At 50.3% G+C, this 141,885-nt stretch overlaps 3 protein-coding genes across 4 annotated transcripts in view; all 3 read left to right on the forward strand.

Annotated features, from left to right (window-relative positions):
* Positions 1-422: 422 nt before the first annotated feature.
* TMEM38A (transmembrane protein 38A) lies at positions 423-20,189 on the forward strand. Its single transcript, XM_025885664.2, has 6 exons — positions 423-627; positions 13,403-13,559; positions 13,823-14,007; positions 16,275-16,362; positions 17,802-17,919; positions 18,730-20,189. The coding sequence occupies exons 1-6, from the start codon at positions 504-506 to the stop codon at positions 18,967-18,969; spliced, it is 912 nt and encodes a 303-aa protein (XP_025741449.1). The 5' UTR covers positions 423-503; the 3' UTR covers positions 18,970-20,189.
* Positions 20,190-38,130: 17,941 nt separating this feature from the next.
* Positions 38,131-100,004, forward strand: NWD1 (NACHT and WD repeat domain containing 1). Its single transcript, XM_025885681.2, is given in 21 exon segments — positions 38,131-38,463; positions 39,652-39,749; positions 43,953-44,001; positions 44,004-44,038; positions 45,638-45,754; positions 50,105-50,402; positions 55,827-57,099; positions 62,759-62,962; positions 64,181-64,340; positions 64,948-65,065; positions 65,715-65,873; positions 70,980-71,177; positions 74,167-74,289; positions 81,089-81,291; positions 84,599-84,871; positions 85,759-85,849; positions 89,842-89,996; positions 91,532-91,808; positions 93,293-93,843; positions 96,155-96,260; positions 97,816-100,004. Coding segments are annotated over 21 exon segments (4,899 nt in total). The 5' UTR covers positions 38,131-38,354; the 3' UTR covers positions 98,118-100,004.
* Positions 100,005-107,583: 7,579 nt separating this feature from the next.
* Positions 107,584-141,885, forward strand: part of SIN3B (SIN3 transcription regulator family member B) — a 35,635-nt gene continuing 1,333 nt past the window's right edge. Inside the window, exons 1-19 of one of the 2 annotated variants that reach the window (XM_073900937.1) lie at positions 107,584-107,705; positions 107,951-108,057; positions 109,326-109,479; positions 115,705-115,905; positions 117,752-117,895; positions 124,884-125,006; positions 126,100-126,189; positions 126,676-126,794; positions 130,899-131,106; positions 131,932-132,048; positions 133,181-133,419; positions 134,157-134,340; positions 136,351-136,954; positions 137,133-137,302; positions 138,993-139,208; positions 139,479-139,571; positions 140,624-140,718; positions 140,950-141,154; positions 141,282-141,885. The exon at positions 141,282-141,885 is cut by the window's right edge and continues 1,333 nt beyond it. In XM_073900937.1, coding sequence (XP_073757038.1) covers positions 107,589-107,705; positions 107,951-108,057; positions 109,326-109,479; positions 115,705-115,905; positions 117,752-117,895; positions 124,884-125,006; positions 126,100-126,189; positions 126,676-126,794; positions 130,899-131,106; positions 131,932-132,048; positions 133,181-133,419; positions 134,157-134,340; positions 136,351-136,954; positions 137,133-137,302; positions 138,993-139,208; positions 139,479-139,571; positions 140,624-140,718; positions 140,950-141,154; positions 141,282-141,512 — 3,417 coding nt within the window. In that variant the 5' untranslated portion in view covers positions 107,584-107,588 and the 3' untranslated portion in view covers positions 141,513-141,885. The remainder of the gene's footprint in view (positions 107,706-107,950; positions 108,058-109,325; positions 109,480-115,704; positions 115,906-117,751; positions 117,896-124,883; positions 125,007-126,099; positions 126,190-126,675; positions 126,795-130,898; positions 131,107-131,931; positions 132,049-133,180; positions 133,420-134,156; positions 134,341-136,350; positions 136,955-137,132; positions 137,303-138,992; positions 139,209-139,478; positions 139,572-140,623; positions 140,719-140,949; positions 141,155-141,281) is intronic. The other variant, XM_025885057.2, reaches the window with a different exon arrangement.

Here is a 141,885-nt window from a genome sequence, read left to right on the forward strand (position 1 = left end):
ACAGAGGACTAGGGTCATGACAGCTCCATAGAGGACGGGGTTCTTGACCCTCTAGGGCACGGGAAGATGGGGTTCACAACTGGTCAAGACCCACAGAGAATGCAGGTCCCGATCCAAGGGCTCCAGAGGACTAATTGAGTCCCACCGGGACAGGGTACTAACTGACCCGTCCCTTCTGGGTGAGCTCCATGCAGGAAGGACGCCCCCAATGGACAGCTACCCTGTCCAACTCACACCACAGGGACCCCTACAGCCTGCCTCGCTGGGCTGAAGGGGGTCTTGATGGCCCGAGGGACGGAGTATGGGACACCTGCTGGGCTTTATGGGACAGGACGGCCCCACGACGCGCCCCGGGCCGGCGGTCGTCCCTCCTCTCCCGCGGGGGCCGGGTTGGGGGCGGTGCCTGGCGGGCGGGGGCGGGTCCTGCGGCGGGGGCGCAGTAGCCGGGCCGCGGGCTGCAGGACTTAGTGGGCCGGGGGCTGGGGTGGGACCCGGCGGGCGCCATGGAGCTGCTCTCGGCGCTGAGCCTAGGCGACCTGGCGCTCAGCTTCTCGCGGGTACCGCTCTTCCCCGTCTTCGACCTCAGCTACTTCATCGTCTCCATTCTCTACCTCAAGTATGAGCCAGGTGAGCCAGAGCCAGCAGCCCGCGGGGGCTGGCATCGCGGGGCGGGGGTGGAGGTAAACCTGCGGGTCGCAAGGCGGGGGAAGCCCTGGATCATGAGGGGGGCACAGTCCTAGGGACTGGTTCGGGGGAGCAGCAGGTGCCGGGATCGTGCGGTTCTTCCACATGGAGTGGGCAGGGGGGAAGACACGAGGGAGGGCAAGGAGAGAAGCCCCCGGGATGGTGGGGCTGGGGGAGGGGGAGCAGATGCAGCTGGAAGGCAGGAGAGGAATGCGACTGTATAGAGGAGGGGGGGCAGGTGTTGGGGAGGAGGGGGGGCAGGGGGTGGGGGGGAGGCTGGGAGAGAAGTCAGGGTTCCCGGCAGGGTCGCATGAACTTGGGCCAGCGGCATAGGTCGTGGTGAGGGCGCAGGCGGGGGTCGGTGCTGCGGGTCAGTCCAGATGTCCTGGCCGCCCGCATCCGTGACCTCCCTCCTTGCCCTTGGCGCGCGGTGCCGGAGCGGCTGTTGAGTGTCTATATAAGGGCCGGCCGTGCTGGGGGCAGTAATCCGGTTCAGAGAAAGTGACACCGGTGCCCCCCTCCTCTGCGGCCCTCGGGCAGTCTCCCCTCCTCCTCCTCCAGCCGAGCGAAGCTGGGTCTCCCGCGCCCGGCGGGAATTCTTCCAGCAGTGGCGCGGATCCTTTCCACTTACTGAGCAGAATCTGCCCTAGGGCGGGGTGATTTTGGGGTTAGCCTACCCCGCCAGCTTCAGACCCCCGCGGAGAATCGCAGAAGGGAAGAAAGACTCTGCTTCTTGTTTTTTTTTAAGCATTTTTTTTTTTAGATGATGGTAAATAGCCTCCTTAGACTGTGGTCTATTTTTAGATAAGGCTCACTGAATGTTTCTTGTTCATCTCCTAGCGTTTTAACTATTATAGCATACCAGTAAACGAAAGGGACTAGAGAATTTAGCTTTAGAAAAGGGATCGATCATCCGGAAACTTTGTGACGGTTCTCCCACTTAGATGTAAATTACCTCTATATTCTCCTCTCAGGACTGAAATACCTTTTTTTTTTTTTCAGATTATAAAAATAGGTGCTTCTGTGTTTTTAAAAGAAATGGAAAGGAAAAGAGATCATTACAGTTGACGTATTGCCGACCCTTCCAGACCTCTCCTATGCGTTTATAACCCTGTAGTTAGAGATGGTAAAGCACGATTTTATGCAAATAGGATCATATTCTGCTTGCCAAGTGTTTTTGTTCCATTTTATTTTTGCCCGTCCACAAGCCAGAGCCTATTCTTTAAAAGCTATTCTGCAGATCAGTTACTTTGCAAAGCAAAATAAGCTTTGTATTGTCTTAGCATGAGTACAGGACTGCATTTCCTGTTCAGGAGGAATTTTTGGTGGCTCAGGCCAGTTCCCTGGGCAAGTACAGAACTAGCATACCTTGAGAAATCTAAAACTGGAGGGCTGGAGCCTCGTAGGGATATAGAACACAAGTGTCTGGAGGAAAGAGGTCTTCAGGCTGGCTGGGAGCATGCAGGAGGGGTCTAGAAATTTCTACCAGAGTAAATAAATCATCTGAATTAGAGGTACTGGAGCCTGAAGGTGCCTGAAGATTCCTGAAGGTGGGGAAGGTTCAGTGGTTCATAACCCCAGCTGCTTATTAGGGACTCCTGGGGGCTCTTAAACCCCCATCTCATCTCCACTCCAGACAAATTGAATCAGAATATCTGGGATAGGGCCCTCCCTGCATGCTCATGTTTCAAGCTCCCCTCCCCAGTGATTGCTGCATGCTGTCAAGATTGAGAAACCCCTGCCCAGTTCAAACCCCCTCCATTTGTAACTGGGGAAATAGGAAATAGTGGCTAAGCTAATTTACATATGCAACGAGCCTGTGGTCCCATGGCTGGTAGATGACAGCCTTGGGATTCAAACTCAGGTCTGCCAGACCCCAAGACTCACTCCGATTGCTCTGAGGTACTTGCTTCCCTTTAGAAAAGGGAGAAGTAGGACTTAGCTATTAGCCCCCCCCCCCCCCCCCGCGCCACCTAGTTTGGTGTTCCTGCTGAGTCTCTACAAAGGTTTCTTCTCAGAACCTGTGCTAACTGCAGGACCAGCTACAGAATCTGCAGGGCCCCTCACTCAGAAAGTCAGAATTTCAGGCGCCTGGGTGGCTCAGTCGGTTAAGCAACTGCCTTCAGCTCAGGTCATGATCCTGGGGTCCTGGGATTGAGTCCCGCATCGGGCTCCCCCTGCTCTGTGGGAGCCTGCTTCTCCCTCTTCTTCTACCTGCCCCCCCCCTTCTTGTGCTCTTTCTCTCTCTCTCTCAGAAAAAAAAAAAAAGATTTAAAGTCAGAATTTCAAGATGGTGACAACAGAGCGCTAAACTGAATGTGGGGCCCTTCTGAACACAGGGTCCTGGGCAGCGGCACAGGTAGCACACCTGTGGAACTGACAGCCAAGCTGGCTTTTTAGGAAAAATCTCTGAATTAGGAGTCAGCTCTGCCTCTACCACTGAACACCAGGCTGGTTACCGCGCCTCCGTGAGCTTCGGCTCACTCATCTGTGAGATAACGCTTGTCGGAACATAATCCCGAACTCTTCTGCGGGACTATTGTAAAGATGTATTGAGAACTTTGTCAATAGTAGGGTCTAAGGCACTTGGGAAAGGTTTTGCAATTATTTGTAAGGCCGTGGGAAGATGTGTTTCCTGGGACGCAGGCATTTTCTGGGTCAGGCTTTCATGAGAATCCTGAATGAGGACAGAGCTCTGAGTGTGGTCCTCAGGTTAACAGCATCTATGGCCCCTGGGAGCTAGCTGGTTAAGAAATGCAGAATGCCAGCCCCCCACCCCCACCCCAAGACTCGCTGAACCAGAATCTGCATAACATTTAAGAAGCCTTGGACTAAAAGAGGCAGGAGCTCCTTATTAGACCTGGAGCTCCTTAATAGGGCAGGGAGGAGAAGGTCTGGCTCACCTCCAGGACCCCCAGCTCTGTGCAAGAAGAGAAAGCAATGGATGTCAGCTGCATGATTGATTGAATGAATGAATGAATAACAGTCCTGGATATCCCAAGAACCTTCCAGACCAGTGGTTCTCAAATATACTTCCACATTAGACTCACCTGGAGAGCTTTTCAGACTCCTCTTCCTACTGCAGCACCCCTCCATTTAACTCAGAATCGCTGTGCGCGGTACCAGTGTCAGTATTTTTTTTTTTTTAAGTTCCCCAGATGAGAATCAGTTCTGTGCACCAGTGTTGCCCAATCTCTGCACAAGTGACAGTGAGGGCGGATCATTCTCTGTGGTGGGGGCCATCACGTGCATTTTGGGATATTTCACAGCATCCCTGGCTCAACCCCCTAGATGCTGGTAGCACACCCCAGTTGTGACAACCAGAAATGTCCCCAGATGTAGTTGCCCCCAGTTGAGAACCAGTGATCTAGACTGAGTCTCAAACTCTAATGCTTTCAATGGCCAGGTAGGTGATGTACGGGAAGCAGTAAGCCAGCCAGGTGGGGACTGTCCCCCGGTGAGATACAACCATGCACATCTTCACCTGGTTGGGGCAAGAACCACCAGAGTGATTTTTCAAGGGAAGCTGGAAATGTGATTTGCAGTTCCCTGTGTGTATATGTTGGCTGTCAAACATTTTTTTTTAATTCGTTTAAAAAATATAAATTTTTTAAAAATAAAAATAATTAACATTTTTTTATTTTTAAGAGATTAATAGGCTATTTTCTAGTCTAGCAGTCTTAGATCCACAGCAAAATAATGCTGCAAGTAGTTTTTGTGTACTCTCTGACCTCCCCACCATCTACATTCTGCACAGAGAGTTACATTTGTTATAATCAAGGAGCCTGTATCATTATTATTACATTATCACTATCACATGTTATCAGCCAAAGGCTAGAGTTTATTACATTAGGGTTACTTTGTGTTGTACATTTTGTGGATTTTGCCAAATGTATAACATGTATCCACCATTACAGTATCATACAGATAGTTTCACTAACCTAAAAATCCCCCTAGCTCCACGTGAGCATCCTGCCCCCACCCCCAAACCCCTGACAACCTCCGATCTTTTTACCATCTCCAGAGTTTTGCCTTTTGCAGAATATCATAGAATTGGAATCATACAGTGTGTAGCCCTTTCAGACTGGCCTCTTTCACTTAGCAGTATGCATTTAAGGTTCTTCCATGTCTTCTCGTGGCTTAAAAGCTCATTTCTTTTCATCGCTGAGTAATACCCCATGGTATGTATGCACCATAGTTAGTTATTCACCTACTGAAAGACGTCTTGCTTGCGGTTTGGACATCTTCTAAAATGCTGTCAGGCTAACGAGACAGCTCCTTGAGCCCTGTTTTGAGACCTCTGGCAGGAACTGTAAGCTTTTCGAGGACGGAAAGCTGCCTCTCCTCCAACCTTGCAAGGTAGGGGCTGCCATCTCTCACAGGGGAAGAAACAAAGGCAGACAGCTGAGCTTGAAGGCTCAGAACACTTGCCATCAAGTCACTGAGAAGCTCTGTAAATACACCTCCCATGTTTAGACCTCGGACTAAAGTGCTCAGAGCCATGGCAGTGCTGAAAGTGCCCCCAGGGGAACCTTCTAGTGCTTCCCTGCCATCCATACACAGGACTCTAACCCACAGAGAGGGAATGTTGTGGTGCCCATCCCAGGCCAGAAGTAGGGATGCGATCAGGGCTTCCTCCTCCCTCCTCAGGCAGAGCTGATTTTTATAAATCCATCAGCTAAAATTTCCACCCACAGGTACTTTCCATTTCAGTTCGGTTCCAGGAATAACTCGTGCATAATTGCTAAGCACTAAGCAAGTTCTTTTTGTCCTCCCCGGTGCCCTTTGAAATGAATAATAGCGCTGGGGTGACCACCTCACCCAGGTTCCATTAAGACAAGCACCAAAAGCCCTATGTCCCTCAGTCCCAGGCAAACCGGGATGGTTGGTCCCTCTAGACAGCACCCCTGTTATGCACAAATACACCCGTTGAAGCCAGGAGAGAGGAGTGACTAGCCAAAGCTCACGCAGTGAGAGGGGAGTGCTTTGGTGGCCAACCTGGGATTGCAACCCACATTCTCCTGGTTCCTGATGCTGCCCCAAAACCTAGCAAGAGAAACCAGGAAGGAGTATGGCAGAGGGAAAGAGCCAGAGGGAAGGTTCTTGACACTGCCTTGCTGTGGATCTTCAGGGCAGGCCCATCACCCATCAGCCTCCGTCTTCTCCTCTGTGGTAATGGGGAGACGGATCTTGCTCTTCTGGTGTTGCTGAGATAAATAAGTTTGATAATGCTAAGAATCATCTTGATAATCACGCACACCACATTCAATCATCAAAACAACTTGGGGAGGGGGTCCTCTCATCCTCTTCTTTGGAAAGCAGAGGAAGCTGAGGCTGGTGGGGAGCAGTCATTTGTCCAAGGCCACACCAGAGAGAGAGCCACAGAGCCAAAGCTGGGTCTGTGACTTTTCTACCAGGACTCACCCATGGTGCAAACACGGGAGCCTGCTTTACTCCCACAACCCCACAACCGCCCCCCCCCCCCCCCCAGTCCCTGGGATGGTCCCAGAGGGCACAAGAATGACCCTGGAAAGAATTCAACCCCTAAGGGTTATTTTTAGCTGCAGAGGTATCCATTTCTGCAAAACATGGGTGCCTCACCTGACCCAGCCCTTACGGGACCCACCAGCTGCTCCAAAGGATTAACTCTCAGCTGGTAGCATTTTAAATAGACACCCCAGAGAAGAGAAGAGAACATTCTGCTTCATAGGACCTTTGTAAATGCTGAGACTTAGGACAACCTCGAGGGCAGGGAGAAGATGCACTGTGGGCTTATAACTCCAGGGTGAGATTGAGGAGGGAAATTTCAATTCCAGCCCTTGTTAGGAGCTGGGCACAGAAGGGATTGCAGTTCGTACCTGACAGAAGGAGCGGGACACGGGAAAAACAGTTTGTCCAAGGTCTCATGGTTAATTGGGGGTGGCGAAGAGAAAGGGGAGTGTGTTTACGACTTTCTTTCAAACAGCTATTATTAGGCATGTTTCCTGATTATAAAATGTAGTTTGTGCAAGAGAATGGATAGATTACTTGGGATCTAGGGGCGCCTGGGTGGCTCAGATGGTTAAGCGTCTGCCTTCGGCTCAGGTCATGATCCCAGGGGATCGAGCCCTGCATCCGGCTCCCTGCTTGGCGGGGAGCCTGCTTCTCCCTCTCCCTCTACTGTTCCCCCTGCTTGTGCTCTCTTGCTCTCTCTGTCAAATAAATAAATAAAATCTTAAAAAAAAAAAAAAAGATTACTTGAGATCTATTCCTATATTGGAATAGCTTACAGCAGAGAAAAATAAATACTGCCCTTGAAAATATTGTGCTCGGTGAAAGAGCTAGAGGCAAAAGCTATGTTATATGATTCCACCTATATGAAATATGTAAGTTCAGAACACTTTCCTCCCCCCAGAAGGAAACCCCAGCCCCGTGAGCAGTCACTCCCCATCCCCCTCTCCCCCAGCCTCCGGCAACCACCAGTCTGCTTTCCATTTCTATGGATTTGCCTGTTCTGGACATTTCATATAGATGACATCACACACTATGTGACCTTTTGTGTCTGACTTTCACTTAGCATGTTTTCTAGATTGGTCCATGTTGTAGCGTATGTTAGGACTTCATTCCTCTTTAAGGCAGAGTGATATTCCATTGTGTGGATCTACCACATCTTGTTTATCCATTCATCTATTGGTGAACACTTGGGTTGTTTCCACCCTTTGGCAATTGTGAATAGTGCTGCTGTGAACACGATTTTTTAAGAGTCTTCCAGAATTCCAGGGCGCCTGGGTGGCTCAGTCATTAAGCATCTGCCTTCGGCTCAGGTCATGATCCCAGAGTCCTGGGATCGAGTCCCTTGTCGGGCTCCCTGCTCAGCCAGAAGCCTGCTTCTCCCTTTCCCACTCTCCCTGCTTGTGCTCTCTCTCTCTCAAATAATAAAGTATTTTTTAAAATAAATTAATACATACCTGCGATATACATAAATGTATCATTTTGCAACCTAACCTTTTTTACTCAGTAATAACCGTATGGGATTTATCCATGTTGATTTATCTAGAGTGGTGGTTCTGAACCAGAAGGGGTTTTGTCCCCAGGGAAATTTGGCACTATCCAGAGATAGTTCTGGCTGTCACAACCAGGGTGGGGGCATGCCCCTGACATCTAGTGGGTGGAGGCCAGGGATGCTGCTGCACATCCCCAGGGCACAGGACAGCCCCTCCTGCAGCAGGGAATGATCCAACACAGTGCCCTATGCACAGCTGAGGAGCCTGGATATAGATCTAGTTCACTTTTTTTTTTTAAGATTTTATTTGTTTATTCATGAGAGACAGAGAGAGAGAGAGGCAGAGGGAGAAGCAGGCTCCCAAGGAGCAGGGAGCCCAATGTGGGACTTGATCCCAGGACCCTGGGATCATGACCTGAGCCGAAGGCAGACACTTAACCATCTGAGCCACCCAGGCGCCCTCTAGTTCACTTTTATTTATTTTTTAAAATATTTTATTTATTTATTTGCCAGAGAGAGAGAGGCAGACTCCCTGCTGAGCAAGGAGCCTATTGCTGGACTCCATCCCAGGATCCCAAGATCATGACCCGAGCTGAAGGCAGACACTTAACTGACTGAGCCACCCAGGCATCCGTCTGGTTCACTTTTAAATAGCAGCTCGGTGTGTGACTCTCCACCCTCACTGTGACTCTCCTCTCTCACTGAGAAATAGGAGACTTCACTTTTCTACCATAACAGTGTGGCAGTGAAATCCTCCTCCCCACATCTCCTTTGCTAGTTTCTTTTGGGTAGTAGTGAGGAGCAGAATTGCTAAGACATGGGCAACGCATATCCTCAGATCTGCTCAGTATTGCCAAACAGCCTCCAAGGTGGTTATGCCTATAGATCCTCCCAACTGTGTGTGTGGAGGAAAACTTGGCTTTTTTCCCTCTGGAAGAGGGGCAGGTATTCCCACCACCCCAACCCCCCTTCTCTCTGAGGTTGACCAAGCTGAGAAGGCAGCTCCTTCAGCAGCAGGACGAGTGGGCTTCATGTTTCTTGGAATAAAAGACCCTACAATGACGCTGTTCCAAATAAGGTCACATTCTGAGGTGCTGGTGGACATGAATGCTGGGCAGGGGGACACGAGTTATATGGGGGCATATAACTCGCTGCAAGTGGGGATATTGATCCTTATATTATGTGTGGTTAACAGCTCTCAAGGATGGAGTGAAGGCATGCAGTTGTGTGGGACAGAATAGTAACTCCATAAATAAATGGAGCAGGGGAGGTTTTGTTATAGTGCGACCCAAAGTGCCCAACACAGCGTCAATGCCTAGGAGGTGTTCTGTCCACATTTGCTAGAATGTAAGCTCCATGATGGCGGGAGTTCATTCACTCACAACTGTTTATTGGGCGGCTACTATGTGTCAGGCACATGGCTATGCGCTGGGGGTGCAGCAGCAGGTAAGACTGATGAGGTCCCCATACTCACCAAAGGATTAAGATCAAATCAATTTGTTGAGTGTATCAACAGTATGTATTGGTATTTATGTCAATAGCTTCATCCATGGCGCATGTCATGGAGAGGCCAAGCATTCAGATTCACAGCTTAGAGACAAAAGGGATCCAATTTCTAGAAACAAAGTGACATTTTATTTTTTAATAAAAGATTTATTTATTTATTAGAGAGAGAGCACAGAGGGAGAGGGAGAAGCAGACTCCCCGCTGAGCAGAGAGCCTATTGCAGGGCCAAATCCCAAGACCCCAAGGTCATGACCTGAGCCAAAGGCAGACACCCAACTGACTGAGCCACCCAGGTGCCCTCAAAGTGACATTTTCAAACAAAAAACGGGGCACCTGGGTGGTTCAGTCAGTTGAGCACCCAACTTTTGATTTCTGCTCAGGTCATGATCTCAGGGTCATGGGACTGAGACCTGCATTGGGCTCCACACTCAGCGGGGAGTCGGATTATTTCTTTTGATTAGTTTTTGATTAGTAGATCACATGTAACTTCTTCATCTCATGCCCACATTGAGTGGAGTTGTCATTGGATTCAAGTAAATTGTTTAAGGAGAGTTTACTGATACCAGCTCTGACCTGAGAGCTAAGTACCTGTGCCTTACAACTTAATCCTAAAGGCATTCTCTGGAAAGTGAAACCAGTGGGGGAGAGAAGGAATCTAGATGATGAAACAGTTGTCACACCAGGAGACACCCAGGTTGCAACTCTGGGGTGTGGCCATAGGGGATCGTGACCATATTAACGTAAAGATAGGGGGCGGCTGGCTGGCTCAGTTGGTAGAGTGTGCGACTCTTGATCTCAGGGTGGTGAGTTCAAGCCCTGCATTGGGCATGGTGATTACTTAAAAATAAATAAAATAAATAATTTAACATACAGATAGGACCTATTTAGAAAAATTCTAAAGACTTTAAGTGGGTAATACAAAGTGTAAGAATTTGACTAATAGACATTAATCCTGTACCCCTAGTGTTTTTTGTAAACTTATTTTTTAAGAACTAGACTCTTCCACTATTTTAATGTGGAATTTAATGAAGAGTTCTCATGTCCCCTTCATCCAGCTTCCCCCAATGACAATGTCTTACATAATGGTAGGTCATTACTAAAACCAGGAAATTGACATTGGTACAATCCCATTAACACCAACGACTGACTTTATTCAGCAGTATTTACAGACAGTTTTTTTTTATACACTTCTGTATTTTTTTAAAGATTTTAAGTAATCTCTATATCCAACATGGGACTCAACCTCACAACCCCAAGATCAAGAGTCGCAAGCTCTGCCAACTGAGCCAGCCAGGTGCCCCCATACGGTTCTGTATTTTATCATGTGTGTAGATTCTAATAATCACCACCACAGATGGGATAGAGAATGGTTCTGGCACCCCAAAGAAACTGCCTAGTGATGTTCCTTTATTGTTATCTCCTCCTCCAAGCCCTAACCCCTGGTGACCACTGATCTGCTCTCTGTCACTCATCACTATGTTTTGTTACTTGGAGAAAGTCATAGACATGGTATCATATAGTATGTAACCTCTTTTTTTATTAAGATTTATTTGAGAGAGAGAGCACAAGCGTGGGGGTACGGAGGGGGGTCGGGAGGAAGGGAGAGAGAGTCTTAAGCAGACCCCATGCTGAGCGTGGACCCCCCCCCTGCAAATGTGGGGTTGGATCTCATGCCCCTGAGATCATGACCTGAGCTGAAATCAAGAGTTGGACACTTAACCAACTGAGCCATCCAGGCACCCCAGTATGTAACCTTCTGAGATTGGCTGTTTTCACTCAGCATAGTACCCTTGACATTCATGTAAGTTACTTCATGTATCCCTGGTTTGTTCCTTTTTTGTTGCTGAGTAGTATTCCATGATCTGGATGTACCACAATTTGTTCATCCCTTTACCCATTGAAGCCATTTTACAAATAACTTACTTATAAATAAAGCTGCTATGAACAGTTGTGTGCATGTCTGTGAACACCAGATTCTCTTTCTCAATCAAAGTCTTGTCTTGAGGAGCACAAGGCTGGTTCAGTCAGTGGAGCATGTGACCCTTGATCTCAGATCGTGAGTTCAAGCCCCACATTAGGCATAGAGATTACTTTAAGACAAAAAAAAAACTTGTCCTGAACACTGAGATGAACAGTAAATGCAAGTATGCTCTGGTTAAAGTGGGGTGAAGGACCCAGAACATTCCCATTTTGTCTCTCCTTTGCTCCTGCAGATGCTCAGGTTCCTAGGAACACAGTTTGGAAACCATTGTTTTTGGGAGCCTATCCTCTTAGCCATGGATAGAAGATCTTGGGTTATCAGGGCTGCAGGACATCGGCCAGCTCAGTCCTCTGTCTCTGTGTGGTGCTCAACATTGCTGCCCATAAGAATCACCCAGGAGCATTAAGAAATCCATAAGCCCAGCAACACCCCAGACTGGCCATCTAAGATGCTCTGGGGTGGGGTTCAGGTATCTAGTTTGTAAAGTCCCCAGGTAATGCTGATGTACAGCCAAATTAGAGGCCAATGCACTGAGCCATCTTCCTGATGAATGGGATTTCTGTTTCTGTTCACTAAGCAAGACCATTCTTTATTGTATTTTGTTGCCTTGGGTTTATAGGAAGACTCAATTTACTATCATTTATGAGTATCAGTTACAGAAACTGAAATAAGTTGCATTTTTTTCTGTTGTCCCTTTTATTTTATAACAGCTTTACTGAGCCATAATTCATATACCACCCAATTCACCCATTTAAAGCATCCCTTTCATTGGTTTTTAGTATAGTCACAGAATTGTGCAACCCTCACCTCCAAAAGAATTCTGTATCCTTTAGCTATCACCCTCCCATCTCCCCCATTCCCTCCAGCCCTAAGCAGCCTCTAATCTACTTTCTCTTGGTGTTAAAAAATTAAATAAAATACCAAGACCCATAATAGGATAAAGTCCACATGGTCGTGGGAGCCTAGGGTCAGGAGTGACTGATCCAGCAGAGCAAGGAAGCCTTCCTAGAGGAGGTGGTATTTGTACTTGGCCATTTCCGCTTGTGTGTCTTTGCTCCTTCTATGCCACTAGCTTATAACAGAAGACAACAAGCGTTGGGGAGGAGGTGGAGAAGTTGGAACCCTTGTGAACTGCTGGTAGGAATGCAAAATGGTGCAGCTGCCGTGGAAAACAATATGCCAGTTCCTCAAAAAAATTAAACATAGAATTACCATTTGACCCATCAATTCCACTTCTGGGTGTATCCCCAAAAGAGTTGAAAGCAGGAACTCAAATAGATATTGGCACACTTATGTTCTTAGCAGCATTATTCACAATAGCCAAAAGGTGGGAACGACTCCAATGTCCATCGATGGATGAGTGAATAAACAAAATGTGGTATATCCATACAATGGAAGATCATACAACCTTAGAAAAGAAGGAATTCTGACACCTGCTACAACGTGAGCGAACCTTGAGGACATTACGCTGAGTGAAAGAAGCCAGACACAAAAGGACAAATACTGTGATTCCACTTACACGAGGTCCCTAGAGGAGTCGAATTCACAGAGACAGAAAGTAGATGGTGGGAGCCAGGGGCTGAAGGAGGGAACGGCGAGTTAATGTTTAATGGGGACAGAGTTTCAGCTGGGGACAATGAACAAATCCCTAGAGATGGATGGTGGTGATGGTTACACGACAGTGTGAATGTGCTTCATGCCCCTGAGCTGTGCACTTAAAAATGGTTAAAGTAGCATGTTTCGTGTATATTTTACCGCAATTAAAAAGAAAATGTAAAAAGAGGGAGAAACCAGGAGGACAGGTGTGAGCTTGTAGGGATCTTGGCGTCAGCCCAAGGCAGGAACAGCCACATGAAAGCGTTCCCACCTGCACGTTGCTCCCTGTCCACACCACCCTCTCTTGTAGGGATAATGAGAGTGATCACTTGGCAGTGGTTATCAATGAGGATTTAGCAAGTCCTTCATATAAATGTAAACCCCGTGTCTGAGACCTGGAGGTGCTTGCTAAATGGGACCTGGCATTACCATCGTTGCCACCTCTCTGAGCACAGAAAAAAGAGCCCCAACCCAGCTCTGCCTTTTCTCTGTGTGACCTCAGGCATGTGTCCAGCCTCTCTGAGCCTGGGTTCTTCCTCTGAAATGGGCAAGCTGCAAGGCAGCTGTATTAGGATGGGCTGACCGGAGAGCATGGGGACAAAGCATGCCCTTGGCACCCTGGTGACACTGGGGGACACCCCCATACCCCCCAGGAGCAGTCGAGCTGTCCCGGCGCCATCCCATGGCATCCTGGCTGTGCGCCATGCTGCACTGCTTTGGGAGTTACATCTTGGCTGATCTGCTCCTCGGCGAGCCCCTGATTGACTACTTCAGCAACAATTCCAGTGTCCTGCTGGCCACAGCTGTCTGGTAAGCACTGTCTGGCTGGTGGGATGTGGGAGAGCAGAGTTGGGGGCAGGGTGACCCAGCCACCTGGGAGGTGGGAGGCGGGGTGTTGGAGGAAATAGGACCCATCTGCACAACCTCCACAGTGGACCTGAATGCAGAGCTCTCCACTGCCCAGCTCTGTCCTGAGCCCAGCAAGCTGGGGAGGGAGATCTGGACACAACCTCACCTCCCAGGGACCCCCGACGATCTGTCTCCCCATGACGCTCTGCGTTCTCTTCCCAAAGGTACTTGATTTTCTTCTGCCCCCTGGACCTCTTTTACAAGTGTGTCTGCTTCCTGCCTGTGAAACTTATATTTGTGGCCATGAAGGAGGTAGTGAGAGTCCGAAAGATCGCTGTGGGCATCCATCATGCCCATCACCACTACCACCATGGGTGGTTCATCATGATTGCCACCGGCTGGGTCAAAGGTAAACAGGACCATGATGATGATGAAAAATCACCTCATTTGAGAACCCCTGCTCAGTGGTACATTGTCAGGCACCCAGGTTGGCACAGACATTGCTCTAGGCTAAGAGGACTGTTGTGGGAGTCCAGCCTCGTTAGCCACCAGCTTTAGAGTAAGTGGGAAGATTCTTCCAGAATTTAACTGTCAAAGATAAACAGGACCACGAGACAGTGACAGCTGTCTCTCAAGCAGGTGTTCTCAGCTGCGACACTACTGATGTTTGGTGCCAGGTCATCCTCCGTGGCGGGTGCTGTCCTGTGCTTGGTAACATGTTGAGCAGCATCCCTGGCCTCCTCCCACCAGATATCAGTAGCGCCCACCTGTGTGACAACCAGAACTGTCTTCAGATGTTGCCAAACACCTCCTGGCGAAGAAATCACACCCCTATAAGTACAGGGGTTCTCAATCTTTGTGGGCCATGGTCCTTTTTGAGTCCAGTAAAGCCTTTTATGTTTTTAAGTGCATAAAATATATAGGATGATAAAAGAGGCCCATTATTTTAAAATAGCAAAAAAAATTTTTAATAAAAGTTATCCAAAAAAGTTTTAGTATAATAGAGTAATTTTATACATCTTTACCAAAGTATTAAATAAGAGACCATTCACTTAGCAAATAGGTATTTCTCGACCTTTTGAAGTGTTGTTGAGCGCAAATGATACTATGAAACCCCTCATCTGCAACAATGGGAATGTGAAAAGGGAAAAATCCATGAATGTTGTTGGTGATGGAATCACAGCCTTGCAAATCCTTCTCAGCTTACTGCCTCCCTTCACAATGGAAGGAAAGGCTATATTTCAGTGAGGGACATGAAAATGAAGACATAGTTCTATTTCCGGTCTGGGTTCAAGGACACCAGGTTAAGACTTTATGACTCAGGGCAGGTTTGAGTTGAGGCCTTTGTGCATCTTATCTCCTTTGATTCTTAAGACTCTTCTTTAGGAAAAGTCTAACATCATCCCAGTTTACTGAGGAGGGAAATGAAATTACTTGCTCAAGGTCACATAGCTAAGGGGGTGCAGCTAGGTTTGACTCCAGGTCCTCTGATTTCAACATCCACGTTCTTAACTACTTTGAAGTCCTCCTTTTCCTTCTCCTCTAGCTACGCTAAGAGGCAGACCAAGATAGACTTTAAAACAAGAAATGTTACTAAAAATTAAAGAGGGACACTTTAGAATGATGGGTCAATCCACTAGGACGATATAACAATTATAAACATATATGCACCTAAAAACAGCACCAAAATATATAAAGCAAAAACTGAGAAGTTAAAGGAGAAATAGACAATTCAACAATAATAGTTGTAGAGGTGGACCAAGGAGTAACAGGAAGACAGGGAAAGAAGGCTCGAGCAGGTGCTAACACCGTTGGGCACCTTATCCCTGCTCCCTAATACCAAAGTGAGTATTGCCAAAATGCCAGGGCCTAGAAGCACGCTCCACTGAGCCACAGTGTACTCAGCACCATTGACACATGGGGCTGGATCATGCTCTGACAGACTCTGGAGACTGTCTTGTGCATTGTAGGATGTTGAGCAGCATTCCTGGCCTTAACGCACCAGGAGCAGCCCTGCCCCAGTTACAACAACCAAAAATGTCTCCAGATATTGCCAAATGCCTATTTGGGGGCAAAATCACTCCAGATATGAATCCCTGGGCCAGTGGTACATATCAGACACCTCAGCACAGCCATTCCTGGAGTGGGTGTTCAAGCTTCTTTAGCCAATACATTTGGGATAAATGGGAAAATTCTTCTAGAACTTAAACCATTATGTCCCATATGGGTCTCCTTATTCACTCTCCAGGAAGCCTGTGCTATAGAACAAATTCCCCAGGGGGATAGCATGCTTTCCAGAGGGCAAGTGGCTTAAGAAAGATTGAAAGTTCAGAGCCCTGAGGAGGAGAGAGACTGGGATGGGGAGCCTTCTAGAAGCCTTATGCACAGCTCAGGGTCCTGGACTAGGGGCATCAAGGCAGACAACCCAGATTTGTTGAAGACATGCCTTGCAGATGAGATACGACCTCAATGCCTTCATGCTGGTTTTGCTCCAAATATTGCCATGTGACCCTCCTGAGCCTCAGTTTCCCTACTGCAACTGATTGTCATACGCCCAGGCTCAGTGTCCCTCTGGAGAAGACTCTAGGAGCAGCGAAGCTGCTTCCTTGGGAACTCAGCCAAGAAGAGTGGGGAACTGGAGGTGGCAGGTTCATTCAGGAGCACTCTGTCTCCTAGGCTCTGGCGTCGCCCTCATGTCCAACGTTGAGCAGCTGCTCCGAGGGGTCTGGAAGCCAGAGACCAATGAGATCCTGCACATGTCCTTGTGAGTATCCCATTCCACCTCCCCGCTCCCATCCCTACTGTATGTACGGGTGCCTCCTGGGCCTGACCCTGGGTTGGATGCTCCTGGTAACTTGGAAGCCTCAGCCACTAATTTCGTCTTCCAGAAGCTTCCAGAGGTCATGGAGCATCCATGGAGCAGAAGGGGAGCCATGGCTCTGCCTGGGGGGGAGGGGCAGGCAGAGCTGCAGGGAGATGAGCTACTTGATTTGGGTTTTGAAGAGTGAGTAGGAGTTTTCTGGCAAAGGAGGAGCCTCCGGACAGAGGCCAGCACCTCTGCCAACTGTCAAGTCAGAAAAGAGCAGTGATTCTGCCCAGTTCTGCAGGGTCAGGATATAGAGTGGTGGGGAGGAGTACAGAGCATTGGTGGGCAGTATATGGCACGGTGTGTGGGTGGGTACAGAGTGTGGGTGGGGAGTGTGGCTGGGACCAGGTGGGCAGGACCACAGGGCAGCATCCAGCATCCAGGACGCAACCTAGGGGCCCCATGCTACATTTAGCCTATGCATTTTTAAAGGACCTCATTGGTTTGGGCTAGTTAAATTTTCTCCCAATCTACAATAAAGAAAGTGATGGCCATTAAAATATGACAAAATTTTTTAAAAGACTCACCCATACGCCAATGAAAATTCCCATTTCACACTTCGGAAAAGAGCATTATCTCATTTCATCCCTACTAGAGGTCTGTTCCCACCCTCAGTTCACCGACAAGGAAACGGGGACCCAGAATGTTGTGTTGCCTGCTACTAAGTGGGCAAGTGGTTTCCCCTCTTGGATTCTATTTCGGCCTCTTGAGCAGTGGGTGAGGGCTCCATGGAATCACACTCATGAACTCCCTGGCCCTGGTACCTGGTGAGTGCCTTGGAAATATCAGGCAGGATCATCATCATTAAGGACAGCAGTGAACAACAGACATCAGGAACAGAAGTCACGGGTCTCTCTTCCGTAACAAGTTAAAATATTGAGAACCTATCCAGTAAGAAAGAAAAGGAAAGTTACGAAAAAGAACAGGCGGTAGCTGACCGCCTACATGCCTGACCTGTCTCCAGTCCCTCCAGAGGTTGAACTGATACCACGTGGCCCAAGACCCCACTTTAAATCACATCATTCCTAACTGGTATGACCCAAAGTCCCCAAGTGAACAAAGACACTCCTATCAGGCAGGACATTTCCAGGGCTTAAAGGATACCTTCAGGAGCCAGGGGGGAAAGCCACACCTCTCTTTGGGCCAAGTTAACCCTTTACTGTGCAGGGAAACCCCACCTTATCTATGCCATGCAGGCATCTTCCCACCTCCCACTCAGGAGAAGCTGGAATAGGAGCTGGGGCCAGCAGTGGGCAGGTGGAGAAGGGGGTCTGGGCCAGAGGGAAAAAGGCCTGAGCTACGTGGCACCGCGCAGTAATAGAGGCTGCCCCCTCCAGCCCCACGAAGGCCAGCCTGTACGGAGCCATACTCTTCACCCTCCAGCAGACACGCTGGCTCCCAGTATCCAAAGCCAGCCTCATCTTCATCTTCACTATGTTCATGGTCTCCTTTAAGGTAAGTCTTCCTGCCCTGACCCACACCACCAACCCACACCTTCCGGCTGGGAGCTTGGATTTGCAGTCTTGTGTCCCAGGAAGGACAGCCCTAAGGCAGGAGCCTGGGGAAGGGGGTCCCAGTAGGTCTGTGCATGGGAGGAAGGTCTGATAAGAGGAGTGTCCAGCCGGTGGGGACAGGGTAAGGAGAATATGGCCTTCTGGGCGGAGGGCTGAGCCTGGGCAAAGGCCGAGAGTGAGGCAGGAGTGCATGGAGTCTGTTTAGAGAATTGAGGCCTCGTGCCTTGGTGGTGGAGAGCTGAGGGACAAGACCCAGGAAGGCACACTCAGGACACCCAGGGACTCAGGCTAGATCAGGAATGGTGCTGGTCTGATCCTGAGGCCTTGAGCTGGGGTTAGCTCACCCAGGAGGGGTCTTCAGGGACCACACTGTCCTCCTCATGGATCTGGGGAGCTCTGCTGCTGGCTCCCTGGGAGGGGACCCATTGGCCACTGAAAGGGGGAAGGGAATGAGCTGCCTCAGGCCAAGCACTGTTCCTCTCTGAGCCCAGGTGTTGGGGGGCCCCTGAGGTGAGGGGGGAGATCAACTGTCCCCATGTGCCCCATGCTATCTGGAGTTTCAGCACCAGAAGTCCTGTATCTCAGGAAACCTAGGACAGTTGGTCACCCTCCTGGGGGTGCATAAAGCCAGAGGGATGGGCCTGTGCTACCTCTGACCTTGACCTGGCTGACTTTCTCTCCCCTCTTCCCTCCCCCCACCCCCCCTCCATCTCTCTCGCTGTCTCCCTGTCCCTCTGTTACCCCACCTCAGGTGTTCCTGACGGCCACTCACTCCCACAGCTCCCCTTTTGATGTTCTGGAGGGCTACATCTGCCCTGTGCTGTTTGGGACCGCCCCCGGGGGCAACCATCACCACGACAACCATGGTGGGTCCCATGGCGGGTCCTATGGCGGTGGTGGGCCCGGCTCCCCACACTCAGCCCTGCCAGCTAAGTCCAAGGAGGAGCTGAGTGAGGGCTCCAGGAAGAAGAAGACCAAGAAGGCAGATTAGTGGATGGCCCAGAGGCCTTGAGGGGTACCAGGGAGAGGACCCGGACCCAGGACCCTCAGAGCCGGTGCGGGGGCATCCCGGGCTCAGCTCTTCCCTCTCCGGGCCTCAACTTCCCAGTCTGCAAACTGGGGCCATGTCGGGGGGGGTTAAATGAGATATGGGGGTGAGGGGCATTTGTAGGAATGGAGGGGTCCCTCTCTCTTTCTGCCAGGCCACCATAGCAACACCGCTTTATTTGGGCGGTGGCCCCAGCCAGAAACCCTAGCAGTTATATTTTTGGTTCCACTATTTCCTCTCTAAAATTACATCTTGACTCTGAAAAGAATTTCAGGTTGAGACTCATGAATTTGATGGACAATTCCTAAATGTCTGCTATGAGGCAGCTGCTGGGACTTCCATCTCTTCGTGCCCACTCCTTCCGGACGGCACTGGGCAAGCTACTTCCTTTGAGCCTTGCATTCCCCGTCTGTATAGTGGAGACCCCCAGGCCTCCTCCACATGGAGGTGCTGGTGCGTGTCTGGATGTGAACCAGCTTTATAAACTCTTAAGCACCGTGCAGTCGGGAGGGGAGGCCATGACGGATGTTCATTGTGCTTGAGAACGGCTTTGCATTTTAGATTATTTGTGTTTGTGGGTCGGAGAACCCCCACAAGTTAACCTGGCCCACGGGGCCTTCAGTAGACATATCTGGGCCAGTCTTGAGAGCTTGGGGAGTAGGGAAGGCTTGTTCTGATCTTTGGCTTCAGGCCGCCCCTAAACCAAAGAAATGCAGCTGGCTGGGCAGGGGTGCCAAGATCCAGCTCTGTCAAGGGCCTCCAAACGAGCTTCAGGGTGAGTGAGGGGAATGGTAGCTGAGCCCCCATCTACCCGCCCCCCCCCACCGCCACCAGCCACCTGATTCATCTCAGCCTGTGTTACCAGGACATCTGAGTGTGGCCAGTCTCAGGTGGGGTCTGGGCCCAGATGGGGCCGGCTTAGACCTGTCCTCTGCCCACCCCGGCGGGGGGGGAATGCGGGACAGAGCAGCAGCCTACAGATGCATTAAGATCAGCATGGGGCCAGTGGGATCCCAGGTATTGCCCAGCTGTTGGGAAAGTGCCTTGATCTGGTGACACCTGGGAGCCTGGTGGGTCCTGAGGCTCCGAATTCATCCTCTTGCATGTTTATCAAGACTCGGCATGAAGGTTCAGCAAATAAATCTGTTGTGAAAGAAGCACAATGGCTTAGCTGATTCATTCCTGCTCTTTCAGCCTCAGGATGCAGTGGGGTTCTGTGTCCTTAGAGACACTCAGAGTTTCCAGGGAGATGAGGTTCATGGCAGCCCCCAATTGCCAAGAGGAGATGAAGCCTGCGGGTAGAGTCTGGAGTTTGGAGTTCAGATATTTACTGTGCCACCAACAGGTCATGGGGCCTCCCCTTCTCCAAGCCTGTTTGCTTCTTGGGGAATAGGGCATAATGATTATCACTGCCCTTTATAGACAGATGGGAGAATTAAGGGAGTGATTGGGGTTTGCAGCTAAGAGTCCGTACAGGACCCTGTTAAGAGAACAACTTGGCAGTCACACATCTGATAAAGGGATTGTATCCAGAATATATAAAGAAGTCCCAAAGCTCAATAATAAACAGCCCAATTAAAAATGAACAAAGGATTTGAATGGACACCTGGCCATAGAGAATATACAGATAGCATTTTAAAAAGCACATGAAAAGATGCTCAACATCCTTAGCCATCAGGGAAATGGGTGGGAAGGTACCCACTACACTCTCTAGGATGGTTGCTGATGAGTGCTGGTGAGGATGTGGAGCAAGGGGAACTCTCTTCATTCCATGGGCAATATAAAATGATGTAGCTGCTTTGGAAGACAGTGGCAATTTCTTAAAAGATTAAATGTTCAGGGTTCCTGGGTGCCTCAGTCGGTTAAGCGTCTGCCTTCGGCTTGGATCATGACCCCAGGGTTCTGGGATCGGGCTCTCTGCTCAGCAGTAGCCTGCTTCTCCGTCTCCCAGCCGTTCCCCCTGCTTGTACTCTCTCTCTGTCAAATAAATACAAATTTTTTAAAAAAATTAAATGTTCATTTATCATATGACCTAGCTATTCGGGTACTTGCCCGAGAGCACTGAAAATACGTGTCCATGCAAAGACACGTACATCGATGTGCATAGGTGCTTTGTTATAGCCCCAAAGTGGAAAGAACAAATGTCCATCAAAAGGTGAGGGGATAGATAACTGCTCCATCCAGTGGAATTGTGCTCAGCGATTCCATCAGCAAAAGGAATCAGCATGGGACAACATGAGCGAGCTTCAAATACATTGCAATGGGTGGGGGAAACTATAAAGAAGAATACGAGCCCATGTATGTAACATACTGGAAAAAGCAAATTAATTTATAGTAACAGGCTGATCAATGGATGCTTGGGGGGAGGGGGAGGGTGGGAGGGATGGCGAAGAAGCGCACAGAAACTGGGTGATGGAAATCTTAACTATCCTGACTACAGCAGTGGTTTCACGGGTCTATATGCACATCACAACTTACCAAATTATATACTTTAAATGTGCTCAGTTTAGGAGCACCTGGCTGGCTCAGTCGGTAGAGCACACAACTAGTAATCTCAGGGTTGTGAGTTCAAGCTCCACGCTGGGCATGGAGTCTACTTTAAAAAAAAAAAGTGCAGTTTATGGTATGTCAATTATATCTCAATAAAGATGTAAAAAAATGTTCACTTAAAAAACTCCATAAAAATTGGGCAAAAGATTTGAACAGACAGGGGTGCCTGGGTGGCTCAGTGAGTTAAGTGTCTTCCTTCCACTCAGTTTATGATCCTGGAGTCCTGGGATTGAGTACTGAGTGGGAGCTCTCTGCTCAGTGGGGAGCCTGCTGTTCCCTCTTCCTCTGCCCCTCCCCCTGCTCATGCTCTCTCTCTCTCTCTCTCTCTCTCTCTCTCTTTGTCAAATAAATAAAAATCTTTTTTAGAAAAGATTTGAACAGATCACGAAATAAACACACATGAAAACTGAAACAAAATGCTGCTGCATGTCTGTTAGGGGCTGAATTGTGCTCTCCCCCCAAATCCATAGGTTGAAGTCCCAATCCCCAATACCTCAGAAGGTAATCATATTTGGAGACAGGGTCTTTAAAGAGGTGATTAAGTGAAAATGAGCTCTTTGGGTGGGTCCTACTGCTGTCTGACTGGGGTCCCTGTAAGAAGAGATTAGAGGGGCACCTGGGTGGCTCAGTTGGTTAAGCGTCTGCCTTCCGTTCACGTCAGGATCGCAGTGTCCTGGAATCGAGCCCTGGTACAGGGCTCCCTGCTCAGTGGGGAGCCTGCTTCTCCCTCTGCCTGCCTGCGCGCGTGCTCTCTCTCTCTCTCAAATAGATAAAATCTGTAGAAAAAAAAAAGAGAGAGAGATTGGGATGGGACACAGACATGAGCAAAGACCCTCTGAGGACCCAGGGAAAAGATGACCATGTACAAGCAAAGGAGAGGCCTCAGAAGAAAACTCTTGTGCCGCCAAGCCCTTTGTCTTGGACTCCTGGGTGCCAGAACTGTAAGAAAATAAATTTCTGGGGGCGCCTGGGTGGCTCAGCCGGTAAGCGCCTTCAGCTCAGGTCATGGTCCCAGGGTCCTGGAATCGAGCCCCACATCGGGCTCCCTGCTCAGCGGGAAGCCTGCTTCTTCCTCTCCCACTCCCCCTGCTTGTGTTCCCACTCTCGCTGTCTCTCTCTCTCTCTCTGTCAGATAAATAAATAAAATCTTAAAAAGAAAAGAAAAGAAAAGAAATTTCTGGAAAAAAAAAAGCCGCTCCGTCTGTCCTTACGGCTGCCATGGCAAGTTAATAGGATCCTGCCTCAAATGTTTAAAATAATAGCTCAGGATGCCAGGGGCTGGTAAGGACTCCGCTCACCCAGTGCTGGTAAGAAAACAGGCGGCGGGTGTCTCGCGAAATGAAACACCGTTTTCCGTATAACGCAGCAATCCCATTCCTAAGTGAAACACAGACTCATGGTCAGAGCCGCTGTTTTGGGGAATCACCAAAAAAAAAAAAAACAAAAAAAAAAAACGGAGGCATCCCAAGTGTCTGGCAGCAGGTGAGTGCACGAAGCCCGCGGGCGGTTTGGGGGCGGCGGCCGAATCGTACCCAGCCGCGAAAAGGCGCGAGCTGCTGATTCGCACAGCACGGCGCATGCGTCTCAGAGGCCTTTGCCCCGCGAAGGCGGCCAGACTCCGACGACGCGCCCTGTGCGCTCCTTAGAGGCTAATTTAGGAAAAACAAAATCGTTGGGACAGAAAACACACCCGAGGTTGCCAGGGCCGGGGGAGTGGGAGGAGAGACTGCTTCCAAAGCGGCCAGGAGGGGGGCGGGGGTAGAACGGTTCTGTCTCTTGATTGTGGTGGGGAATCCACCACTGTGTGTCTTTGTCAAAACTTCCAGAAATGGATGCTGAGAATGTCAGCTTCATCTAACCAGGAGAGGAAAAGCAGAATAGGCTGCCAAGCTTCTCGGACCTGATCACATCCTGGCTTTTCGCCTGCGAGGTGCGTGGCGTTGGGGCAGTAACTCCCCTTCTCTGAGCCTCAGTTTCCTCTCAGGAGGACTAGCAGAAGTGTCTGGAGCCGGATTCCAAAGGCCAGCTCTGTAACTCCCCGGAGCACTTCTGCTGGGGCTCATCTAGCACCTGGTGGGTGTGGGTGATAAGCCGGCTCTGCGCCCGGGAGCACCGAAGGAGGTTCTGGGATCTCATTTTATGAGAGAACAGGTTGTACCAAAATAGCCTCCCAGCCTGTTTTGGGAAGGGGGTGGGTAGGCCACCGTCTGGCTGGGGGGTTGATTGGCGGGGCAGGCTAACCCTGTCGCCCCTGTAGGTGTAAGAACTGTGAAGACCAGGCTCTCAAGTCCAGCCTATTTATAGCTGCAGGAGTCACGCTCAGTAGCTTCCTCCGTCTTGGGTTGAAAGAAATGTTCTTTTATCCTCCTCCTCATCATTATTACTATAATTATGGTAAAATACACAACATAAAATTTTCCGTCTTAACCATTTTTTATGCATGTTTCAGTGGCATTAAGTAAAGTTGCACTGTTGTACGACCATGCAGCACCACCACCATCCATCTCCAGAACTTTCTCATCTTCCCACACTGAAACTCTGTCCCCATTGAACACTAACTCCCCACTCCCTCCACCTAGCCCCCTGCCATTCTATTTTCTGTCTCTATGGATTTGACTATTCTCGGTGCCTCATGTAAGTGGGGTCATACAGTATTTGTCCTTTTGTGACTGGCTTATTTCCACTCAGCATAATGCCTTCCAGGTTCATCCTTTTTGTAGCCTGGGTCAGGATTTCCTTCCTTCGTAATGGTAAATATTATTCCATTGTATAGCTATGCCACGTTTTGCTTATCCATTCATCAATAGACCCTTGGGTTGTTTCTATTTGGCTATTATGAAAAATGCTGCTGTGACCATGGGTGTGCAACTATTTCTTGAAGACCCTGCTTTCGATTGAGAGGAAGGTTGTCGAAGCAGGAAAGATAGGGAGGAAGCAGAGCCTCTGGGTCCCAGAGGTCAGAGCTTTGAAATACATGTACGAATATGATACACACATATCTGCATTCAGTTACATATATCATCAGTCTTCTGTAGGGAGAAATCTGCAGAGTTTTCCTTTAAGCATTAAGTGATGCCTCTCTGCACTCCCCACCGAAGAAAGGGAAGGAGGAACCAAAATAATATTTATTAAGCAAACAACTGTACCTTGGCTGTTCGCGCCTCTTACAGATGTTAGCCACAGGAGGTCACAGAGGCGGGGGTATGAGAAGGGCCTTGCAAGGGCTCAGGTAAACCCATTAAAAGTGTGACCTGGAGCAGGTGACTCTTGAAGTTCAAGCATCGTCTCTACAGTGGGCCATTGTAAGGATCAACTAAGAGTGGGGAGGAGGTCTCGTCCTGGGAAGGATCTATTTCCCGGGTTTACGTGGTTGTTGGCAGAATTTCGTTTCTCATGGCTTGATGGACTGAGAGCCTCAGTTTTCCACCAGCTGTCGGCAGGAAGCTGCCCTTAATTCCCCGCCAAGCGGGCCTCTCCAACCTGGCAACTTCCTTTACCAAAGCCAGCAAGAAGTTTCTTTCCGGTTCGCAAAACAGAAGTCATAGAGGTTTTATGGTTTTTGTCTTTGTTTTTAATTAGGGTGAAATTTACATAACATAAAACTAACCATTTTGAAGTGAACAATTCAGTGGCATTTAGTGTGTCCACAATGTTGTATAACCATCACTTTTACTTGGTTCCAAGACATTTCCATCACCCCAAAAGTAACCCCTTGCCCATAGTAGTCACCCCCCATTCCCCACCGCGAGCCCCTGGCAACCACGAATCTGCTTTCTGTGTCTCTGGATTCTACATGCTGTGGACATTGCATATACATGGAATCGCACACTGTATGACACTGTATGTGTCTGACTTCTTTCACTTGGCATAGTGTTTTTGAGCTTCCTCCACATTTCACATGTGTTGGAGCTCCATTCCTTCCTATGGCTGAATAATATTCCATTATATTCATATACGACATGTTGTTTATCCTTTTGTTCATTGTTGGAGATTTGGGTTATTTCCACTTTGGGGTCGTTGCAGATAGTGCTTCTATAAACATTTGTTTGAACGCTTCTTTTCAGTTCTCTGGGTTATACAGCTTGGAGTAAGATTTCTGGGTCATAGATTTCTGCAACCTAATCTTGGAAGTAACGTTCCATCACTGTCCCCTCATGACCCCCTCCGCCATTTATCCAGTTTTGATAAATGTAGACACCCATCTACAAATGTCATCACCCATCATAAAGACATTTCTATCATCTAAAAGTTTCCTTGTGTGTTCTTTTGGATATATACTGAGATATATACCAAGGAGTGGGAATTTCTGGATCATAGGGGGTGATTATATATTTAATAGTCTGAGGAGCTGCATTTTATCCCTTTTTTCATATTCTGTTCATTAAAAGCTAATTCCAAGTCCTCTACACTCAAGGGTAGAGCTTATACAAAAGCATGAGTACCAGGAGCAGGGGATCCACAGGGACCACCCTAGAAGCCGTACACTCTGCTGTAAGCAAATCTGGGCCACGACTACACCTCGGAATTCCTATTAAGTGCTCACAACATGCCAAGCACAAAGCAGATATTTTACAAGCTGTCTGTCTTTGAGGGGGGTTGTTTCTCCCATTTTATAGGAAAACTTTTAGGCTCCGTGGCAAAGGGACCTGCCGGCAGTCACACAGAGCTCACGGGTGGGCAGAATTGGGACCCAGGTCTATCTCACTCCAAATCCTATGCTTTTCCCTTTACATTTCACCTCCCTAAGATACATGCGTGGGAGGAGTGTAGCAGAGTCTCCGACTCTCAGAAGATAAGGCAATCATCCAGTTACCACAGACACAGGTGCTTATAAGCGCCTTTACATCACCCTTTCTGGTTAGTACCTGCCCAGAGGCATCTGGAAAAATGTCCCAGCTCAATTAGTGGAGGAAACGAGAGTTGAGCTGAGCCCATAGCAGCCAGCCAAGAGGTTAAAGTGAAGGCGTAAAGATAGGATGTTGGCAGGCCTGGGAGTGAGTTCTGGGTTTGCTCTTAACTTCCCACGTGACCCTGGGCAAAACCCTCATAGTTAAATGAAAATGTTGGATTAGGTCAAAGGTAGATAAACTATGGCCTACAGGCCAAACCCGGCCCTCTGCTGGTGCTTATAAATATAGTTTTATTGGCACACACTCATTTGTTTACATACTGTTGATGGCCTCTCGTGAGTTACAACAGAATTGAGTCCTTATGCCAGAGACCACCCGGCCCGCACAGTTGAAAATATTGACTATCCAATTCGTCACAGGAAAAGTTTGCCAAACCCTGGACTAGATGTTTTTTTTGGTTTTTGTTTTGTTTTGTTTTTGTTTTTGAGAGGTAGAGAGTGAGAACGAGAGAGATCACTGAGGGAGAGGAGGAGGGAGAAGCAGACTTGCCGCTGAGCCGGGAGCCCGATGTGGGGCTCGATCCCAGGTCCCCGGGGATCATGACCTGAGCCAACCAACTGAGCCACCTAGGCCCCCCTGGACTAGATGATTTTTGAAATGGTTTCTAACTCTAAAAATCTGATAAATCATAGAAGAAATGAACAGTACAATTAACTAGGTACAGCCGAGAGGGTTGTATCAAACTCTGTGCCATGCCACCAATAGACATCTGACCATCCCTCAAGAGTCCACGTTTTCTCAGTAAAAGCAGACCATAATCAGGTGTCTTAGTTCAGGCTGCTACAGCAAATTGCCATAGACCAGGGGGCTTCAACAACAGACATCACTCAGAGTTCTGGAGACTGGGAAGTTCAAGATCAAGGGGCCAACAGGTCCCATGTCTGGTGAGGGCTCTCTTCCTCATTTGTGGACACCCACCTTCTCCTTGTATCCTCACACGGTGGGGAGCAGAGAGAGAGAGATCCTGTGTCTTCTTCTCTTTGTATAAGGGCATTAATCCATCATGAGGGCTCTCCTTTCCTGATCGAATCTAACCTTAATCACCTCCCAAAGGCCCCGCCTCCAAATACCATCACATTGGGAATTAGGATTTCAACATATGTAGTTTAGGGGTACGGGGGTGTACAAATATTGAGTCTATAACGTCGGAGCAGGCATGAGTTCATTCAACAAACACTTGCCAATGCTCAGTGTGCCTGTCCCTGGGCTGTGCCCCAGGGTCACAGAGATGCAAAGGCCCAAGCCTTGCTCACAAGGAGTTCCCTGAGGGACGGAAGGAAGTGCCATGGGGGATTCAGAGGGGTCGTGAAGGGTCAAGGAGGGCTTCCTGGAGGAGAGAAAATTGTCTGGGGCCTTAAAATACACAGGGAGGATTAAAAGATGTTGGCAAAAGTGTTCCAGACAAAGACCACAGCATGACATAGGCTGGGATGTTTGGAAAACTCTTCTCCAAGGAATCTCTGGGTGGACCAGTTGGGAGGACATACATCTGCAGGCCCCCTGCTCCACCAAGTATTGTAGATTCCCTCCTGGCTGCCCAGTCCCTCACTGTGACTGTGGTCTAGAGCCTCACCTTTATCATCCTTTCTGTGGGCTGCACAAGAGCCCCTGAGGGTGTGCCTCTGCTGCTGAAAATGGTAGGAAATGGTTATTAAAGACTCTTTGTGGTAAAAAAGGCAGACAGACTCAGATTGGGAGAGGCAGGGCATCCTATAAGGGCCTAGACAAGGAGCTGAAAGGTTTAAGTTCTGTATCAGTTAGCTGTTGCTGCATAACAAAACACCCCAAATTGTAGCCACTTAACACCACAAACATTTCGTATCTCACATGGACTCCGAACATCAGGAATCCCAGAGTGGCTCAGCTGGGCAGTTCCAGCTCAGTCTCTCACAGATAAGTAGTCACTGCAAAGCCTAACCACAGAGGGAGGACGGACCTCCAAGACCCCTCCCGGAGCTCTTCCAGGCCTCAGCTCTTCATTGGCTGATGGACGCAGGCTCCAGTCCTCACCCCAGCACCACTCACAAAGTGGCAGCTACTTCTCCCAGGGTGAGCCATCCAAGTGAGAACACAGGCATTCAAGAGAGTGCCCAAGGTGGAGACCACAGTCTTTTATAACCTAATCTTCAAAGTGACATCCCGCTTCTCCTGCCATATTCTATTGGTCACACCAACTGACCCTAGGGCAGTGTGGGAGAAGGTTAACATAAAAGTGCCCCTCAGGGAGGGGCGCCTGGGTGGCTCAGTCGATTAAGCATCTGCCTTTGGCTCAGATCATGATCTCAGGGTCTTGGAATTGAGCCCCGTGTGGGGCTCCCTGCTCAGCGAGGAGTCTGCTTCTCCCTTTCCCTTCACACCACACCCCCCATCACCCGTTCTCTCTCTCTCTCTCAGATAAATAAGTAAAATCTTTAAAAAAAATTGTGCCTCAGGGAGGTGGAGGTCATCAGGGGCCATCTTAGAGGCTGCCTGCCACACCCATGATTACTGTGTGGTGGTGGGTATCGCCTAACCACCTTAGCTTGTTTCTCCATCTGTGCATCCATCTGAGCCACAATCCATTGCTTCTTATAACTGAGGCCTTCCTGACAAGGAGCAGGGGGGGGGGGGGGTCCTTTTCTAACCCATCAGTGTGACCACCTCCAACTTTGCCTCAAACCCTTCCAGAATGTTCCAGATAATTCTAATGAAAAAACATTAGAAACAGGGTGCCTGGGAGGCTCAGTCGTTAAGCATCTGCCTTCAGCTCAGGTCGTGATCCCAGGGTCCTGGGATCAAGCCCCACATCAGGCTTCCTGCTCCACGGGAAGCTTGCTTCTCCCTCTCCCACTCCCCCTGCTTGTGTTCCCTCTTTCACTGTGTCTCTCTCTGTCAAATAAATAAATAAACAATCTTAAAAAAAAACAAACATCAGAAACAAATGCAAATGTCCATCGACAGCAGGAGGATGGACAAATTGCTTTTCATATGACAGAATACCATACAGCAGTAAAAATCAGCAAACCAGGGCATGGACAAGTCTCAAAAACATGTTGAGTGTAAAAAGCAAGTTGCATCAGAATACCTATGGCATTGTTCCCCTTTATATGAAAGCCAAAAACACACAAACCTAATGATATATTATTTCAGGATATGTATTTATATGGTAAAACCATCATGTAAGCTAAGAGATTGTGAACACAAGATACAAGATCAAGGCTTTCCTTTGTCAGAAGAGAGAGACAGATGACTGACTGAGTGGGGTGCAGGGAGCTTTCAAATATTGGAAATATTCTATTTCTTAAGCTAGATCAACACTCGAGCTAAGAATGGATTCACATTTTTTTAAATAGCTGGGGGGGGGAAGGAAGACTGTTTCATGATATGTGAAAATTATATGAAATTCAAATTTCAATGTCCAGAAATAAAGTCTTACTGGCTCACGTTCGTGCCCATTTGTTTAGGTATCATCTAATTGCTGCTTTCGAGCTACAATGGCAGCACTGAATAGTGGAGCCAGAGCCTGTCTGAACTGCGAAGCTGAAAATATTTGCTATCTGGCCCTTTATAGAAAAAGTTTGCTAGGTGGTGGGTACATGGGTATCCATCATTATTTCTTGTAGTTTTTTTAAATTATTTAAATTCAATTTAGTTAACATATGCGGTATTATTAGTTTCATATTTCTTATAGTTTATATCTAAATTCATTATATCTAATATTGAACCTCACCAAACTATTTGCAGTTCCTAGAATACAGCACATTCCCTCACCCCCAGGCATTTGCACATGCCACCCTCTCTAGGGAAGGATCCCTCTTCACTTCTTCCAGCTTCTGGTGGTTCCATCATTCCAATCTCTGCCTTCCCTGTCCCATAGCCTTCTGCTCCTCTCCGCTCGTGCCTTCTTCTCTTCCCTCTCTTATACAGACACTCATCATTGGGTTTACGGCCCATCTGGTAATCCAGGTGGATCTCATCTTGAGAGCCTTGACTTAATCACGTCTGCAAAGGCTTTTCCAGATAAGATCACACTTGCAGTTTCTAAGGGTTAGGACTTGAGTATATCTTTCTGGCAGCCACCAGGCAACCCCCAACACTTGCATTAAAAGCTATGCATTCTGTCTTGCACTCTGAATGGATCTCCTACGTTGATTGTAACATCATGCATTGATCATTTGGAAAATATTGGTTCTGGTGATGCAGAGGCTGTCACATTGCATTATTCAATATCAGAATGTCCCAGGCATTAAAATCACTGCTGATATTATTGGAAAAGCCTTTCTTTGAGCATCAGAAAGCAGTCAAGCTCATAGCAGCAGATGCAGGTTCAATTCTTATTTTCCCTTGAAATCTTGAATTGGCAACAGAACTGAGTTGTTTTCCTTGGAGTGACAGGCTCATTTTGTTCATTTTTTGAGAAATGAACAGCCAAGTCTGAATCATGGTGGGTCAGACATTTCAAATGAAAATGATGTTCCCTGAAAAAAGATCCCAACCTTCGTTCAAGTGCTTCTCCTGGAGATGGCCACTGAAATTAAGTCTCAATAGAAGGGCTTTATATGTACTTCCCATCTTGTCACACAAAATATCTGAAAGACATGCACTCGCCCATTATGGGGCAAATTGTGTCCGCCTAAAAGGGATGTTAAGTCCCAATCTCCAGCACTTGTGAATGTGACTTTATTTAGAGATAGGGTCTTGGCAGGTGTCATCGAGTTAAGATAAGGCCACCAGTTTGGGCCCTAACCCAATATGACTGGTTGGTGACTCTACATAAAGAGAAAAAGTTGAACTCAGATATAAGGAGGAGACCATGTGATAACAGAGCCAAGGAACATCAAGGATTGACAGCCAGCACCAGAATGTGGGAGAGGCCAGGAAGGATCCTCCTCTAGAGCCTTCAGAGGGAGTGCGGCCCTGCTGACAATTTGATTTCAACGTCCGGCCTCCAGAACTGAGAGAGAAGCCATCTCTGCTGTTTTAAGCCACCTCTTTCATGGAACTGAGTTATGACAGCCCCAGGAATCCAACCCCCAGGCCCTGTCTGGGCTCCAACATGATGTGACCGGGTATGCAGCAAGCTCCATGTCTCAGGCTGCTCAGGCTGCTATAACAAAATACCAAAGGTTGGGTGGCTTAAACAACAGACATTTATTTCTCGCAGCATGGGGGCTGGAAGTCCAAGATCAAGGTGCCGGCAGATTTGGTGTCTTGTCAGGGCCCCATTCTTGGCTTGTAGACAGTCGCCTTCTTGCTGTGTCCTCACATGGCTTCTCCTCTCTGTCTTCCTTTTCTTTTAAGGACTCTAATCTTAACAGGACGGGCCCACCCTCTTCATCCAATAATTTAAACCTAATTACCTCCCAAAGACCCTATTTCCAAATGCCATCACTGTGATGGTTAATTGCAGGTGTCAATTTGACTGGGCTAAGGGATGCCCAGTTAGCTTCTCAAATATGATTATTTCTGGGTGTGTCTGGATGATGTCTAATGCTAAGAGATTAGCATCTGAATTGAACTAAGTGAAGTGGATGGCACCCCCCAGCACCAGTGAGCATCATCCAATTCATCAAGAACAAAAAAGAGAGGGGCGCCTGGGTGGCTCAGTCGTAAAGCGTCTGCCTTCAGCTCAGGTCATGATCCCGGGGTCCTGGGATGGAGCCCCGCATCAGGCTCCCTGCTCGGCGTGAAGCTTGCTTCTCCCTCTCCCACTCCCCCTGCTTGTGTTCCCTCTCGCACTGTCTCTCTCTCTCTCTCTCTCAAATAAATAAATAAAATCTTTAAAAAAAAAAAAAGAACAAAAAAGAGGAAGGACAAATCCCCTCTCTCTGCTGGAGCTGAGACATACATCTCCTGCCCCTGGGCATCAACCCTCCTGGTTCTCGAGCTTTCGGACTCAGATGGGGACTTATACCTCAGCCCCCTGATTCTCATGCCTCAGGACTCAGAATAGATTGGATGAAGAAATTACAGTCCATCCACTCAATAGAATTCTATGCAGCCATTAAAATGAATGAACTAGATCTCCAGGAAACTGCCACAAAAAGGTGTCTGTGTTGTATTATTATGTGACAAAAGCAAGGTGTCAAACGGAGCATGTGGTATGATTCCAGTTTGGTCAAAACAAACAAAACCTTTCCCCACATGTGTTTATGTGTGCATAATACAAGGACTGTTCATGGTAATTATCTCTTGGAAGGATCTCTGGGTTTCCACGGAGATGGCACATCTCCCTCGCTGGGAATCCTAGATCCAGGTGGGATACTAATAGGGTTGCCATAAATAAATCCCAACGTGGAGCCATTGGGGCCCATATCCAACTTCACACTTTAACAACCATGTGTGAGTAAAACACCCACTGTTGTGGGTTGAATTGCGCCCCTCCCCCCAAAGTTTACAAGATGAAGTCCTAACCCCTGGTACTGCCGAACATGACCTCATTTGGAGAGAGGGCTTTTAAAGAGTTGATCAAGTTCAAATGCTGTCATTAGGGTTGGCTCTAACTCAATATGATGGTTGTCCCTATAAGACGAGGGAATTAGGGCATCCAGACATGCACAGAGGGCTGACAACATGGAGACACGGGGAAAAGACAGCCAGCTGCCAGCCCAGGAGAGAGGCCTGGAACGGATCCTCCCTCACGGCCCTCAGAGAGAACCAACCCTCCTGCCACCTTGCTATCAGACTTCTGGTCTCCGGATCTGGGAGATGATCCATTCCCATTGTTTATGGCAGCTTTGGGAAAACGGATATACCCAGGAGACAAAATGCCAAGGGGAACCTCTCCCTGAATGATGGGCCTGGAACAAATCACAACGTGGGTAAGTGAGTGAGGAGGCCGGTTCTGTCTGGACACACAGATGGGCACGTGCTATTGGATTGTCACATAAATGTCCTCACCGAACATCCTAGACTGTTTCCTGAAGGGATGCACTGCTCTCCACGCCCTATAAAAGCAAAGACTTTTGTTTGTGCAGCTTTTGGATTTTTTTTTAAGAGTTTATTTATTTATTTGACAGAGAGAGAGAGAGCACAAGCAGGGGGAGCGGCAGGCAGAGGGAGAGGGAGAAGCAGGCTCCCCACAGAGCAGGGAGCCCGATGCGGGGCTCAATCCCCGGACCCTGGGACCATGACCTGAGCCAAAGGCAGCTGTTCAACCAACTGAGCCACCAGGCACCCCTCAGATTTTTTTAAATTATAAAAATAATACAGTCTGGTTCTTAAAAAGGCAAACTACAGAGAAATGCCTAAAGAGAAAAAGAGAGAGAGAGAGAGACTTACTTCCTCTCCCCTACAATCCACCATCCCAGAGGCAGCTGCTATGAACAGTCCTTTTATTCTGCACATATAAACGCTCAGAAGGTGACAGCTGTGCTTGGCAATATGTCTCTTCTGCTTGCAGGTGAGTGTCTCTTTACTAACAAATTGTGCCTTTGGTTCCTCTTAAATGGCTGAATCTCAGAGTATTTGTCTGACTTTGAGCTTCTCAACCAAGATCTCATTGGCCCGGTTCCAATCAAGGACAGGAGGAATTCGACGTTCCCCAGACTTCCTGGGACTTAAGCAAAATTGTGCATTCATGGCATTTTCTAGGAGAGGGTCCAGAGCTTTTATTGAGGATGTTGCAGTGTGTGGTCTGTAACCCCCAAAAACTTACTGAACCGGTGGGCAAAAATGAAGCCAACTGCCGATTTCCACTGGGACCATTCTGGACCCTCCTATAATTCGAAATACAGATGATACGGGACCTGGTTTCAAATACCGCTCCAGTTACTACGCTGTTACAACACACAATTATTAGCTGTGTGGCCAGGGGCCTCAGCTTCCCCATCTGTAACTCAGGAATGATAACAGCAGACACACCTAAGGCTTGTGAGCTGGGCCAAGACCTGGGAGAGGCACTCACCTGGGGCAAAATACTTGCAGGGGCATCCAAAACACCAGTGATGACCAGATAAATATTTGTTTCCTATTGGAATCCATTTAAAAAAAAATACAAAATACAAAATAAATAAATCCATTTTTAAAATTAAGGTAAAATTCATATAACATAAAATAAATAATTGTAGGGGTGCCTCGCTGGCTCAGAGGGTGGAGCATGTGACTCTTGACCTCGGGAGTGTTCAAGCCCCACATTGGGTGTAGAGATTACTTAACAATAAAATCTTAAAAAAAATTAAAAATAAAATCTTAAAATAAATAAACAAATTTAAAGTGCACAACTGGGTGGCATTTCGTACATTCACAACCATCACCTCTGTCTAGTTCCAGAACATTTCCATGGCCCCAGAGGATACCCCATCTCCACGAGCTGTCACTCCCCCAGCCCCTGGCAACCACCAATCTGCTTTCTGTGTTTATGGACTTGCCCATTCTGGACGTTCCATATCAATGGAATCGTACACTCTGTGGCCCTTTGTGACTGGCTTCTCTCACTCAATGCAATGTCTTCTAGGTTCTTGCCACATTGTAGCATATGTCAGCACTCCCTTCCTTTCTATGGCTGGGTAACATTTCATCATATGGACTGATCCCATTTTGTTTATCCATTTACCAGGACATTTGGGCTGTTTCCACATCTGGCTTTTTTGGTTAGTGCTGCTCTGAACATCCTTGTACAGGATTTGTTTGAGCACCTGTTTTCAGTTCTCTTGGGTAGATAGCTAGGAATGGAGTTTCCACATCGTACAGTAATTCTATGTTTCACTTTCCAAGGAACCGCCAAGCTGTTTTCCATAACCGGCACACCACTTTACGTTCCCACCAGCGGTTGCATGAGGGTGCCAATTCCTCCACATCCCTGCCAATACTTATTTTCTACTTTTTTGATTGCAGGTGTCCCAGTAGGTGTGAGATACTATCTCGCTGTGGTTTTGATTTACAGGTACATAATGCCTTAAAATAATATTTTCTAAAAAACCAAAATCCACATCAAAAAAAAAAAAAATCTGTGCCTGAACAAAACATGAAAATCTTTTTTTTTAAAGATTTTATTTATTTATTTGACAGAGAGAGACACAGCAAGAGAGGAAACACAAGCAGGGGGAGTGCGGGAGGGAGAAGCCGGCTTCCCACCGAGCAGGGAGCCCGATGTGGGACTCGATCCCAGGACCCTGGGATCATGACCTGAGCCGAAGGCAGACGCTTAACGACTGAGCCACCCAGGCGCCCCAAAACATGAAAATCTTAATGAAAACGGGATCCAACCCTGCATGTGTATACTCACCTCACTTGCCTCCTTGTATTTAAGATTGTGATAATTCATTCACTGTGGATTTCTCTGCATTGATTTTAATTTTTCTAAATATTGTCTTAAAATATTACACGTTTACCACCATAAAAATGACAAAATATTATTTATTTTTATTGCTGGGTTTTTGTGTGTGTGTGTGTGTGTGTGCCCTCCCCCCAAAGTGTAGCACCCCGGGCCACCCAGCTCCTCTCCTTGCCTCTCCCCCTCTGCCCTGCGCACAAGAGGTTTCTGCCCATTCACGCGGCAGCTCCCACGCTGACCTCCAGGGGACGCCGCTTCCCCGCTCATCTTCAGCCCAGGCACGTCCTTCCAGGCAGGGGGTTTGATTTAGGTCATTAACATCTCTCTGCCGGGATTCCTCTTCTGTAAGATGGGAATGATAGGCAGAGAAGATGTGGAAATCCCTTCGCCTAGGGCTCAGCCTCTACCCAACACATAATGACCATTATAACTATCCCCTAAGAGCAGGGTTGGAAAAATATATTACACTTTTACTGCAGAGAATTTGAAACACCAAAGTAGGCAGAATGGTATAATGAACAGCCAGCTCCAGGTCCCACTACGATCAACCCCCTGGCTAACCCTACCCCATCCACCCTGCCATCTGGGATTAGTATTCCAAAACAAATCCCAGTCATTCTAGAAATCTTACTATTCTATAAATATTTTATGCATCTCAAAAAGATAAAGACACTCTTTAAAAAAAAAAAAAACAAAAACCTTTCCACGATACCATCATCACACTTTAAAAACTTTGCCAAGAATTCTCTAATCCCTACAGATTTCTATGTAGCTGACAAATGTTGGGTTTTGAGGCTCAGCGCTCTCATTCCCTTGCCAACGGAGCTTGGGCAAATTGCCGAATTTCTCTGAAGCTTATTTTCTTTCTTTCTTTTTTTTTATTTTTAAGTCATCTCTACACCCAACGTGGGGCTTGAGCTCACAACCCTGAGGTCAAGCATCCCATGCTCTACTGACTGAGCCACCCAGGCGCCCCCCACTCCGAAGCTTTTTTTCATCATTGGTAAACCAGGGTAGCAAAATGAAGCTCCCAGGTCACAGGGAGAATTAGAGACCGTATGTTATATTAGCACCTGAAGCTAAGAATTCCTCATCATATAATGACATGGTGATGGTCACAGGAATATAGTTACATGATAGAGCCCTGATTCTCAACCAGAGGGTGGAGGTGGGGATTCTGTTCCCCAGGGGACACGTGGCAATGTCAGGAGACATTTTTGGTTGTTGTGATCGGGAGAGGTGGTGCCACTTGCATCTAGTTGGTGGAGACCGGGGATGCTGCTCAGCATTCAACAGTGAACACTGTCATTTGCTACCTTCTCGGGAACTTCCCTGTATGTAATCTGAAACCAGCCCCCATACTGGGGGGGCAGGGAAAGACCAAAGAAAGTCAGGCCATTTCAGATGGGTAGGTGGCAGGTTTGATAAGCAAGGGAACTTACTTACCAGGCTTGTCTTGATTGGCCACGGACAATTAGATCTCCACATCTACCAGCCAGAATCTTAGCAGTTCTATAGGGGCCTCAACTGGATTCAGTCTCATACACCATCCAGATGGTCTTAACACCACATCACTATCTCAAGGCTGTGTCCTTTGGGAGCATCTAGCCCAGGGAAGGCCAGTGGACTGAACACTCCAAGGACAGGGGATGGAGAGGGCGAGCCTCTCATGCCCAGGTCCAGCTGGTGAGTCAAATCTGCAGTCACGTGTTCTTGATGACCTCCTCCAACATGCACACCCCACCACAAAGAGTGCTCTGGCCCCAAATATTAGCAGGGCTGAGGTTGAGAAACCCTGCTCTGGAAACTTAGACTTCATTTAACACTTGCAGGGACATCGACATTGGACGCTCTGATTCCTGACGCTGGGTGAGTCTGGAAATAATAGTAATCAATCATGGCCAACATTTCATGGGCCCTTCGCATGCCCCAGGCGTGGCGTTGGGCTCACCCTGTAAGTGAATTTCATTGTCTCGCCAACTCTGGAGATCATGAAGAAAACTTAAACCCAGAGAGGTCAAGTGGCCGGTGCCAGGGGCCTCATCTATCTGGACTTCCATTTTTTTCCATCAGTGGGACAGGATCATAATATCTGCCTCTCAGGCACACTGCCCATGCGGGATGCCAACCATCTGGCACCTCACGGCCCCTTAACAAATGGGCTCCTCTATGATGAGTGTATTAGCCCGGCACACAACGGTTAACCATCAAGTCTGGCTAAGTGCCCAGCTAAGCCAGGGCCCGGGAACCACACAATTTCTTTTCATTTTCCCGGTTGCCGGGCGAATTGGCAGGGAGAGACCTGGGAAGTACCTAAGACAAAAGTTTCTAGGATTGCCGGGGGCCTGGTTTCCGGGCACCACTGCACCCAGAAAACTCTCTTCTCCAGCCTACTTCCCCAGAGGATTTTAAGTTGGCCCTTCTACCACGGAAAGGAGGGAGAGGGAGGCCAAAGCCCCCAAGAAACACCAGAAGGCGGGCCCCGCAAGGGACCTCTGTCCTTCCTGGGGAAATCCAGTCTTGTTCAGTTGCCTGCGGTGACAAATAGGAGTCAAGGAAGTTGGACAGTTGTGGATGAGCCCGTTGATGGGACGATAATTTAGTGAGCACCTACTATGTGCCAAGCATGCCGCCCTTGGCAGACAAAGTCCTTGCACTCACAGAACTCATGTTCTTGTGGAGAGACAAGCAGTAAAGAAGCAAGAAGAAACGTATCAGCTGGTGGTGAGTACCATGCAGAGGATTAAAACAGGTTGATGGCATTGGGAGTGACTCGGGGGTAGGGGGTGGTCATCGAGCAATGGGACAGTCAGGAAGAGCCGCTTAGGAAGCAGCATTTAAGCCGAGGTGTGGATGACATGAAAGGGTTCAGGATGTGGAGAAGAAGGGGGCCGACCAGCACTCACTCCCCAACCCTACCCTACCCTTCCAGGCTAGTGAAAAAGTTCTCACTCTGATCCTCAGTTTTCCTCATCTGTAAAATGGTGACAGTCAATTATGGTACAGTGTTTTTCAGGTCTGTGCAGGAAAGTTTCATTTAACAGGCTGGGTTTTCCACACCCTGCACATGAAAGGTTTGGCCCATGACCAGCTCCTGGGATGTGCCCTTCAAGCTCTTGGAATGCCTTGCCTGATAGGAGTGTTGTTTGTTTACCTGGGGGCCTCGGAATATACCCGAAGAATCTATGCTAACGATGTGATTTCTGGTGGGGACCTTGGGCCATGTGGTATCCACTCTGGAGGAGCTCTGGCGGGGGGGGCTGGACTCTGAAGTCAGCTGTGTCTTTGTGACCAATGCCCAGGAAAAACCTGGACACCAAGGCCCCGGTGAGCTTCCCTGGTTGGCAATCCTCCGAGCGTGTTGTCACACACCGTTGCTGTGAAAATCCAGTGCTGCCCGCACAACCCCGCTGGGAGGGGGCAACTAGAAGCCCAAGTCCCAGCGTCTGCCAAACACAGCCCTGCATGCCTCTTCCCTTGGCTGCCCTTCATCTCTGTCCTTTCACTGTAATGAACCTTCGCCATGAGAACCACTTTCCCGAATTCTCTGAGTCCTTCCAACGAATCCTCAAATCTGAGGGGGGCATCTTGGGGACCCCTGAAAGGCAGACTCTTTTCCTGGGTAAATGAGGCAGGGAAGGGAAGTTGAGGCAGAGAAGGAAAAGGTATCAAGAACTCCAAGCTGTTTGGTTGAACTGATACCACCATTTCTCAAGTGCCTGTATGTAAAATGCGGACTTGGCATTCCCAACTCCCAAATGCCTCACTCACACGGAGGGCCATCGTGGGTATGTTTGGCATTCGTTCTCGTTTTCAGGCTCATCGTGCTCCCTTATGTGCTGATCCTGAGGGGAGTGCCTTTCTCTCCTGGTCCTAGCCCATCCTTGAGTGGTTCTCACTGCCATCTCACAGACGATGCGGCTGATGTCCCAGGAGAGGGGCCACTTGCTCAACTCCTCCAGGACAGCGATGGACGAGCCAGCATCCCAACCAGGCCCATGGACTCCCAGGTATGCTTTCCTTCTGTCTGCGGTTTGTTACTGTGGAGAGGTGATGGGCAGCACTCAGATCACCAGGGCATTTTCCATCAGGTCAGATAATGAGAAGGTCTTTCCCTGATCAAAGGGGCCATGTTTTTGGTTAATTTTTCTCCCCTGGATTTATTGTCGGATAATCGGCGAATGTGTGAGTTTAAGGTAGCCAACATGCTGATTTGATGCACTTCTGTCTTGCACCATGATTACCCCAGTGGCCTTAGCTAACACCTCCAACACACACCTCATTACTATTTCTTTTTCATGGTGAGAACCTTTAAGATCTATGCCGTTAGCAACTTTCAAGCATAGAATACAGTATGAACTGTGACCCCCACACCGTGTGTTAGATCCCTGGGTCGGTCTTATTCGTCTTTTAACTGGAAGTTTGTAACCTTTGACTGACATCTCCCCATCTCCCCACCCCCTTTCCCCTGCAACCATCACTCTACTTTCTGTTTCTATGAGTTTGGCTTTTTTCAATTCCACGTAGAAGTGAGATCTTACAGTATTTGTCTTTCTCTGTCCCGCTTATTTCACCTAGCATAATGCCCTCCAGGTCTCTTCATGTTGTCACAAGCAGTGTTTTGGGATTATTTCCAAAACCACGTCTCAGTTTGATATGGGTAGCTCCTGAACTGCCCCTGGAGACTTGCTAATCTCCCTTCTCATCCGAGAGAGCAGGCCACGGGCTCCATGCCTCCTGCGGGCAAGGAGATTTGGCTTGAGTTGCTTTAAAGCTGGTTCCTCAGTTTCTCAGCACTGCTGACATTCGGGGACAGATAATCCTCTCTGATGGGGCCGTCTGTTGCATCATAGGGGGCTGAGCAGCATCCCCGGGCTCTACCCACTGGATTCCAGCAGCTCTCCCTCCCCCACGTCATGACAACCAAAGTGTGCGAGGGTCCCCTGGGAAGCAGAATATGCCCCTGATGAGAACTGCTGGTTTAAAATGTACACACAGGGGCGCCTGGGTGGCTCAGTTGGTTAAGCGACTGCCTTCGGCTCGGGTCATGATCCTGGAGTCCCGGGATCGAGTCCCACATCGGGCTCCCTGCTCAGCGGGGAGGCTGCTTCTCCCTCTGACCCTCCCCCCTCTCATGCGCTCTCTCTCTCTCATTCTCTCTTTCAAATAAATAAATAAGTAAAATCTTTTAAAAATAAATAAATAAATAAATAAATAATTTAAAAAATGTACACGCAGTGCCTGGACCACCTTTGGAGGGGACAGTGAGCACAGCAAGAGGTGGGGGTTCCACTGTGTTTGTCCTTCTGGCCCGCCCCGCCAAGACTGGCACGACTCCCAGCATCTGACAGCTTCCCTCCACGCACCTGGGCCCGGGCTCGAATTTCAGGGATCCCCAGGAGACCTAGGTATTCTAGAGGCTGGCTGGTCCCCAGGCCCCAACTCCGGGCTCCGGGAAACCATAGTTGCCATAGCAACTGCTAAGCTCTTGGGGTGAGGAGCTGGCTGGTTGAGGGGCAAAAGGCTCCAGAGCCTGGAGGAACCAACATCCTGGGGCCTTGGCTGGGAGGCCACTGTCCAACATCCCCCCGTGAGTGCTTGCAGATCAAGCAGAGCAGTGGGGAGCAGTGGCTTCAGCTCCCCAGGGGCGTTGGAGGTGGCGCAGAGTCCAAGGCACCAAGGGGGTGAGATGGATGCCCCATTCCAGAAGGCTCTGCTTGGCTGCCCTCCCAGGAAGGCCACCTGGCTTCTGGCCTGAGGTCCCTGAGTCCCAGGCCCTATCCTGGGGAAGTGTCATCCAGGTGGACAGCCAGCATGAGCCTGGGCCCCCTCAGCCCGGGCACCCGCCGGCGGCTTCTCCAGGGTCAGGCAGGCCCCCTCCCAGCACCTCTGCCCAGCAGTGTGGCCATCTTCATCAGCTCCATGGTCTCGGGTAAGGGCCAGGGCAGGGCTGGGGGGTTAGAGGCAAGCAGATACTCTTGGGGAGGGGCGAGGTGGCCAGGGCATGGCTCATAGGGTCCCCTAGGAGACCTGGATAAGAATGCAGCCTGGCCAGTGACCCACATGGGAACTGGTGAGGGGGAACCTCCTAGACCCTCTGTTTCCTCCTTGATAAGTCAGGCTGAGAGCCTGACTTGGATAGAGTTGCTGTGAGTGACAAATCATATTGCAACTAACATTTATGATGAATGCACTACAGGCCAGACTTAAAGAGTGTGAGAGCCGTTTCCCCCCACCCCTCAGACACCAGGCTTTGCATGACCTGACCCTCCTCATCTCCCATCTTGACCTCATGGGGTCCTCCCCTCACCCCCGTGCTGTGGTCACCCTGAGCTCCAGCAGGTCGTGGGACTCTTGAAGCCCCGGGCCCTGTAACTGCTGGTTAGGGGTATGTGTATTTAATGTCTGGCTCCTCAGAGCAAGTTGTGAACCCTGTGGGGGCAAGGACGGTAGTATGCTGGCAGGGTGTTTACTAGCCTGTCCCCCAAGTCTAAACAAAACAAAACGAAAAACACCAAAACACCCGATTTGTACCGTCTGCCGATTTCCGTGGTGTAAATCCTTCCGCCAGGGTCAATTTCGAGCTGCCGATGGGACTTGCCTGAACACGCAGGCAGAGATGTGCAAGAATTGAACCTCCTCTAATATTTGCCATGAAACAAAATCAGCAGCCAGGACCAAACTCCAGACCAGAGCTCACAGTCAAATGTCATTAAATAATCACAAAGTGATGCGTTTTGCGCATTTGCCATCTCTGCCTTTTCCATTTTAAGTTCCCATGATTTAATTGTCCATAGTGGCTATGTGAATTCACAAAATTCCTGAAGATTTAGCACTCGGCTCTTTTTTTTTTTTTTAAAGATTTTATCTATTTATTCATGACAGACAGGGAGAGAGAGAGAGGCAGAGGCAGAGGGAGAAGCAGGCTCCCCGCTGAGCAGGAAACCCGATGTGGGACTCGATCCCAGGACCTCGGGATCATGACCTAAGCCGAAGGCAGATGCTTAACATCTGAGCCACCCAGGCGCCCAGCACTCAGCTCTTTCAAGCCGGTGGGGGCTGGCTCCAGCACACAGCATCACCCCATTATGTCTTGTTTGCCACCGTGCCCCAGTGGTTAAGCAAGGTTCTGAGCATAAAGCAACTTCCTAATAAATACTTTATGGACGGATGTGAATAACCCGTGGAATGCATTAGGCATGGGAAGAGCGTGGGGTAGGAGGCACAGCCAAAACTGGAACCCAAGTCAGCTCCCATCCCAGGGCCTGGACAGCTTCTTCGTGCCAACAGCTTTGGGCGTCCCTCCCTCAACCCTGGGATGACCTCCCCCTGACCAGGGGGAGAAGACAAACATTTCTTCCACATCTATCTCATGCTAGGTGCTTTTACTTGTAAGATTCAGTAGCTCAACTAACACTTATTGAGCACTTGTGTTGAGTGCTGAGAATTTAGCCATGACCAAGACAAGCAGAGGCGTTTGACTTTGGGGAGCTTGCGGCCCGGCAAAGTAGAAGCATCACCCCCATTTTACAGAGGGGGGAACCTGAGCATAGCCTGACCCTTGGCACTGGGCCACACAGTGAAGTCAGTGGTGCAGAAGGTCTTAGAATCCAGGTTTACCCCGGGTAAAGCTGCCAGATTTAGCAAAAGCAAAAAACGAAACAAAAAACAAAACAGAACAGCAAAACCAGGACATCAGTTAAATTTGCATTTCAGATAAACAATGAATAAGCCTTTAGTATAAGTATTTCCCAAATAGTACATGCATGACCTGGGACATACTTATGCTAACAGATGAATTGTTGTTTATCTGGAATGCAGATTCAACTGGGCTTATCAGATGTGCACAGGCGTCCGAATAGTGCACGGAACAGGATATACTTATGCTATCAAGTTTTTCATCGCTTAAAAATCTGAAGCGCAAATGCAGCTGGGCATCCCATACTTTATCTGGCAACCCTAAGCTAGGCTAACCAACTATCCTGGTTAGCTGGGACTAAGGGGTTTCCTGGGATGTGGGATTTTTAGCACTAATACCAGGAAAGTCCCTCTCAGGTTTACCTCTTGATTTTTTTTTTTTTTTTTTGTATCTTTTCATTTGCCCCACAGGGTCCCAGCCTTAGTGGGGACAAATGAGGCTAAAAGCAGAGCCGTGGGGGCAAGAAAGGGTTCTGGGATCTTCCAGCTAACATCCTCCATGCTGTTCCCTGCAGATATGGATGCAGAGAGAGAAGCCCTACAGAGCACGGCCTTCCCCGAAGTGCAAACCTTCTGCCAAAAGCATGGGCTGATGTTTGAGGTAATAGCTTCCTCCCTGCCTCGGTGTCCCCTGTCCTGAAATTAGAGACCAAGGGTTTGCCACCCACACTGTCACACGGGACCCTTGGCTCCGAGAGGCTCCGCACTGGTGATGCCCCGTGGAGATGAAAGTCCTCTAAAAAGGCAGAGGGAGGGATTATAGCTGCGGGCACTTCGGGGAGCCCAGGAGGTGTGGGAGTGCTGGGGGGGCCGCCTTGGGACCCTGCTGCTTGGGCATGCCACTTACCTGCCTTTCGTTGTTGGTTTGTCCTGCCCTCCTGGTCCTCCCCGGACTGGGGCAGCTTCAGGGGGAGTCTAAGAGGACCGTGGGGGTGTTTGGGGTGTACACAGAAGCGGGAGGTGCCTTTTTCGGGAACACTAATGGTGTACCTGCTGGGCACAGTCGACAGCAGTCCCCAGACAGAGGCCCCTATGGCTCTCGCACCAATCCAGGAGTAGGATGCTGCCCCCTGAACGTTTTGATGGGGAAACTGACAAAGCATCTTTGGAGTGTTGGCTTCAGTTGACCCTGACTCCTTGACCTGTGTGACAACGATCCACACCATCACAGGCCCCCTTGATTATAAGATGCATCGTAGTTTCTATATCACTAAGAAAGAAGCAGTGCTGGGAATTGGACTCTGCCTGCCATCGATCATCAGACTCTGAGCCATTCTGCCTGGCCCCCCTCGGGCAAGCAGGCGAAAGTGGACTGCAAGCGTGCGGTTGTCAAGGAGACCTTGCCAAGTCTGATTTTGGCCAAACTAACCACCCTCCTTTGCAAAGAAAGCTCTGGGAACAAGTATGGACATGTCCTCACTTAGGAAGGAACAGTTTGAATATGGCCAAGTTCTTTAAACATTTTTTTATATGTTGTTTTTTTTTTTTAAGATTATTTATTTGAGAGAGCGAGCGTGAGAGGGGGGAGGGTCAGAGGGAGAAGCAGACTCTCCGCTGAGCAGGGAGCTTCACGAGGGACCCGATCCCGGGACTCCAGGATCATGACCTGAGCCGAAGGCAGCCGCTTAACCAACTGAGCCACCCCGGTGCCCCTGATATGTTGTTTTTAAGTTAACTTTTTATTTCAGATTTAGATTTATGTGAAGGTGGCCTACAGTCCAGAGTTCCCATATGCTGTGCTCCCAGTTTTCCCCCTATTGTGAACATCTTACATCATCAGGCACATTTGTCATAACTAAGAAATGGACATTGGTACGCTGCTATGAACCAGCCTCATTCAGATGTCACTGGTTCTTCCGTTTGTGTCCTCTCTCTGGTCGAGGACCCTGTCCAGGGGACCCAGCGGGGTTGACTCTGGTCTGAGACAGTCTTTCCTTGTTGCTCATGACCTTGACAGTCTTGGAGAGGGCTGACTGGCTGTCCTGCAGGATGCCCCCCATCTGGGCCTATCTGATGTTTTCCTCATGATGGCCCTGGGGTTATGGGCTTCATTCAAGTTCTTTCAATTTGGACATCCCCCCTTTGGGGAGAGACTGTCAAAAATTACTGAAAGAAACTTTATGCCTTTGTCAAAAAGAATTGAAAAAAAAAATCACCCATTCTGCCACCTCCCTGACGCACCGACACTTATAATCTCCAGGTTGTTGATCTGAGGTGGGGTATTCGGAACACTGAGGCCACTGACCACATGACCACAGAACTCTGCTTGGAGGAGCTCGACCGGTGTCGGAAAACATCCATAGGGCCCGCTTTTGTTGTGAGTCTCTTGGGAGGGATGGGTTGGTGATTACTTCTCTCATTCCAGCCCCGATATATGGCTCCTACCCACTAGCCAAACCTATCAGTGGAGGGATGTGGGTGGCATTTCTGCTATGGTACCTAATCTCCATAGCCTGCCCATGGGCAGACATTGCTAATCAATCACTACTCATTTTCCACCAAGCTAGCTGGGATCCAGACATTAGCAGCCAAGTGGAAGCAACAGGTGAGCTGGAGAGCAGAGGGTAGAAGCCCAAGGGAAACTTAGAATTTGCTCTGAACCTACCCCCAGCTTTCTCACCTCATCCACTTCATGTGTGTGGAATGTGGGGATCCTGGAAAAGCACAGAAAGGATGGAAACCCACAGGATGTTGGGAATTCTTTTCTCCCATGTGCTTCATGGTGTTGGGAGAAGTCTAGAGCCTACCTCAGGGCAAACTTCCTCTGACGCTACGTGGGACCGGTTTTTCCATGTTCCAGGGTATTCATTCTTTCCTCCCACCCCAACAGCACCCTCTCTGTCCCCAAAATAACCCCCAGCTCACAATTAGTCGTTTGGGCTACAATCGGCAAATGCTATTCCACAGTCCTAATTTATTCCACCACCAAGTTCCAGATACATCCAAGAACTATGACATTTGAGCTCATAAGTGCGAGCAAGGGTCAGCAAACTACAGCCTCTGGGGCAAATCTGGCCCATTTTTTGTAAATAAACCTTTTTCTTTTTTTTGTAATTAAAGCTTCGCACTCAACCACACGCTTTCATTCACCTATCATCCATGACTGTTTTCCAGCTACACACACAGAACCGAATAGTTGTGGCTGAAGCCACCTGGTCTGCAAAACTGAAAAGATTGGCTATCTGACCCTTCCCAGAAAAAGTTTGCTGACCTCTGTCCTAAAAGGTAAAGAGGGAAAAAGTCAAGAAAGTATCTTTGCCCAAAACGCCTTAGTCACAAAGAAGCTTCGAGCAGTTCGGAATAAAAAGAAAACTCCCCTGGAGCCTCTCCTGAAGACAAAGGAGACTGTAGGAGAGGGTGGTCCCCCTTACAAAAGCTGTTTTCTAGGGAAATAAAGAGAAATATTTGTAGGCTGCTTGGCTTCAGAATCGCACTGTCTAGCACAGTAGCCACAAAGCACGTGAGGCAAATTTAAAGGTAGATAAATGAAGATCGAGTAGGATTCAAATTTCAGGTCCTCAGGGCCACCAGCCACGTTGCGATGGCTTCATAGTCCCATGTGGCAACCGGTCACCATATTAGACAACACAGATGAGCACACTCTCAGCGCTGCCGAAGGGTCTAGTACTGCCTTGGAGATGAGACCTCCCTCCCCCAGAAGAAACTCAGACATGGCGAACATGTGTGAGAAGCTTTCTTTATTATGTGTGAAGTTCGATCAATTGAGTCAGACTTCCGTTTTCAGTCTTTTGCTCTATGTTTTTCTTTGTCTGTTGGTGCTGCCTTTCTTTTTCCCTTCTCCCAGTTTTATTGAGATGTTTCTGCCATCCCGCAATGTGTAAGTTTCCGATGTGCGTCATTAATGACTTGACTTACACGTATTATGAAATGACGACCACAATAGGTTTAATTAATATCCATCATTTCCTATAGATACAAAAAAAGAGAAAGAAAAAGGTGGTTTATTTCCTTGTGAGGAGGACTCTCAGGAGCCACTCTCTTAGCAACTTTCAAATACATGTACAGGAGCATCCACTATGGTCCTCGTGCTGGGTATTATATGTCCCTAGTCCTTGTTTATCTCATAGCTGGAAGTTTGTGCCCTTTGAACCGCTCTGCTTCAATTACTATTGCTTTAAAATGCATCCTAGTGTTTGGAGGGCTCTACCCTCCTGCTGTGTATCTCCTTCCTACCTTCCCCCCAATCTTCCAATTTAGTTTTCCAAATGAGCCCGACGATTGATCATTTCGTGGAGTTTCAAAAAAAAAAAAAAAAAAAAAGGAAAGGAAAGACATTTTCTAAAGAAAAATGGGTGATGGGGAAAAAAGGAACTCCAGGAGGAATTCTATTTTGCAACCCAAATTGTAGGCAGTGAAAAGCACAACGCAGCTTCCAGGTAGCATGGGGGACGGGATGACGATCTCTGAGCTTCCCCCAGGCCCGACTAGCCCGGGGACCTTGCTCATCCTTCCAGAAGGGCTCCTTGGGCAGGCGGCTGACCTCTACCCGCTTCCCGCTTTCCTCTTGAACCAGGCATCTCCCTCTGTCCCCCGAGAGTCGCTGCATCTTTCTCCTTCAGTGGCTCCGACTGCGGGGTCTTCCCGTGGAGATCAGAGATGGGCTGGCGGCCCTTGGAGAAGCATCTCTCTGGTAAATAAGTCATTAGGCAGCAAGAGTAACAGAGGAAGCCTCCCCATGGTACTTCCTTCAGAGGCTCTGGCTCTCTTGGGCCACCCGCAGCTCTAGCGTCTCCAGAGAGTTGCTCCTGGTGGCTCCTGACCTTTTTCCTTCAGGCTCTTCCTGTTGTTTCTTTTTTTTTTTTTTTTTTTTTAAGCTCTTCCTGTTCTTGCTCTGGTCCCTCAGGCAGGAGCATTTTCCATTTTGTCTCCCTCCTAAGATCTGATTTGTGGTCGGCTGGCTTCTCCAACTTCTCTCACTGCTCCAAGGCTGATGCTTTGGGAAAGGCCCCCAGAGAGTGGCCTCCTGTTCAACCTCCCATCATCACAGGCTCTGTTTATCCAAGTTTCCTCTGTGCACACCCGTGGAATATTCTGGCACAACCCAGTGAAGAGGGGAGGGGTGATTGCTTCCATTTTATGATGAGGAAACTCAAGACGTCAGGCTCGGTGTCCTAGACCATCTCTAGCCTAATTCTCTAGCATTCCGGTTTGCACCTTCTGTTGGAGCAGAGAGAGGGGCTGCTAGGGTTCTTGGCATTAAGACCAAAGTCTTAAAAAAAAAAAAAAAGACCAAAGTCTTAGGGCCTCATCACCTCCACCCCCCGCAAAATCTTGCCTATGGGGATGGCCTTCTGTTTCATTCCAATTTTAGTGTATGTGCTGCTGAAATGAGCACAAGGGATGGCCTTATGTTTCACCACTGCCCCCTCCTCAAACACCTCCCCCACCCGGCTTTCCTGCTCTAGCTCTTTGGAGCCACTACCTGCCATAGGACCTTTGCACATCCTGCCCCCTCTGTTTGCAAGGCACTCTGCCCCGTGCACCCTTTCTCATGTCTTCTTCTTCAGCTCGATCCTTAAATCTAAATAAAGACAGGGTCCACCTTGTACCTTTGAGACCCACCTGCCCCCGGGACCACATCATAGCATGAGATGTGGGCAGGGCCAATGGAGGCCTTAGCTCCACCACATTTCTATTTCTGGGACAAGCCGGTGCCTATATATGAGAAGCTGTAGTTTTCTCTCCCTCTGCCTGTCTCCTATTAAGGGCTCTTGGGATTGCATTTAGGGCTCCGATAATCCAGGATAATCTCCCCAGCTCAAAATCCTGCACTTAAGCACGTCTGCAAAGACCTTGGTGCTAGTCACGGTTCTCCAGGGAAATAGAACCAAGAGGCAATACAGAGAGATACGAGATACATACGATTTCTGACAGGAATTGGCTCACACTGTTATGGAGGCCGAGAAGTTCCACCATCTCCCATCTATAAGCTGGAGAACTGGAAAAGCAGGTGGTGTCATTCAGTTGTAGGCCTGAGGCCCGAGAATCAGGGGGCTGAGGATGCAAGTCCCGCTCTGAGTCCCAAAGCCCAAGAACCAGGAGCGCCAATGGCCGAGGGCAGGAGAAGATGTATGGCTCAGCTCAAGCAGAGAGAGGGAATTCATCTTTTCTCGGTTTTTTGTTTTGTTTTGTTTTTGTTTTTTGGGGGGGGTCCTATTTGGGCCCCTGGTGGATTGGATGATGCCCACCTGCACTGGGGAGGGCCGTCGGCTTCACTCCGGAGATGCTATCATGGACACATTCAGAAATCACATTCGACCAGCTATCTGAGCATCCCTCAGCCCAGTCAAACTGACACCTGAAAATAACTATCACAATCCTTTCCCATATAAGGTGTGAAACAGGGGCCAGGGATTAGGGTTGGCTATCCTAGGGGGCCATCAGTCAGCTTCCACAGAGGGTTTTCCCAGCAAAAGATCCCTTGATGCTTGGTACATGATCAGATTCAAAATGTACCTGTCTGATGTCCCTTGCTTTCAGGGGCCTTCACGCACATGTGCTCTGAGGCTCTAGCCTGCGTCTTAATGAACCCATCACCGTGGCACCACAGCCGGGCCCCTGTCTGGGGCGTTCAGTGCATCTCACCCAGGGTCACGGAGCTGAGTGCCCAAGCCAAGATTTGAACCCGTGCCCCTCTCTCTGCCAGGCCCTCTTAGGCGACCAATACGGCCCCTGTCCAGTCCCCACACTGATCGAGGAGAAGGAGTGGGAGGCTCTGAGAGCCCAGCTGACCTCCAGGCCACGCGACCTGGAGCTGGTGGTTCGACGCTTCCAGAGGGATGAGAACGCTGTGCCCCCCACCTACCTGCTGCAGGCGCTAGGGACCGTGGAGGGCCACGGGCCCGAAGAGGCCACCCTGACCTCTGTGCTGCGCTCCGGAGCCCAGGAGGCCCGGAGGCTGGGCCTCATCACCCAGGAGCAGTGGCACCGTTACTACTGGTCAGGTGAGGCTGCAGGGACCCCTGTCAGGGGCCACAGGAAATGCCCTGAATTCAAACACACGCATCACATTCTGTCCAAAAGCCATAGCCTACACTCCTGTAAATACCAGACCAGACTAGCTCTTGGGTCCCTGGTTCTGCAAGAGGTTATTGTACTGATCCCAGAGTTCAGCCAGGCCCTGGTTAATTCTCTGTCCGTTAGGACCCTCCTTTCTTCTCCTCCTCCAGCTCCCACTCCCCTTCTCCCAGGGAGACTCCTGGTTCTGAGGGAAGGCTTCTAAGATGACCACTATCCTGGTTTGTCTGGGGACTTTTAGGGCTAAACCCAGACAGTCCTGGAAAAACTGGAACAGAGGGTCACCTTATGTTAGCCCAGGAGCCAGCCCCTGCTGGGGAAACTGAGTCCTCCAGCCTCCCTGCACCTGCCTCAGAGGTGGAAACTGAGGTACAGGAAGGGGTCTCCTACACCTAAGGTGGGGAATAGGGATTTGACCAGAGTCCATCACCCAGCTCCCAGCTGGCCCCTTACCTCCCACCTCTAGCCTTAACCTCTGGCTCTTCCATCCTCCGCACTGGCTACCAGAAGGATTTTTCTAAAAATACAGTGTTGCCGGGGTGCCTGGATGGCTCAGTCGGTTAAGTGTCTGACTCTTGGTTTTGGCTGAGGTCATGATCTCACGGTCTTGAGATCAAGCCCCAAGTCAGACTCTGTGCTGAGTGTGGAGCCTGCTTGGGATTCCCTCTCTCCCTCTCCCTTCGCCCCTACCCCTACCCCCTGTTCGTGCTCCCTCTCTCTCTAAAATCAATAAATCAATAAATCAATAAATCTTTTTTTTTCAAAAAATGGCAATGTCACCAAGCCATTTCCCCACTGCTTGCTGCCAGCAAGAAACAGATTATTGCCATTCACGTGTTCAGTAGTATGTCAGATATGTCCATTTATATCACCAAAACTATAGTATATGAATTTCTTTTACTAAAATATTAAAAACATGAACTCATTTTGTCCACATATTAAATACATGGATTTATATTATGAACATGTTAAACACATTGACTTGTTTAAAGATATTGAATGTAATTGGTGTCAATAGTATTTTAATTGTACTAAAATGTTTTGATTATTATCTATCATATATATTAATTCTAGTAATGACATATCAATTTTTAAAACTCAACTTTTTATTTGGGGATAATTTTAGATTTGCAGGAAGTACAGAGTCTCTGTATGTTCTTCACACAGAGACGTTAACGTCTTATGTGACCACAGGACAGTTGCCAGAAGTAAGAAATTAACATCAGTACATGACGATTAACTAGACTCCAGAGTCTAGTTACAGTTCCTCGGTTTTCCCGTTAATGTTTTTCTGTCCCAGGATCCCGTCCAGGTTTTCATGCTGCGTTTAGTTGTCACGTCTCAAGTTCTCTTGGACCGTGACAGTGTCTCAGCCTTTCCCTGTTTTTCATGACTTTGACCATTTTGAGGAGCACTGGCCACGTCTTTTGCAGAATGTTCCTCAATCTGGGCTTGTCTGGTGTTTTCTCATGGTTGGACAGGGGTTATAGGTTTCTGGGAAGTAGACCACGGAGGTGAAGTTCTTTCCCTTATCCCATCATACCAGGGGTACCTGACACCCACCTGATATCACCGGTGATGCTAACCCAATACTTTGGTTAACACTATGAAGGACATATCGATTTTGAATACAGTGTTTATGTGAATAATAACATTAATGGCTACCATTTATTGAGCACTTACTGTGTTGTTATTGCTTGCTCTGTGACATGAAGCCAAATGTGCTAACTGCTTTCATAGAGATATCTGCCATTGGGACTGTAACCAGTGTCTGGGGTCTGTGCTCTGGGGTGGATCTGGACTTGCAGGTCAGCCTCGCGCTTTCCCAGTTGTGCTGACCTCTGGCAGGTTCAGAGTCTCAGGGTCCTCATCTGTAAAATGGAACTAGTCTGAGGTAGTACATCACAGAATCGTTGTGAGGATCTGGTCCCATGGTCTTGTCCCAGCCATGATCGCATTCGATCAAGCCTAGCCCATTAAGAATTCCCACTTGAGCGGCGCCTGGGTGGCTCAGTTGGTTAAGCGACTGCCTTCGGCTCAGGTCATGATCCCGGAGTCCTGGGATCGAGTCCCGCATCAGGCTCCCGGCTCAGCGGGGACCCTGCTTCTCCCTCTGGCCCTCTCCCCTCTCATGCTGTTTCTCTCTCTCAAATAAATAAATTAATTAATTAAATCTTAAAAAAAAAAAAAAGAATTCCCACTTGAGGGACGCCTGGGTGGCACCATCGGTTAAGCATCCGACTCATGATTTCAGCTCAGGTCATGATCTCAGGGTCATGAGATCGAGCCCTCTGTCGGCTCTGCGCTCAGCATGGAGTCCACTTTAGATTCTCTCCCTTTCTCCCTCTGCCCCTCCCCCAGCATACTCTCTTTCTCTCAAACAAATAAACAGATTGAAAAAAAAAGATACTCCCACTTGAAAGAACAAACAGAAACTGCTTGAAAGTAGCAGAAAGCACAAAGGCATATGCTGCTGTCAGTGGTGTCTTCAGAGCATATTTCCAGGCCCCTAGCTCAGTTTTCTTCTTTTCAGCCTTTATATTTGGAAATAGAGATTCCCTAAAAAAAGCAAAAAGAAAAAAAAAAGTAGGAAGTAATTCCATGTATCCTTCACCCAGTTTCCCCCACAGGTAGCATCTTGCAAAACTAAAGCAGAGTAGTACAACCAAAAGTGGACATTGTGACAACCAGACAAAGCATCACTTTTTTTTTTTAAAGATTTCATTAATTTACTCATGAGAGACAGAGAGAGAAAGAGAGGCAGAAGGAGAAGCAGGTTCTCTGATGAGCAGGGAGCCCAACACGGGGCTCGATCCCAGGACCCCAGGACCATGACCTAAGCTGAAGGCAGATGCTTAACCCACTGAGCCACCCAGGCGCCCCTGACAAAGCATCACTTTTACAAACGTGCATTTGCATGTGTGCACGTGCACATGTGTATTTCACGCTAAGAAAATTTCACACCGGTGTAGCTTCGAATAACTGCCACAGTCCATAGGCGGGAACGTTTCCTCACTGCAAAGATCCCCCCCACTACCCTCTTAAGAGTCACATTCGGCCCTGCCCTCGGTCCCCAGCCCCTGGCAACCAGTAATCCGTCTCCATCTCTATAATTTGTTATTTCGGTGATGTTATAGAATGGGATCACACAGTCTACAACCTTTGGAGATTGGCTTTGTTCCTTCGGCATAACGAGCTCAGCTTTTCACAAGCATTGTTTCATAGAAGATGCTGCCGGGAGCCTAGGCAAGGTTAAACTAGCACAGGGGCGCCTGGGTGGCTCAGTCAGCTGGGCGTCTGCCTTCGGCTCAGGTCATGATCCCAGGGTCCTGGGACGGCGTCCCGCATCGGGCTCCCTGCTCAGCGGGGAGCCTGCTTCTCCCTCTCCCTCTGCCACTCCCCCTGCTTGTGCGCGCTCTCTCTCTCTGACAAATAAATAAAAAAAAACCTTAAAAAAAAAAAAAAAGAGGTTAGGGGCGCCTGGGTGGCTCAGTCGTTGGGCGTCTGCCTTCGGCTCGGGTCATGATCCCAGGGTCCTGGGATCGAGTCCCGCATCGGGCTCCCTCCTCGGGGGGGAGGCCTGCTTCTCTCCCTCTCCCACTCCCGCTGCTTGTGTGTCTGCTCTCACTATCTCTGTCTCTGTCAAATAAATAAATAAAATCTTTAAAAAAAAAAAAAAGAGGTTAAACTAGTACACCCATGTTACGGGAGAGGAAACAGACTCAGAGAGACGCAGTGATTTGACCAAGGTCATGCAGCCTGCAGGAGCAGAGCAGATGGCCTTGCATTGATTCATGCTGAGACGGGTCCCAGAAGGATCCCATGTCAGGACTGTCAGTTGCCTTTATCCCTGACTTCCATTCGATGGCCTGAGGGGGCTGTGGTGTCACTCCAAGGAGGGCTTTTGAGTGGCTCTTAATCTCTGGCTCTGAGACTGAGTCCTGTCTCCAAGGGAGCCTGACTCGCTCAGCTCCAGAGACCTGGGAGCCTCTGCTGGGCCCAGGGCGGCTTAAAAAATAACTCCTCAGGTCCGACTGCTGTTTCAAAACAGTGGCCTCCGAGGAGAAATCTGTGTCTGCTCTTGGCTCTGGAAAATTCGGGTCCTCAGGGCAGCTGTTGCATGCTCTGGGACAGGGGTCAGACAACCTGGGCCCAAAGGCAAAATTCGGCCCACCACTTGTTTTCATAAATAAAGTTTTATTGGAACACACTCAACATATTAGTTCGCATGTTGTCTATGGCTGTTTTCACGCTACAGCAGCTGAATAGTTGTAATGGAGACCATTTGACCTGTGAGCCTAAAATATTTACTATCTGAACCTTTACAGAAAAGTATGCCGACCTTTGCTCGCAGCCTCGAGGCTCATTAAAAACTTTCTCCCCAGCCCCCATGCCTTTGCAACAGCTTTCTGTGGCCTCAAATGCCCTGCCTGCCCTACTCCACCCAGGATGGACAGATATTCTCTTCTGCCGTCTGTCCATTTGTATGTCCATTTTTTTTTACTAAGACTGGAATAACCACTCCACAAAGGCAACAGGGACCTTTGGGCATTTTTCTCACTGCTAGATGTCTGGAGAGCTGAGGCTGCCACAAGTGGGAGCTCAATAAATGTTTGTTGAATGAATGTGTGATGACGGAGGCACCCAAAACTGACAACATTGGATTTTTTTTTAATTGAAGTGAAATTCACATGACACGAAATTAACTGTTTTAAAGTAAAGGATTCAGTGACATTTATTGTATTCACAATGTTGTGCAATCACCACCTCTGTCTAGTTCCAGAACATTTCCATCACCCCCGAAGAAATTCCATATTCGTTAACGGTCACTCCCCATCCCTCTCCCCCAGCCTCAGCAACTACCGTAGTGTTTTATAACAGAGCAGCTTCTCACAGAGAATCTCTGTGCTGCCTACACCAAGGTTTCTTTGATTAATAATGACTAAATCAGCGCTATTCTTGGCCCAGCCCCTGGACCAGCAGCCCCAGCATCACCTGGGAGCTTTTTGGAAATGCAAACCCATGGGCCCCACCCAGACCTGCTGAATCAGAACTCCTGGAGGCAGAGCCCAGACATATGGGGTGTTTGAGCCCCCAGGAGACTCTGGCAAACTATAGTCCTCTGGCCAAATCCGGCCCACTGCTTGTTTTTGTAAATAAAGTTTTATTGGAACCCACTTGAGTGCATTAGTTTGCATATTGTCTATGGTTATGCCAGGTGACTCCAGCACACATTAAGTGGGAGAACTAATGTCCCTACCTCCCAAATATGTCTCTCAAGTGTCTCCACTCGGGCCATCTGACCACACAATGATGACCACACTCTCTTTCCATCTCCCTCACTTTTTCAGTCATTGAATGGGAGATAGACCGGGGCCTGCTGAGCTTGACAGACGGAGACCAGGGGGCGACCGTCTTCTTGAGAGAGATCCAGGACCTCCACAAACACATCCTGGAAGACTGCGCCCTCAAGATGGTAGACCGGCTCGCAGATGGCTGCCTGGACACGGATGCCCAGAACCTTCTCAGTGGCCTCAAGGGACGCATTGCCGACATGCAACCCGGAGTCCTCAAGGCCCACCACCTGCCATGGAGCCGAGACCTGGTGAACCCCCAAAACAAGGCTCATGCTCAGTACCTGAAGGAGCTGGGGGAGCAGTTTGTGGCCAGGGCTAACCACCAGGTCCTTGAGCACCTCCAGGAGCTGGAGGTGGGCCGGCGGGAGCTGGCATGGCTCTACCAGGAGATCCGCCACCACCTGGGGCTGAGTGCCGAGGCCACCCGGACCTTTTGCGGGCGCCAGGAGCTCCTGGCCCAGCTGGCGCAGCGGCTCCGGCAGAGTGACAGCTGTCCACACTCACCCATGGTGCTTTTTGGACCCCCAGGCATCGGAAAGACAGCTCTGATGTGCAAGCTGGCAGAGCAAATGCCGAGACTGCTTGGCCGCAAGACGGTGACCATCCTGCGGCTTCTGGGGATGTCACAGATGAGCTCCAATGCCCGGGGCCTGCTCCAGAGCATCTGCTTCCAGCTGTGCCTGGCCTACGGGCTGCCCCTGCCCCCGGCCCAGGTCCTGGAGGCCCATGCCAGGGTGGTCCAGTTTTTCCACACCCTCCTCCACACTGTCTCCTGCCGAAACTTCGAGTCCCTGGTGATCCTGTTGGACTCCCTGGATGATGTGGATTCCATCTGCTGTGCCCGGAGGGTCCCCTGGCTGCCTCCCAAATGCCCGCCGAGGGTCCACCTCATCCTTTCAGCCTGCTCAGGGTGGCGGGGGATTCTAGACACCATGCGACAGACGCTGACGGACCCAGAGGCCTACTGGGAGGTGAAACCCCTTTCCGGAAACCAAGGGCAAGAGATGATCCAGCTTCTGCTGGCAGCCTCGAGGAGGACGCTGAGCCCAGAGCAGAGGGAATTGCTCTGGGCCAGCCTCCCAGAGTGTGGGAACCCAGGACGGCTGAGGCTGGCCTTCGAGGAGGCCCGGAAATGGGCCTCCTTCACCATACCTGCCCCTCTGGCCTCCACCGCTAAGGAAGCAATGCACCAACTGTGTGCCCGCCTGGAGCAGACACACGGGCAGCTCCTGGTGGCCCACGTGCTGGGCTACGTCGTGTCTTCCCGGTAAGTCTCTGTTGTCTTCACCTTCTTTCTAACTGAGGCAGAATGCATGCACTCACCCCTCAGGGCTCAGAACAGGAAACGTCTTTTCTCACAGTTCTGGAGTCCAGAGTCTGAAGTCAAGACGTTGGCAGAGCCATGCTCCCTCTGAAGGCGCCAGAAGAGAAGCTGGTCTACGCTTTTCTCTTAGTTTCTGGTGTTGCCAGCAACCCTTGGCCCATAGACCCATCCCTCCCACCACTGCCTCTGCCCATCTTGCGGCTTCCTCCCTGTGGGCCTTCATGTCCCCATTTCCCTCTTCAGGGCCCACTCTGACCTAGTAGGACCTCATGGTGTGCTGATTGCTCCTCTCAAGAATGTTTTCAAATAAGGTCACCTTCACGGGCTCCCGGTGGGCATGACCTTTGGGGGACGCCTTTCAGCCCAACACAATTCATGGATCATAAAGTTCGCTCTCTTAAAGTGTATGGTTCAGTGACATCGAGGACATTCACAGTGTTGTGTGACCACTGTCCATCTCCAGAACATTCGCATCACCCCAAAGGGAAACCCCATCCCCATTAGCAGCCACTCCCCACCCCCAGCCCCTGGCGGCCCCCAACCTGCTTCCTGTCTCTATGGGCCTGCCTGTGGTATTTCCTTTGTACAATTTTTACTTAAAATACTTTGAGGGCCACCTGGGCGGCTCAGTCGGTTAAGCATCTGCCTTCGGCTCAGGTCATGATCCCAGGGTCCTGGGATCGCGCCCCCTGTTGGGCTCCCTGCTCAGTGGGGAGCCTGCTTCTCCGTCTCCCTCCATCCCTGCCCTTGCTTGTGCTCTCTCTGTCTCAGATAAATATATAAAATCTTTTAAAAAAAAGAAAAGAAATATTTTGAAATTATAGACTCGTGGAAGAATTCCCATAGTACAAAACTAGAGCAAAGACTGGCCCACACATCAGGGGGCTCTACTGATGTTGGGGGGCTACATCGTCAGCATGTGGGGGCTGTCCTATGCACTGTAGGATGCTGAGCAGCATTCCTGGCCTTGACCCTGGATGCTCTTAGTACCCCTGAGCCGTGACAACCAAAAACTGTCTCAGAATATTGCCAAGAATGCCCTGCAGGCAGAGTAGGCGCCAGCTGAGAACTACAGCCATATACCCTTCCCCCAGAATCCCTGATTCCCTGCATTAGCTTTCTCTCTCCCTCCCTCCCCAACCCCCTCTAGTTTTCTTTCTTTCTTTTGCAAATTCATTACAGGCGTTATTCCCCTTTACCCTTAAATACGCCACATATTTCCTACAAACAAGGACAATCAGAACCCCACATTGCTACAGGACAATTACAAAAGTCAGGAAATATATCACAGAGGCAATAATATTATTTAATGCACAGTTTACAGTGAACACTTGCCAATTGTCTCAAAAATGTCTTTTATAGAGCCCCCCCCCCCCTCCGCCCACACCCAATCCAGGATCCAAACCAGGACGGCATGTCGAATTTAATTGTCAAGTTGCTTTGGTCTCCTTTAATCTGGAACATTCCACCATCTGGTTTTGTCCTTTTGAAGAATCCGGGCCAGTTATTTTATTGATCAGCGCTTCTCAACCCTCAATGGGGATTCATATCTCGAGCCTTGTTTTTGCATAAAGAATCTGATTCAGCTGGTCTGGGCTGGGGCCAGGACTCCCACGATTCTCGCTGGCCGATGCTGATGCTGCTGGTCCAGGGGACCACACCTGGGCTGGGGGGAGTTTGTAGAGTGTCCCTCCATCTGGATTGGTCTGATGTTTCCTCGTGATCACATTCGAGGTGAACCTGAGTGATGCTCAGCCCTTCTCAGGCACAGATTTTTTTTCCCTGTTGTAAATCTGCAAGCTCTCCTCTGTATTTAATAGGTAATATTATGGGGAGATCTCAGAAAAACCTTTTTAAAGCCAATTACCCTGAAGGATTGACCACCAGCGGGCATCTACACTTCATCCCAAGCTTGTCGCGTGGGAATCAGCAAAAAAAGCAAATAGGAAAAACCCAGTTTCAATGTGTTTCTAGAGCTTTAGGACTGAATGCTTACATCCAGCTGCTCAGCCCAGAGAAAGTCTCAGGGCTGCACACTGCGATGTCATGATGGTCAGGAGCCACTGCTCAGAGATGCCGGGTAGGGAAGGAGGGGAGTCAGAAATAAGGAGCAGGAGAGAGGAGCATGTCCATCACGCACCCAGCAGCCGGACTCCGGAACCCCAGGAGGGTGGGGCGGAGACCAATTAGCAGACACACGGCGACAAAGCCAACACTCAAGCCCATCATCAGAAATGCTGGACAAGCTGGTTTTGCCTCTTTTCAGTTTCACAGGCAAGTTTTCCTTCCAGACCTTTTCCTTTGCACCACGTCAGTCAAGATGGCGGTGATCTGACCCGTGAGGGTGGCTTTTTGTTTGTTTGTTTGTTTGTTTGCCAGGCACAGAATCCCGCTCGTGCTAGTGTGTGGGAAGTCAGGGTTTTGTGCCAAGGCCATAGGAAGAGCTCAAGGGGTCCAGGACCACCCACCCAATTGCTGGCTCTAGGGGGGCATACCCCAGATCTCATGCCATACCCCAGATTTTGTGACTGGTGCCCCCAGAGTGGAGCCTGGGCCTGGGTTCTGTAAGAGTACAAAGACAGACTGGGGAATGTTCCAGGGTGAAGGGGTAGGCCATCAGGCCAACCTGATGCAGTCCACATGGAGGAGGTGGTGTTGTCATGGGAACCAGAAAGCCATGAGAATCAGAACAGTTTCTCGTCCCCTGGCCCTCTGGGTCCTCTCTGCCCATTGGCTTCTGTTCTGGACTCTTCCTTTGTTCCACTTGCCTCGAACTTCTACTGGCATCCTTAGCTCCCATTTCAGAGAACTGGCACCATCCTACTGGCCCCTTCTTGAGTCCTAATTCCAAAATCTGGGGAGACAAAAATAATCGACCTGCTCGGTCCCACGTCTTGTCCAGTTAGTAAAGCCAAGGGCCTCACAGGGGTGTCGGAGCAGCCGCCCCAGGGACTGGCGGGCCAGGTGGTTTAGGGAGGGAGCCTGCAGGAGTGATTTCGTTACCTCTTGTTCCTTGAAAACACATCATGCTTCCCCACGCAGTCAGTGTGCTGTGATGGTGGAGAACCCAGCTCTAGCTCTCAGAGCAGATCTGAGTCCTTCTAGGCCAGTGGTTCTTGCCCGGAGGAGATTCTGCCCCCAGGGGACCCTTGGCCACGTCCAGGGACATTTTTGGTTGTCGCAGCTAGGGGTGATGCTGCTGGCATCTAGTGAGCGGAGACCAGGGATGCTGCTAAAAGCACAGAACAGTCCCCACCGTGAAGGGTGATCCGAGCCCAAATGTCAGCGGTGAGAGGCTGAATAATGCCGGGAGGAGACGCCTTGTGCCTTCCCTCACTTCTCTATCCAGCTCCTGGCAGCCATTTGTGTACCTCGTGACTTTCTGGATCCTGCTCTAAACGTTTCAAGTGAATGGAATCATACCCTGTGCGGTCTTTTGTGACGGATTTCTTTCACTGAGCGGACTGTTTTGAAGGCTCATCTGTGTTGCAGTGTGTGTGTCCATACTTTGTTTCTTTCTATGGCCAAAGAATATTCCATTGTATGGATACACCCCTGTCTTAGTCCATTTGAGCTGCTGTAACAAAAACACCATAGAGTGGGTGGCTTATAAACAATTTATCTCTCACAGTTCTGGAAGGCTGGGGAGTCCAAGGTCAAGGTGCCTGCAGATACAGTGTCTGGTGAGAGCTCGCTCTCTGGTTCATAAATGGGCATCTTTTTGCTGTGTCCTCACATGACAGAAGGGATAAGGGAGCTCTCTGGGGTACTAAGCCCACTCATGGGGTTCCACTTTCATGACCTAATCACCCCCCAAAGGCCCCACCTCCTAATACCATCACCTTGCGGATTAGGACTTCAACCTATGGATTTGGGGGAGACACATACTCAGTCCATAGCAACGACATTTTCTTTATCCGCGCATCCATTCACGGACATTTGGACTGTTTCCACCTTCTGGCTATTGTGAATTATGCTGCTCAGAACATGCGTGTGCAAGTTGTGGTTTGAACACCTGTCCGGAGTGAGATTTTAAAATCGTAAATCTGATTCAGTCCCTGGCCTGATTAACCCTTCCAGTGACTTCCCATCACCTGGCTGCCTTCCACCCTGTGCCTGGACCACCCTGGCCCCAGATCTCATGCTGGCCCCTTCCCTCCCACCCAGTCCCAGCTGCGGTGGCACCTTCTCAGAGGGACCCACCTCCTCCAAGAACAGTCTCTCTCCTGCCTCCCCCCCACACCATGTGGCTCTTTTTCATGTGACGCGGTTTATCTTCTTCCCAGCCATTGGTGTTACCCAATTTCTTTGTGCTCTTTTCCTGCTATTTCCTACCTGGCTCTGGGGATGAGAAGATAAGCTTCCTGGGCGTCTAGCTCTCTGTCCCTCAGGAGTCAGCATGGTGCCTTGCATGGAGCCGACCCTCCATGAATAATGGCTAAACAAACCTGCCGATGGTTTGTTGATGAGCCATTGACCTCCCACGACCCAGCATCTGCTTCTCTAAGAAAGAATGGACTGGCCTGGCCCCTCCCCAGGGGGGCCTGTACAGAGCCACGCTGCCAGGGAATTATGGGACTGCAGCTTCCTTGATAGCCATCCTGCAAGCCTGCTGGGTTGTTCCATCCGGCTCAGGTGGGATGAGCCATCGAACCTGAGCTGGAAAGGAGGGGACCCAAGCTTGATTTGTACTGAGGGTGCGTGAAAGAGTGGGAAAGAAGCTTCTATCCTGAAGGAGGGGGTTTCTGAGGAGGCACAGGACCACACAGGGGTGCTGGTAAGTGGACCCCCTAGGTGTAACTCCCAGGAATTCTGGTTTGGAGAAAACTGTGATATTATAGCTGGGATTTGTCCAAGATGATTGATCTCACAGAAGAGACCCCAGGGGACACCCACCCTGTTATACACTAGAAAACATTAAGTGAGCAGGTGCTCTCTATATATGGCAGGTGTTCTGATCAAAATGAAGATTTCGATCTACATCAGAGAGTTAAATACACACACTCAGTTTGCCCACAGAAGCCAGCCTCCCTCTTTCCCTTGCTCTGAAGGGTGATCTGATTGCTGTCCTTCCCGGATGAAATGTGCAGGCAAATCCAGCTTTCCCAGTCTGATGCTCTCAGGTGTCAGGAAGTCCCTTGCGATCCAGCACCGAAACTTCATCACTCATCCCCTTTAGGGCCGCTTCCCTAGGGGTGGAAGGCAGCCAGGTCCAGTCGGCCTTGGTAAGGAGGCTGGATACTTTTCTGGGGCTGAAAACACGGGTGAGGCCGAGGTGGGCACAGTTAGTTTCTGCATTATTTTTCTAAATGACCTCTTGTCTCCCTCCCCATGCTGCCCGACTCATGGGAGACTGGGGAGAGGCTAGTTCACGGCTCTGCGGGTGTGTGTGCAGAAGCAGGAAGGTCTTACGCAATGGGCACAGCTGTAATCGGGCATCAGTACCTGCTGGGCACAGTCCAAATGCCGACCCTCGGGGTGGACCCTTTGGTGACGGGCAGGACGCTGTGCCGCGCTGGCCACGTCTCCCCGTCCCTGGTGTCTGCGCCCTCCGACCGCAGGAGACACAGCGTGTCCCAGTGCCCATCTCTTCTCCCCGCAGGCATGGGCTCTCAGAGGCAGAGCTGAAGGACATCCTGTCCCTGGACGACGAGGTCCTGCAGGCTGTGTACCGGGACTGGACCCCGCCCAGCAAGGAGCTGTTGCGTTTCCCACCCCTGCTGTGGGTGAGGCTCCGCCGGGATCTGGGCCACTGCTTGGCCCGGCGGCCCGTGGATGGCTTCACGCTGCTGGCCATCGCCCACAGGTGGGTCCGGCATGGTGGACACGCTGCCTGGGCTTCCGGGAGCGAGGGCTCGCTCATCGGGCTCCTCCTTGTTCCAGATCCTGCTTTTATCCCCGTTCCCAGCGAAACAAGTGCATTTAGCACGGCATTCAGGGGTTTCCACACCGCTGACTCTGATACAGCTAACTCGGTTTTAAACTGAGGATACATTCACATAACATAAAAATCATCCATTTAAAGTGTACAATTCAGTAACATTAAGCGCATCCACAATGTGTTGTAACCATCACCTCTAAAACGTTCCAGAACAATTCCATCCCCTCAAAAGGACACCTGGTCCCCATCAGCAGTCATTCCCCAACCCCCCACCTCTCTGTCCCCAGCCCCTGTCTGGCACCCACGAATCTGCTTTCTGTCTCCATGGATTTGCCTCTTCTGCACATTTCATATACATGGAACCACACAACATGTGGCCTTTAGTGTCCAGCTGCTTTCCTCAGCATAGAGCTTCCAAGGTTCATCCATGTTGTAGCGTGAATCAGGGCTTTGTTCCTTTTCATGGCTGAGTAATATCCCGTTGCATGGATGGACCACATTTTGTTTATCTGTTTATTCATCGATGGACACTTGGGTCATTCCTTGGGCTTGTGGTCAGTGCTGCGTGAACACGTGAGCACAAGTTTTCTTTCGAACACCTGTTTTTGTTTTGTTTTGTTTTTTTAATTCTTTTGGGTCTATACCCAGAAGTGGAGTAGCTGGGTCCTACAGTACCTTATTTTAAGTTTAAGTTGAGGAACCCAAATGTTCCTTTTTAAAGTAAATATATTTAGGGGCACCTGGGTGGCTCAGTCATTAAGTGTCTTGCCTTCGGCTCAGGTCATGATCCCGGGGTCCTGGGATCGCGCCCCCTCATCGGGCTCCCCGTTCAGTGGGAAACCTGTTTCTCCTTCCCCCATACCCCCTGCTTGTGTTTCCTCTCTCGCTGTGTCTCTCTCTTCCAAATAAATAAAATCTTTAAAAAAAAAAAAGTAAATATATTTAAGGGGAAAAAAGAAAGATGGGCCAATTTATAGATGAACGTTAGGTAACAAGTAGGACGGGTGGTCAGCAGAGCCAGTGAGCATCTGGCAGGTGGCTTAGGAGGGACCTGCATTTGGGAACAGGTTCCTGGAAGGCTGGGGGCCCCCTCTGAGCTCACCCCATCCCCCAGGCCCATAAGCCCGTGTCCCCACTCTGCAGGCAGCTGGCCGAGGTGGTCCAAGAGCGCTACCTGTCCGGGCCCGAGAGAGCCAAGAGGCACGGAGTCTTAGCTGACTTCTTCTCAGGGGCCTGGAGCCAGGGCACGAAGAAACTCATCACTCTGCCGCTGGTGGGGAAGCCCCTGAACCTGGACCGCAAGGTGAACTGTCTGTCTGGGACCCCTGCTCACTACCTGCAGGCTCCACCCTGCTGTGCAGGCAAGGCCAAGGCTCCCTGGCCAGGACCACCTCGCTCTTTCTTTTCCATCAGGAATGCTCTCCTCACCTTCTTCCCTTCCCTTCCCACAGAAAGCAGGATGTCCCCTCAGCCTCTGAGCATAATGGGGCGATTGGGAGCAGCAGATGAAGAATATGCCCTCCATCCCCAACATTCTGGGGTGGGGGGCAGAAGAATCACAACATTCAGAAGCATACAGAACTGCCCTAAACTCCTGGCATCTCCCACCCCTGAGCCTTTGCACACGCCATTCCCTTGCCCGGGAATACCATTGTTTTCCGATAAGGTTCCCCAGACAGACTCCTACTTAAACTCGAAGACCCAGCTCCGATGCCCCTTGGATTCCCTGAGCCCCAAGTTCCTCCCTCTGCCCTGGCCCTGCCTGGGGTGGGCGTGGGGCACCTCTGTCTGGAATTGCGTCCAGTGCCCTCCAGCGTCACACGTGCATGGTAGCTTGGCCCATGTTTGTGGAGTGAATGAGTGAGCTTGTATCATCGTGGCCTGGCTGCCAGCCCCCTCCTCCCCTGCAGGTGGCCCCTCAGCCCCTGTGGTTCTCAGACACGGTGGCAAATCTGCGGAAGCTGAAGGAGTTGCCCCATCACCTGGTCCACTCAGGCCGCATCGAAGAGCTGAAACAGGAGGTTCTGGGTAAGGGTTGCACCCATTGCAAGGGACAGTGAGTGGGTCCCAGCCCTCCGCTGTGCTCCCGCAATGGAGCCTGGGAGGGGTAAAGGGCAAAAGTCAGAGTGGTTGGCTCCTCCTAAGACAGTGGTTCTCACCAGGGGGTCATTCTGTGCCCCCCCACCACCAGCAGGGGACACTTGGCAACGTCTGGGGACATTTTGGTTGTCACAGCTGGGGGAGGGCGTGCTACTGGCATCTAGTGCTAGTGGATAGAGCAAAGGTGAGAAATGTGGTCTTTGAATGAGACCCTGTCTGTCTGTCTGTCTGTCTATCATATCTATCATCTTTCAGCTTTACACCTACCCATCTATCATCACCTATGTACCCATCCATCTATCCCTCCATCTTTCTATTTGTCTATCCATCTATCCATCTGCTCCTCCCTGTGATTCTCAACCCGGGGTGATCCTGCACCCAGGGGACTCTTGGGGCAATGCTCATGTTTTTGATTATCACTATTGGGGAGGTGCTACAGGCATCTGGTGGGTGGAGGCCAGGGGCGCCGATCAGCATCCTACAGTGCACGGCCCCAGCATCCGCAGCACCTATGCTAAGAACCCCCAGAGAAATGGATAGGTGTGTGTGCCCCAACAACGCCCCCTTCCTCCCACAGGCAGCATGAACTGGATTTCCTGCCGGGGCGTCTCTGGGGGCATCGAGGGCCTGTTGGATGACTTTGACTTGTATGGCCCTCACCTGGACTGTCCTGAGGTCAGCCTGGTCCGGGACGCCCTCCAGCTGTGTCGCCCGGCTGTGGAGCTCCGAGGCATGGGTGAGTCGGCCTGGCCGGGAAGGGGGGTGGCGGGCGGGGGCCTTCACTCTGCACTGACTTCTAGAAGCCCATTCTCACTGAGCCCCCAGCTGGATTTTCATTAACCCACACACCTTTCCTATCTACACCTGCGGGGTTTCTAGAATCTTGAATTAAACCTGGAAGAGCTTTGGATTGAACACTACCAAAATAGTGTCTGCCCCCTTCCCCGACCCGGCACCTTTTTCTAGAAAGGGCCAGATAGGAAAACTCTCAGGCAAAAATAGAGGAAATTATGTCAGTACTTAATATAACAAGAGAGGGAAAACACGTTCCCATAACTTTTTTTATTGATAATATTCAAAATACAATCATAATAATTGAACATGATTTTTTTGTAACACAAGTCTACTCAAGGGGCGCCTGGGTGGCTCAGTTGGTTAAGCATCTGCCTTCAGCTCGGGTCACGATCCCAGCATCCTGGGATCGAGCCCCACATCGGGCTCCCTGCTCCGTGGGAAGTCTGCTTCTCCCTCTCCCACTCCCCCTGCTTGTGTTCCCTCTCTTGCTGTGTCTCTGTCTCTGTCAAATAAATAAATAAAATCTTTATTTAAAAAAGTCTACTCAAGAGAAAGAAGGGGGAAGTTTTTGCTCTGGGGGAAAACATTTTGCTTAATTGGGGTTCAAAGTCGGTGTCTCCTGCCATCCTGTCCATTGCAAATATTGATCTGTAAAAACCATCCTTAGCTCCTGGGGTAAACCGTTGGGCTGGGCTTGGTCCACCCTCTGCCCTAGAGCTTGAAGAATCTCTGATGCTCTGCCCAGGAGGGTGTTTTGTTGGTCTGTTTTTATCTTCATTTTTAAATTGTGGCAATACACACAGAACATAAAATTTACCAAAGTAACCATCTTTAAGTGTACAGCTCAGTGGCGTTAAGCACATGCACAATGTTGTACAAACATCATCACCATCCGTCCCCAGAGCTCTTGCATCTTCCCAAACCGAGATTCTGTCCCCATGAAACACCAACTCCCCACCCCCGCCTCCAGCCTCTGGTGCCTGCCGTCCTACTTTCTGTCTCTATGAATCTGACCACTGTAGGGGCCTCATATCAGGGGGCCCATGCGGTATTTGCCCCCTGTGACTGGCTTCTTTCACTCACCATGATGTCCTCAAGGTTCATCCATGTTGTATTTCCCTCATTTGTAAGGCTGAATAACATTGCTTTGTACGGACGGACCACATTTTGTGTACCCACCCCTCCCTGATGGACACTTGGGCTGTTTTCTCCCTTTTGCCCATTGTGAATCATGCCGCTGTGAACACGGGTATACAAATATCTTTTCAAGACCTGACTTTCAATTCTTTGGAGTATACACCCAGAAATGCAATTGTTGGATCAAATGATAATTCTATGTTTTGTTTTGGTTTTTTTTTGAGGAATCACCATACCATTTTCTTTTTTTAAAAAGATTTTATTTATTTATTTGACAGAGGCAGAGAGACAGCGAGAGAGGGAACACAAGCAGGGGGAGTGGGAGAGGGAGAAGCAGGCTTCCCGCCGAGCAGGGAGCCCCATGCGGGGCTCGATCCCAGGACCCTGAGATCATGACCTGGGCTGAAGGCAGATGCTTAATGACTGAACCACCCAGGGGGCCCCCACAGTGGCTGTACCATTTCACATTCCCACCAGCAGAGCACAAGGAGTCCAATTTCTCTACATCCTCACCAATACTTTTAATTTTCTGATTTTTTTTTTAGATTTTTAAAAATTAATTTATTTGAGAGAGAGAGAGAGAGAGAAAGGGGAGGAGCAGAGGGGGAGAAATAATCTCATGCAGACTCCACACTGAACGTGGAGCCCCATGCAGAGCTTGATCTCATGACACCAAGATCACAGCCTGAGTTGAAACCAAGAGTCAGACATTTAACCGACTGAGCCACCCAGTTGCCCCAATTTTCTGATTAAAAAAAAAAAAAAATAGTCATCCTAATGAGTATGAGGTGGCCAGGGTATCTTTTTTTAAAGATTTTATTTATTTATTTGAGAGAGAGAGAGGGAGAGAGAGCACAAGTGAGGGGAGGGACAGAGGGAGAGGGAGAAGCAGACTCCCCACTGAGCAAGGAGCCAGACATGGGGCTCCATCCCAGGACCCAGAGATCATGACCTGAGCCAAAGGCAGCTGCTTAACCAACTGAGCCACCCAGGCGCCCCCAGGGTGGTTTTTATTACACAGTTCCCATCTGGTTTTCATTTGAGGGTTTTATAAGGAGTTTTATAGAGGTGTTTAAGTCCCTATATCCCTTCTGGGGCTCCCTTGGAGCTTAAACAAATGCTCCTCCTAGGAGAAGCCCAGCCACTACTGAACCTGGACACCCGCCTGGCTGCCTAGTCCCTGCATTCTCCAGCACTGCACCCTTTTGCCATCTGTCTTAGCTCTTACTATTTCTGCCGGTTGTCTTTTGTATCACCTGAGGGCCCCACCCGACTCTGAGCTCTCTGAGGGTAGGGGCATCATCACTTGCGCCCTGCCAAATTGCCAGCCCTACCACATAGACGGTCCTGGCCAAGAACTCAGATTTGGAGCCCCACTGTATTGATTCAAATCTGGGCTTTGCCACTTACTGGTGGTGTGACCTTACAAGTCCCTTATGCTCCTCACCCCACCCCCCACCTTGCTGTCCTCAGTGTTTCCATCTGCAAAATGGGGATGCTGGTCAACCTTCCTCCCTAGAGCTGCGAGGAAAGATATACAAGTCAATTCTTGCAGAGCCTGTCCCCATGATAGCCTCAATATTGTTGATGTGAACAGCCTTGGACAAGCCATTTCTTTTGTTGTGTTGTTGTTTGTTTGTTTGGGTTTTTGTTGTTGTTGTTGTTGTTGTTGGATGAGCCACTTCTGTGTGGAGCCTCAGCTTCCATCATCTGCAAAATACGGGATTGAACTAAAGTATGTCCCAAGAGGAAGATGCTGGTGCCCACCATCAGTTTGGCCTTTCTTGTGCATTCATGCTCAGCAGTTGTAAACCTCATGGGGAGTGATTTACCAGGGAAATAGCCTTGGGAACAACTGCCCACTTCGAGGGAAGATTTAAAAGCCCAAATCACAGCATGTTCTTTTCAACAATCCTTGATTGACAACCTGGGGCTTGCCCCTCATGAGAAGATGTAGTAGGAATAAATGTCACCACCAGAGGGCGCAGCTGGCCAACCTTGAGTTCCAGCACATTCCAGGACTTTGAGCCCGCTCCTCAAAGCCCACGGGGTTTCTCCTATTGCCTCAGGCTCCGGGATGATTTGGTGTGGTGCTGTTTCTGACCCTATTTTTATTTTAAAAGCCGATATTTTGTTCACCATGGGTTGGGGGGCATTAATTTTGATTTGTTAAAATATTGTATTAAAATAGTATTTATCTGGGGGCGCCTGGGTGGCTCAGTCGGTTAAGCATCTGCCTTCGGCTCAGGTCATGATCCCAGGGTCCTGGGATCGAGCCCCGTGTTGGGCTCTCCGTTCAGCGGGAAGCCTGCTTCTCTCCCTCCCTCTGCCTGCTGCTTCCCCTGCTTGTGCTCGCTCATTCTCTGTCAAATAAATGAATAAAATCTTTAAAAAGAAAAAAATAGTATTTATCTGGATGGTTGAGTTTGGTGGTGCCACCTTAAATTTTGCACCCATGGTGAGTGGGGCACTCACCCCTGGTCCTGACCTTGCCTCATTTCACCCACCAGCAAACCAAGGCACAGGGCGTTGTCACCATTGCCCCAAACCCCACAGTTAGGACAAGATGACAACAGGGAAAATGAACTGCCTGCTTCACTGTCCCTGGTCTTCATTCGAGGTTGGAATAAAACTTTTTTAGGTTAGATTCCTGCCTCTTACTGGCTGTGTGACCTTGTACAAGTTGCTTAACCTCTCTGAGCCTCCATTTCCCCCTTTATGAACTAGGCATAATAATGACGATACCTCTGTTGTGGTAGGCAGAAAACACTGCCCCCCTCCAAAAATATATTCACTTCCTAATCCCTGGAACCTGTGACTCTTGTCTTATATGGCAAATGATGTGATTAAATTAAGGAACTTGAGATGGAGAGTGGGGTGATGATGATGATCCGGTGGAAGTGGGTGGCTCAGGCTCCAGCAGTGAAAGAATTCACCGGAGGCAGAACAAAGGAGATAGAAGTCTCTAGAACAAAGGAGATGGAAGGGAGCTGCAGGCAGGACCACACAGGGGAGGCTGTCTGCCCCAAGGCAGTGGGAGGGGCTGTATTTGAAGGAGGAAGGTCAGGCGGTCTGGGGACTTGGGAATTTTTTTTTTTTTTTTTTTTTTTTACCTGTACCTGGTTGTCCGTAGCCCGCTGGGCCGCTAGGGCTTCTGGATAATCTGGGGTGGCTCTCCTGACGGGCCTCTCTTCAGTTCAGTGGTCGCTGTGGGCCCTTTTGCCTTGCTCTGCATTCCATTGTTCAAGCCCATTGCTGAAAAGCGGCCTCTACCATTTACTGGGTGTCTGTGATGTTCTAGGCTCTAAGAACACAATGAACAATCATCACTGTTCTCAGGGAAACTCAAGATTTAGGGTAGTGAAGGAATAAACAAAGAAATGTCAATTGTACCTCTGATGAGCTCAGGGGAGTGGGGGTGGGGTGGGTGGATTAGAGGGCTGGGCTGGAGAATGCTCTTTAAAGAAGTAACGCTGGAGCTAAAATGAGATTTTTTTTTTTTAAGATTTTATTTATTTATTTGACAGAGAGAATGAGATAGAGAGCGAGCATGAGAGGGGGGAGGGTCAGAGGGAGAAGCAGACTCCCCGCCGATCAGGGAGCCCGATGCGGGACCCGATCCCGGGACTCCAGGATCATGACCTGAGCCAAAGGCAGTCGCTTAACCAACTGAGCCACCCAGGCGCCCTAAAATGAGATATTTAGCATGAGAAAGGGGAAGGGGAGAAGAAGGAAGTATTCCAGGCAGAGGAACCAGAGGGGACAAAGGTCCAGAGGCTATGAACCACCTGGTTCCCTCGAAGTAGGGATGAGTGTCCTTGGAAAGGAGAGAAGGAGGCAGGAGAAGATGGCGGCGGACTCCACCCATCAGCCGTGCCCTTTCCCTTAACCTGAGTCCCCTTTGTTGCAGAGAGGAGCATCCTATATACAGAACTCCTGGCCCGACTCCATTTCTTCGCCACCTCACATCCAGCCCTGGTGGGACAGCTGTGCCAACAGGCCCAGAGCTGGTTCCGGGTGTGCCCCCACCCTGTGCTCATACCCCTCGGGGGATTCCTCCAGCCCCCGGGGGGACCCCTCCGGGCAACCGTCACAGGCTGTCACAAGGGTGAGTCTCCCCAGCACAGCAAAAATCCTGCCAGGCTCCCGTTGTGCCTGAGGGCAGCAGATGGCAGGGGTTTCTGGCTGCTCTCTGGGGCTCCGCTCTGTCGCTAGGGAGGCCCCAAGGGTCCCATCAGGGTGTGCCCTTGCTGTCTTATGCTGACTCCACTGTCTCTGCCCCCCAGGGACTATAGATGAGTATTGTAAATACTGCTGATGAGCCCAGAGCAAGGGGGTGCTGACTGCCTCTAAGAATCCAGTGTCCATCTTACAGATAGTTTTTGTGATTTACTGGCTCATGCTAGTAAGACCAAAAGGTAGGGATTGATGACTGACTGGCCCCTGAGAGGCTGGTGGCGCTCGTAGATTCCCCCAGGACACCAGAAGTTCAGAGAGACAAGAGGACTTAGTTCTCTCCATTTGTTTGTTTCGCTTCCTTCCCTTCTTCCTCCCCCCACTTCCTTCGTTCCTTCCCTCCTTCCTTCCTTCCTTCCATCTTCTGTCTGTCCTTCTGTCCATCCATCATCCATCCATCCATCATCCATCCATCATCCATCCATCCATCATCCATCCATCCATCCATCCATCCATCCATCATCCATCCATCCATCATCCATCCATCCATCCATCCATCATCCATCCATCCATCATCCATCCATCATCCATCCATCCATTCATCCATCCATCCATCATCCATCCATCCATCCATCTATCATCCATCCATCCATCCATCCATCCGTCATCCACCCATCCATTCATCCATCCATCATCCTTCCTTGCTTCCTTCCATCTACCCATCAGTCAGCCATACTTTCATTAGTTATCTTCATTCCATCCCTCTCTCCACACCACTTACCTTTCCATTTCCCTCTTCTGGACATCTTCCAACCACTCACCCCTCCACCCATCCATCCACCCAGCCATTCATCAACTCGCCCACACATCTCTCCGTTGATTCATCCATCTACTCATCTCACACCCATCCGTCCACTCATCCACTTATCCAGCCAGCCATTTCGCTATCCCCTCATGCACCAGTCTACCTCCACTCATCCATCCCTTCATCTGCCCACCCATAATCTCTTGCATTAATTATAAGGCCACTAAATATACGATGAACTTGTGGTTCAAATGTCAATTATTGCAACTCAGGCCATTTCTTGGGCCTTGTAGGGAAAGATACATTCCCCAAGGCATAGAGCTTCCAAAATAGAAATTCTAAGAAATTAAGTATGATGCATGGCAGAATTGATTTGGGGACAGCTACCAGAATGCTGTGTTAAGAAGGGTTCTGAGACTGAATCTAGTTTAATGGGTAAGACTGTGTATTTATTGGGTTACAGGTTCAAATGCTATAACAAAGGACAAGATAGCACTGACTTAAATAAAATAGCCGTTCATTTCCCCCTCACTTAACAGCCCAGGCGTAAGTAGAGGTAAAACTCCAAGTCTCCAAGGTGTCAGGGACCTGGACTCTTTCAATCTTGTTTGCTGCCATTTTCAATGTGAAACTTCCATTTGATGGTTCAAAATGGCAATTCCTGCTCTGACCCACGCCATGGGCATTCCAGCCAGTGGGAAGTGGGAAGGGGAGGTGGGTGGCAGAGCCCTTCCCTTTGAGGGCATGGTCTAGAAGCAGACTTTATCACCTCTGGGATGAGTGTCTCATTGGCAAGAACTCGGCCATCTCCAGCTGCAAGGGAGCCTGGGAATTACAGGGTCCGGATGAGTGTGGACTCTGCTAACACCTGTGGGCTGCAGGCTTGGTTACAACAGTAAACACGACAGAATGGCTCTGGGGGACAAATCTCAGATAGTGCAGTGGCGGATTTGTGATATCTATGTAGCATAGGCATAGGAAGTTACAGTCTGAGTGAAATTGTATTTTTGCCATCCCTCGGTGGGGGGAGATGGTCTGTCTTTCGGACCCACCATGCCTCTCTGACAAGCCCCAGTCATGGTGAAGCTGCAGAAGTCTCTACCCATTCTGCACTTCAGGTCATTTTGTAAATGAGAAGTTTGAGTTCACATTTCCAAGGTCACACCGTAAGTGACCAGAAAAAAAAAAAAGAAAGAAAGAAAAGAAAGACAAATCCCATGTCCTCACTCCCTGTCCCAATGAGGCGGGAACAAAATCTGGGCTTCTCAGACTTGGACTGGCTCTGATTTCGACACTTCCCCCTCACTATTTTACATCTGGGGAAACTGAGGCACGGAGCAGGGGAAGGAATTACCCGAGGGCATTCAGAAATTCTGGTCTCCAGCTATCTGGGCCAGTGTTTTCTCCCATGTAACTCGGTGCCTCTCTGTCCTCAGCGATGTTTCAATCAGGACCCAGCGGCGAGCCCTGGGCTGTTGTTTGCCCAAATTATTGGCAAATATTTCTTTTCTCTGGAGCACCAGCCTTTATTTTTCCATACATGTTGAACTCAAAGAGAAGTCAGAAGCAGAGTCCTCGTTCTCAGCCAGTGTAATTCCATTTCTGAGTCTTGTCCAACTAGGGCAGGGTTTCTCAACCATGCACTATTGACATTTGGGACTGGGTCATCCTCTGCGGGGGTGGGGGGGCATCCTATGCACGGCAGGGTGGTCAGCAGTTCCCCTGGCCTCCACCCACCGGATGGCAGTCGCACCCCACTCCCCAGTTGTGACAGCCAAAAAACATCTCCAGACATTGCCCAGTGTCCCCAGGCTCCAGACCTTTCCCAGGAGCAGAATGGCCCCTCAGTGAGAACCACCGAACTTGGGAGACACTTGTGACCTTGATGTGGTTTGGTCCCTAAGAGCAACGTAAATGTTACAACCGAGATCTGAACCTGGCCTCCGACAGTGCTGGCTTCAAAAGCCTGGCCCTGCCACTTTCTGGGTGTGTAGCTCTGGAAAAGGGACTGAACCCATGCCTCAGTTTCCCCATCTGTGGAGTGGAGCCCCGTTAGAGGACCCTGTGGCTGAGCCCGGGAGCTGATGTGGTCACTGTTGTCCCTGCGTGGCCACAGGCATCACTGCCATGGCGTGGAGCCTGGAGGAGAGGCTGCTGGTTATTGGCACCCAGGACGGCTTTGTTGCTGTGTGGGACATGGAAGAGCAGCAGGTGATCCACATCCTAACTGGACACACAGGTGAGGCTTGGGAAGTTGACTTCTTCAACTTAGTCATCAAGATAAGTAATATTTTGGGTCGCCTGGGTGGCTCAGTCAGTTGAGCATCTCACTTTGGCTCCGGGGGTGATCTCGGGGTCCTGGGATCGAGCCCCAAGTCCGTCCGGCTCCATGCTCAGCGGGGAGTCTGCTTCTCCCTCTCCCTCTGTCCATCCCCCACTCCTGCACTCTCTCTCTCTATCAGATAAATAAATAAAATATTCTTTAAAAAAAGATAAATAATATTTCAATGGAATGTTTTAAAAAAATCAAAATTAATGCAAAAAAATCCACCATGAATAAATAGCAAGCTGTCTTAAAGACAGGATCAGCGACAGTGCCGTGCCAAGCCATATGGAAGCCAGAGGCAACAGGGAAGAAACTCAATGATTTGGCACCTCCTTAAATTTGGCACCCGAGATGAGTGCCTCACTCGCCTTACCTTAATCCTGGCCCAAGTCAGACTCAAGTATTTGGGAAGGCAAAATTTGGTTACAGATTGTAATGAGGACAACAGGGTGTCATCAGCAACAGTAACCCAAGTGACCCACTTAGGGCAGGCAGGTGTAAGGCATTTCTTCCAGTGGGGACGATTCAGCCAAGACACCAGGGGTGTGAAGAAAGAGGTGGGCAGAGAGCAGCGGGGTAGGAAGAGGAAGAGCATCCCAGGAATGGGGAACAGTCAGTGCAAAGGCCCTGACAGAGGGAAGGAGCCTGGCATGTTTCCAGAAACAGCAAGGAAGCCATGAGGCTGGAGCTTGAGACATTGTATCAAATGAAAGAAGCCCAGATCATGTATATGAGTCATTTATACAAAATGTCCAGAGCAGGCAGATCCAGGGAGACACAGAACAGATTAGCAGTTGCTAGCTGGGTAGGGAGGAAGGGAAAGTGATTGCTCTTTGGGACAGTGTTTCCTTTTGGGGTGATGGAAATGTTCTGGAATCAGATAGAGGGGATGGTTGCACAACACTGTGAATTATTATATCACTGAATTGCACACCTCCAAATGGTTTACACGATAAGGAGAGAAAGGGGAGGGAATGCCAGGTTTTGAAAATATTCTAAATTTAGACCGTGGCGATGGTTGCGTAGCTCCTGACCAGACAAAGACCGATGAATTGTACCACTGTCTGTGGAATGGGTGAATTTTATGCTTGTGCGTTATATCACGCTAAAGGTATTATTTTAAGATTTTATTTATTTATTTGAGAAAGAGAGGGAGCGAGAGAGAGAGAGAGAGAGAGAGCGTGCGCGCACAAGCAGGGGCGAGGCAGAGGGAGAAGCAGACTCCCCACTGAGCAGGGAGCCCGATGTGGGACTCGATCCCAGGACCCTGGGATCATGAGGTGAGCCGAAGGCAGACCCTTAACCTACTGAGCCACCCAGATGCCCCTCAGTAAAGGCGTTAAAAATATTATTTCATTGTGAACCAAAAATGTATACTATTTCCTATTTTTTCTCAACATTTTGCCATAAACATTCTTTTTTTTTCCATTGAATCTTTTTTAAACAACTTTATTGAGTTGTAATTGACATAGTATTCCTCCCATTTTAAGCATAGGATGCAACAGTTTTTGGTAGATTTGCTGAGTTGTACAACCATCACCATAATCATAGAACTTTCCATCACCCCAAAGGAGTTGTCTTTGCACTGCCTGCCCAGTTTGTAGTACATCTCCACCCCTACCTACCCCCAGCCCTGTGGCAGGCACCGATGTGCTTCCTGGGTCTATCAACTCACCTTTTCTGGACATTTCATACAAATGGAATTGCACACTATGTGATCTTTTGGTACACCGCCTGATGTGTGTGATGCTCGTCCCCACCATTGCATGAAGCAATAGTTTGTCCTCTGCATTTTGCCGAGTCCATCCATTGTATGGAAGGGACAGCATGTGTTTATCAATTGATCACATCGGTTGAAGGACATTTACATGGTTTCCAATTTGAGGCTGGTATGAGTCACGCTGCTATGATCCATCAAATGTCATATTTATCATGTGTTGAAATGCAGCAAAAATAGTTCATTCTTCTCAACAGATCATGTTCCAGAATGTATTAAATGATTTTTTTGTAATTTATTTTATTCCATTTATTTTTTTTTAATTTTTGCTATTTTAGGCTACTTCTAGTTATCTGCTATCGTGGATAACACCGCGACGAATCTCTTTTTACTCTCATCGACATTTTTTTCCTTCTGTTGAATATTTCCAGTGAGTAGGAGTCTTGAATTGGAGGATGTGAGCATTTCTATGGGTTTTGAGCAGTGGCATCTTATTGCTTTCCAAATAGACTGTATGTATGTAACAGAATAACCCCCCTCCCCAACCCCAAAGCTGCAAGCATCAGATGTTCTCAGCTTCTTTTTTTTTTTTTTTTTCTTCCAAGGGCTGGGAGTGAGGTGGGTCCTGAGAGAGTCTGTCAAATAAGATTCCATTCATTTTATTATCATCGGGATGGCTATTTTCCTATAGGTCTATTCAATATTTGTATTTTTGTGTGCGTGAGCTGTCTCTCCAAGACCTGAACCCATTTACCAATGGATCTTGATTCATTTTTGAAAAAGTCATCAAACTTTGTAATTAGGAAATCTCAGTAATCAGTTTATTGGCAAAACAGAGAGCATTAGAGGCATATGTTCTAAGGAAAGTGAAAGTTTCCCATCACATGCTGGTGAGCTGGAGATCATTTATCCTGGCTTGCGAGAGCTGATGGTGAAGTTTTCAGGAATGTGGTGAGACAGTTATCAAACACAACCATTATTTTTTAATTTTTTAAAGATTTTATTTATTTATTTGAGAGAAAGAGAGAGAGAGAGAGAGAGAGAAGGGGGACAAGCAGACTCCGTGCAGAGAGCAGAGCCCCATACAGGGCTCGATTCCGCAACCCTGAGATCATGACCTGAGCCCAAATCAAGAGTTAGCTTGAGGGCGCCTGGGTGGCTCAGTTGGTTAAGCGACTGCCTTCGGATCGGGTCCCGCATCGAGTCCCGCATCGGGTCCCGCATCGGGCTCCCTGCTCGGTGGGGAGTCTGCTTCTCCCTCTGACCCTCCCCCCCTCATGCTCTCTGTCTCTCTCTCTCTCATTCTCTCTCTCAAATAAATAAATAAAATCTTTAAAAAAAAAAAAAGGGTTAGCTTGAGCAAGCAACCAAGCCACCCCGGCGCCCCAAACAAGCCATTATAAAATATTCAATTATAGAAGCTTGCAGCTAAATCAATTCCATTAAAATAAGGTAATAAATACTCAAAACTCAGCATTTTCTTTCTTTCTTTCTTTTTTTTTTTAAAGATTTTGTTTATTTATTTGAGAGAGAGAGAATGAGAGACAGAGAGCACGAGAGGGAAGAGGGTCAGAGGGAGAAGCAGACTTCCCGCTGAGCAGAGAGCCCGATGTGGGACTCGATCCCGGGACTCCAGGATCGTGACCTGAGCCGAAGGCAGTCGCTTAACCAACTGAGCCACCCAGGCACCCCTCTTTCTTTTTTTTTAAGAGTTAACATTATAACACTAGGTCCTTACATTTTTCCCTTCTGTGATAATTTTGAGACAAATCCTCTGGCTCTCCTCCTTCATGAACTCACTCTCTCCTGCATGCTTCTCTTTCACAGCCTACCCACTTTATTTTTTTTTAAGTTTTTATTTATTTATTTGAGAGAGAGAGAGAGAGAGAGAGAGAGCATGAGATGGGGGAGGGTCAGAGGGAGAAGCAGACTCCCCGCTGAGCAGGGAGCCCGAAGTGGGACTTGATCCTAGGACTCCAGGATCATGACCTGAGCCGAAGACAATCGCTTAACCAACTAAGCCACCCAGGTGCCCAAAACTCAGCACTTTCTAAGTATTGTACCACACTCTATTACCTATGCCCCTGGTTGCTGTACCCCTGTGGTGGAAATGGGGCGGGCTTGCTACTGGTTTCTCTTTAAGACTGTACATTTAGTGACATCATGTTAGTGGCTTGGAATCAACCAGGGATGGAAATATTTACACGAAGGAAATTGGTAAATGTCACAAATCAGGGCTTTCCCCAATCTCCTTGGAGAGCCCGTTGTGAAGCATTTACTAGTCCCCTTCCCCAAGGGGTGTTTGGATATACATAAATATGTGTGGTTTTATATAAAGTCACATAAGCTTTTGCTTGTATAACCTGTTTCTTTTTTCAGTTAACATCACATATTTTGCCTCTTTCCATATTTATGTATGTGTCTCTAATTCATTTTAACTGTAGGATAGTGTTCCATGTATGGGGACATTTTGCAACGTATTACTATGTATACAAATTTTGGATTGAAAAATATCTGAATTGCAACAAATAAAAATTTCCCACTCCTCCTGTCATTTAAATTATAAAGAAATAAAACTCCCTTTAGTCTCTCCCATCCATCAGTCTCCATGGAAGTGACCAAGACTCACAGTTTGTTATATGCCACAAGCAATTTTTTTCTAGACTTATGCAGACATAGCTCTGTATAAGCTCATGTACTTTGAGTTTGTGTCAAAAGCAGATGGTGCTATTTTATACACTAGACTGTAACTTGCTTTTTTCACAATATATTGTAACAATACTTTGTAGTGGCTGAGAGCCTGGGTTCTGGGCTGGATTCCTGGTTCCACTACTTATTAACCATGTGGTTTTGGATGAGTTACAGTACTCAGCTGTGCTTCTGTTTCCATATCTATACAATGGGATAATAATAGTACCTCATAGAATTTTTATAAGATTAAAGGAGTTTAATGCACGTAAAGTACTGACAACTATACGTGTTACATAGAAAGCCCCCAGTAAGTATTGGCTGTTGTAATAATTTATTACGGTTGTGTATATATAGATCTATCTCATTATTTTTAATGGCTGCATAACATTCTTTATAAGAATGCACCTTATTACTTAACAACTTCCTTTTCATAAATAGGTTGTTTGCAATTTTATTTTTATAAGACAACACTGCAACCATCATCCATATCTTTATACACCTACGCTGTTACTTCAGCGAGACACATTCCTAGAAGTGGAATCTCTGAGTCAAATTGTATGCACATTTTTCCTTTTCCCCTCTTTTTTTTTCTTTCTTTAAATTTTTTATTGTTATGTTAATCACCATACATTACATCATTAGTTTTTGATGTAGTGTTCCATGAGTCATTGTTTGTGCATATAACACCCAGTGCTCCACGCAGAACGTGCCCTCTTTAATACCCATCACCAGGCTAACCCATCCCCCCACCCTCCTCCCCTCTAGAACCCTCAGTTTGTTTCTCAGAGTCCATCGTCTCTCATGGTTCGTCCCTCACTCCGATTTACTCCCCTTCATTCTTCTCCTCCTGCTATCTTCTTTTTTTCATTTAAAAAAATTTTTTTAAACATATAATGTATTATTTGTTTCAGAGGTACAGATCTGTGATTCAACAGTCTTGCACAATTCACAGTGCTCACCATAGCACATACCCTCCCCAATGTCTATCACCCAGCCACCCCATCCCTCCCACCCCCCACCACTCCAGCAACCCTCAGTTTGTTTCCTGAGATTAAGAATTCCTCATATCAGTGAGGTCATATGATACATGTCTTTCTCTGATTGACTTACTTCACTCAACATAACTCCTTTTTTCCCCTCTTTTTCTGAGCATTTTATTTTGAAATAATTCTAGACTCACAAGAAGTTGCTAAAATAGTGCAGAGAAGTCCCTCATACCCTATATCCACTTTCCCAGAATGGCAACATCTTATATAACTATAGTGTATTAACAAAACCAAGAGACTACACATTTTAACTTTTGGTAAGTGTTACCAAATTGCCCTTTACAAATTTATATCAATTTATACTTCCATCAGCAAAGTAGGAAAGTAACTTATTTCTTGTATCTTTGTCAGTAGTACAGTGATCAATCTTTAAAACTTTTGCCAGGGGCACCTGGGTGGCTCAGTAGGTTAAATGTCCCAACACTTGATTTCAGCTCAGGTCATGATCTCAGGGTCATGTGATTGAGCCCAGCATAGGGCTCCATGCTGAGCATGGAGCCTGCTTGAGACTCTTTCTCTCTCCCTTTGCCCCTCCCCCTCAACTCATGTATGCACATATGCCCGCGCTTTCTCTCTCCCAAAAAAATTGCGAATATTTTGCGTAATGATATATTGGTATTTCATCTTGCATTTTTGTGATTACTAGTGAGGTTGCACATCATTTTCTAATGCTTATTATCTACAAGTACTATTTCTGTAAATTTCTTGTCTATATTCTTTGTCCAGTTTCTGAGGAGGTTGTTTGCATTTTCCCTGATTATTTGTAAGAACTTTTTGTTTATTAAGGAAAGTCTCCATTATCTGTTACATATTACAAATATTTTCTCTTAATATGTCATATGACTTTCAACTATATTTTATCCTCCTGAAGTTTTGCATTTTTATGTAATCCAATTGATCAATTTTTCCTCTTTATGTCTTCCAAATTTCATGTTTTGATTGGAAAATATCTCTCCAAGATTGTAAAATTTTCTCTATAACCTTACCTTGTTTTTACGTGTTTCTTGATTTTAAACACTCCCTGGATAATGCTGAACTTTTATAAATCACAATGATCTCTGTTTATTACATATTCACATCTGGGCAATTGATTTAATCATAACCAGTTGCACTCTTAATTGAGTTTTGCCACATTCCATTCTTTGTACTTTGGTTATGTTTGAATCCATCATCTTTTCCAAACCAACAGGCATTTTGGTAGTTGGAAAGTCAAAATGTTTTCAGCTAATATATTCTCCCTGACCCTGGTCTGCTGCAGGAGAGGTGAGGTATGTGAAAGTGTTTGCCAAAGGGACGCTCGCCCTCTCTGCCTCAAAGGACCACACACTGCGCTTGTGGGATTTACTCTCTGGCCAGGAGAAATTCACCATTTGGGACAGAGGCTCAAAAGATCGCACTGAGATCTGCAGTCTTCACATGGATGAAGCAAAGAAAGTTGTGTATTTGGCATCTGGCTCAAAGGTAACAAACACCTGTCCTGTTTGCAAAGGAATGCTATGACCAGAGCAATGCAAGACAGCATATGCTGTTTCTAGGAGATGGGGCTCCCTAATAGGGGGTGGGCATAAACAGGGGTGCACAACCACTGGATAGGATACTATAAGGAGTTTCAAACTTCACAGTTGGATTAGATGATCTTGATAGTTCTTTCTGACCCTAAGAGTTGAGACATTTCATCTTTTTTCTTTTTTTTTTTAAGATATATTTATTGGGGCACCTGGGTGGCTCAGTCGGTTAAGCCTCTGACTCTTGATTTCTGCTCAGGTCATGATCTCAAGGTCGTGAGATCAAGCCCCATGTTTGGCTCCAAGCTCAATGGGGAGTCTGCTTGAGATTCTCTCTCTCCTTCTCCCTCTGCCCCTCTCCCCACGCTCTCTCACTCTCTCTCTCTCAAAATAATAAATAAATAAATTTATTAGTGGGGAGGGGTAGAGGAAAGAAGCTTCAAGCAGACTCCCCACTCAGCAGGGAGCCCGACGCGGGGCTCGATCTCATGATTCATGAGATCGTGACCTGAGCGGAAACCAAGAGTCGGAGGCTTAACTGATGGAGCCACCCAGACACCCCAAATCTTTTTTAATTTGGTCATTTTAGTGCTATAAATTTCTCTCTGAGTACAGCCTTACTTGCATCCCACAAACCTTGCTATGTCATATTATCATTTACCTTCAGTTTAAAACACTTTCAGATTTCCCTTTTGATTTGCTCTTTGGTCCATGGGCTATTTAGAAGTGTGCTATTCATTCCCAGATATTTGAAAGGTTCCCAGGTAGCTTACCTTTTTCTTTCCTAACTTAATTTCATTTGTATGATGAATCCTTTCAAATGTATTGAGACTCATTTTAGGGTCTCTCTTGGTAAATGTTCCACATACATCTGAAAACAATCTGTATTCTGCTGTGTTATTCCTCTATGTCAGTTATAACCCTGTAATCTGATTGTGTGTTGAATAGAGACGCAGTAGAACGGTGGGTGAAAGCTTAGGGACTAAAGGGGTGGGGAAAAAATCTGTACCTAACTCCCAGTTGACTTCTTTGCAAGCTGAGTGATCTTGATCATATCACTGTACCTCTCTGCCTCCATTCTTCGTCTACCTGATGAGATAATGACTAAAACACCTGGCATAGTGCTTGGTGCATAATAAGCACCAAATACTTAATAGCTATTAATTATTATATTTTATTAGTAACGGGCAGATGTTAACATAAGTGATATTGGTAGCTTATAAATTGTGCTGTCCGATATGGGGGTCACCAGCCAGATGTGGCTACTGAGCACTTGAAATGTGCCTATTCTGAATTGAAATGTGCCGTAAGTACAAAACACACTGGCTTTCAAAGCCTTAGTACCATAGAAATAATGTAAAAGATTTCAGTAGTGATTTGATATTGATTATATGTTGCAATGATAACATTTGGACATAGGGCTAAACCAAATATATTATTTAAATCGATTTCACTTGTTTCTTCTTACTTTTTTTTTTAAAGGGATGAATACAAAATTTGAAGTCATGCAGCTTTACATTATACTGTTATTGACAGTGCAGGCTTAAATATTAGGGAGGTGTTGGCTGATTTCAAAACTGGTTAAAGAAATCATTTTGTTTATCAGCAGAAGTTCGGAAAACACAGTAAAGAAATAGGAAATAATAGGGGTGCCTGGGTGGCTTATTGGGTTGAGTGTCCGACTCTTGGTTTCGGTTCAGGTCTCATGATCTCAGGGTTGTGAGATCTAGGCCGGCTTTGGGCTCTGCGCTCAGTGGGGAGTCTGCTTGGATTCTCTTCCTCAGCTCCTCCCCACACTCAGACACTCTCTCTTGCTCTCTTTTTCTCTCTAAAATAAATAAATCTTGGGGTGCCTGGGTGCTCAGTCATTAAGCGTCTGCCTTCAGCTCAGGTCATGATCCCAGGGTCCTGGGATCGAGCCCCTCATCAGGCTCCCTGCTCCGCGGGAAGCCTGCTTCTCCCTCCCCCACTCCCCCTGCTTGTGTTCCCTCTCTCGCTGTGTCTCTCTCTGTCAAATAAATAAATAAAATCTTTAAAAAAATAAAATAAAACAGATCTTAAAAAAAAAAAGAAATAGGGGTGCCCGGGTAGCTCAGTCGGTTGGGCATCTGCCTTCGGCTCAGGTCCTGATTCCAGGGTCCTGGGATCGAGCCCCGTGTGGGGCTCCTTGCTCAGCGGGGAGCCTGCTTCTCCCTCTGCCACTCCCCCTGCTTGTGCTCTGTCTCTCTCTCTGTCAAATACATAAATAATATCTTTTTTTAAAAAGCTTTAAAAAAAAGAGAGATAAGAGATAATAATAGTTAATCCCAAAGATAACCACTGTTTTACATTTACACAAGTTTGTTTTCTGTGGTGTGTGGGTACGCACGTACAAGTGCATGCGTGTGTAAATATAACACAAAATGGGGATAAAACCACATAGAAATCTAGCTGTGCAGCTTTATAATCTATTTTTATTTGCCCATAACCTCAAACGTTCTTCAGAATCAGCAGTTTTAGTGATTTCGTGAGATGTCCTTGCACTGACCCCACTACAGTTTTTTTTTTTAAGATTTTATTTATTTATTTGACAGAGAGAGACACAGCGAGAGAGGGAACACAAGCAGGGGGAGTGGGAGAGGGAGAAGCAGGCTTCCCGCTGAGCAGGGAGCCCGATGTGGGGCTCGATCCCAGGACCCCGAGATCATGACCTGAGCTGAAGACACGCTTAATGACTGAGCCACCCAGGTGCCCCAGTTACTATTGATTTAAAAGGTACTTTTTTTTGGTGAGGTTAAATATGGAACCTGCCCTAATCAAGAATTACTTGTAGTGAACAGATACGTGAATGCATACATTATGGCTGACTTTTTCCCCCGTTTTTAAGACTGTTATTTTGGAGAAATTTTAGGTTCATGGAAATGTTATAAAGCTATTATAGAGAATTCCCATATGCCCGTCTATCCAGTCTTCAGTCATGTCAACATCTTACATAACCAGCGTACATCTGTCACAGCTAAGACGTTAATACTGGTAAAGTTTCTATCAATCTCACTCAGACTTTACTCAGATTTCATCAGTTTTTCCACAAATGTCCTTTTGCTGCTCTAGGATCTAATCCAGGATACCTCTCCCCTCTGCCTTTTTTTTTTTTTTTTGGACCTAACAGTGTTGAAAATAAAATGCATGCCCTATGAAAAAGCCCAGGTTTTGCATTTGACTCTGGAAAACTTGCAATCCAGGTCTCTTGCTGAGATTGCTCTTCCTTTCCATGATTTCATTAGGTCAGTGCTTGGAATCTGGCAACTGCAGAGCTGGTTTTCTGTATCTTGGGAGACGCGTCTGACCACTGGATGTGCACAGGGGCGCTGGCTTCCCAGGCCACGCTGCTGACCATGTCTGAGGCTGGTGTGGTCAGTCTGTGGAGCTCAGCCACAGGAAAACTACAGGGGAGGCAACATTTATCCAGCATCAAAGAAGAAACACCTACCTGTGGGGTCTCGGTCCAGAAGCAAGGCAAGCTGGTGGCCGGGTTTAGCAAGGGCTCCATCTCTTTGGTAAGTCTCTCTCCTGAATATGATGCCCACACCACTCAGCTCCAACGTGCTCAGATGTCCTAGAAGTTGGGAGAAACCACTTCCCCTTTGATCTTTTCATAAATGACATTTGGTTTCTTAATTTCGGGATTTGCAACTAATTCAGCGTCGTTCAGGAAACATCTCTTGGTGTCTCCTGGAGGCTGACCAATGTGGGTCATTGTTGGCACTCATGTCTCTGGACATTGCCAACTGTCCTCGGCTGGTGGGGGTGGCACAAAATTGCCCTCCCCACCCCTTGAGAACCACTGCCCCAGACACATTCAGTGAAAAACTTTCAGAACAGTGTCTCTGATGGATGGTGCGAAAAAGGATGGTCGTGTAAATGCTGATCTATGCAAACGGATGCAGCAAAGCAGACAACGGTCCCTTCTGGGGGGAAGGGAGAACGGCAGGAAAGGTGAAGAGGTGCTCATGGTGTGCTCTGGATACTTCTTCTTTTTTTTTTTTTTTCATCTTATACAGGATTGTTGTTTAACTTTTTTTTTTTTTAAGATTTCATTTATTTGTGAGAGAGAGGGGGGTGGAGAACACAAGCAGGGGGAGTGGGAGAGGGAGAAGCAGGCTTCCCGCCGAGCAGGGAGCCCGATGTGGGACTCGATCCCAGGACCCCGGGATCATGACCTGAGCTGAACGCAGATGCTTAACAGACCTTGGGAAGCCCCCCATGATGGCCCTAAGTGGTGGTCCTGTATCATTGCCCATTTCACAGATAAGGAAACTAAGGCATCCAAGGGCTAAGGCACTTGCTTCGAAGCTGGTGAGCGGCAAAGCCTTGCAGCCAAGCTCCTGGCCCTGGACCTTTCACCCTGTGGAAATGCTTGATGGGCATCCTTGAATTTGCACAGGTTTCCCCCGAAGGAGACAGCCTGCTGGAGAAGCTTCCGGAAACCGTGAGGTTCCTTGTACTCTCTGAAGATGAGTCCCTTCTTGCTGCAGGTAGTGTCTAGCTCTTATTTGGAGCCATGAGGAGCTAACTCCAGATTTGGTTGCAAGAGCAGAGGGGCTTGGGGTGGTGGCGGGGGCAGGGGGCAGTGTTGGAGAGACAGTCCTGGACCAGCGGATGGCAACCTTTCTGCAGCGGCCCACACAGTACACATTTTTGGCTTTGCAGACCCAGTGGTCTCTGTGGCCACAAATCAAGCCTGCCCCTGTGGTGTGAAAGCCGCCACAGATGCTATCTCACGTGGGCGTGGCTGTGTGACCCTCAGACCCCATTTATGGAGGCCGAAATTTGGATTTCGTATCATGTTTACCTGTCACAAAACAGAATCATATTTTTATTTTTGTAAAACTATTTAAAAATGTGAAAAGTCTTCTGAGCTCATGGGTCATACAAGAATAGATGGTGGGCCAGTTGCGGCCCACGGCTGTAGTTTGCCAACCCCTGGTCATTATCTTTGAGATGAGGGTGGTTATCCCTGCCACACAGGGGCAGGGATGGAGGGGGACCGCCTGAGAGGATGGGGTACACTCAGGGGTGAGCCAGCCCACGTGACCCCTGCTTTCAGGGGCTCCCAGGCTAGCAGATGGTAAGGTAGCCACAAGGAAGAGTGTTTGGTGTGATGACCAGACAAGATTCAGGGGTTATGGGAGTATGTGACAGGGTTCCCTTCTTTAATCTGAAACAGTCGGGGAAGGCTTCCTGGGAGGTGACCAACAGATACTCCGCAGCCTGATTTTGTTTTTAAAAGGCTATTTTTTTTTTAAAGATTTTATTTATTTATTTGACTGAGAGAGGGAACACAAGCAGGGGGAGTGGGAGAGGGAGAAGCAGGCCTCCCGCTGAGCAGGGAGCCTGACGTGGGGCTCGATCCCAGGACCCTGGGATCATGACCTGAGCTGAAGGCAGATGCTTAATGACTGAGCCACCCAGGCGCCCCTTAAAAGACTATTTTTTTTAAAGATTTTTTTAATTTATTTGACAGAGAGAGAGATAGCGAGAGATAGAGAGAGACAAGCAGGGGGAGTGGGAGAGGGAGAGGCAGGCTTCCCGTGGAGCAGGGAGCCCGATGCGGGGCTCGATCCCAGGACCCCGGGATCATGACCTGAGCCGAAGGCAGACGCTTAACCGACTGAGCCACCCAGGCGCCCCTAAAAGACTATTTTTTAAAGATCAGTTTTGGGGGGCACCTGGCTGGTTTCTTTAGAGGAGTGTGTGACTCTTGATCTCAGGGTCGTAAATTCAAGCCCCACCTTGGATGTAGAGATTACTTAAATAAATAAATATTTAAAAAAACAAGATCAGATTGGGGTTCGCAGCCAAATTGAGCAGAAAGTACAGAGATTTCCCATATACCCCTTACACCACCCCCCCACGCTCACAGCTTCCTCCAATATCAACACTCCCCGCCGACCAGGGTGGTGCATTTGCTATAAATGATGAACTGCATTGACACATCATCATCACCCAGAGTCCATGGCTTACCTTACCATTCACTCTGGGTGTTGTACATTCTATGGGTTTGGACAGACATGTAATGACATATATCTACCAACAAAATCTCAGATAGGGTATTTGCATTGCCCTAAAATCAGCCTGATTTTTAAAAATATTTTATCTATTTGAGAGAGAGAGAGGCACAACATGGAATCAGGACAGAGGCCAAAGGCACCAAGGACCTCAGTGACCTAGAACCTTGTCACAGTGGGTCTCAAGTGTGTCTCTGTCCAGCAGCCAGTGAGGAGAAGCCTAAGCAGTTTCTCCATCCACAGTGTTGGGAACCCCCCGTTGCTCAGGAGATGTACCCCGGACTCAGCTAAGGTCCAGGCAGGGATTTCTTCCAAGTGTCATAAACGGACTTGCGACTCAGGGGTCCCCAAGATCACCGTCAGGTTCAGTGATTTGCTAGGGCTCAAAGAACTCAGAAAGGCTCATGCTCACAGTTTATTGTAGCCAAAGGACACAGATGAAGATCAACTAAAGGTAGAGGTTCGTGGGGCTGAGTCCAGAAGGCACCAGGCACGAGCTTCCTGGTGTCCCCTCCCCGTGGAGGCATGTGGACAGCATTTACTTCTTTTAGCAACAGGGTGTGACGACAGTGTCCTGCCAACTAGGGAAGCTCACCTAGCTTGCTGTCCAGGATTTTTACTGGGGGTCGGTTATGTAGACCTGGCTGACCACCTGCACAGCTGACCTCGGTCTCCAATACCCCCTGAGGTCCAACCGGTACTGTGTGTCCAGAGCTCCCACCGTAGATCACATGTGAGCACACGCCATCCCGTGTGGCCCAAGGCCTCAGGCAACAAGGACACTTTGATCAAGCAGGACATTCTAGGGGCCTAGAGGGCACCTCTCAGGAACCCGGCAAAGGCCAAACCATTCGTGTGCAGGATGTGGACAGCCCAGGCCTGCGGAGTTAATCCTCTACCGCACAAAAATGGAATGCAGATATCCTTGGATAGCAGATACCCTGATGCATTTGATCCGCTTCCCATAACATCCTCTGTGTGAGCCTCAGGTTCAAGTGGAGTTCAGTAAAACAATTCCACGGAGGGCCTGGAGAGGCAGTAAGATGGGCTCTCAGCCCCCAGCTTCTCCTGTGCTGACTTGATTCCGGGATTTCCGGGAAACAGTCCTGAGCTGGTGTGGGCCAGGTGCATGGTATAGACTGAGCTGGTGCGGGCCAGGTGCATAGCACAGAGTCCCACAGCATCACACCCAGGGCTGCAGGCCCAGGAAGAGCTGCATAATCTGGACTTAGCCCACTTTCCTGCACTGACAGGGGTCCTCTTAACAAAGCATTCGCCCAGCCTGTATCTGGAACACACATGAGCAAGTCACCTTGGGTGAGGTGCCAGAGAAAATGGATACAGAATACAGTTAAATTTCAGATAGATAACAAATCAAATTTTCAGTATAAAAATATCCCACGTAATATTTGGGATACACTTATACGAATCACGATTTCTTTTTTTTTTTTTTAAGATTTTATTTATTTATTTGAAAGAGCGAGAATGAGAGAGAGAGAGCACATGAGAGCAGGGAGGGTCAGAGGGAGAAGCAGACCCCCTGCTGAGCAGGGAGCCCGATGCGGGACTCGATCCCGGGACTCCAGGATCATGACCTGAGCCGAAGGCAGTCGCTTAACCAACTGAGCCACCCAGGCGCCCTACTAATCACAATTTCACTGTTTATCTGAAATTCAAATTTAATTGAACTGTCCTGTTGGGTTTTTGGTTTTGTGTTGTTTCGTGTTAAATCTAGCAACCCTTTCTCTTTCTCTTCTTCATCTCCTGCTCCTCTGTTCCGCTCCAGCCACAGTGGTCTCTGTGTTGCTCCTGAGACATACCCAGGCCTTTCCTACCTCCTGCTCATCCCACGCTGTTCCCCGCTCTTCCAGTGCCAGTCCCCTTCTCAAACGTCTGCTCCAATGTCCTGTGGTTGCTGTAACCAATGACCACACAAACGTGGTCGCTTTGACAAAGATTTCTATTTGACAAAATAGAAATCTCTTTTCTCACAGTTCTAGAGGCCAGAAGTCCAAAATCATGCTCCCTCCGAAGGCTCTAGAGAAGAATCCCTTATTTTGCCCCTTCATTGCCCTCATCACAGATTGTAACTGCTTTCTTTTCCTTCCTGTCTTCCTCCCTCCCTCCTTTCTGTCTTCGAAACGTATCTGCCTTATGTCCAGCTTTGTGCTGGGTTCTGGGACGCCACGAGCAGCCCAAACGGGCAGTCCCAGCCCTCTGAAAAAGAAGAGTCATGGGATAATAAATAACCTGGCTGTTTTCTGTGAGCTTATTGATCCCTGTGGTCAGCTGCCCCCCTCCCTGCCACTACAGGCTAGGTGAGGATGTCCCTCTTGTTCGGCATTGTATGCCTTCCCCCTCCTGCTAGCAGGGGCTCAGAAAAATCTTTGTTGACTGAATGGAATTACTCTCAAGATCCTCTAGGAATGACAGGGATAATCCCATGCCTTCCATTTCAGGGTTTGGAAGATCTGTGCGGATATTCTTGGCCGACTCACAGGGGTTTCATCGATTCATGGCCACCGACCTTGAACATGAGGACACAGTGGAGACAGCCGGTTTTGGTCCTGAGAACAATCTGATTATTACTGGGTCCCGGGACGCACTCATTCAGGTGAGGGGTCATCCTCACTCTGCCTCTGGAATAGGAAGTATGATTCCTTAGGGGTCTTTTGGCTTCGAAATATAGAGACAGAAACTAGTGCAGGCGAAACAGGGCAGGTCATTGGGAGGATGTGGGGGAGGGATCCCCTGAGACCCCGCGACAGGCTTGGGGGTGGGGGGGCAGGAGTTACCAAAATGTTCAACAAAGGATACAGCCTTCCCACCGAACCTGAAAACCTGGGAGGGTTTTGGCTTCAGAGTGGGGCCAGGGTGGGGGGACGTGGAGGAAAATTCCCATTGAGCTCCAAGTTCTCACGCCAGTGAGAGAAGCACATGATAAAGTAGTGGTTCTCTGAGCACCTGGGCGGCTCAGTCGGCTAAGCATCTGACTCTTGATTTCAGCTCAGGTCATGATCTCAGGGTCTTGAGATCAAGCCCCACGTGTGGCTCTGTGCTCAGCAGGGAGTCTGCTTGAGGATTCTCTCCTCCCCTGCTCCCCCCAACCGCCTTGTGCTTACATGCATGGATGTGCATTCACATGCACATGCTTTCTCTCTCTCTCTAAAAAAGTAGCAGTTCTCCAGCATTCTGGCTTTAGGACCTCTTTACATTCTTAAAGATTATTGAGGACCCCAAAGAGCTTCTGTTTATGTGGGTTACAGCAATTTGATTGATTTTTTTTTTTAACAAAGACTTATTTTGGAATAGTTTTAGGATTTCCAGAAGAGTTGCCCAAAAAAGCACAGAGATTCCCATATATAAATATCTACTCTTCATCCAGCTTGCTCAATATTAATATCTCATGCCACCGAGCTCTTTATCAAAACTAAAAAACTTACATTCGGACGATGCTATTAGCTGATCTGCAGATTCTGTCCTGATTTCACCAGCTTTCCCACCAATGCCCTTTTATTCTTTATTTCCAGGATCCAATCTGGGATCCCACGTTGCATTTAGTATCTATTGGTAATTAGCATATTAAAAATTAGAAATGAGGAAATCCAAAACTACACATCCATCGATTCATGAACATTACGTGTCAATGTAATAACAGACTTCTGTGAAAATAACTATAGTTCCTGAAACAAACAAAACAACTCATGAGAAGAGTGTCATTGGTGCACACTGGGACAAATCTCTTTCATGTCTGGCTTAGTAGAAGATGAATTGGTTTCTCATATTTGATTCTGCATTCTTTCTGTTGTGGTATGACATGTCCCGTAGCTTCTAGAAAGCTGCAGAGCTCACTCGTGGGAGGAAGAGGGTAGAAAAGGCAAATAACATCTTGAATTATTGTGAAAACCGTTTTGCCTTTGCATGCCTTCCTGAAGATGCCTGGAGGTACCCTCCAGGAGTTCCCTGGATCACACTTTGAGAATTGCTGTGGTCGCAGATTGGGGAGGTGGGGGGAAGTTTGAGGGGCTGGTGAAGGCCCTTGAACTGCAGCCTGAGACTCCACCCTGGGTGGACAAATAGATGCAGATATTCTGCGCTCTGACAGCAGAAGGAGGAAGTCAGCCCTGGCCCTCTGCTGTCCGTCCTCAGGTGTGGAGTCTGTCGGAACAGGGGAGCCTGCTGGACATTCTGGAAGGCGTCGGGGCCCCCGTGAGCCTGCTGGCCTGGAGTGGGGCCTTGGTGGCATCTGCTTCCCAGCAGTCCTCGTCTTTCAAAGTCTGGGATCTCAGCTACATTCAGAAGCCAAGGGCCTGCACCCCATTTCTGGACCGCACCGGCCTCACTGCAGTGTCACACGATGGAGACTATGTTTACTTCCCCAAGATTGGGGACAAGAACAAAGTCACCATTTGGGACTCGGCGGAAGGTCAGTGAGATATAAGCCTGGTGGTTCGTGTGGGGAAGAGCCAGAGCCCCTGTCTTGGTCTGCTTGGGCTACTAGAACCAAACACCACAGACTGGGCAGTTTAAACAATAGACATTTATTTCTCACAGTTCTGGAGGCTGGGAAGGCCAAGGGCAAGGCCAAGGCACTGGCAGGTCGGTGTCTGGTGACAGCCGGCTTCCTGGCTGCAGATGGCCCCTTTCCCTTTCTTCTTATGTCCTCACGGGAGCACAGAGAAGGAAGCAAGCTCCCTGGTCCCTTGTATAAAGGTGGGGACTCTGCCCCTCATGACCTCATCGCCTCCCAACACCATCACATTAGGGGGTAGGATTTCGACATGTGAATATGGGGGGTCACACTCAGTCCATAAGACCCCCATAACTCCAGTCAGGTTGAAAGTGGCTAACCAGAGACCAGGACTTGCTTTTGTAAATTGTCCAGCATGCGGGTAATCGACCAGCCGGTTGTCAATCCCCGGAAGCAGGGCATGTGATGGGGATATTTGCACAAGGGGTGGGTTGAGGGGAGCTCTCAGAGAAACCCAAGAGGGAGTGAGGGAAGCAGGCAGGGGCAGGGGGAGGACTGAACAAGGACGTGGGCTCAGCCTGATCCCAGGGGGGCCCTGGAGTCTAAATTGCAGCTCAGAGTTGTTCCCTCGCGAAGCAAGAGGGCCCATCTTTTGTATCCCCATATCAGGCAGTCACTGGCTGCAGCCCATTCTGGGCGGTGGGCACGACCCCCCAAACATTTTGAGGTGAGGGGCTCCCTTCCCCTGAGGGCAGTGGGCAGACTGGGGGCTGGGTGCCCTGGCCGGTAACGGGGTTCTGGGCACGTCACCAACTGTGTCTGCTGTAACCTCCACGGGGCAAATGGGGGTACAGAAATTCCTTGTTAATGATAAAATACTATGAGAAAAGAGATTCACTCTCACCTTCCTGCATTCATGGGTTTGGCAGATGTTTGGTGAGTGCTGGCCATCGAGCCAGGCTCTGGGGTTGGCAGTGAGCAAGATGGATGAGGTTACAACATTTGAGATGCTTGCCTGCTAGTTGTGGGGTGAAGCTGGGCACAAAGGTAGGGGGCACGGTGGGGTGTGAGATACAGGTGCGCCAACTAAAGCCCACTTGTCTACCAGGGTTAAGAGCTTGCACTCAGAGTTCATACAGCCCACAAGGCAAAATATTTACTCTCTGACCCTCTCGAGACGTTTGTAAAGGGAAGGTCTGGGATGAGAGATCATGCATGTCTGTTTGTCCATCTGTCCCGATGGGGAGCGGGAAGTCCTCGGAAGGAGTTAGGCAGGGCGCTGAGGAAATGGGAGGATTGGGGTGGAGGCAGGGGGATTGCAGTGGAGCAGTTGGGGAGTATGGATCCTGAAAGCAGTTTTTAAAATCCTTAAAAATAAGAAAACTGTGGCACGAGCATTCCCCTGAGCTGTTCTTGACATGGTCTTCTCTTGGTGGCAGGGGAAGAGCAAGATGCCCTGGACACCTCCAGTGAGGTCAGGTGCCTGGAGGTTGCCCAGCAGGCCAATCTCCTTTTCACCGGCCTTGTTTCGGGGGTCGTCCTGGTGTTCCCCTTGAGTTCCAGACAGGACGTGATGTGCATCCCCCCTCCCAAGGCCCGGAAAGCCATCAGATGCATGGCCCTAAGTAAAGGCGAGGAGCGCCTGGCCATCGCCTATGACAGCATCGTCCTGGTGCTGGACATCAGCCCCGGGGATCCCTGTCCCGTCATCAATGGGCCGACCTACACCTTCTACACCCAGCTGCCTGAGACCATATCCAGCGTGGCCGTGCTGGCCGACTACCGTGTGATCTACGGCATGACCAATGGTGACCTCTTCCTTTACGAGTGTGCGAACTCCAAAGTGTTCCCTCTGGAGGCCCACGGGAGCCAGGTCACCTGCATGCAGGTCAGCCACAAGGAGCAGCTCGTGGTCAGTGGGTCCGAGGAAGCCCTGCTGTGTCTCTGGGACCTGCAGGCCTGCAAGTGGAGATTCCAGATGAGCTACACGGTGCGTGGCCCGCACACCACGTGACGCGAGGTCCCGGCGTTAGAAAGCTGAGGACGGGTGTCCTGTATTAAGTGCACACCAAGGACAACAGCCCAGGGTCAGGAGCGGGGTGAGACCAGTGAGAGACGCTCACCTTGGTAGCAGAGTTTAAGGGGCAGCCAAAAGACTCAGCAATCAAGAGAGATGCTATTTTAATGCAATGTTTACCGAGATCGAAAGAAATGCAAAAAATTCACAAAGGACAAAATGCCATTTTTTTAAAGATTTTATTTATCTGTTCAGAGGGAGAAAGAGCAGGGAGGAGGGGCAGGGAGAGAAGCAGCAGGGAGCCCAACGATGCCAGTTTCGATCCCAGGACCCTGAGATCATGACCTGAGCTGAAGGCAGATGCTCAACCGACTGAACCACCCAGGTGCCCCCAAAATATCACTTTATTTATTTATTTTTTAAAGATTTTTTAAAAATTTATTTATTTAACAGAGAGAGAGACAGTGAGAGAGGGAACACAAGCAGGGGAAATGGGAGAGGGAGAAGCAGGCTTCCCGCTGAGAAGGGAGCCCGATGCGGGGCTCGATCCCAGGATCCTGGGATCATGACCTGAGCCGAAGGCAGACGCTTAACGACTGAGTCACCCAAGCGCCCCCCAAAATATCATTTTAAATAAAGACGGGATCAAATCCTGCCCTGGCACACCCCTGCCTCACCCTCTTACCCTAATCCTGACCCCTGTTCTTGTGTCCGACAGTTTTGATTGCCCGGTCTGTGGCAGGCCCCTTTCTAGCTGTGGCCAGGGCACACACTGTCCTGCCTCTTAGAGCCACGTTCTCGGAGGGGACACAGTGTGAGCTCTGGGAGGGCAGGATCTTTCTGTGTTTTGCTTACAGCGGTGGCCCCCATCCCCAGGGGAGCTCCTGATATGTCCTCAGGGCTCCATAAGTGTTTCCGGAATAAAAACAAAGTAGCAGGATGCCTGGGTGGCTCAGTCGGTTAAGCATCTGCCTTCGGCTCAGGTCATGATCTGAGGGTCTTAGGATCGAACCCTGCGTTGGGCTCCCTGCTCAGTGGGGAGTCTGCTTCTCCCTCTGCCCCTCTCCTCCACTTGTCCTCTCTGGCTCTCCCTCTCTCTCTCAAATAAATAATTAAAATCTTTTAAAAAAATAACATAAAAGAAATAAAAACAAAAACGCAAATACATGATGGGCTGTGGAGTGACAAGAGCTTTGAGAAAAAACAGGGCAAGGTAAATGGGGTAGAGTGGCAAGGGCTGCTATTTAGGAAGGTCAAATAAGTCTTGCAGTGCCTTGGCTGGTTCATTCGGTAGAGCATGTGACACTTGATCTCAGGGTAGTGAGTTCGAGCCCTATGTTGGAGGTAGAGATTATAAATAAATAAGCTTTAAAAAATAAAAGACACAGAGATACAGAGAGAGAGAGAGCATGAGCCAGGGGAGAGGGAGAAGCAGGCTTCCCACTGAGCAGGGAGCCCGATGTGGGGCTCGATCCCAGGATCCTGGGATCACGACCTGAGCCGAAGGCAGATGCTTAACCATCTGAGTCACCCAGGTGCCCCTATTTATTTATTTATTTATTTATTTACTTACTTACTTACTTTTAAGTAGGCTCCACACCCAGCATGGAGCCCAATGTGGGGCTCAAACTCAGGACCGTGAAATCAAGACCTGAGCTGAGATCAAGAGTTGGATGCTTAACTGACTGAGCCACCCAGGCATGCCCCCCATTTTTGTTTTTAAATAAACCTAAGTTTGGAATGATTTTAGATCTACAAAGAAGTCATGAAGATAGTACAGAGATTCCCCTCTACCTCCTCCTCACTCAGCTTCCCCGATGTTAACATCTTATGTAACCTGAGCACATTTGTCAAAACTAAGAAATTACCATGGGTACAGGATTGTTAACTAAGCTACCAACTTCACTGGGAGCATATGTTTTTTTCAGTGAATTTCCTTTTCCTGGTCTAGGATCCAATCTAGGATGCTGTGCTGCATTTAGCATATAGCCTTTAACTAAAGACCATGATAGCTAATGCTTGTAGAATTGAGGTCACTTAGGATATTAAATCCAATAATTCCTGCTCTCCAGTGCAAATTATCTGCAAACCTCTCAGTCCAATCCCTGTGAAAGCGTGTTTTGGTCCTGGGAATCTTGGTGAGGCAATATACCCATCTCTTCAGGATTTCATTGGATCCATCCCCATGGGAGGCTTACATGCCTGGCTTCCCACACAAATGCCTGGTGGTGGGTCTCCTGGGTGTCCCAGTATGAACGCCAGATCACACTGTCTTTTTCTACAGAATTCTTACTGTAGAGGAGTCCAGTGTGTCTGCTTCTCCATGGACGACAGATATGTGTATGCGGGCTTGAAGGATCGCTCCATCATCGTCTGGAGTGTGCTAGACGGTGAGTCATTTTGCTTCGACGGCAAGACTGAGCTTAGATCTGGAGAAGGAGGCCTTGTGTTGGGCTCTGGATGTTGACGGGCCCTGCCCTGGCCTTCCCTAGCTGGGGGGAGCTACTTAGAGAGAGGTGTCTGCAGGTTAAGGGGACAGGCCACCCCTGGAGCTACATCTCCTCTTCTAGACCCATGCTCTGGGTACCTGGAACCCCAAAACATTCTCCCCACCTGGGATGGTGCCCTTTTCAGGGCCTGGGCAGGCCTCTTCCCCAGGCTTATCCTTCTGAGGGTGGACTGTGCCCCCTATTGTGAGCACCCCTAGACCTGGGGGTTGGCCAAGGGGTGATGAGCGTGGAGTCTGGATGTGTGAGCTGGGTAGGCATTTCGCATGCATATGTGAGGGGCCCTAGAAATGCAGGACAGAGCCGGGTATGGGAAGAGAAGAGGACCAAGCTGCAAAGAGCTGGGGACTGTCTCTCCCACACCATTACATTCTATAATGGAACTGAGAAGCCTGACAATTCTCCACCCAAACATGACCTTCCAGGTGGTTCCAAAGGTACATCCCTCAGTGTAGGAGGATAGAGCAAATTTCACTTAATAGTTTATTAGCTAGATTTGCAACATTTACATATTGGGCCTTATAGGATATGGGCCTTGATTCTTTCTCTTGCCCCAGGCCCTGTAAATGATAGGGGCAGCTTGCTTAAGACCAACCACTTTGAAAACCCCACATCTCTTGGTCTGCTCAGTACTACCCTAAAGGCATATTAATGACATTAATTTCTTGTGTACTGGGTACTGTCACTGAGCTATTTAATTCTCTTGACAGCTACCTCATTTTACAAAGCAAAAACTGAGGCTCTGAGAGATGGGGTGACTTGCCTAAAGTCACACAATGAGTAACTGGTAGGCAGTGGTTCGCAGCTGGTCTGCCTGGTCCCCATGGTCACCTTTGTCACACTCCTACATGGTCTCCCATAGAGAAAGGACCCCTTATGACACTGGAAGGGGGGTAGGTGCCAAAGTGAAGAAGCTGATGTTCAGGGAGGTTAAAAGATTTGTACAAGGTCACAAAGCAAGTGAGTGAATGAAGATCAGGTAGATTTAATTCACTGTAATCAAATACAATGCAATCAAATATATCGCAGTCTACTACTTCATGGCAAAGATGCCTGGCAAAACGTCACAAGACAGCTGAGAAGCTGAGATCTGTGGAGTGTGGCCTTAAAAGCCCATCCCAGGCAGGTTCACAACTTCTCTTCCTCCTCCTCCTCTACTAATAATATTTACTGAGCTCACTCTGGGCTGAAACCAATACTAAAGCACCTGACACACGTGACCTCTTCAAGTCTTAGAATTCCCCTCTGCAGGTGGGTTTAGTTGTCATCCCCATATTGCAGATGAAGCAAGAGGGACTCCAAGAGTTTAGAATTTGTGCGTAAGCTAGTGAGGGGCATAGGAAGGATTTGACCCCATGCAGCCAACTCTCCAATGGGTGAGATTGGATCTCTGTAGCCCCCACTTTCTCATTAGTGCCCTGCCCTTCACCCCCAAAAGGCACCCTGCTGGCTGTCCAGTTTGTCCACGCTATGGTGAACAGGATCATCCCAACTTCCAATGGCTTCATCGCCCCCACTAGACATGGCTATCTCATCCGCCAGCGTTTCCAGTGCCCTTCGTCGAGAACGTCACAGCAGGACCCTCTCAAGAACTTCAAGAAGGCAGTGTGGAAGGTCAAATCCAGACAGAGAGAAGAGCTAGCAGCTGCTGCAGGAGCACTCCAGGACTTGAGATCAGCAAGTACACAGGGAAATGAGTGCAAATCAAACAAACACTCGCAAGTCTGCCTGCTAGTGTAGAACCCGCCAATGGGGGCATGGGACTCCAGTGAGTTAGCCCCATTCAATCTGGCTGATGCAAAAAGTATGTATGTGTTGATGTATATCTGGACCCAAAGCCTCAGATTATATGACTCAGACCCTGTTTCTTGCCACCCTTCCATTCTTCTCTCCTTGTTGGCTGCAGTCAAAGACTGGCTACCCCCAGGTTAGGAACATGACAGCCAAGGTCAGTAGAAAAGAGACCTTCTCCTTGCCAGCAGACTGAATCAAAGTGCTGGCCCTGATTCTGTTGGCCCCAGTGGGCTCCTGCACCTGTCTCTGGGAGAATGCAGTGCGGTGATTGGCCAGCCTGACCCAGGGCACACCAGGGCTGAGGATGGAGTCAATACCACCCACCCATGTTGCCAGAGAATGGGAGAGGCTAATCCCAGGAGGGGAACTGGGGGTGGGGGTACAAGGCAAAGGGAGGATGGATGGATGTGGGACTGATCAAACCACAGATGTGGACCATAGAGCTTTATAATTTTAAAGCCTCAGGTGCTATTGTCTGATCCTTGTTACAGCCTATACTTCAGGGAGCGCAGGAGTTTCTGCATCCATTTTGCAGACAAGAAAACTGAACCTTGGTAGGTAGCTGTGATTTGCTCAAGCTCACAAGCCTGAGGTGCAAGAGCTCTGGGAAAAGAGAGCCAGGAGATATCCTGTCCCCATCCTGTTGGACCACCTCCCTCTAATTTTAGTCTCAGAAGCATGACCATTCCACAGGTGACACACTCCAATGCTCACGGGGGCCAGCGAGTAACCTAGATGATTGCCGTGCACCAGAGAGCAGAGGAGAATGATGGAGACCATGGGTCATGTGGAGGATGCGTGCTCTGCCCTGGGTGGACATGGGCACCCTGACTCTAACTCAGAATAGCCATAGGGGAAAACAGCAAGAGCTCCTTCTTGTTGTAAGCAAAGCCAGAAACCCAGACTTTTATGCAAAATGTTCCCATTTTTTTTAAAGTTGGCGATTGGCTCAGATTTACATCCACAGGCACATTTAGCCTGTGTGTCTCTAGATCAGGAGCTGATGACTGCCATGACTTCATGACACAAGCCAGCGTGAAAACAATAAACCTGTTTTAGTTCTTCCATCCCTTCTCCCTGGCTCCCAAACTTTGAGGATAAAGATGCTCTTTTATCTCAAAACCTGGAGGCTCTTGGAAGTGGACAGAAAAACCTAACGACATCTCTTTGCTGAGCTTTTGGACCATCTCCGCTCTCCCCAAGTTCAAAAGAGGAGCTGTTTCTGTTCCACTAAAATGGATCTTGCTTCTTCGCATGCAGCCTTCCAAAAGCCCCCACTTGCTTCTGGGGCTTTCGCTATAAAGATAGGAAAGTCCAAACTTCAAAGTGCTATTCCCTCTCCCCTTTGTTGGATTCCAGAGAGTTTCAGAAAAAGCAACCTTAGAAACAGAGGCTTTGAAGCTAGGTGTGACCCTATTGACTGTCTTCTTCAGTCATTTCCCAAACTAGGGTTCCACAGGGGGCTTTGGCAGTTCTGCAGACATTAGCATCAAATTCCATTTCGAAAAAATATTTTAAACTGGAATTTTAAAATGCATGGCCAGCTGGGTGAGGCAGCAGGTTTTAAGGTGTTGGAGATAACTAACTTGGGATTCTCCTTCGTTTAACTAAGATTTTGATGGGAGCCCAACTACTCTTTGCCACCACTTTTCTGTGAACCAGGGGCTTTGCCCAATGCAGAAATAAAGTGGATGTTGTAACAGAGTAAGATTTCAGCTACAACTTTGAGTTTAAAATGTGTGTGTCCGTCTCAACAACCTCAGTGAGAATCCATTGCTTGTACGTAAATACTACTTTGAATATAGGAGAGAAATTTTACTAATAAAATGCAACTCTGAATTGTTGTTCTATCAGAGTTTTTTGTAGTGATCTCTCATTTGAGAAAGAGTTCAAGGTTGCTATGAATGTTTGACAAGCGCTGTACTTTAAGGAGGTGTGACTTAGCCGAGGTCCTCCAGCCATGGCGGAACCAGGATGAAAACAAGGTTATCGCCATCCCCACCTTGCTCTCCTACACTAAACAGGACCATGTAACGTAGCATCCAAACTGGGATACTTTCGAGAGCAAAAGGTAGGGCTTTAAAAGATTACTCCTGACAACTGAAAAAAACTGGATTGTCCCAAGATGATAGGAATATACACCCCTCTAGTAGCAGCAGGAATTAATTTATACGAAATTCCAGAGACTTTTTAAAATTGAGATATAATTAACATACAACGCTGTATCAGTTTCTGGTAAATGACATAATGATTTGATATTTGCATATATTGCAAAACGATCACCACAATAAATCTAGTTAACATCCAGCAGCACACAGTTACAATTTTTTTCCTGCGATGGGAACTTTTTTTAAAAAAGATTTTATTTATTTTTTTTAAGATTTATTTATTTAAGTAATCTCTACACAATGTAGGGCTTGAACTCACGACCCTGAGATCAAGAGTCACGTGCTTCGCCCACTGAGTCAGTCAGGTGCCCCTTGTGATGAGAACTTTTAAGATCTATTCTCTTAGAGACTTTCAAATATACCTTACAGTATTATAAACCACAGTCACTATGCTGGACATGACATCTCCAGGACTTACTTATAACTGGATTTATCTTATAACTTTTGACCACCTTCACCCATTTTTCCCAGCATCCCTATCTTCTGCCTCCAGTAACCACCAATCTGTTTTCTGTATCTATAAGTCTGGGGTTTATTTTTTAAGTTTTAAGTTCAAATTTATTTTTTAAATTGTACTTTATTTTAAAAGTCTACAAAAAAATTAAAAAATAATAGTCTACAGAGCACGAGGGTTGGGGGAGAGGCAGAGGGAGAGAGAAAATCCCAAGCAGGCTCCACACTCCGCGTAGAGCCTGACACACGTCTCAATCCCACGAGCCTGAGATCATGACCTGAGCTGAAATCAAGAGTCGGACGCCTAACCAAGTGAGCCACCCAGGCGCCCCTCAGGCACAAGGTTTAAGGGCGCACCAAAAAACTCACAAAGTAAGTAATATTTTATTACTACTCTGAAAAAAACTCAAAATGGATAACAAAATACACATTAAACAAAATATCAACATTTTAAATTAAAGATGGGATCTGACCCTGCACTTGAGTGAACTTGCCTCACCCTCATTTCTGCTCTGGTGATGTCAAGACACCTTGCTGCCAAAATACATCAGGAGACATCTTTTCAGGAATAAAGTTATTCTCGGACATAACCACACACCTTTGAAAATGGACAGTTGTTATTTAATATTTAATATCCTTCAGTAGGCATCCCTAATTTTCCTAATCAGCCCTAAAACATCTTTTATAGCTGTTTTTTTCAAACTAGGACTTAATCAAGATTTGTTCATGTATTGCACATGGTTTTCTCTTTTTTTTAAGATTTTTATTTATTTATTTATTTATTTGGCAGAGAGAGAAATAGCAAGAGCAGGAACACAAGCAGGGGGAGCAGTAGAGGGAGAGGGAGAAGCAGGCTTCTCACTGAGCAGGGAGCCCAATATGCGGCTGATTCCAGGACCCTGGAACCATGACCTGAACCAAAGGCAGATGCTTAACGACTGAGCCACCCAGGCGCCCCCTTGTTTTGTCTCTTAAATTCTAGAGCAGGCTTGCCACTTGTTTTTGTAAATAAAGTTTTATTGGAACATGGCAACACCCATTCATTTACATATAGCCTACGGCAGCTTTCATTAGTGACAGAATGTATGGTTCCAAAAGCCAATCTGGCCCTTTACAGAAAAGTGTGCTGATCCTGGTCTTAAGGCTTGATTAGATTCAGGGTAAAACTTTAATAGATTTTTTTTTTTTTAAAGAAGGATAAGAGAGGAGGAAACCTTTTTTTTTTTTTTTTAAGATTTTATTTATTTGCCAGAGAGAAAGAGAGAACGCGCAAGCACAAGTAGAGGGGGTGGCAGGCAGAGGGGGAGAAGCAGGAAGCCTGATGCGGGACTCGATCCCAGCACCCTGGGATCAGGACCTGAGCCCAAGGCAGATGCTTAACGACTGAGCCACCCAGGAGCCCCAACAAACCAACACTTAATACCTAATTTAATAGCCCTTCCCAGGACTGGAATCTTACCAGTCAGTCTGGAATTTCCTGGTCAGCACTAGTGAGGTAATCCACCTGATGGACCCCCTCTGTCCCCCAAAGAAATAAGATATCTTTTTATAAGATAATCTTTTTTTTCTTGCCCCCTTCTGTCTATAAAATCCTTCCATTTTTTACAGCTCCTTGGCGCTCTTTTCTGTTTGCTAGACAGGATACCGCCCAATTCATGAATCACTGAATAAAGTAAATTTGATCTTTAAATTTACTCAGTTGAATTTTGTTTTTTAACACATCACAATCACAAGGTAAACATTTTTAGCAAGATGACTTCATAAAGGATTAGTTCTACATTGCTGCACAACAAAGTACCTCACACTCAGCAGCCGCATATAACAGCCATGTATGATCTCACAGTTTCTGTGGGTTGCGAGTCCAGGCTCACTACGGCTGGGTTCTTTGTTCGGGGTCTCACGAGCCCCGCTGGGATCTCATTGAGAGGCTCACAGCCCTTATCCACACTCATTCAGGTTGTTGGCAGCACTGAGCTCCTCATTGCTGCAAGACTGTGGACCTCAGCTCCTAAAGGCTGCCTCTGTCCACAGGCAGGCACGACACAGCTGGTTCCTCTTTTAAGGTCGGCAGGATCCCACCTCTGCTGTTTCAAGGCTCTGACCTCCAGATTGTCTTTCAAAGGATGTCCCTGATTAGGTCAGGCCCACCCAAAATAATCTTCCGGTGAACTCAAAATCAACTCAAGGGGACCTTAAACCCACTTGCAAAATCCCTTCACCTTTGCCACACGGTGTAACCTAGTTGCAAAAGTGACATATACTCACTGGTCCTGCCCATACTCCAGGATGGGGGATTAGGCGGGGTACACACACCAGGGGTGAGAATCTTGGGGCCTGCTTTAGAATTCTGCCACAACATGTGGTTCTGGACTTTAGAGATTTTGGTCATAATGCTTGCCATCTGGAAAGACTCAGATTAGTTCAAAGTAGGATCCTTTGATCTTGTCTTTTTAACCTTGCCAGAATACTGTCCAAAGAAAGACCTCCCTATGAACTTTACCATAATGCTATCAAGTTTGTGAAATGGTGGGAGATGTGTGTTGGTCCATCTAAACGGTCAACTTTAAGGTTTTTAATTTCATCTGTGTAGATGAAAACAGTAAAGGAAAAAAAACTCAGCATTTTTATGCTTTATAAAAATAAAAGTGAGAGGGCGCCTGGGTGGCTCAGTCGTTTAGTGTCTGCCTTTGGCTCAGGTCATGGTCCCAGGGTCCTGGGATCAGCCCCACATTGGGTTCCCTGCTCAGCGGGAAGCCTGCTTCTCCTTCTCCCACTCCCCCTGCTTGTGTTCCTGCTCTGGCTATCTCTCTCTCTCTCTCTCTCTGTCAAATAAATAAATAAATAAATCTTAAAAAAATAAAAATATAAGTGAGAGATGTTTGTGTACTATTGTCTACATGTTGAATGTACGCATGCACACACACCCAAGGGAGAACTGGCTTGTGGTTTCCTGTTCTCCAAATGAGTGAGGGCTTCCTCAGATAGCATGAGATCTGTAAAAAGAATGGAAAACTAAAAGTGATCCTTGAAATGTGAATAGACTCACACTCCTTGGAGGTGGGGAGGCATTGAGTGAGGACCCCGCGGCGTGTCAAAAGCCCACACATACAGTTGGCCTCCAGGACAGTGACAAATAGATTGCCAGGAGGGTACCCATGTGAGAATGACAGTCCAGACATCTGGTGGCCTCAAGGGGTTCAGGCCGCCTTAGCTGAGGTTCATACAGGAATGTGCTGAAACTGAGCTGAATCCCTTTCTGGGCTGGGAGCCATGAATCCTTGAGGCTTTCTTCCTGCTCACCCCCCACATCTACCCAGCACCACATTCTCTCTCTCTCTCACCTTCTGAATATCGCTCCCTTCCACCTCCTTCTCTCCACCTCCCCTGCCCCCCCTCCTGGCCTAAGCCACCATCGTCCTTCTAAATGATGAAGCAGCCTCCCTGCACCCTCCCTGGCCGCCCTCCAATCACTTCCCTGCAGAGCAACCAGGGCATTTGCTTCCAAATTCAAAGCTGCTCAAGCAGCTCCTCGCAGAAAACCCATGCATGATTTTTACCGGTGCTAAATGCCAAGACCAGCACATTTATCCTGCACCTCCCTGCTCCCACCACCAACCCCTTACTCTTCTGAAGTCCTACAAACCTGGTGTCTCTGTCTCTCGCTCTTTCTAAGTCCAAATGTACCACCTCGCTTCCCATCGAAGGGCCCTCGCACAGCTGTTCCGTCTGACTTTCATGGTGAATGCCTACGCAACCTTTAGAACTCATCTAGAATGCCACCTCCTCCGGGAAGCCTTCCACACCCCCTACTAGCCTGGGTTAAATCCCGGGTGGCAGGTGGTATTTTCCAAAAATGGTCGTGGCAATAGTTCCTGTCCCCTATGCTATTCCAGAACCTGGCCACTCCCCAGGTTCTGGAGTCTGTTTGCCCTCCTTTTGAACTTGGGAGGGACTCTTTTTTTTTTTTTTTTTTTAAGATTTATTTATTTGAGAGAGAGAGAGCACAAGCAGGAGATAAAGGGAGAAGGAGAGAGGATCTCAAGTAAACTGCATGCTGAGTGTGGAGCCTAACGTGAGACCCTGAGATCATGACCTGAGTCAAAACCAAGAACTGGACCCTTAACCGACTGCGCCACCCAGATGCCCTGAATTCGGGAGGGACTTCGTAACAGCCACTATGCAAAGACTACCATGGAAATGATTCTGTGTCACTTCTGAGGCTGGATCAGGACAGTGATCCGACTCCTCTCAGGACCATCGTTCTTAGAACCCAGCTGCCACAAGGCTCAGGCTGAAAGGGGAAAGGATGGGACTTCAGGTTGGGAAAGAACAGGGGCCCCAATTAGGCTGGGAGGGTATTTCGGGTATCCAGACACAGGGACAGAACAGAAATAGAGGTAGGGAAGAAAAACCAGAACCCCTGTCCCAACTGCTAGGGGTAACATGTTTCTCTAGTAATTACACTGTAACCACAGAAAATAGAAATTAACCACAAAAAGCATCAGGCCTCAAAGGAGAAGTTAACTATAAAGATTAACCAGACCTAGCAAAACATATCTATAGATCACAGATGTCACAAGAAACAAAGACTCTCACACAATGTATAAGCGTCATGTCTAGTTCCAGATGTGAAGTCCTAATAAAAGGCCAGAGATGAGAAGCCCTCATTGGCAACCCTATCTCACTCCTGAGAGCTTTTTCTGTACCTTTGCTTAATAAAACTCGATCACTTTGCTCACTCTTCTTTGTCCACGAGACTCATTCTTTGACTCCGTGAGACAAGAACCTCGCTCTCCTGCTTCAGGGCTGCATGTGGAGCCCTCAGGTAGGTGCTCCTGGGAACAGGTTTCCACCTACAGCCAGCAGCAACTGACACACGTGTGAGTGAGTTAAACCCTCAGAAGATTCCAGCCCCAGCCTTCCAACCACCCAGCGGACACTGAGGGGCCAGCGATGAGCTGTCCCTGCCCAGCTGCCCAAATTGCAGATTGCAGAGCAAATAAATGTTGCCATTTAATCCTCTAAATCTTCGGGTGGTTTGGTACTCGGCCACAGTAACTGGAACATAGTAAGTGTTAACACTTGCATCTTTTCCTTTACAGTTCAAACTGCATTTTTGTGTGTGTGACTATTTGATCCCCATCTTTCTGGAAACACTGAAACCTCTACGAGGGCAAAAGTCTTGCCTGTTTTGTTCACCATTCCAATCCTGACATGGAGCTTGGCAAATGATGCACTCCCTGCCAAGGTATTCTTAGCTTTCCTGCACTTTCTCACATATTTGGTCATTGCTTGAATGTTCATTCATCTGATACATGTTCAGGGACGTGGTTCTATGGCAGGGATTTGCGTTAGAGTTGAAGCACAAAAATAAGGTGATGTACAGGGGATGGTGGGAAGGCAGAGGAGGGATCAGTTAGGTTGTGTTTTGAAGAATGCATAGGTGTTTTCTGGGTAACGAAGAGATAGGACAGGGCTTCTGACCAGGGAAATGGTGTGTGCTGATGCATGGGGCCAGGAAGCAGCATGGCTGGTCAGGCAGAGAGGGTGGGTGGAAAATTCCACAACAAAAGGTTTGTAAGGGCCAGGTTCTTGCTGACATAGGAAAGATGTTACGGTTCGAAGCCAACGGCCAAGAAAGATTTCTTGAGACATCTTTGGTGCAAAAAGGTGGTTTTATTAAAGCACGGGGTGGGACCCATAAGCAGAAAGAGCAGCCCCCAGGTCATGAGGAGTGGCCGATTATATATTTCCAGTTTGGGAGGGGATTAGGCATAGTGTAAGTCTCTAAGGAATTTTGGGAGCAAGGTTTCCAGGACCTTGAGGGGTCTAGCTATTGCTGGGAAAGTCATTCATTACATCTAATAAAACCTGAGTCACGAGACCCTTCAGATGTATATCGGTGGCTCATATGCTTGGGGGATGACTGCCAGCATGTATCTTGGGGGGTAGAGATAAAGGAAGTTTCCAAAGGAATTTTTATATGCTAAAGTAGACTTACAGGATCCTGGGGGTCGGGCTAAGATTGCTTTTTGCCCCTAACAAAGTATTAACATTAAGGCAGTTGAGTCCCTAGGGAAAGGTCACTCTGCCTGTGTCAAGGACTTGTCAATGGGCTGGGTTAGAGAAATTTAATAATGTTTCTTCTTAAGAGGCTCCTGAACTGGTCCACTGGGCAAATGATGCGATCAGGGTTAGGGAAGTGAAGAGAGAAGGGGAACTAAGTCAACAGCCAGTTAGCAAAAATGCACTTCGAAAGGCCCCCTGTGGTGCTGTGCGCCCTTGGCCCATTGTCTCATCAACCCTATAAAGCAGGGGTCCACAAATATTTTTTAGTAAATATATCAGGGTCTGCACATCTTCGGATCTGTCACAGCTACTCACCTTGCTGTCGTGGCACAAAAGTAACCACAGATGATAGGCACACGAGTGGGTGTGCCTGTGTTCCAGTAAAATTTTATTTTACAGACACTGAAATTTGAATTTCAGAAATTTCACGTGTCACAAAATAGTCTTCTTTTTTGGAAAATTTTCCAACTTTAAAAAATGTGAAGACCATTATGAATTCGCTAGTGGAGCCGGACAAAAGCAAACGCCAGGTCTCGGTTTGCTCATTCGCACTATATAAGGCATTGGGTTAGCTTTTCGATTTCGGGAATAACAGCCCGGAGCAAGTCCTTCAAGGAGCCACGCCCCTCATGACATCATCAAATACCGCCCCCTCAGGGGCGGAGCCTGCGCATGCGCGGCCGGCCCTCGGGCGGAGGCGGGGCGGACCGCGGCTCTGACTTCCAACATGGCGCATGCTGGCGGCGGCAGCAGCGGCGGCGGCGGGGGCCCCGCGGGCCGGGGGCTGAGCGGCGCCCGCTGGGGTCGCTCGGGCTCCGCGGGTCACGAGAAGCTGCCGGTGCACGTGAGTGCTGCCCTCACCCTCTTTCGGGAACCCTGTCGTCCGGCTCCCGCGGGCCGAAGCCCCTCGCCCGGGCCCCACCCGGCCCCGCCTCGGCCTCCACTCCGCACGGCCCCGGACCCCAGTCCCCTGACCCCTTACCTCGGCTCCTCGGAGGCTCGGCCCGTCCCCCTCCCCGTCAGGGACCCTTGTCCTCCGTCCCCTCCTTCGCCGACCCCCGCCCACCGGGACCGTCCACCTCCCTGCAGGTGGAGGACGCCCTCACCTACCTGGACCAGGTGAAGATCCGCTTCGGCAGCGACCCTGCCACCTACAACGGCTTCCTGGAGATCATGAAGGAGTTCAAAAGCCAGAGGTACCCGCGGGACCCCTCCCTACCCCGGGGGGTCCGTCCTGGGCCGCGATCTGGCCGAGCGGGGTGGGAACCCCCCATCCCGGCTGCCTCTCCGCCCCGGTCGGGTGACCTTGCGCAGGTCGTGGAACCTCTCAGAGCCTCAGTTCCTTCTAAAAAACGGGAGTGGAGAGTCCCCCCCTGTGGAGCTGTTGTGGGGATTCCTGGAAGGAGAGCAGGGACGGGGTGAGGGGAGAGCAAGAGAGGGAAGTCTGCAAGTGCGAGAGTCCGGTCTTGTCTTTACTCAGAATGATTTTTAAATGAATTTTGTTCACCAAAGATTTTTTTAAAATTAAATTTTTTAAGTACTACGTTAAAATGTTATTTGTCTTGATTAATGAATGTTTTGGCACCCTCTCCCCCTTCAATCTTGTCACCAAGGTGAGTGCCTCACCCGATGGTGGCACCCTAGTCCCAGGCCTGTTGGTCAGTAAATGTGCATAAAATGCTTTGTAAGGGGCCTGGCATATAGAAGGGGTTTAAAACACATTGGCTGATTTTGTAGGCACACAGGAGGGTTAGAGCTAGATGGAGGACCTGGAGATGATGCCATCCTCCAACAGGAGGCTCACTTAGGCTTAGAGTGGGCCAGGGGTCTGCCTAGACCAACCTTAGGGGCAGTCAGGACCAGAACGTGGGCACTCTGACTCTTAGATTCTCAGTGGTCACGTCTCCATCAGGCTGCTTACTCCTTCTGAGGAAATGTGGCAGGGCTGGCCTGGTTTCCTTCCAGGAGAGACAAGGTAAAGCCTTGAGGGGGCCCCCCCCCCCACCAGCCGTGAGGGAGACCCCTGGCATTGTGCAACTCGTACGTGCAGGGCCTTTGGTATTCATGCGTTGCCATCACTTGGCTGGGATCAACACCCGTGTCATGGTTCGTCACATTGCTTAGATGGCTGTGGCTTCCTGCCACTGCTTGGAGTCCCGGACTTTCATTGGCTCTCCTGACATTTTCAGAACCGAGTGCATGTGTGCTTGGAGTGTTTAGGGGAGCTGTGCCATGCAAGTATCCTGTGGTTCTCGCTAGCAGGGCACAGGGAGCCCGAGCCTTGCTGCCATGGAAGTAGATGACACGTGACACATTGGCTGAATCACACTGATCACATTGCAGGGTGCTTCGTTGTCCTTCGAGAAGCTCATTAGGTGGCACTGTCAAGCGAGTTGAGAGTAGATTTCACTTTCCTTGTGCTCCCCAGGACACTTCTGCCCACTCTCAATCTTTTTTCTTCCAGCATTGATACGCCTGGAGTCATCCGACGCGTGTCGCAGCTCTTCCACGAACACCCTGACCTCATTGTTGGATTCAACGCTTTCCTTCCCCTCGGGTACAGAATAGACATTCCCAAGAACGGCAAGTTAAACATACAGTCGCCTCTGTCCAGCCAGGTATGCCGCTCTGGTGTTCCAAGTGATCTGGCCCTAACACGGCGTGCCCTGGTACTCAGGTACCCAGGTCAGGCAGCTTGTTTTGTGCATCTTGTTGCTGGAAAGCCAGCGAAGATCCAGTCTTTTTCTAGACACTGCTCCCTTCTAGCACAAGTCAAAATAGATCAGAATTCCTACCCAGCCAGCCTCTTTATCCCACTTCGATCCATTTGGAGGATTCAGATCAAGAGTGGATGTGGTTGTTTGTGTCAGGGGCATTCTCTTAACAGTTCTATGTCCTGTCAAAATAACCACCCACCAGCACCAGGCTCTTATTACCCTGAGGCTCTCCCCGTGAGCACGCAGGGCAGGCACACTTGTACTCAGGCATGGGGCCTCTCTGATCATCCCAGGTGCCAGCCACAAAATAAAGCAGTTGAGATGTGTGTGGGAATAGCCATTTTGTTGTTGCTGGGCCGCATTTCATTGCCACCAGGGTCGTTGGCTCAGCTTAGGCTTGTGGCTTTGGTTCCTTCTGTCTCGGGTGGTGGCTTGCTGCCTCTTGTCTTTGTGGTCCCTTCTTGCCCGAGCCCATCAGACCCCCTGAGAAAATGAAAGTCTATGTGAGCTTTACTCTTATAAAGTAGCCATTGCCTTTCCTCCACCTTGGCCCCATTGCTGTAATACCGTGCTGCGGGGGACCCTCCAGTGCATCTGGAGATGTTTAGCAGCATCCCTGACTCCGCCCACAAGGCCCTCACCCCGCGGGGACAGGCGACAGCTGAAAGCGTCCCCAGACATTGCCAGATGACTCCTGGGAGCCACATTGCTCCCCCATCAAGAACCCCTGATCTCCGTGAACCAGCTCTTTTAAGGCTCTTCTGTCTCTGCCCCAGGGCTTTGGGTTTTAGCAGGGGAATATAAAAACCTACCCTGGAAAGCATTCTTTCGGTTCCGCCTCTGATGACAGAGATTGCAGTTTCGTATCAATGCAGGAGTCAGATTTGGAAGAACAGCCAGAGGCAGTGTGACAGTGACCTCCCTCTCTGAGAGGGACCCCCATGTAAATTCTGCCTTCTTCCTATGCAAGGCAAGCTCCGCCACCAGCATGTTGCCTCATTAAAGCCAAGGAGAGCGTCTCCGCTTTGAAAAGGAACTCAGATGCGCATGGCCGCCGAACTCCAAAGAGCTTCTTCCATTTCACAGTTACAAATGGAGCTCAATCCAGATGTAGGGCTTGTTGCTCCAGACGATCACAAGCCTTAGCGGGATTCATCTGCAGAACCATCGAGGCTGGGAAGAAGAGCAGGCTCATTTCCAGCGGTGCGCAGGGGAGCGCTTGGACGAGTCTGAACATGGGCGTGTCATGACCATCACTCCCTAAGAAAGAGCTGTGGTCAAAGACCTCAGTTATGAAAATTGCCTTTCTCAATACCCGACTGTTGGAGTAACTTGGCTTGTAGGGCTGGATCTCGATGCGAACTGCACTGTGGTTCCATTAGGAGGTGGCCCTTCCAGTCAGTAGCCACAAGGCCCCTGCTGTTGTGCTCACTCCACGGAGAGGTGTGCTGTGGACATAGCAAGACCGGACCAGCCCTGTCTCCCCCTGACTTCACAGCTACTATTTAACCCGGCTTTATGGTCTTGCTAAAGCCCTGAAGCCACGACATGTAGGGCCCCCTTCTTCCGCTGCCCACTCTGTTTCTGTCCGCATCGATTGACCTGCCGGGTTTCCTGCCCTGCTTTTCAGAGCTCCTGGCAGGCACAGGCGGGACGGCCCGGTAGCCCGAGAACTTCTCAGGGCTCCCTACGTGCCACACCTTGGTGATTTTTTGTTTTACTGGTTTTTCTAGCTTTCGTGTTTTGAAGGAGCACCTTCATTTTTTTGTCGTTTCTCATCTCGTGAGTCCTGTCAACTCCAGGCAGGGAGGGAGTAGCTCTGAGGTGCTGAGGAAGAGAAAACAGGGGAGTCCCAGGCTGTGGGGAGCCCTTGGTGCAGGTTTCTCAGCCTTGGCCCAATTGCCCTTCGGACCAGATTGTTCTTTTCTGGAGCAGGCTGTCCTGTGCCCTCTGCGGGGCTGAGCAGCATCCCCGGCCTCCACTCTCCACCATGTGACAACCCACAAGTATCTCCACGTGTTTCTAAGTGCCCCCTGGGTGACAGAATCGGCCTCACTGAGAACACAGGTCTAAGAGGAAGACGGGCAAACAGGCCCTGAAAGCATGCTGGGAAGAATGTCCCCTTGCTGGGGCTACAGCCTCCTGAGTCAGCAGCATGTTGGAGCTGGTCATCGGGCCTCAGTTTTAGCATCACTCCCCAGAGAGCTCTCTACTCCCATCCCTGGGTCATACTCATGCCACCCCGTTTTATATATTGTAAAACTGCAAAGCCAGGGTTTGAAATTAGAAATCCAATGTGTCTTGGTCTGCCTTGCCTGGCAGACTGAGTCCAGATCAGGCAGGACCCTTGTCTGTCTGGTTCACGACTGTGTCCCTGTCCCAGGGCCATGCTAGGCACGTGTTGGAGGAGCAAGACACCTTGTGTTGTTGGGAAGGTGATGAATCTCAGCTCCCAGGTTCCGTTCAGAGCCACCCCTGCCTCCTGGGAGCCAGGCCCTTTAGGGCCGGCTAGACGAACAGCCGGCTTGAACACAGGTGAAGGTTAAACCTTTAGCTTGTCCAATAAGTGGCACGTTTACATTCGGAGGCAGGGCTGCCGTGTTTTCTCTCTGGGGGAGGGTCATCTGGAAGTTCAGTGAGTCCCTAGTGGGTCGCCTCTCATATTTGTGTCTTAGTCACCCACGGAGCAGGTGTCGACTACCTCCTCTGTGCCAGGCGCTGGGGTTTATTCAGAGTCTGCTCTCGGGGCACTCGCGAGATATGGGTGGACAGATGAGAAATACGTGAGGGACTTTAGCACTGTGAGTGAAGCCCAGGCAGGGCATGAGGCAGAGGCCTCTCGTGGGCAGAGGCCGCGAGAGAGAGCGGGAACCCTGCCTGTGTCTTGGGGCGGGGGTTTCCTGGGCCGGGTCTAAAAGCCTGAGGTGGCAAAATGAGTGGTTGTGCTTGAGAAACAGCCAGGGAGCCTGAGAGGTGGGGAGGTAAGTGGGTGGGGGGAGAGAGTCAGGAGCATGGCAAACCCGTCCGGAGAGTTCCAGGAAGGTGGCTCTGGCTGTGGTGCCAGAAGTGGACTCGGCGGGGGAGGCCCCGGTGATCCAGGCAGAATGGGCTGTGATGTGGACTGGGGGCAGGGAGTCAGAGTGGGAGGTCCAAGGAGATTCCAGGATGCCTCAGCCTCTGGGTGAAGGTGGCAGCACCTGCTAGGTTGAGGGGGGCCTGGGAGCAGTGGGGGCGGCAGGGGTGCTGCTCTGCGTGTGGAATGTGCTGTTTGATGAGGTGTCTCATAGATACCCAGGTGGGGCTATGCAGGGCTGCTCATCGGTGTCTAGGAGTATACCTGATTGTGCCTGGATTAGGCCACCCAGAGCAGTCACAGAAAAGAAAAAACTGGATTGTTCTGGAAGGTTTAGAGCAGGGGTTGGCCCAGGTTCCAAAGCCAGCTTGTATTTGTATGGAGAGTGGTTTTTACATTTTCCAGAGATTACATTAAAAAATGTTTTTAAATTGTGTCAGTATTCACATTAACATAAATTCACTCTTTGTAACTAAAGTATACAATTCGGCAGGTTGACGCATATTTACAGTATCTTACAATACCTCCCCCCATTCCAGAACATTTTATCACCCCAGAAAGAAACCATATCGCACAGTTCTCCTCTCCCACCAGCCCCTGGCAACCACTAATCCACTTTGTCTCTGCAGATTTGCCTGTTCTGGATGTTTCGTTTCAGTGGAATCATATGTAACTTCTTATGTCTGGCTTCCTCCGCCCAGCACTACAGTGTCAAGGTTCATCCTCACCGTAGCCTGTGTCAGAGCTACATTCCTTTCTGTAGTTCAAGAATATTCCATCGTAGGGATGTGCCACGTGTGTTAATCCGTTACCGCTTGGTAGACATTTGGGTCATTTGCACGTCTGTTTGTGATTCTTGGGTCCATACCTAGAAGTGAAATTGCTGGGTCACGTGGTAACTGTTTAACTTAGGAACTGCCAGGCTGTTGGCTTCAGCAGCTGCACCGTTACTGTCTAGCCCTCTTTGCCAAGCCCTGGTCTTGAGGAGGGTTCTCCATCTTCTCCCCACGCCTCCGTCCAGGGCATGGGAAGGGGTACACGGAGCTTGAAAATGCCCCCGAGGAGCGGTGGGGAGCTCCGACGAGCTCACAGCCTCCTCTGAAGCAAATCTCCGCTCCCAGGCTGCTCCCTTCCCCCGCCTCTCCCTGGCTCCTTCTAGGTCCTTCCACTGCCAGGCCAGCACACCTGGAAGGAATGTGGTAATCAGCAAGAGAGCCCCCAGAGGGCCTGAGGATGCATCCCACTGCCAGGGAGAGGTGGTATTTAGAATTGTGGCTGCTGTGGGTCTTCTCTGTGTCTGCTTGTCTCAGCTCGGACTTTTCTAGAGTTGCCCCTCACCCACAGTCTGGGCTGAATTGTGTCCCCACCCCAGTTCATATGTTGAAGTTCTCACCCTTAGTACTCAGAATGTGACTGTTTTTGGAGACCTTTACAGAGGTAATTATGGTAAACTGAGGCCCTTAGGGTGTCCCCTGATCCAGTCTGACTGGTGTCCTTATAAGAAGAGGACATTTGGACATGCGGAGCGACCCCCACACAGGGACGATCATGTGAGGACACAGCGAGAAGATGGGCCACCCATGAGCCAAGACGCCTCCGGAGATACCACCTCTGCTGAACCTTGATCTTGGGCTTCAGCCTCCAGGACTGTGAGGAAACACATTTCTGTTGTGTAAGCTGCCCAGTCTGCGGAGTTACGGCCGCCCAAGCGGAGTAGCACACCCCCACCCCGATGAGAGCGAGCGTGCCCAGCAGGTGCGTCCTTCCCGGCGACAGCTCTGCAGCTTTGTGCCCCGCATCCCCCATCCCGCTGGAGTCTTCAGGTCCGCGGTTGGTGCCCTGCGCCAAGGGGGATGGAAACACCAGGTGTTTGTTCCTTCATCTGGTCGTCTGAGTATTCCCAACAGTGGGTGGAGCCCATTCTGTTCCAGGCACTGTTCAGGCACTTGGGCTGTGGTGGTGAGCAGTGTGGACTGCCTGCCCTCAGGGCGTTTGCCATCTGGTCAGGGGTGGACAGACGATAAAGTAAGTAAAATATGTGTGCGTCGGAAGGTGACACGTGCCACGGAGGAAAACAGAGCAAGAAAGGGGCTCAGAGTGCTGGGAGACAGAGGCCATTTTGGTTTGGCGCTGGGTGGTTCTGGAAGACTTGCTGAGAAGGTGTCTTCTAACAGACGCCTGGAGCTGCGCTGGAGGGGTCGAGACCTGCTCGAGAACCAGCCCCAGTGTGCGTCGGACCTGCGGGATGCCCGGGGGGTCGCCCCTGACATCCCAGTCGTGGTTTGTGGGGAATCATCAGAACCACGCATAAAATTTCAGTTTAGAAACATAAACATCTCCTCCTTTGGGGGGGGGTGGGTCAGTCCCACCCCAAATCAGGATTCTGGGTGCCCAGGAGAGGGACGTGTGTGTCTGTTTTCTATTTTTATTTGTATGGACAGAAAAGCCTACAGATGGAGGGCAGACATGATGACCGGTCAGGGCCTGTCTCTTCTCTCAAGTGACATAACCCCGGCTTAGCACCAAGAGTCCTGCGGTCCCGGACAACCTGGGCGGTGGGCCCCCCTTACCTCCAGGGTCCCCACGTTCCCAGCACCGCTGACAGCAGGTGCTTTCATGCCTCAAAACAGTCTTGCTGAAATGGGCTGGCAGGAGGTGTGGAAGGCTTCTTTTGTAAACACAGCCCCAAACTCCACTCCAGAGGGGATTAAACAATCCACTTTTCATATATTTCTCCCGTATGCTCATTTTTCAAGGTGTTGGGTATCCATCAAACTCCATGCTCTTCGATCAGGTGGAGGTGGGTTCATGAGACACGCCCAGGACGGTGCAGATGCACAGCGTGGTGAGGGAGGAATTACCTGCCTGTGCGTGCCCACCCACCACTTCCTTGCCTCCGGGCCCCCACAAGGAACGTTCTCCTGCATCGCATTAAAAACCTGGGCTCCGTGCTGGGTATTGCTTGGTCTGACAGACCGTGGCTCTGTCTGGAGCTTCTCACATCTGTTCGCGGGGTCAGGCCTGCCAGTAACTCACTGTCGTGCTGTTGTCAGGAGAATTCGCACAACCACAGCGACTGTGCGGAGAACTTCAAGCCACAGATGCTGTATAAGGAGGACAAGCCGCAGGTGCCGTTGGAGTCGGATTCCGTGGAGTTCAACAACGCCATCAGCTACGTGAACAAGATTAAGACCCGTTTTCTGGACCACCCAGAGATCTACAGGTCATTCCTGGAGATCCTGCACACTTACCAGGTAGGAGGCCCCACGTCACACTGGGCGGGCGCTGGTGGTGCCATCCCATTCCTCAGGGTGCGTCTTGAGGCAGTCATGTTTTCTGGTCTGAATTCAGGAAATCCTGTACAATTCCGATGTGCTTTTTTTTCTTTTTACCTAAAACCTACCATTTTAACCCTTTTTAAGTGTCCAGTTCCATGGCATTAAGTACATTCATGTTGTGCAGCCTTCCCCGCCATCCATCCCCAGAACCTGTTCATCATGCAAAACCCAGATTCCGTCCCCGTGAAACAGTAACTCCCCCAGCCCCTGGCGCCCGTCATCCCACTCCCTGCCTCTGTCAGTTTGACAACTCGAGGGACCGCCTATGAGCGGGATTATACAGTACTTGTCCTTTTGTGTCTGGCTTCTTTTCGCTCACTGTGATGTCCGCAGGGTTCATCCATGTTGTAGCCTGGGTCAGAACTTCCCTCCTTCTTAAGGCTGGAGAACATGGCATGGATGCACCACTTGGGTTTATCCGTTCATCCATCGATGGGCACCAGGGTTGCTCCCATGTTTCTGGCCCTTGTGAATAATGCTGCCGTGAACACGGGCATCCAGATACCTGTTGGAGTTGTTAGGATTTTAATTTGCTCCTTGAGGCACCTCTACATCCCAAGGAGTACTAGGAAACACACGGTACGGGGATTTAAAAAGAACCTAAGAAGATGGTCTTCTTTCTTAAGACTGCTTCGCTAGTGTTTTGCCAACACAGCTACGCTCTGTTGATGCAGATTACAAGTGGATTACAAGTGGGCCCTGTGCCAGGCAGCGGGGCAGCAAAGATGAATGGCTGCTGCTTAGTTCAGTCTGGAGGTGGACAAGACTTAGAGAGGGATGGGGTGGGGAGAAAGGGAAGCATGTAGAAGTGTGTCTGGATTCACAGTTGCCAACCCTGACCGGGGGCTGGGGGAGGGGGGTGTCAGGAAGGGCAGATTTAGCTTGAATCCTGAGAAATCAGTCAGAACCACCAGGCAAATGAGTATAGACAAAGGGTGGACTTTCTCAGTGCTGGGAACAGCCCATGCAAAGTCCCGGGGGTCAGGGCAGTCAGCCAGCCTCAGGGGACCTGAGGAAGGGGAGGGGTCAGACAGCAAGGGTGCTGGACGGGTCGTCTCCTTCCCTTCACACTGCGGAGTGGGAATCTGGAGCTATGCGCTTCGAGAGAGCCCCAGCTCTGCCTCCTGCTCTGTCACACTCCCGGGTGTAAAGTTGACAGGGAGTTACTTCTAATGGCCGTCCTGAGTTCCTGCCCTCCTGACCCGGGTCCCCTTCGGTCCTCATCGTGTTGCTTTAAGCTCTGGATTAGGCCATCTTCCTTCAACTCTCGGGGTCTTTCTGACTCTGGCTGGAATGGCCCCTTGCCCTGGTAGTCCCTTTCCTTCCTTTTACCCTGTTTCCTGTTTCCAAGGCCCAGCGCCAGCCCCACACTCCCTGCCCGGTCCATGGGTTCGTTCCTGACCTTGTACTTCCTCAGCCTCTGGTTGAGGACACGTAAGGACTGAGGCCAGATCATTCCATGATTGTGCTCCTGCCCACATCCCCTCCACGCTGCCACGTAAGCCCCATCCCTGGCCAGGGCTCAGGCTATGTTGTGGGGTGGGGCGAGGACAGCGAGGCATGCAGGGTACCCCGAGTTGTTAACAGGGTGGTGGACTGGGTTCCTTTCCCCCAGTGGTGGTAGGCATGGGCTCTGCCAGCCGGTTCTCTGTTTCGTGAGTCGTCCCTCTGTCTCCTCCACAGTGGGATGCCTGAATGTCACAGCCTGGGGTGCCTCGTTCCTTGGCTAACGACTCATTTTCCCTTTCCCGAAAATCGGCAGAAGGAGCAGCTGAGCACAAAGGGCCGGCCATTCCGCGGCATGTCTGAGGAGGAGGTGTTTACCGAGGTGGCCAACCTCTTCCGGGGCCAGGAGGACCTGCTGTCCGAGTTTGGACAGTTCCTGCCTGAAGCCAAGCGGTCCCTGGTGAGTACGGGGTGCCCACCCTGGCCCGAGGGCCACCTTCCTCTCAGCTGGGACCCTGTTTCTCAGTGCGGCCCCGAAGACCAGGCTGGGCTGATCTGTCCTCCGGGGACACGCCGGGTTCTCCCAGAAGCCACACAGCATGCAGACAGCCCTAGGACCCCGTGCAGGCTCACCTCCACATCCTGCTGGAGCAGATCCTGAGCAGGGCCTCTCTTGTAGAACAGTGCCCGGGGGGTGAGGGCCGGTGGGGAGGTGGAGAGCATCCTGCTATGGAGACCTGCTTGTAACCAGTGCCCTGTAGGAAGGTGCCAGCGGGGGCAGTCTGAGGCTTGGCAGTGACTGTGGGCTGGGGGGTGGAGGGCGGAGAAGGGTGAGGAGGGGCCCGGGATGGGGGGGTTGGGGGTGCAGCCTGCACCATCAGCCTTGTTCCCCCCGTCACTGCCTGAGGCCTGCTGGGTTGCGCTTTCCTTATCTTCTTTTCATTGTATTTTCTGTGAACGTAAGACTTCCTTAAAAATTGAAGTAAGATTCACATAACATTAAATACCATTAAAGTATACAGTTCAGTGGCATTTGGTGCATTCACCATGTTCTGCAACCAGCTCTTCTGTCTAGTTCCAGAACATTCTCATCACCACAGAGGAGACCCCGTCCCCATGGGCAGTCCCTCCCCATTCCCCCTCCCCCAGCCCCTGGCAGCCACGAATCTGCGTCTGTCTCTGTAGATTGACCAGTTCTACACATTTCATATACATGGGATCCTACACCATGTGGCCTTTAGTGTCTGGCTTTCGCTCAGCATGATGTTTTTGAGGTTCATTCACATCATAGTGTGCGCGTCAGTATTTCATTCTTTTTTGTGGCTGAGTCATACCCTGTTGTGTGGATGAACCACATTTTGCTTATCCAGCCATCCGTTAGTGGACATTTGGGTTGTTTCTTTTTGGTGATTGTGAATGATGCTGCTGTGAACATGTGTGCAGAAGGATTTGTTTGAGTCCCTGTTTTCAATTCTTTGGGGTCTATACCTGGGAGTGGAATTGCTGAGTCATATGGTGACTCTGTGTTTCACTTTTTGAGGGACTACCAGACTGTTTTTCACAGCAGCTGTACCATCTTCTCTTCTCACTAGCAGGGTACTTCACACTGTCATTCAACACTTGGTGTTCCATTTTCTTTTTAAATTATGATCTAGTCATTGTGAAGTTGTATCTCATTGTGGTTTTGCTTTCCATTTCCCTGATGACTAATGATATTGAGCATCTTGTGTGCCTGTTGGCCATTTGGTTTTTTTCTTTTCTTTTTTTTTTTTTTTTTAAAGATTTTATTTATTTATTTGATAGAGACACAGCGAGAGAAGGAACACAAGCAGGGGGAGTGGGAGAGGGAGAAGCAGGCTTCCCGCTGAGCAGGGAGCCCGGCAAGGGGCTCAATCCCAGGATCAAGGCAGACGAAGGCAGACGCTTAACCAACTGAGCCACCCAGGCACCCCTGGTACCTTTTTTTTTTTTTTAAAGATTTTATTTGTTTGACAGAGACAAGAGACAGCGAGAGCAGGAACACAAGCAGGGGGAGTGGGCGAGAGAGAAGCAGGCTTCCCACCGAGTAGGGAGCCTGATGTGGGACTCAATCCCAGGACCCTGGGATCATGACCTGAGCCGAAGGCAGACACTGAGCCGACTGAGCCACCCAGGCGCCCCACCTGTTGGCCATTTGTATATCTTCTTTGGAGAAATGTCTAAGTCCTTTGCCCATTTTTTTAGTTTGTCTCTTTATTATTGAGCTGTTAAGGGTTTTTTATATATATATTCTGGATACTAGGCCCTTATTAAAAACTTTTCTCCTTTTTGTAGGTTGTCTTTTCACTTTGTCAGTGTCCTTTAGTGCACACAGGTTTTTAGTTCTGATCCATTCCAATTATCTGTTTTTTCTTTTGTTGCTCATGCTTTTAGTGTCTCAGAATCTATGCCAGATCCGAGGACAGGAAGGTTTCTCTTTGTATTTTCCTCTAAAAGTTTCTATAATTTTAGCTTTCATAGTTAGATCATTGATGCATTTTGAGTTAATTTTTTTTTTATATGGTGTGAGGTAGGGATCCAACTTCATTCTTTTGTTAGTGGAGATCCAGTTTTCCCGGCACCGTCTATTGAAGCGACTTTTCTGTTCCCATTGAATGGTCCTGGCACCCTTGTTGAAAACCAGTTGGCCATAGTTGTATGGATTTATTTCTGGACTGTTCAGTTCCAGTGCATTGATCCCCCACGTCTCTTCTTAGGCCAGGAACCACACTGTCTTGATTACTATAACCTTGTCGTAAGTTTGAAATGAAGAAGTGATTTGAATTGTGTTCTTTTTGAAGATCATTTTGGCTAGTCAGAGCCATTTGGAATTCCATATAAATTTGAAAATCAGCTCTTCCATTTCTGCAAAAGGGAAAAAAGCCATTGGGATTTTGATAGGGATTGCATTGAATCTTTAGATTGCTTTGGGGAATATTGCCATTTTGATAATGTTAAGTCTTCTGGTCCGTGAACATGAGGCATCTTTGCATTTATTTAAATCTTCCTTAATTTCTTTCAGCAACATTTTGTGGGTTTTGATGTACATGTCTTGCACCTCCTATTTAAATATATCCCCAAATATCTTATTCTTTTTTTTCTTAATTTCATTTTTGGATTGTGGGTCATGAGTGTATACAAATACCACTGATTTTTGTGTTGATTGTGTTTCCTGCGACTTTGCTGAGTCTGTTTATCAGCTTTAATAGTCTTCGTATAGTCTCCGCTAATAGAGATGATTTTCCTTCTTTTCCAATCTGAATGCCTTTTAGTTCTTTTTTTTTGGCCCAATTGCTGTGGTAGAGCCTCTAGTACTGAGTTGAGTAGAAGTGGTGAGAGGAGGCATCCTTGTCTTGTTCCTGATCTTACAGGAAAAGCTTTCTATCTTGCACCTGAGTGTGCTGGGAGCTGGGGGCTTTCCATAAGTAAATACCCCTTAATCAGATTGAAGAAACACCCTTCTATTCCTAGTTTGTTGACTGTTCCTTTTCCTCTTTTTGTTCTTCTCTGCTTCGGATGGTGACTTGGGTCCTGCGCACACGAGAGGCCCCCTCTCCCACCCCCCACTGAAGTGCATCACTACCACCTCTCCTGGGTCCTGCTTCTAAAGGAAGATGCAGTGGGGGGCAGGGCTGGGGGGCAGCACTCTTGAAGTGGGAGGGGCTTGGTGGGGTGTGTGGGTTTGGGTACCACCAAGAGTCACATGGCCTTCCAGCGCCCATGAGTGCCACCTCAAAGTCGGGATGCCACCAGGAAGCACTTCCTGAGTCAAAGTCAGAGAAGCTCTGTGCCTCCCTGTGGGGTTGACATCAGGTCCTAGAGCTGTCGCCTGTCCTTCACCCTGCCTTGAACTTTGGGTATCCTCAGGAGCTAGAGGGCTAGGCAGAGCCCTGGGAACACACAGTCCAGGTCGAGACGCTCACTCCATGTCTGCAGGCGCCCAGGAGGGCTTGAGCCAACAACCTTACTCACCTCCCGGGCCTGGTTGCCTTCTCTCTCACACGGGGATGAAGGCCTTCCTGCTCAGACTTGGCGAGCCAGCATCCTCTTAAGTGCTTTGCGCTCAACCCAGCACAGGTGCAGTGCTCTGGAAAGAAGAGCTGGGATTGTTCAGGAAAAGCAGGCAGAGGATCCAGATGGATTGTCCCCGCCCCCTCCCTGTGCCAACGTCTTCTGTCCCCCCTGCCCTCCCCGAGTGTCCACCCAGGCGGCAGGGCCTCCCCCTGCCTCCCCAGGACCAACCAGCCTGCTGCCGGGCCTGCGGGAGGCCCCTGGGGAGGGCTGAACAAAGTGCTCCTGTGGAGTTCCTGACCCCGTCCCTGGGGGGACAGCGAGCCCACCTGCACCAAAGGCGGCTGCACTCCCGGCTGAGCCCACCTCCTCGTGTCCGCACCCGCACGTCCACTCTCAGCGCCTCCCCCGCCAGGCACAGCATCCCTCCTTGCGCTTGGCCCCCTTCTCCCAGATGATGTCCTGTGCCGTCCTAGCATCACTCCCATTTCTTTCTCTGCTTGCCAGAGAGCCACCTCACTGGCCCCAGGGGCCCCGTAGACGAGGAGCAGAGGGATCTCACCGCGTCCTGCCCGCCGCGCAGCCTTGTGTCAGCTGCGGACACTCGGGCCTCCACGTCCCCCGGGAGCCGGAGCTGTGCGCTGCCGCATGCCGGCCAGCCCTGACTCGCCCCCTCACAGGGCACGCTTGGTGGGTTGGCTGACTGTCGTCCTCTTGGATCCGCCTCTTACATCTTGGCTCTAGCCCCTGTGATGGCAGCTCTTCTCCTGAACCCTGCCCTTGCTGGGGGCAGCATGGGAGACAGGGGTAGCCCCCTCCCCCGCCGGGAAGAAAGGCCTGGCTGAGTCCCAGGCCATCTTTCCCCGCTCTGGCAGAGATCAAAGGGCCAGGGCCGTGCCCTTTGTCCACACCCCAAGGAGGCTGGAGAGAGCAGCTCTGCCTGGACAGGAGGTGGCCGGTGGGGGGGGCGGGAGGGGGGAGGAGCTGGAGCAAGGGTGCACGTGGAGGGACCCCTGGCAGGTCATACCCGCAAGCCTCAGTTCCTCCTCTAGGAAGCGGCCATGAGGATGTCTCCCCCTAAGCCCGCTGGGAGTTTCCTCAGCAAAGTCCTTGGCCTGGGTGAGGCAGGGACTGCAAGCGGAGCCCCTTCTACAGCTGTGGGGGGCAGTGCACGGCGCAGGCCGGGGAGTTCTGCAGGCCTGCCTCCAGGGCAGCCTTTTTGGTGTCCAGGACTCAGTGCTGGGCGGGCTGCAGGGGGCAGTGGAGCCTCCTGTCCTCTGATTGCTGTGGTCGCGGCTCCCCCTGCTGGGCACCACTCAGCACTTGCGGAGCTGGACCCCGACAAAGCCGGCCCAGAAAAATACGGAAAGGGCACCTGCCCACACAGTTTTTTGAAATAGCATTTGTTACCGATTCAGCAGAGTTCATTGATTAGAGCATCTTGTACATTTCAAACGATTGAATCAATTCTTTAAAAATTATTAAAAACACCCACAAAGAATCTGTTGTATAATTTGATCTTTATCCTCACCGTCCTTTGTTAAATTTTGAATTTTTATTAAAACAGCAGGAAAAAGAAACTAAAGATGAAATCTGATATTGTTCTTATTAAATGTGACCACTTGGCCTAAGTCAGAGTCAACAAACTTTTTTTTTTTTTTTTTTTTTTTTTTGGTAAAGGGCCTGATAACGTCTTAGGCTTTGCAGGCCAGTGGGTCTCTGTCACAAAGACCTGGCTGCAGGGTTATGGTGGGGAAAACCGCTTTGGATGGTATGGCAACCAGTGGGCATGGCTATGTGCCAATAAAACTTTATTTACAAAAACAGGCTGAGCATGGTGAATATGCCCAAAGGGTCTTTGAGGGTCCATCTAGCTGACACGGTCACAAATGGGGACATGTAACTATAAAAAGTAAGAACTGTCTGAAGTGTTAAGGAAACTGGGTAAGACTGGGCTTGCCTTCCAGCTGGGGGAGGCGTGGCTGGGCGAGCAATGAGTCTCCCTGGGAGGGCCCTTGTCCCACTCAGCGCTCACGGTGTCACCTGGCCCCCTCCTTCAGGAGTTGGTGCTTGCACCTGTTCTGGCATCTATAACAAGAAATAGCAGTCAAAGGTGTTTCCACTTCAGGTTCTTAGAGTAGCTTTGAATCTTCAGAAAATTTCTCCAGAGAAGCGTAATCCCCTGAGGGTCAGGTTTTGCCTGTAGTTAAATGATAGGTCTTTAATATTGTTACAATTATTGTCATAAAAACCATGTGTGTTAATGAGAAAATCCAGCACTAGTTAGAACATCAGACTTGAAAAGTAAACTTCTCTTTCCTTGTCGCAGTTTCCTGGTTGCTCTCTTCAGAGTTAGGTACTCACAAGTATCTTATACTATGTATCTTTCCAGAAATTTCCTACACAGGGGCAAACAAATGTTTATCCTAAAGAAAAACTGAATGGTATCCTGTTTATTCTGCCCCTAGGGTTTTTTTCTTGTTCCTGTAAGAATGTATCAGGTCTGCCTGTCTCCACACACAGAGCTAGCACACTGGTATCTGGTAGTTCCTGGCTGGTTTGTTTGGATACACCACAACTTACTCACCCAGCCCACACGTTGGGCCAGCAGTACTCCCTTCAGGTGGTGTCTCCACGTCCCAGGTGTGGTGGTGGGGTGACTGCCAGGTACCTCCCTGTCCCAGCACACATCTTGCAGAGAACCTGAGGTCTGTCTGCCTTCCCCATGTCTGCTCAGCTTTCTGGCACATTCACATAAATGCAGTCCTGCACTGTTTTTCCAGAACTGTTCCTCATAAATATTGGCAACACCCTATAGATACCCCACTGGTGATGAGCGTTCCTATCTATTAAGCATAGAGCCTGGGAGGACCAGTGACGAGCCCGCCATTGAGTGATGACACTCCTCAAGACCGGTTTTTCCATTCATAGAAAAGAATACAGACTTGGCTGGAAGACCGCCCCCCCTCCGCCCCCCGTAAGCTGGTGGCCATCGGCTGTTTCTTGCTGCCAGGGCTTCGTGCATGCCAGTCCCCTGCCTGAAATGCTTTCTCTTTCTTTGGGGTGTGCAAACTTGCAGGCAGACCCCTGTTGTCAGTGGTCTGTTGGGTAAGCCCTGCGCACCAAAGCCCAACTCTCATGTCTCCCCACTGTGCCCTCCTTCACCTATCAGGACCGTCATCCATCACAGCCATGTTAAACTGTGATAATCTGGGTACCCGGGTCTCTCCTCTAATAAAACAACGAACATCTGAAGAGCTAGAGTTGCAGACGGGGCTCCTGGCCTGTGGCAGGCAGCATTCACTGGGGCCATGGGCTGAGCCCAAAGCGGTTCCACACACCCAGACACCAAGAGCCAGTACCGAGGAGCCCAGCTATATCTCTCCAGCACTAATCACCTCTTGTGTTTGTGTTTGTAGTTCACAGGAAATGGGCCGTGTGAAATGAACAGTGTCCAGAAGAGTGAACATGAGAAGAATCTGGAACACAGCAAAAAGCGCTCTCGGCCCTCGCTTCTCCGTCCGGTGTCTGCACCAGCCAAGGTAACCATCAGCTGTGCACATAGATGTCCACCTATATGGACCCCCAGCAACCGGGCCCTCTCTGTAGACGACCTAGGAAGCAGTGTGCCCAGGGCATGGGCTGAGTCTGGACCCTGGTCTCACTGGAATTCACCAGCTGTGGGACCTGAGGAGTTCGGCTCACCTCTAAGGTGGCTGTTCACTCATTACCCGTGGCTCACAGGATTGTTATGAGGAGCATTACTTCTTCCTGTAGAAACAGGATGTACTGCTAGGTCCGCTCCTTTTCGCCATGCTCTTTCATGGGCAGGCCACCATGTGCAGTTGTGCAGGTCGGTCACTGCGCAAGAAGCCCCGTTGGGGGGTGAGCGGGGCGGAGATTCAGCTCCTGTTGCACTCATCACCCATGATGATGACTCTAATTCCATCATTTTTTGTTCATTTACTAGTTGGTTCTTTACTGTAAGGAAGAGCTTTTCCTTCGTCCCCATTTATTGGGTACCTACATGAGCAGGGACTCTGGGTTGTGATCTGTGAGTTTTATTGTTCATCTTGGCATCTAAACTGTCTCAGATTTGGCCGATGTGGCCCCTTTGAGCTGGCTTCTGTGTCCTCCGGACATGTCCCCCGCATTGGGAGATGGTTTTGTAGGGTCTTCAGTGCCTCAAGCATGCAGCCAATTTCTGGGCTAAGCGCAGCTTAGAGACAAAACTCTTAACAGAGATTTAAAACCCAGGCTTCTCTAGGATCATCTTGTCTTCTCTCTATCCCCTTGCCACCGCCATTACAGCCCACGGGACAAAACAGGCAGGGGGAGAGGTTTCTGATACTACATCCCAGGATACATCTCCCTTGCTATTCCAATTTTGTGATGCTACCACCTATTACCAGAAGCCCTAAACTGCTGAAATTTAGAACCCAGATCATGGGTGGAGCAGCCTTCACTAGGCCACAGAGGCTGAGATGGGTGGTCCTGAGATTTTCTCCACAGGGGTCCTGCGCAGACCCCATCCAGCCCCTCGTGGCAGTTGCTGTCAGGGAGCTCAGCGCCGGCGACGCCCTAACTCTGACAAAGATGCCCAGAGCCTTCATAGCACGGGATTTCTCTCCACAGAAGAAAATGAAACTCCGAGGTACCAAAGACCTGTCCATCGCTGCCGTGGGGAAGTACGGCACCCTGCAGGAGTTTTCCTTCTTTGACAAGGTGAGCCGTCGAGGCTGGCCTCACCCAGCTCAGGTGTGCAGGACGGGAGAGCCCCTGCGAAGGGAGCCGGTAGGCTGGGCAGCGGCTGGGGGGTAGGCCGGGGAGAAGGGGCCGGCACCCAGCTTTGCATCGTGGGTGGCAGTGCAGGCAGAAAGTAGCAGAGCTCGGGACCCGCGCAGGTTTGAAGACACATGTCGGCCTCCCCGAAGCTGTGTGGCTTTTCTAAAGCCAGGGTGGTCATGGGGCTCCTGCCCAGGCTCAGTGACAGGAGCCAGCAAGCTGGCCCCGCGCACATATCCTCCGAGCTGTGAATTAGTTGTCTGGAGCCCCTTGCCCTGCTGACCACAACCGGTTGCTTGAGAGCACGTGCATCAGTGACTCCGTGCTCACCTAGTGATGTCTGAGCCGAGGGAGGGGTGGGGTGGAGTGGGGAGTGCGGGTGGGGCCTGGCCCTCCAGGGCCCCCCCTCATTCCCTCTCCCTGCAGGTTCGCAGGGTACTGAAGAGCCAGGAGGTCTACGAGAACTTCCTCCGCTGCATCGCGCTCTTCAACCAGGAGCTCGTGTCCGGCTCTGAGCTCCTCCAGCTCGTCAGCCCGTTTCTCGGGTGAGTGATACTTCCCGGGACGTCTCGCGAGGTTGTGCATCCCTAACGTCTTTCCACCTTTCTGTTGCTTGTCGCTTTCGGGAAACAGTCAATGCTTTCTTTGATTTTTGTTTGTAAACTGCCATGGTGGTGGAGGTCATTCTGGATTGAGCCGCAGTAGAGTGAGAAAGAACACAGACAGGTCCTGGGCCCTGTTCTCGCACGGTGACAACCAGGATGCTGACGCTCGCACGATCCAGCTGTCTTGTCAGGTTTTCCTGCTTCATGCGTGCGTGTGCACAGCTCCATCACCTGCGAAGCGTCCTGTGTCCACCGCAACAGTCAAGACACTGAGCGGCTTCAGAACCACAGGGATGCTCGTGTTGACCTGTGGTACCCACACCCGCGTCCGTCCTCCTCCCCCACCCTGATCTTGGCCCCACACCCCTGGCAAACCCCTAATCTGAGCTCCAGCTCTAAAACTGACATAACAGAAGTGTTATATAGATGCAATTACATAGTACCTAACCTTTGTGGATTGGGTTTTCTTCACCCAATATAATCCTCTAGGGATTCACTTGATGCATGCTTTTAAAAATTCTGCCAATCAGAAATTGACAGGAAGAAGGAAATGGCCACTCGGCACCCCTGCCGGCCAGAGAGAAGCCCTGTCGGTGGGGTCAGCGGCCTGCTTCCGGCACAGGCTGCTGCAGAGGGTGGGCAGATGGGCAGACCCTGGGGGCTGGGGCGGCCGCCGGGAGGGCAGGGGTTTTCTAGCAGGTGAATGCACACGCACAGTGTGCTTTAGGAGCGGGGTGGGCCAGCCCCAGCATCGCCTCCTGCTCATCAGCTCTGTCACGTCAGGCAAGTTTCTTAGACAGTCTGAGTCTTAGTTTTCCTGTTATGAAAAGGGGATTTCTAGAGATACCACGCACAGTTTCAGAGCGCTCCAGGTGGGCCGTACACTTAAGACCTTTAAAATAGCGTCTGGGATGTGGCAAGTGCACATTCTATAATGACTGTGTAGCGGCTTATTTAGCCCTAAAGTCATTCCCCAGGGACAGGCGCTCCCTGAGCCCTTTATTATTGATTTTAAAAAGTTTTTTAAGTTTTCTTTTTAAATACAAAATAAAGCACAGATCCAGGAAACCACATGATGGATGACTTGATGAATCATTTTTAGGCAAAGCTCCTTGTGCCCACCACCCAAGTCACGTGTGGACCTTCGCTAGCCCCCAGGAGCCCCTCCCTGGGCCATCCCACTGTGCTCCCTCCCCCCTGAAAAGTATCACTGCGGAGCGAGTGCCTCCCTGCACTAAGGGTGGTGCGGGTACCGTCCAGCACACAGCTCACTCTTGCCTCCTCGTCTGGGTTTTGTTTTGGAACACGTCTGTGAGTCTCCCTCCCCCTTTATCCCCTGCTGTGCCTGTGGCGGCGCCCCGACACCCACAGCCCTATCCGCCACACCCCTCTGTCCATCGGGAGGCAGTGGCGTCCACATTCTTTCTGTGGCTCATTCATTTATGGGTTCACTGGGGGTTGCACAAGAGAGACCCTCAACAGCATTTTTCACCTTTTGGCGGCCCAGGGTAGGTGCTTGATTTCTCCCTTTATTACAATGGCTGGATGATGAGTCACATTCCTGTCATACCGGAACCAATTAGGGACCAATTCTTTTTTTCTTTCTTTCTTTTTAGAAAGCATCATACGGGCTCATGGACACATTTGATGTGTTTCAAATTTTTTTTTTTTTTAAGATTTATTTATTTTAGAGAGCGACTCCAAGCGGGAGGGGCAGAGGGAGAGGGAGAGTTAGACTCACGCAGGCTCCCCGCCGAGCGTGGAGGCAAACGAGGGGCTTGATCCCACAACCCCGAGATCACAGCCCGAGCTAAAACTAAGAGTCAGACGCCTAAGTGCGCCACGCAGACGCCCGTGTTTCAGTCTCTTTTAAAGACGAGGAGGCTGGGGCCCAGAGTGTGTGCCTCTCACTTTTGTCAGAGACAGCGCTTCACAAGAGAGCTGCCGTGGTGATGGGTGGGTCTAGGGTGGCCCGGCCCAGAAGCTGGCCCTTCGCTCATCCTCTGCCCTCGGGACACGTGCTATCAGGCTGGGCTGCAGCATCCTTTTTTTTTTTTTTTTTTTTAATTTTGTTTTTTTTGGATGTCTTTCAGCGTGCAGTGTGCGTCTGCATGATCATCGGTAGTGACTGCGTACTATTCCCTTACTTGCACGAGTTGTGGCTTTCTCAGCAGGGTCTGTAATGAAGGACGTTTGTCCCCGGTTTCTATAGTCAGTGCTAATAACTAAGGTCATGCTCCATAGGTTGGGATACTCAGAGGTCAAGTTAGGGTCGTCAGGCAGTGCTTCCTGAGATCCTGAGGGGGTACACACGCCAGGGTGACCTTTTCACTTGGGTTCACTTTCCCAGGCTGGTGGAGATCTCTTAACACTCTGAAAAATTGCCCAGAGCAGGATGGCGCTGTTATACACCCTCGGCTAAACCGAGGCTGGCTTTTTATATGGACTCGAATTGCATGCTCACTCCCACGGCAGTGTGTCTGTGAGCTCAGAATCCAGTGCTCTGGGTCTGGGTCCCGGCTGTGGATTGGGCGCTGTTGCTGGAAAGATGACATGCTGTGGTAGGCGAGGGGCCCGCGGAGGCCTGTGCGGGGCGGGCACGCCCAGTTGGGCGCGTCACCAGCCCCCAGTCCGAATTGGGATCCGCTTCCTACCAGCAGCATGTTGTTTGCATAATGGCCAAACCTACTTCCTGCCGTTGTCCGGTGGGGTGGGGGGGGATTAAGGGAGAAGAATGAAGGAGCTTGAAATTTGAGGTGCTGAATGGGTGGGCAGTATTGGGTTGGGGCCCACTGTTCCCATCTCCACGCACTGAGAGCAGTGCCGGGGAAGGGCCATGGGGATGTGCAGCGAAGAACTACAGCGGGCCTCTGCTCGCTCGCCTTGCTGTGACGCCTGGCTGGGCTAGCAGTCGCCCCGACAAGGCCTCTCTCGAGGTGTGAGCCTTGGTCTGGGTTTGCACGCCCAGGGGCAGCCAGGTACAGGGGCCCCGAGAGCTGCCAGAGTCGGGGCAGGAGTGGGCTGTGTCAGAGTGACCACTCCCCCTTCGGAGCATTCACGGTCGGCATTTGTCACGGCTGCAACGTCAGGTGTCCTCTGCATGGGTTTTGTTGATGTCTTCCCTCCCTGCATTTCCGTGTGCTCCTGGGTTTTCATTGTGAGTGGAATTGGCATGGGGTCCCTATGGTGGGGCACAGTGGACGGCCATCTCAGGAGGGGAGCGTGTGGTCCACGAAGGAAGGGGGCTGCGGGGGGCAGGATCGCCATGCCACCCGTCCCAAGTACCTGCTCCCTTGCGGTCGGATTTTTTTTTTTTTAAGATTGTTTTCAGTAATCGCTACACCCAACGTGGGGCTCGAACTCACAACCCCAAAATCAAGAGCCACATGCTCCACCGAGTGAGCTGGCCAGGCGCCCCTCGGTAGGATTTGGTACTCGTTTAACCAAAAATCCAGCTGATACTGGGGGCCAGTTGTATTAAAGCCTTCCTATTGCATGGCCATTACGTTATGACTTGTGAGAGTGTGTCTGGGAGGGGATCCCCCTCAGGTAGGACGGCTCTGGAGCGAGGGTTGGCAGACTTGACCTGTCGGGGCCGAGGGGCGGGACTGCTGAACTCTGGCGCCGGAGCAGCAACAGGCTCCGCCAAGCAAATGGACACAGTGGTGTACCAATAAAACTTTATTTGCAGGGACAGGCATGGGCGGGCAGCCTGGCAGTAGTTTACCGACCCCCAGCCTGATGCCCGGCCTTTTCCAGTTAAAGAACATCACTAGCCCCAGCTTCTGCCAGTCCGAATTGTCTCTTCCAGCATGTTTCAAGGCTCTCCTGTTAGTGTTGGGACCTGGCAGGTGACAGAAGGGCGGAAGGCAGATTTACTCACACATTTGAGGACATTACACACCTCTGATGCTTGGTTCCACCTCTCGGCCCTCCTCTCTGACCACCGTCAGCAGGCGTTTACAGGAGGCCATCCCAAAAGCACTAGGTCCCTCCCAGAAAGCCCCAGGGAAGCCAACTTACTGTTTGTCTTTATTTCTGAAGGAAATTTCCAGAACTCTTTGCACAGTTCAAGTCCTTCCTGGGGGTGAAAGAGCTGTCATTTGCCCCGCCCATGAGCGACAGATCCGGGGATGGAATAAGCCGGGAAATTGACTACGCGTCTTGCAAGCGCATTGGATCCAGCTACCGAGCGCTCCCCAAAACCTACCAGCAGCCCAAGTGCAGTGGGAGGACGGCCATCTGCAAGGAGGTAGTGCTCCCTGGCGGCTCCTGTCAGCTTACGTGGTGCATCACCCCCTACACCACAAAAACACCCATCACCCCCATGTTTTACATGAAAACTGAGTGTCCGCCCCCTAAATATTGAATAACAGACGGTGCTGGGATGCGGCCAGACAAAGTGCCTGAGCTGATGGTTCCTTCCCTACTGGTAGCTTTGGCAGGCCGCAGAGCACATGGCCTTGGCGTTGGCTTTGGCATTTTCCTCCATTTAGATTTACATGTATTTCTGCCAGGAGCCTGCTCTGTCCCAGGTTCACTGCCCTTGGTATGTCTCTGTTTAACCTGACCCTTGAATACTTTTTCGAGGTTAGTAGACAGGCTGTTACTCTGTTTCCAGAATTCAAGAGTGCTTGCTGGATTTCAGGATATATAGTCCAGGGGTCAGCAAACTAAAATCTGGCCCTATGCCTGTGTTTGCAGATAAAGTTTTATTGGCACATAGACATGCTCATTCATTTACCTAGTGCCTGTGGCTGCTTTATCAGGACAAAGGCAGAGTTCAGTCGTCCTGACAGACGGGCGGGCCCGCAAAGCCTAAAATACTTATTATCTAGCCCTTTACAGAGAAAGTTTGCCAACCCCCGAAATAGTACGATTTGTTTCCTTGGCCGAAGTCCTCTGTTTTCTCTTAAAACTACTTTAAAGTTAAGGTTGCTATTTGTATGAGAAGGTGGTTTCCTGTAAAATGCAGATTTCGTTACCTGTCTCCGTATCTTTTGTGCTGGACAGCATAGCAAACGGCTCTGGCCGCCGGGGCCTCCCGCCCTGGTCATGGCATTTCCTCTCGGTGCAGGTGCTGAACGACACCTGGGTCTCTTTCCCCTCCTGGTCCGAGGACTCCACCTTCGTCAGCTCCAAGAAGACCCCCTACGAAGAGCAGCTGCACCGTTGTGAGGACGAGCGTTTTGAGGTGTGTGTGCTGGTGTTGCTGGGGCCGGGCGGGCGTGGGGTGCGAGCCTGCCCCCCCTGCTCCACTTCACTCTTTCTCCCTCTCCACCCCACGCGTATCCTCAATCTTCCCTTCCACCCTCCCCAGTCTCCCTTCTAGTATCTGGGATTCCAGCACTTTCCAGCAGGGGGCAGCACCCAAAAGTGTCCCTGTTCTGCCTTGCCGGCCTTTAGGCGGGCTAGGCAATGGTGCTGTTTCTTTCGATTTTAAATATATATATTTATTTACATTTAATTAATCAATTCAAGTTACCTTAATTTTTTTCATTGGAACACTTACTGAGATCGTTGTATATTTATATGCAGCAGGTGATCCCAGGGACCCTTCTCCCAGCGGTCACAGCTTGTAAAATCGCGGGCACGGTGTCCCAGCCAGGAGGTTGCCATTGACTCACCCTGAGATCTTACTCACATTTCCATAGTTGAACTTGTATTTGTGCACGCCTGTGTGCGTGTGTGTGTGGCGTGTGTGTGCGCGCGAGAGTGTCCTCCACCACTAAGGTACTCCGCCGCTCCCCCACCCCTGGGATAACCTCCTGCCGCCCTTGATGGCCCTCCCCACTTCCCTCCCGACCCCTGGCAACCACTGACTTGTCCTCCAGCTCTGTCACTTTGTCATAAGTGGAATCACACAGTGTGTTCCTTTGGGAATTGGCTCCCTATCAGCACGTGCCCTGGAGAGTCTTCCCCGGGGCTGTAAGTACCTCGAGTCCTCCCTTTTTATTGTCCCCTGATGCCCGTGAAGTGGGGTCAGCCTGGGGACCGTATCCCTCCTCAGATGGGTCCACCTGTGTTCTAGCCACCGGATGTTCATGCGGTGGGAGGGGGCCCACAAGTCTTATTTCGTGGGCACCTGGCTTGCACCATTGCCAAGGTCGGACCCCAGCCCCGTAACCAGCCTTTCTTGCTCTGGGCCCCTGGAGCCGCTTCAGGGCCTCCACGGCCTGGCGTCCATCATCCCCCCCCCCCCCCCCCCCCCGCCTCCAAGACACAGAAGTTGACCAGTTCTGTCCACACTTCTCTTCTGCCGACCTAGGCCGGTCCCCAGGGCCCCGCTGCCCCCCAACAGCCAGCCCCTGCCTTCCTTTCCATAGTTAGATGTTGTCCTGGAGACCAACCTGGCCACGATCCGCGTGTTGGAAAGTGTGCAGAAGAAGCTCTCGCGGATGGCACCTGAAGACCAGGAGAAGTTCCGGCTGGACGACTGTCTGGGGGGCACGTCGGAGGTGATCCAGCGCCGTGCCATCCACCGCATTTACGGTGACAAGGCTCCAGAGATCATCGAGAGCCTCAAGAAAAACCCTGTCACTGCTGTCCCCGTCGTCCTGAAAAGGTGTCCAGATTTTGGCTGCCCCCCCCCCCGCCGCAGGCCGTCCCCGGGGAGCTCATTAGTGCTGTTTGTCACCAGTGTGATTGGGAGGGGCTCCGCGGGGCCTCGGGCTGGCTTAGTGCGGTTTCCAGTCTGTCTTCGTCGCCCGTTCTACTCCCAAGAGAAAAGCACCACTGAACAATTGTTTCTGTTCCTCTAGAACTTACCACCATGCACATAATCGTATCTAAACACGAAAAGTAACTATTTTAAAGCACAAATGGGACCGTCCTAGCTTGTCTTTTACTTAGTACATTTGGGGAATCTTTTTGTGCTAGCTACTTTTTGTGCCAGGTATTAATTATTAATGAAGTGGCTGCCCTTGACCACGTGCTGTGCTCAGCCCTGGGTTGCAGAGCTGAGCCAGGCTGACATAGACCCTTCTCGTGGGGTTTGCAGCCAAGCGAGTGAGCCCCGTGGTTGATCTAGCACCTACCCAGAGTGTGGGCAGTGCCATGGGCCAGGGCAGGGAGGAGGTGTTGGGGCAGCGATATTTTGAGAAACTATAAAACCAGCCACATTGGTTCTGCAGAGCTGTTGCTCCTGCCCGTCCTCTTTTCTTCAGCACAGAACCCGTGGCCCAGGCTGGGAGCCGGCTTCCTGAGTTTGGAATGCACTCGGCAGGGCCTGTGGGTGGATGACAGGCTGCCCATGGTGGGTGCCCGGGGTTGTCCCCATGCTGAGCGCCTCTGACCCTGCAGGCTAAAGGCCAAGGAGGAGGAGTGGCGGGAGGCCCAGCAGGGCTTCAACAAGATCTGGCGGGAGCAGTACGAGAAGGCGTATCTCAAGTCCCTGGACCATCAGGCCGTAAACTTCAAACAGAACGACACCAAGGCCCTTCGCTCCAAGAGCTTACTCAACGAGATCGAGAGCGTCTATGACGAGGTGAGGCCCTCTGCGCAGGGCTGAGCAGGCCAGGGGTCTCGGCTCCACCTCCGGCTCTCCCAGTCTCAGGCAGGCTGCCGGCTCTCTGTTCCTCTGTTTCCCCAGCACCCCTCTTGCAGGGCCGTGTCGGGGTGGAGGGTGTGTTCCTGTGGCAGTCAGACTAGAGCGGGTCCGGGGGGAGAATTGTAGCGGTTCCGCCGCGGCTGGCAGGGGGCTCTCCCCTCCCCGCTTACCCCTGGGGCCTCGATGGACCTTCCTTCAGGTGACTTCAGCTTTCCTTTCTCTGCTGCCAGCTGTGTGCCCGGCACAGGTAGACCCTGAGAAGGAACGTTCCATCCGACACATGCTCACAGACCTTACAATGCGGTATTATTGTCCCGGTTTTGCGATGAAACCAAGGCAGGAGAGGTTTTGCGATGAAACCAAGGCAGGAGAGGTGGCCATTTGCCGAGGCCGGTCACAGGCGACCAGGGCTCTGGGCCCTAGGGCTCTGCCTCTAGCCACTGCCCTGCGCCTTCTTGCCAACTTTGACACAGTAAGGCTCATGGGGCCTGCACCACAGACCTGAGGCAGGGCTGGGGCCAGGCTTCGAGGATTTAGGCATCGAAAAATGCGTGCGGGGAGTGAGCTGCTTGCAGGGGCCTGTGATAGGAAGCCCCTTCCCTCCTGCCTCCCTGCCCTGGGCCACCCTCGGCCCCGCAGGGCCCACCTGCAGCTAGTTGGCTTCCTCACTTGAATCCCCGAGTCGGTGGTCCAGGCCCGAGAGCGCCACCCCCACTCCCCCAAATAGGGTCTGTGGGACATCGTCAGAATGAGAGTTGATGAGATGACCCGTGAGGCCCACCACGGTCACCGCTGAGTTCCTTCGCTCTTGCCCTGGGGGCCAACAGGAAAGGGCAGGGCGCTGTTTGGGGCCAGAGGTCAGCCCACCAGCCTTGTGAGCTTTGCACGTGCAAGCCCTTCGTGCATAGGGAGGTCGGCACCTCGCGGTTGGGCGTTAGCAGAGCCCAGTTCTGTATTCTGTGCCTTGAAACTTGCCCCAGGGAAAGGACTTGAAAAGATTTTTGAGGGCGTTTGGGGCACAAATGGGATCGGGACTCACAAAGCAGTAGGAGAAAGGTCACGCCAGAGCCGGGCGCCGGGCACACCAGCTCCCAGGACTCCTCCCTGTTGGGGGAAGGCGGTCTCGGGCTGTGGCAGAATTCAGTGGCACCGGGGGAGCACGACCTCTGGTGGAAAGAGACAGGAGTCGCCCACCCCAGAAAGCCGAGGCCCAGGCCCTGCGCCTGTTGTCTGTCAGTCACTCCTTCCATGGCTGTGCAAGGAGACCCCTCAGTGCTGTACCCCAGGCTGGTCACTGAGAGGTGAGGGAAACCCGGCCCTGCCCCCGGGAGCTCCCCACCCGCAGGGATGGCATCCACGCTCACTTTTCCGAGAGCCTGGGTGTGTGTCAGCCTCGGTGCCTGGTACCTGGTGCTGGGCATCGGTGTCACCCAGGAGAGAGCGTCATCAGGCCTGACCTCAGCAGGCAGTTCAAGGCAGTCTGGAGGGACTGTGATCATCTACAGGTTCGTAGGAAGCAGTCACGAGCTGGATAAAGACTGAGCAGGGGCTATGGTTTTCCAGGGCCAGAGAACAGAGGGGCATGTGCAAAGGTCCTGCACACAGCAGGAGGGAGCTCAGCACCCCTGAAGCATTGAAAGAGGCCAGGTGTGCGGGGGCTGCAGGACGACATGCCAGGGACTGCGGTCCTGTCATGAGCAGTGCAGGGAAGGCCTGGGGGGTGTGATGGGGCTGACCATGCTCCTGTAGATCAAACCACTCTAGACCCAGAGAGGACAGTGGTTGGAGTAAAAGGCTGGGGAATGGGACCGGGCAGGCGGGAGGCGCTGGGCTGCACCCGGATCAGAGTGTGATGCTTTTAGAGCCCTGTGGCCCTGGCCCCATCCCCCACATCTTGGACTTCTCCCAGCTGGTCACTTCCTGCCTAATGGCCCCCTGTCCCCCCAGCACCAGGAGCAGCACTCCGAGGGCCGTAGCGCCCCCTCCAGCGAGCCGCACCTCATCTTCGTGTATGAGGACAGGCAGATCCTGGAGGACGCGGCCGCCCTCATCAGCTACTACGTGAAGCGGCAACCAGCCATCCAGAAGGAGGACCAGGGCACCATCCACCAGCTGGTGCACCAGTTCGTGCCCAGCCTCTTCTTCTCCCAGCAGCTGGACCTGGGCGCGTCTGAGGACTCCGCCGATGAGGGCCGGGGGAGCCCCCAGGGCCAGAGCGCTGACCCCAGTGACCGGAAGAAGCCGGCACCAGGGCCACAGAGCAGCCCCCCGGAGGAGAAGGGGGCCGTGGGCGAGCCGCCGGCCGCCGAGCAACCACCACAGCAGCACAAGCCCCTGGACGACGTGTATAGCCTCTTCTTCGCCAACAACAACTGGTACTTCTTCCTGCGCCTCCACCAGACTCTCTGCTCCAGGCTGCTGAAGATCTACCGCCAGGCGCAGAAGCAGCTCCTGGAGTATCGGACCGAGAAGGAGCGGGAGAAGCTGCTCTGTGAGGGCCGCCGCGAGAAGGGCAACGACCCCGCCATGGAGCTGCGGCTGAAGCAGCCAAGTAAGGCCTGGGGCCCCCAGGGGGGCTGCACGGGTGCTCCCCTCCCCCCGCCGGGCGGGGACGCAGGTGGCTCCTCGGGGCCAGTGCGAGGAAGCCTGTGGTGGGAGAGACGCGGGCTCATCTCGGTGAGGGCCGCGCGAGTCTCTGGCCCTGGGTGACCTCGGTCCCCGCCCCTCAGGTGAGGTGGAGCTGGAGGAGTACTACCCGGCCTTCCTGGACATGGTGCGGAGCCTGCTGGAGGGCAGCATCGACCCCACGCAGTACGAGGACACACTGCGTGAGATGTTTACCATCCACGCCTATGTGGGCTTCACCATGGACAAGCTGGTGCAGAGCATCGCCAGGCAGGTGAGCGTGCGCCGGGCGGCCTCAAGCCCCTCGGGAGAGGCCCTGTTTTCATCCCCAGGGTCAGCACCTTCCTTTTGTTGTTCTTACTGAGGTAGGATTCACGTAACACAAAATTCACCGATTTCCCATGAACAGTGCAGTGGCAGTGAGTGACCACATTGGTTCATCCAGTCGCCTGCGGATGGGCGCGTGGGTCGTTGCCACCTTTCGGCAATTGTACAGGGATTCATTTGATCCTGGTCCGCACAGCTTTCTTGAGGGTAGCGACACGTGAGGAACCACGGCCCGCTCCTCCTGGAGGGAGACGGTCGGCCAGTTACCCGCATCGCTGAGAATAGCAAAAAAGACAAGACAGCTGAGTGTCCACGAGAGAAAGTCAGGCACGTGAATCAGTCACGTTATTATAAACAGCAAACCCCCCAATGAGGCAGATGTGGTCTTGGGACGTAAGTCCTGCTCAGTTACCACCAGAATTGTTGTTCAGCTTGACTTGGTTTCCTGTTTGCCCAGGAAGGCTATTCGCCGGAAAGCAAAAAAGCCAAGGAAAGAATAGTGTCCTGACCCTCCCACCCAGATACGGTTGCTAGAAACGGCATTTCTTTTCAGGCTCTACAGACTTGTCCTTGAGGCAAAAACACCCCCAGAAGCGTGCCCAGATCCGAAGCGTGCAGCTCGGTGGGTCTTCCGGACAGCCCCAGTCCTGCCTCCTTTCAGCCCTCCCCGTGGGCAGGCACCCGCGGCCTGGCCTCTGGCACGGGGACAGCCCCCAGTGCTCAGGCCGTTACAGGGCTGGGCATGCATCCCGGGGCTGGCCGTCTCCAGTCTGCCCCCAGTGGGCCCCCGTTCTGGGGACAGCAGCCTCGTCTGTAGCACCCAGAGGGTTGGACCGGACTGGACACTCTGATGAATGTTGTTTTTTTTTTTTTCTTTTTAATTCCCCTTTCCACAAGTGTCTCCTGTAGAACTCTTTTTTTTTTTTTTTTTTCTTAAAAGCTAGAAAAACGGGGGTATTTAGCCGAAGCCCTGGTAGGGGCCAGGACCCCCTGCCCCGAGAGCTCCCCGCTTTCCAGCAGGCCGCATGCTCTCGGGGTCCTCCGTGCCGCCGTCGGCAGCCTGCGGGGCCCTGTTGGTGCTCTTTGCCTCTTCTTCCTTGTTTGATTAGCATTTCTTCTTTTCGGTAACAGCGGCCGGTGTTTACTGGGACCTTGCCGTGTGCCAGGCACCATGTGAGATTTACGTGTGGCCACACGTTGTATTTATTCAACAAAGCAGCGGCGGGGAAGGCCCCGAGTCTGCGGAAGCCTGTCCAGGGCGCCGCCGCCCGGCTGCTTCCTTTGCTCCTCCCTTCCTGCAGCTGCAGGTTTTAAGTCCGTTTATAGGGATTACAAGAGTTAATTGTGTTGATAGCAGAACACTTAGGGAAAATTATCTGCCACGGCACCACCTTGGGATAATCCCCGTCCCCATTTTGGGGACTTTTTCGGTACTTTTTCTGTGCGTTCCTCACGCCCAGGCTGGTCTGGTCTCCCATCTGGCCCGGTGCCACCTGTCCCTAGTGCTGCGGCTGCCCAGCACGGCCCGGTGCACCCTGGCCTCCAGGCCCACCTTGTGGACTTGGCGGACCTCCTCCCTGGGCACCGTGCGGCCTCCGGCGGGAGGTGGGCGGCAGCTGTGCCTCACCCCTCCCCAGGGGGCGGCCTGCCGGGCGCCCACTGGCTCTCCCTCCCCGCAGCTGCACCACCTCGTGAGCGATGACGTCTGTCTGAAGGTGGTGGAGCTCTACCTGAACGAGAAGAAGCGGGGTGCCGCGGGGGGGAACCTGTCCTCCCGCTGCGTGCGCGCCGCCAGGGAGACCAGCTACCAGTGGAAGGCCGAGCGGTGCATGGCCGATGAGAACTGCTTCAAGGTAAGGGGGGGGGGCCGCGCTCTGTCCCCCACGAGGCCGGGGCTGCGAGGAGGGGTGCTCGCAACGGGGAGGGGGGAGGACCGGCGGCTTTGCTCGGGTGCAGGAGGCGGGTTGGGGCCAGGCCTTGACGTGGCTGCCTGCCTGCCTGCCTGATAACCACACACTCCTCTTACTGGGCCCTGGAGGCCGGGGAAGGCAGTCGTAGATGCCTTTTCAGCCTCACCTGGGCTCTCCCCGTGGCTTCAGCTGCCCGTCCCCCTTCTTCCCTAGGTGATGTTCCTCCAGCGCAAAGGGCAGGTGATCATGACCATCGAGCTTCTAGACACCGAGGAGGCCCAGACAGAGGACCCCGTGGAGGTCCAGGTGAGAACCTCAGCCCCGTGCTCTGCACCTCGAACCCACCGTGGGGGTCAGGGGCACCCACGGCCAGCATTGTGGGCCCCCCCCACAAGCCCTGGGCACACACTGGCCAAGCCCAGGCTGCCGAATGTCCACCCAGAGAAGCCTCACTTGCAGCCCGAACGCTGTCCTTGGAAGCCTGAGCGGGGAGCCAGTGGGGGTGTTCCGGGGCAGGAGGCCATGTGAGAGTCGGGCCGCCCTCCCCCCACAACCCTGTTCCTGGCTCCTCCCGCCTGCCGCCAACACTGTGATGCCCCCTTTGGGCCTGCGCTCCGCATGGTCGCTGAGACCCTGGGGCGCGTGAGCCTGCGCTCCACGTGCACAAAGCCCAGAGCCCTGGCTCGCGCTCCGTGACTCAGAGATGGAGAAATCCCCTGGCCTCACTCCGGGATGCACGTTCCACCTGGGGTCCTGGGGCCTGTAAGCCCCCAGCCTGCTTCACAGTGTCAGGGCCCCCCCCCCACCACCACAGCCAGCTGGGGGGCTCCCTCACTGCATCCTTTCCTACGTGCTTCGGGGGTCTGCACATCCTGCCTCTTCCGGAAATTTCCAGCAAATGTGGTTTGGTTAGGCTTGAGTCTGGAGGAGCCTCTGGCTTTTAGAGGGTGGCGAGTAGATGAAGGGTCACGGGACACTGCAGGCCATGCCCAACACAGCCCCAGGCGGCCCCTGCAAGCCCTGCCTTCTGCTCATCCCCAACTCCTCCCTGGCCTTGCCCTGCTGCGTGTGTCTTGATGTCGTTCCTGCTCTCCAGACCCGCTCTCCTCTGTGTGAGGGCCCGGTTCCCTGTGTGAGCTTGTCACGTGACGGACAGAGAGGGTGAGACGTGGCAGGGATTTATCCACGTGAGCATGAAGTGCCACAGCTGTCGAGCTCACGGCTCTAGACGAGTGCTCCATCTAGAGCCGCCGTCTGGTGGCTTCCGTCACGCGTCCGCTCCTCACTAGCTGCCACCCTCCTAATGCTTTTGCGGGGTGGGGATGAAAACACAGGCCTGCCTCCCTCTGGCCCCACAGCACCTGGCTCGGTACGTGGAGCAGTACGTGGGTACCGAGGGGGCGTCCAGCTCGCCCACTGAGGGCTTCCTCCTGAAGCCCGTGTTTCTGCAGAGGTAAGAGGACCCGCACATGCGCTTCCTTCCCCGCGGGCCCAGGGAGGCCCCTCCCGCCGCCGGCAGCACCGGGCCCTGACTGGGTTTCACGCGTTGCTGGTGGGAGGGGTTGGGTGGTGGTTTCCACTGCTTCCATTTGCATTTCTCCAACCCCGGGGAAGTCGGATGCCTTCCCCGATGCTTACGTGCCCGGAGGATTTCCCAGTCTGCAGATCCTCCTCTCGCCCCCAGGAACCTCAAGAAGTTCCGCAGGTGGCAGTGTGAGCAGGTGCGCGCCCTGCGTGGTGAGGCCAAGAGCTCCTGGAAGCGGCTGGTCGGGGTGGAGAGCGCCTGCAACGTGGACTGCCGCTTCAAGCTGAGCACCCACAAGATGATGTTCATCGTCAACTCTGAGGACTACATGTACCGCCGCGGGACTCTCTGCCGGGCCAAGCAGGTGCCCCTCCCCGCCCACGGCCGTCTGGGAGGGGTGCGCCCCTGGGCTCCGGGCTCTGGCCCACGGCCGTCTGGGGCTGCCCTGACTCCGCACCCCTGCTCCCCCCCCCCCCCCCCCCCCCCACCAGGTACAGCCCCTGGTCCTGCTGCGCCACCACCAGCACTTCGAGGAGTGGCACGGCCGCTGGCTGGAGGACAACGTGACGGTGGAGGCGGCCGGCCTGGTGCAGGACTGGCTGATGGGCGAGGAGGACGAAGACATGGTGCCCTGCAAGACGCTCTGCGAGACGGCGCACGTGCACGGGCTGCCGGTGACCCGCTACCGGGTGCAGTACAGTCGCCGTGCAGCCTCGCCCTGACTCCGTCCGCGGCCGCTGCCCCGGCGCACAGCTGCACCGGGCGCTTTCACGAACCAGCTGAGGGGCGCGGAGCGGCGCCCAGCCTCGCTGCTACAGGCTGCGAGCGCCCGAGAACGGTGGGGTTGTGTTGGCTTGTGGCCCCGTGCTGCCATCCCTTTCGGCTTCCCTGCTTCCTTTGGGCCCGTCCTGTGCCAAACCTGAGTCCTTCCTGCCCTTGAACTCGGGGGGGCTCACTCCCTGCTGGAAGGGGGAGGATCCACATGCGAGCCAGGGAGCAAGTGATTGCCTTATGCACCTGCTGGGCCGCTTTTGTCACACGTGCCAAATCCCCAGGTGGGGGCACCACCGGTCCTTTTGTGCATACAGTGTCTGG

This window comes from Callorhinus ursinus, unplaced genomic scaffold, assembly GCF_003265705.2.
Source record: "Callorhinus ursinus isolate GAN/ISIS: 27379988/994484 unplaced genomic scaffold, GSC_fseal_2.0 scaffold15, whole genome shotgun sequence".
NCBI lineage: Eukaryota > Metazoa > Chordata > Mammalia > Carnivora > Otariidae > Callorhinus > Callorhinus ursinus.

What these genes read in the sequence shown, in the direction of transcription:
- TMEM38A (XM_025885664.2), top strand. Translation starts at nt 504, where the DNA reads ATGGAGCTGCTCTCGGCGCTGAGCCTAGGCGACCTGGCGCTCAGCTTC. An exon ending in CTGCTGGCCACAGCTGTCTG is followed by an intron (nt 13,560 to 13,822) that starts GTAAGCACTGTC and finishes CTCTTCCCAAAG; the next exon opens with GTACTTGATTTTCTTCTGCC. An exon ending in TGCCACCGGCTGGGTCAAAG is followed by an intron (nt 14,008 to 16,274) that starts GTAAACAGGACC and finishes TCTGTCTCCTAG; the next exon opens with GCTCTGGCGTCGCCCTCATG.